At 38.6% G+C, this 144,179-nt stretch overlaps 7 protein-coding genes, 1 long non-coding RNA gene and 1 pseudogene across 12 annotated transcripts in view; 6 read left to right on the top strand and 3 right to left on the bottom strand.

The window, feature by feature from the left end:
• The window catches only part of klhl26 (kelch-like family member 26), a 6,720-nt gene extending 4,094 nt beyond the window's left edge, over window positions 1-2,626 (bottom strand). The window contains exon 1 of one of the 2 annotated variants that reach the window (XM_042417659.1): window positions 2,220-2,626. In XM_042417659.1, the coding sequence (XP_042273593.1) occupies window positions 2,220-2,269 (50 nt within the window). In that variant the 5' untranslated portion in view covers window positions 2,270-2,626. The remainder of the gene's footprint in view (window positions 1-2,219) is intronic. The other variant, XM_042417658.1, reaches the window with a different exon arrangement.
• Window positions 2,627-5,740: 3,114 nt separating this feature from the next.
• Window positions 5,741-7,378, top strand: LOC121901141. Its single transcript, XR_006097181.1, has 3 exons — window positions 5,741-5,930; window positions 6,826-6,918; window positions 7,010-7,378. It is a non-coding gene; the product is annotated as an uncharacterized LOC121901141 (long non-coding RNA).
• A 2,358-nt stretch (window positions 7,379-9,736) lies between these two features.
• Window positions 9,737-25,146, bottom strand: il12rb1 (interleukin 12 receptor subunit beta 1). Of its 3 annotated transcripts, XR_006097195.1 has the most exons (16): window positions 24,893-25,146; window positions 24,073-24,196; window positions 23,737-23,885; window positions 23,468-23,610; window positions 23,317-23,353; window positions 21,789-21,917; window positions 21,044-21,120; window positions 18,652-18,886; window positions 18,412-18,558; window positions 17,884-17,982; window positions 16,494-16,649; window positions 16,116-16,271; window positions 15,896-15,965; window positions 13,912-13,953; window positions 13,731-13,806; window positions 11,799-11,813 (listed from the first exon to the last, which is right to left on the bottom strand). XR_006097195.1 is itself a non-coding variant. In XM_042417909.1 (15 exons), exons 1-15 carry the CDS (start codon window positions 24,999-25,001, stop codon window positions 11,490-11,492), a joined length of 2,031 nt encoding a protein of 676 aa, XP_042273843.1. In that variant the 5' UTR covers window positions 25,002-25,143; the 3' UTR covers window positions 9,737-11,489. The 3 variants fall into 3 exon arrangements, 1 of the variants encoding a protein (XP_042273843.1); XM_042417909.1 differs by lacking the exon at window positions 13,912-13,953 and having other exon boundaries at window positions 9,737-11,813; window positions 24,893-25,143; XR_006097194.1 differs by having other exon boundaries at window positions 11,793-11,813; window positions 13,731-13,953.
• A 14,282-nt stretch (window positions 25,147-39,428) lies between these two features.
• Window positions 39,429-48,295, bottom strand: LOC121899933. The gene is made up of 5 exons (XM_042415714.1): window positions 47,989-48,295; window positions 46,091-46,411; window positions 43,944-44,096; window positions 41,458-41,510; window positions 39,429-41,368 (listed from the first exon to the last, which is right to left on the bottom strand). Exons 1-5 carry the CDS (start codon window positions 48,056-48,058, stop codon window positions 41,216-41,218), a joined length of 750 nt encoding a protein of 249 aa, XP_042271648.1. The 5' UTR covers window positions 48,059-48,295; the 3' UTR covers window positions 39,429-41,215.
• An 18,086-nt stretch (window positions 48,296-66,381) lies between these two features.
• Window positions 66,382-98,330, top strand: mast3b (microtubule associated serine/threonine kinase 3b). The gene is made up of 26 exons (XM_042416653.1): window positions 66,382-66,805; window positions 70,466-70,554; window positions 72,999-73,071; window positions 76,460-76,538; window positions 78,314-78,474; window positions 80,183-80,258; window positions 81,143-81,352; window positions 83,857-83,958; window positions 84,315-84,447; window positions 85,417-85,484; window positions 86,482-86,573; window positions 87,299-87,507; window positions 87,800-87,938; window positions 88,310-88,442; window positions 88,542-88,707; window positions 89,158-89,259; window positions 89,567-89,689; window positions 90,362-90,474; window positions 90,852-91,018; window positions 91,231-91,352; window positions 91,500-91,700; window positions 92,104-92,330; window positions 92,478-92,600; window positions 92,714-92,850; window positions 93,165-93,349; window positions 93,474-98,330. Exons 1-26 carry the CDS (start codon window positions 66,720-66,722, stop codon window positions 94,559-94,561), a joined length of 4,404 nt encoding a protein of 1,467 aa, XP_042272587.1. The 5' UTR covers window positions 66,382-66,719; the 3' UTR covers window positions 94,562-98,330.
• A 940-nt stretch (window positions 98,331-99,270) lies between these two features.
• On the top strand, window positions 99,271-102,823 carry ndufa7 (NADH:ubiquinone oxidoreductase subunit A7). Its single transcript, XM_042417090.1, has 4 exons — window positions 99,271-99,399; window positions 100,757-100,806; window positions 102,038-102,175; window positions 102,602-102,823. The coding sequence occupies exons 1-4, from the start codon at window positions 99,349-99,351 to the stop codon at window positions 102,687-102,689; spliced, it is 327 nt and encodes a 108-aa protein (XP_042273024.1). The 5' UTR covers window positions 99,271-99,348; the 3' UTR covers window positions 102,690-102,823.
• A 1,978-nt stretch (window positions 102,824-104,801) lies between these two features.
• LOC121901089 (very low-density lipoprotein receptor-like) lies at window positions 104,802-125,416 on the top strand. The gene is made up of 13 exons (XM_042417745.1): window positions 104,802-104,912; window positions 105,929-106,063; window positions 108,473-108,853; window positions 112,784-112,903; window positions 113,225-113,350; window positions 115,124-115,295; window positions 117,554-117,769; window positions 118,651-118,769; window positions 119,089-119,228; window positions 119,913-120,054; window positions 120,231-120,428; window positions 121,147-121,304; window positions 123,343-125,416. Exons 1-13 carry the CDS (start codon window positions 104,852-104,854, stop codon window positions 123,370-123,372), a joined length of 1,998 nt encoding a protein of 665 aa, XP_042273679.1. The 5' UTR covers window positions 104,802-104,851; the 3' UTR covers window positions 123,373-125,416.
• A 1,682-nt stretch (window positions 125,417-127,098) lies between these two features.
• On the top strand, window positions 127,099-135,483 carry LOC121900561 (annotated as a pseudogene).
• Window positions 135,484-138,710: 3,227 nt separating this feature from the next.
• LOC121900700 (N-acetyllactosaminide beta-1,3-N-acetylglucosaminyltransferase 3-like) lies at window positions 138,711-143,763 on the top strand. 2 transcript variants are annotated; one of them, XM_042417196.1, is made up of 2 exons: window positions 138,711-138,827; window positions 141,715-143,763. In XM_042417196.1, the coding sequence occupies exons 1-2, from the start codon at window positions 138,754-138,756 to the stop codon at window positions 142,862-142,864; spliced, it is 1,224 nt and encodes a 407-aa protein (XP_042273130.1). In that variant the 5' UTR covers window positions 138,711-138,753; the 3' UTR covers window positions 142,865-143,763. The 2 variants fall into 2 exon arrangements, with proteins under 2 accessions (XP_042273130.1, XP_042273131.1); XM_042417197.1 differs by lacking the exon at window positions 138,711-138,827 and adding an exon at window positions 138,924-138,942.
• Window positions 143,764-144,179: the final 416 nt, after the last annotated feature.

The following is a 144,179-nucleotide window of genomic DNA, read 5'->3' as shown; positions in this document are numbered from 1 at the left end:
CATTGTTCAAACCCAACAACCTCACCGGGGGGAAAACTAGGTCATGAAATATTAAAGTTACTACAAGGAACTTTTAACTGGTTATGAAACAGTCTCATGATACCTCTGATGCCTCCATATGACCTACATAAGCAAACAAGACCATCAGGAGAAGATTGGCTATTTCGATATAGGCTAGTTATTCAAAATGCGTGCCACTGGGTCCGATTCCCTGCAAAATCAGTCAAAACGATTTACAGCACATAGACCGGAAAAGCCTATGTTTACATTATATGTAGCATTGTAGCATGAGGGAGCACAAAGACGAGGGGAGGACATTTCTCTACGTTTGATAACGTTAAAAGTAAAGTTAGACTTGTTGTCAGGTTCCTGACTCATTTTAAAGAAGACGAGAGCGCAAGCAAGTAAATGAAGAGAGTGAGCGGCAGTGTAGCAAGAACAAAGGAGTGAATCTGAGAAATAAAATGTTATTTTGTACAAATAAACACGCCCACATGTCCACACAACCCTGTGGGAAGGTGCTGCATTGCCGAATTTGGTGGTGAATGCAGCCTTACATGTAACCTAGGTGTATGAACGGTACTAAAACAAAGTTTACTTGGCTTCACCATCGACATATTATAATTATTAGGCTAATCTTACATAGCCACAAATAGATACATTACCTCATTGCTAAGCATCCTGCAAACAGCTGTGTTTAAAAAGGAAAAACAGTACTATAAATAAGTAGTGTCTTTCTTTCACTCGCTTCCAAAACAAATGCACATGCTAGCCAAGATCTTTGCGACACGAGGCGGCGGTGCTCATGGGAAATGCAGTCTTTATTTCGGGAAAACATGACCGTTTTTGTCCACAGGGGCCTCTAAAATCGACACAACTCAAAGTTCCTTGTAGTAACTTTAAATCAAAATGGACTGAGGGCTGAAGCAATGAAGCATTTAGGACTGTGCATCAATGGATCAACGCAACCATTTTTCTGTTCAACCGTTTACAGATGAAGACAGTTTTCATACTTTTCAGGACTTTCCAAAGGACAGTCTTCAAGGATGTGATGAAAATAACGCTTCCTCTTCTCTCATCTTAATTTTTATATTGGTCGTTACCTCATTAGGAACTATTCTATTAGCTAAATTTGATGATCTGAGTAAGCCAAGGACATCTGGTGTCAGTCTGGTGTCTCAAGAAGCACATAAAGTAATATCCAAGAGAACAAAATCTTGACTGAACTTTACATTTAGAAAGTAATAGAGCTTGATCAATAAATGCAAATATTAGCTTATCACAGGTCATATTTTGGCTGATAAGTGACAAGACACTGCGGCACAGAAAAGCCAAAGATGTGTTTGCAGAAATTTAGAAACAGGGTCTCCACCAGAGAGCAAGTTTATTTTTAAACTGTAAAATGTCCCAAGTCAGTACATACAGTACCGGTCAAAAGTCTGGACTCACTTGACTGGTACTGAATATTGGTCACACTATTTTAATAACCAAATTTTAGGAATCCTCAACATCCTCAAAATGTTTTATGTTTTAAGCGCAAAGTAGCTGATCAGCACATTTTTTTCAGATATTTTCTTTCTCTTTGATTTTTTTGTCCTTACCATTGGCCTTAAAAAGGTGTTGCATCAAATTTAAATCAATGATATAAATTTGATAGATCGGAGCATGAAACTTTACTAATACTTTTCACATCTTTTAAGTTTGTTTAGCAAACTGTAGTCTTTTAATCCCTTTTAAAAAACAGTTGTATTGCTGTGTGCAACTGACTATAATGTGTTTTGTTGGTTTACTGTTGCAGTTCATCATGACTGCTGACAGTTTTGACCCCATATTGCGAACAAATTATTGTTTATATTATGTAAGTACTGACCATGTATTGAGCCATGATACTATTTACCAAATCGTCAACAACATGTGTTGAAGTTGAGCTACAACAACACAGCAGGCTGCATTTGGCGTGTTTACTTCTCTAACTGGACTCATGTTACGTCCTTACTTAATTTCTTCTGCAGATCATGGATAGAAAGCGCAGGCAGAGTGGATGCCAGGAGGCCCCGTGCAAATCCACGGTGTTTCCTGGACTCAGGCTGGGAAGCCGGGTCCCGGGCCGGGATTGGGCTGCAGACCCGGAGCCTCAGATGCTCCGTTCAGGAAGACACTGAGGGACCAGCCCGACCCCCGTGGACCCACCACAGCCTCATCCCGGCTAACTCACTCACCTGTTCTGCAGCTGTTTCGAAGCAAAATCCCCACCATCCGACTCCGCCATCTTCTAGCACAGAGAAACACGCATGGGGCATTTTCAGGAATATTACCAGAAGGTCAGCGGCACAATTGGCCTGCTCATGGCGTTATAAAAGTACTGACACAGCCTGTTATCCAGGCGTGAACTGACAACAACCGCCTCTTCCCAGGGATTGTGGTGAACGGTGATGACCTCTCCTACCGGCTGTTGCCTACCCGTCCTCCCTCTGCAATGACTGCTTCTCACCACTGGGCGGCGCCACAGTGACATGTCCACAGGTATATAGGTTCCTATGGATGCTGGGAGGCTGACCAGTTGGTCCAAATGGGTCGCCAACCATTGTTAAAAAGAAGTATTCATTCAGCCTACTTAAAAATCCCCTCCAGACATGTATTAAAACACTCTGCTTGGAACAATAATATGTGTCTGATGTGTTTTTTCACATCATCATTTTTTTCCACACAAAAAGTACAATTACTACTTTAAAATCCTTAAAATGGCATCTCTGCTTCAGTTTTCAGTTTTATTAGTCAGATGTAGGTTAACACAGGGTCAATGGTCCAATGAATTGTGTTGGACCAGGAAACAGGTCAACTCAGCAGTAAGAGCACTGGTCATAAAATATAGAATATAAGATATAAATTAAAGCTGCAAGCAGCGATGATCGGGCCCTCGCACCCCAGCGCATGTCGAAGTGACGCTCAGTCGAAGGGCTTTTGTCAGTGACTTGTTGTGTAAAGTTTGAGGCAGATCCAACCATGTACACTCAAGTTATATCAATTTCCTCTGTCATGGCGAAACATCAAAACTCAACGCCACGCCACGGCCAAACCATCATGATCATACACTACTCTAGATGACACACACTGATTTTGAAGTCCTTACGATGAAATCTGTAGGAGGAGTGCGTTAAAATACAAGGTATGCGAAATGACCAAAAAAAGGCGAAAATTGACCAGTTTTTCAAGATGGCCGACTTCCTGTTCAACTTACAATAAGGCTTCAAGAGGCTTTTTTGTGCGTGTTGACATTATACATGTGCCCTGTGAATTTCATCTTTCTACGTTAATCTGGAAGGCGGGGCTGCAATTTTGAAATTTTAAAGGGGGCGCTGTTGAGCCATTTTGCCACGCCCATTCAAAGCGACCACATAGGATTTTAGCTGACATCACTCTAGACATGTGTGTCAAGTTTCATGACTGTAGAGCAATCCCTTCTCCCTGAAAAACAGTATCATATTTCATGGCGAAGGATGTGTCGCCATGGTAACAGCATTCAGTTTTGGGTCATGAGCTGCCAAATGTAGCATCACCAAGGTCTTGTTTATTAGCTGACTTAATTTCAGGTGCATCAGCCAAATTTCCTAGGAGTAATTAGACAAAGTACGACGCATGATACTTCCTGTTGCCAGTAGGTGGCGCTATGACTTTCGCTAAATATGAGACTGAACATGTGTTCAGATTGGGACTCTTAACAAGCATATGAAATTTGGAAAAGATCAGACCACGTGGAGTCAAGTTATAAGGCATTGAAATTTCATGGCGTCACATCGAAATTCGCCGCGTCGCCATGGCAACACCTTTCAACGAAGGGTCACCAACTTCATAATATAAGATCTCCAAGGTCTTGAGGCTATTCTCAGTAAATTTCAGCTGGATTCGATCACCGTGCTGCCCACAGGGCGTCAGAGCGTAAAACATGTAACTTCCTGTTGCCAGGAGGTGGCGCTATGACTCATATCCTGTATTGTCACATGGACCCGTTCAGGGCGGGACTCTTATGAAGCACAAAAGGTTTGGCTCTCTTAGGATCATGTATGCCGGAGTTATAGCCGTTTCATTTTTCATGGCGAAGGATCGAAATTCGCCGCCCAGCCACGCCCCCTAGGAAAGACTAATGAGAATTGTTTTAGCAACTTTTAATCTCCTATGCCTGTAGATGATACGGACCGAATTTGAAAGTCCTGGGGTCAAATCTCTAGGAGGAGTTCGTTAAAGTATGCGGGCTGGAAATGACAAAATCGGTGCAAAATTTCAACTTTGATACAAAATGGCCGACTTCCTGTTGGAGTTAGGCTATGTGTCCTTGAGACTTTTTGGTGCGTCTGGTCATGATACATATGCATACCGAATTTCGTTCTCCTACGACAATCTGTATCGAGGGGCTCAATTTTCTTGACTTTCTAGGTGGCGCTGTCGAGCCATTTTGTCCCGCTTTATTTCGAGACCCATAAAATATCGAAATTTTCGCCAGTCCTGACATCTGTGCAAATTTTCATGAGTTTTCGTGCATGTTTAGGCCCTCAAAAATGCGTTTGTTTCAGAGGAATAATAATAACTCCTTCAGTTTCAATAGGGCTTCGCACCGGTCGGTGCTCGGGCCCTAAAAATGATATATAAATAAAATATAATACTATATATATACAGTAGGGTCCAAAAGTATGAGACCACTTTCCCATGGGAAAGTTTTCTACATAAAATGAGAATTTATTTTTAAAAGTAAAAGTGACAGGTGTATACAACAGTATTGCACATTGGATATGTAGCAGTCCTGGTTGATAGTGCATTTTTTATATAAGCAGTGCAGTAAACAGTAGACAGTGCAGACAAGCAGGTAAGCAAATATGCTATGCGGAATATTTAGATATGTGAGTTAAAAAAAAGCCCGATGACCTGTTGGTGGTATGTGCGGCTGTGATCCTGTATCGTCTACTAGACGGTAACAAGGACAGTCTGCGCGCTGGATGATGAAGCTCTGTGCATCTCATCCTTCTCCCTCATTAAAAACTGCAGAATCTATGAATATGTTAATATTTTTAATTTCAAAAGTTTAACTACTCCCACATATGTGCACTGGAGGCTTCAAGTTTCCACATCACACTTGTACAAGTTGAATATTGGACCAGGATGGGCTCCAGACTAGTTGTGATGACACAAATCCTGCTCATAGGCCTTAAAATCTGATTTTCAATGACCACAGAGAAACTTTCTACTTTCATCAGACGAATGTGAAAACTTCTGGTTTCAAATTCTGCACATACATCAATCTGCACATGAAGCTCAAACACCCAGTGAAAAGAAAACCACATTTTGAGTGGAGTGAGGCTTTAAGTTAAAGTTGCGATACTGCAGTGTCAAAATCCTGCTTTCAAAAACCTTACTGGAGTAAAATATAGAAGTATGCTATTTTCTACAAAATGTACTGAAAGTCTTAAAAGTAACTGCCTCCCAATATACTTTTTAAAAAATGGTGAGTGTATTGGTTCATATTATATAATAAGTTTATTGTTACTGATGCATTGATTAGAATTTTTCTGTTGTAGTCAAAATTATTATGACTTGGCTCAAGTGGCCACAACAAAGAGGAGACACACCATGTTAAAGAGTTAACAAAAGATAATTTATTAAATCAAATTAAACGAATTCACTAAATATTAACAATATGGGGTGTGGATGACAGTATAATCAGTAGTGCTAGTGTGCATGGTTGGTAAATGTGTGTATGTGTGTGTGTTGTAAGGCGCATGAAAGCAAAAACCAAGAACTAAAGCAACAGCAGCAGCAGCAGCAGCAGCCGCAGCAGCAAGCAGTCAGAGGAAGGAGAGAGACTGCTGCAGCTGCAACCCTGTGGGCCCTAAGGTGTTGCCAGTTGCCTTAACGAACACCTGCAGAGACACAGCAGACAGGTAAACCACAAGGCCAAACAAAGATGACACCAGACGTCATCACAAAGTGAAGCTACCTACTTTATATTGTTGAGTAGTCTTATCTATAACAGTACACCATATTTCACAAATTCAACACGTTTCCTTCTATCTGCACAGTAGGGGAAGAGGGGGGAAGATGCCCCCCTTAAGAACATTGTCTATTTACTGAAAAGTCACAAGGTGTTTGAATGTGGTTTCAGTGTTTACAGTATCATTATGCATAAACCAACACAGTTTGTGGGGTTATGTGTTGGTAGAGTATTAAATGGAGTTCTTATAGCAAATACCAAAAAAAAGCCCCACTATCTGGAGTAAGATGCTCCCAGGAGTATTTTGATTTTTGTTAGGTATTATTCATGTATTAATTAATAGGTAATTAATATTAAAGCCCCAAACCACTAGGGGGCATCTTCCTCAGAAGTGATTTTTTTTTTTAAACATTTTTATAATTATCATAAAAATCTATTATATATTTTGCTCCAAACTAATGAAGGATTCCTCACATGAATCTATTAACTGGGCTACCAAACTGGTCTTCTGTGTTTGCCTTTGTTAAAACACACAGATCCTTAAAGACCACAATGAGAAAAAAATTAGATCAAGTCAAGTTTTGAAATCTGTTGATGTGCAGAATTTCAAAACAAAAGAGGGCAAGATGGATTTTTACAAATGGAGGCTTTTACTGAATGTAGGCAACACAGAGACATCAACTTTACTGGTATTTGTTGTGTACAGAAGGAACAAACCATTTCTTTAATGCCTGGCATGTTGGTAAAAAAATGTATCCTGATGTTTGTAGTTTAGTTTAAGTTGGCTGTTTGTTTTTGTTTGTCTGACATTTTCTTTTCAACATATTGTTTGTGTTCTGAAACAGGTCCAGGGAGGCTTTAAATGCAGGCATAAAGAAGAAGGAGTGGGGTACCTGAAGCTGTGGAGGCCAGCCATCATCAGCCAGTTAGCAATCTCAGTCAGTCATTTAATCTAATTTATCATTTGAGTCAGTGCATGTAGTAAATATTATATAATTGAATGTGATGTAATATTTTTATCTCCCCCAGCATATGCATGAGCCCTGATGGAGTCCCTGACAGAGGACTACTCCATTTTACCAAGGACTCTACAAGAGAGCAGTGCTGCCCTGTCCTCCACTGCACCCTTTGCAGGTTATGCCAGCAGATCACCAAATACAGGGCAGTTGGCCTGTAAGCTGTATAGCCTTGACAGTTTAACACAGGACTTAAGTGTGAAACTGAGCACGGATGTTGTGGCTCTCAGTTTTCAGTTTGACATTATAACAAGTCAGCTTAATTCCACAATTCATACTCATATTTACCAAGAATTTACCTTTTCAGTTTCAGACTGACTAATTAGCTTTGTTGCTTATTTATTTATAATTGAAACCTAGTAAGAGATTTACATTGCTGCTTGAAAGTTTGTTGGAATTTGCTCTATTTCAGCATAAATATGACTTAAAATGTGATCAGATTTCCATGCAAGTCCTAAAACTGGATAAAGAGACATCAATTAAACAAATGAGACAAAAACCTTACACTTGTTTGTTTATTTATTGAGGTAAATGATCCAATGTAACATATTTGTGTGTGGCAAAAGTATGTGAACCTCTAGGATTATCGATTTATTTGAAGAGGAAATTAGAGTTGGGTGTTTCAATCAATGGGATGACAATCAAGTGTGAATCTGGGAGGCCCTGTCTTATTTTAAGAAGAGAAATCTGGGTCTTCACTATCAAAGTCTGAGCTTCACAACGCAGGTTTGTGGAATAAAGGATATTTCTGAGGACCTTAGAAGAAGAGTTATTGATGCTCACCAAGCTGGAAAGGGTTATAAAACCATTTCTAAAGAGTTTGGAATCCACCAGTCGACTGTCAGGCAGATCATGTTCAAATTGAAGACGTCCAACACCATTGTTACCCTCCTCAGGAGTGGTCGAACAACAAAGATCACACCAAGAGCAGGTGTGTAATAGTCCAGGAGGCCACAAGGGACTCCAGGGTAACATCTAGGACACTAAGGGCCTCTCATGCAGTGGCAACAGTCAATGTTTATGAGTCTACCATCAGGAGAACATTGAACATCAATGGTGTGCATGGCAGAGTTGCAAGGAAAAAAGCCACTTCTCTCCAAAAAGAACATAGCTGTCATATGCGGTTCGCTCAAGACCACGTGGATAAGCCAGAGGGTGATTAGAAAAATGTTCTGTGGATGGATGACACCAAAGTTGAACTTTTTGGCTTGAAAGAGAAGCATTATATTTGGTGATGAGCAAACACTGCATTCCAGCATAAGCAGCATATCATGGTTTGGACTGCTTTGCTGCCTCTGAATCAGGACAGCTTTCAATCATTGAAGGAGCTATGAGTTTTTAGCTATACCAGCACATTTACCGGAAAATGTCAAGGTGTCCGTCTGTGAACTGAAGCTCAACAGAAAGTGGGTCATACAGTAAGACAACAACCCTAAACACACAAGTCGTTCAACCAAAAAATGGTTAGAGCAGAAGAAAGATAATGTTTTGGAATGGCCGAGTCAAAGCCCTGACCTTAATCCTATAGAAATGCTGTGGAAGGACCTGAAGCAGGCAGTTAGTGCAAAGACGCCCACCAACATCTCCAAGTTGAGACTATTTTGTAAGGAGGAATGGGCTAAAATTCCTCCAAGCTGAGGTGCACGGCGGATAAACAGTTACCGAAAACATTTTCTGCAAAAGAGGGTCACACCAGTTACTGAAAGCAAGGGTTCACATACTTTTGCCTCAAACAAATATGTAAGATTGCATAATTTTCCTCAATAAATAAATGAATAACTTTAATGTTTTTGTCTCATTTGTTTAATCGGGTTCCCTTTATCTAGTTTTAGGACTTGTGTAAATATCTGATGACCTTTTAGGTAATATTAATGCAGAAATAGAGAAAATTCTAAAGGGTTCACAAACTTTCAGGCAGAACTGTATATGAACTTTGGGGAAAAATTTAGATCATGAATGATTGAGTGATGGGGCACGTTTGAATATTTTCACTATTAACTCATGATTATTATATAAAAAAAACTGTCTAATGATTGTCTATCTTTGTGAGTATTTTCCAAGTTAGTGTTTTGAAATTTGGTGGTGGGATTAAACCTTGGTTTACATTTGTAGTACATAATGTGCTTTATTTTACTCAATGCAGTTGGAGAATATTAGAATGCACTAATAGTTTTTATATATATAGGTCTGTGATTAATATTAGCTGCTGATGCCTGCAGGCCTAGCCATTGATGCAATATCTGATAATTACAAAGCTCCTCTTAACAACGTAAAATGTTTTGATGCATCCAAACACTTGGTTGTTATTGTGATAACTTTTATTAGTCATCACCTAAATGAGGACATTGAAGCCCTTTGTAACTTCCTCTGTTGTCCTACTAAAAACCTAGATTGACCAAGTGCAAGATAAGACTGATACAAGCTGATATTTGTGCATTAGTTTCTGTTATGGGTAAGTATAAGTATAAATACTCCTGCTGATATTTGATGACCAACACTAGTTTTGTTAAAGCCTGATACATAATAGCAAACTATGAGACTCATAAGCAGAGAATGAATAATGTTTGAGGGGATTCCAGGGGGTCCCCAGCAAGAGGGGGAATCATTTATTTTCATAATAACTCAATCTATGACAGAATGTATGGATGTATTTTGGTCATGGGTTTCATACACTTTCTGAAATAAAACATCTAAAAGCAAAAATTTTATCAGATGGGGGTCTGTGGTCTAATTTGTGTCAGTTTAGGGATCCTTGATGTGAAAACGTTTGAGAACCACTGCTGTAGTAGACAAAAAAAGTTCAAGTTCAGCTGGATTTTAATATACACACAGATCATAGCACTGTGGTGTCTGTTGATAGTATTTACTTCACCACACATCACATTTGTTAGGTGTCCGCCTGCCGTCTGTGGTCAGAACACGTGATCTTAATCTCGATGTGGTGAGAGATAAAACATGTAACACAAAGTGATAGTGATGTGAATGATATTCTTGCTGATTTCAGTCTTCTCAACCAAGCTACAACCAAACAGTGCAGGAACCAAGAAAAATACTTTTTTTTCTGCTGAGAAATAAAAGTGCGGTGTGGTGGAAAATAATATATGTCTGTCATCATTTCTAACAAATCAGCATGACACGTTTTTGTTTGAACAGGGGAGCTCGAAACGCCACAGGAGTGTTTTTGGTTATGAGTAATCTAGCATTTCACTTGCATGTGAACCTTTTTTAAGGTCATTGTTTTTGTGACCACTTCCTGTCACATGCTCACCTTTTGACATGTTCACATTTGCGCTACTCAGCCGTCACATCCACCGCTTCTTTTCTTTGTAGTTTCCTACAGGTTTTGTTTTAACAACACTTGGTCAAGACTCTTTCAATGTATTTTTTTAGTTGCATATTGCAGAAAAATAACACATAATAGGAGCCATTGCTAGCAGCTCTGGTGAGGCTGTAATGGTTATTGTAGAACCTTAAGGTCTTAAATTTGTTTTTTGATCTTTTGTAGTTGCAGTGAAGTGAATGTAATAACTGTTCAGAGAGTTGTGTTGAAAAAGTCAAAAGGTTTTTTCTGCCAATATAAATTATTTAGGTCATATGCTCCTGCATCTGAATAATTGATATACCTTTTTAAAACTTAAAATGCAGTCCTTGATTTTAATATATTTTAGTATTATTTTTACATGAGAAATCAATAGGTTTATTGTTCAAGTATTATTTATCCTTTAATTGGTTTTTCAGTTTAGTGTGTTAGCACTTGCTAACATGCAAAGTAGCACCTTACACAAAGTACAGCTGTGGTTGATGGAAATGTTATTAGTTTTGAAGGTGCTTGATCACAAAGCAAAACTATTGATGAAGTTATGGGATCACCAAAGTTCACAAAGAAAAAGAATGGCACCAAATTCATTAATTAATCCATCACACAGTTATTGGGACATACAAGCCACAAATGTCAGCCTTATGGTGACACTAGAGGAAAAGTCCGGGGAGCACCAAAGACAGTAGGCTTCATCCTCTGAGGACCATGAATGTCTGTATAAAATCAAGCTCATGTCAGTCCATCAGATGTTGTTGAGATATTTCAGTCTGGACCAAAGTGGTGAGCCGTCGTGGTGACGCTGACATGGCTAAAAAGCAGGTCTGTGCAACAAAATTTGTCAATATGTAAGAATCTTTTTTGTCTGGACAAACCTAAAGATTGTAAGAATCATAAAAGTCTGAACCAAAATTTACTATCTACTAAGGTTTATTGACAATGTGCACTGACAAAGCCTGTGAGTGCTTGCTTTCATAAACTGGCCTCCCTATGTAATGTGATGTAATGTCACTGTGTTTAGTCATACAGACATGAATGTCAAACAAGAATTACATATTTTCCTTATTACAAGATGCTCTTTAGACATCTATATAAAAAGACTACATTGAGTCATCCAGTCTTTAGTATTAGTCAACAAACATATCAACCCTGTTACATTTATGCAGTGGAAAAACCTTCAGTTAAGTCCATTTTCAGGGGAGTCTGTCTTCACATCGAACACCAGTCCTTTCCTGTATATCAGCATGGTGAGCTCATCCATCTGTTCGATGTCTTCTCTAGAGCACCTCAGCACCTGTTCTGTAGAGCCAGGACTCAAACACTCATCACTGGTCCCCTCTGACATCTGTGAATCTCCCCTCTCATTCTCCGGGTCCTCGTCAGTACTGTCATCCCGCTCCTGGACAGTGCTCTCCTCGAGGTCCTCGAGGAGAGTCTTGTGCTCTGGAGGCAGCTGGTGCAACGTCAGCTCATGCACCTTCTCTTCCTTCTCCATCGTCTCCTGTTGTACAGTAGGTCGCATTAGCAGAGAACAGTGACATTCAAGATTCATGTTTTATTAACATATGCACAGAGAGCAAACAGTGAAACTCTTAGCTTGCTGTCCTCTCTGACTGCCATATACAAAAATAATAAAAATAATTGAAGGAATAGTTTGAAACTTTGAGAAATATGCTTACTCTTATATCTGTAAGGTTAATATGAAGCTAGTCTCATAATCACCCTGAGGTTGCTAGGCAACCAGCTGAGACTTATGACATTTACTGCACATGGCCAAAAACTGTGTGCATGTTTTAACAATTTGTATGGATTAAACAAACAAGATGTAACTTGTTAATTAGTTTGAGAAGTCCAAAAACAGAATGAGGGAAAGGAAAATGGTTTTGTTAAATATAAAAAGAAATAGTATACAAATGAAAAATCTGCTGTACAAATACTGTAAGAGTCTGTTGTTGCTATGCATCTAAGTATTAAATGTATGTAAATTTGAGGCTAAAATCCATTATCATTTCTCTTTATAATAGCTTAGAAGGAACCAAAGAATCACAATTAAAATAAAATTGTAACTTTATGTAAGTTGAAACACATAAGTTGTAATTGACTTGGCTTAGATCAACTAGATTGCTTAGATGTAAACATTTCAAGAACTAAAAAACATGTTTTGTCTTGTCAACCATGTTTTTTTTACATTTACCCTATGATATAGAGGTAGGGTTTTATTAGAAATACAACCACAAAAAATTTGAGTTGCATGTTTTTTCACAGGAGAACAGAGGTGAGCTCTTTTTTTAAATCACAAAGACGGTTGACACTTCCTTAGAATAGACATGAACTGACTGTACTGATTTACTGTACACCCTGTTTACCAAGTCTGAGAGTTCTTCTTTCTGGTCAAATCAACGGTTTGTGGCTATCTCACATCATATTTCAGCAACTTCATTAGGGACTTTCCTTCATTTCATCTACTTCCCTGGAAAAAGTAATATGTAATACATCCACTCACATCAACTGCCTCCTTTTGTCTTTGTCTTACTTTTCTAATTACTGTACTTCAGCCTCCACTCACTCAACACAACCTTATTAACACATATACATAGAGTACATACACAACTCATTTGCTACCACTCATTCACAACATGTGCAAACTCAGGATGACGTTGTTGATTGTTGATTGTTGTTTTGCTCTGCCTCTTGTTGTGTTCCACTTCTATCATTTTTCGGGTGTTAAAGATGCAGTATGAGTTATTTCAACATAAATAAATCATTGCCATAATAACAGCAAGATATTAGCACAATTACCTCAAATTAACAATGCCAGAAGAAAAAATACTGTCAGCTGTGGGCCCTAGACTTTTATTGGAGATAAATCTGCTGAATGCTTCATGATACAAAATAGTGAGAAAATGCAAATCTTCCCGAGCAAACAGTGTTTCTGATGAGATTGTGGAACACTCACACAGTCTCTATACATACTATTGTTTGTTGTAATCATGCACACATACTACGATTTGTTCGTTGATATTCTGACAATGAAATGGTGCATTTTCATATAAAATATGTTTGACAAAATGTTATTAACGCAACTGGAATCTTAAGCCTGCTTTGATGTTTTATGTTGTTTGCAATGTTTTATGCTTGAACTTTTTTGAACTGACAAGCTCTGGTGGGAGTCAATTGAAAAATTCCACTGTCTTCAAAAATGTTGTACCGTTACATTGTACAGAAGTGTGAAAAGAGTGCACGTCATTGTCAAAAAGGTTAAAACCCCAAACGTGTCCCAAGGCATTTGTGACTCGATAGCAAACTTCTATAGTACATAAATGACTAAAAGCCCAAAAACTACTCAGAAAGCACAAAAACTACCCACATGTGACACAGTTTCAAACCCAGGTAAAGTGCAATCCTTAATGAGATTTACCTGATTCTGTGGCTGATGATTGGTGAAATCTAAAATGACAGGTGTCGGCACAGGAGGGAACATCAAGTTTTTGATTCTAAGTATTAGAAAAGAACAGAAACTGTTAAAACGTGCCAGCCAGGAGGAACAAATAGATGCTTTAAAGATTGCAAATGAACAGTTGTTCAGAAAATCCACATACTTTAAAGCCTCTTCAGTATATGTGGCCATTTATTCTGTGAAACTGAGTGGATAGAGAGTAAAAGCAGCGAATGGACTACACACATTTTCATCAAGGGTGTTTCATTTTTCTACCAACAAAAATCTAATGCCATCAGAATAATTTTAAAGCTGATATGACTGTAAATAAAATCCCCTACTCATTGTAGTGGCTTTGAACTGAGACTGTGTAACTTTTGAAGAAAGAAATGACACAAATTGCACCCTTACTCAAATTAAATACACTCAGGGGTTTTGCTGCTACAGCCTTACTTATTCTGGTATGACCACTATGGTGGTTAATGTTCGCTAACTTCAGATATTGTTGTCTAACTGACGTTACTAAGTTAGTCTGCTGACTTCATGACTCATCTCTTGTGCTATTACATTTTAACATGTGACAGACAAACATTTCAATGGTTTATCGCAAAAGTAAAACGAGCAGCTGACTCCAGAGAATCTTGGAAAATAAAGGGAAATTTGGTGTGTCATTAAAGGGGACATGTCATGCTTTTTGTTACTTCTGGTTATTCTTATATTGTTATAATGTCAGATGTCTATGTTAAACATGGTCAGAGTTCCAAAACTTCAGGTGAACGTAAATAATGTAATGTAAAATGCTCTCTGAAAGTCAAAAGCCAGGACTTTAACCTGCTCAGAGTCACCTCTACTTCCTCCTCGTGATGACATCAGATTGTTACAACATGCCCATAAACGGCCGTCCGTTGGTAGCCTTATGCTTGGTACACACTAGAGGATTTTCAAATCTTAACAGGTTTTAAAAAACGTGGGAGACCACAGACATAACAACAGATTTAACCTATTTTTAGTATTTTAATCATAAGAATGCATACACCAGATGATTCATTCAAGACGTAAGACCACACACACGATTCCAGGGACTTAGGATCTCACAGAAACTTGCATGATCATACATGACTTTAGAAAAAAAACAAACATGGAGGCGAACTATTGTCGTCAGCTGGTTGCAATTGTGTGTGCTATGTTTTGAACCGAAAAGCAAAAAAAGAGAAGAAAACTGTGGATGTACTTATGGCTGAAAAGACGGAATCAGCAAAGCTTATACCTTTTGCAGCCTAAGCTGGAGGTGAGTTGGAAATACATTGTTTTATTGTTAGACTCAAACGGGGCTAGTGCAAGCTACTGCTACATGCTAATGTTATTGTAATTTGTACACAGGTGGAGTGGAGAGTGAAATTTGTGATCATTTGAAATGTAGTCATTTTTATACATTCTCTGGCTTGGGAGACAAAAGTCCTATTTGTGCTGTTGGCAGCCATGTTTCTGTTCTACACAAGTACGCAACATCCGGTTGGTGACACTTCCTGACCAGCTCGCTCTCATTGGCTATTGTGGGTTTCTGCTCAATATTCTATCGCTGTTCCTTTTACACTACAGGATTTCAAGTCATAAACATCAAACTTTTTGCTACAGATGTATTTGAGATGTTTCGATTTCAAGTAAAGATTAAGAAAAAGCAGCAAAATCATACTGTAGTTTGTTCATGTAGCCTCCTGAATCGAGGATAGTCTGCAGAGATGAAGCTTCCTGAAACTAACTAATCAGAACAGAGTGAGCTCATCAGGAGGGGGGTGTTAAAGAGACAGGAGCAAAAACGGCTTGTTTCTGACAGAGGCTGATCTAAGGGGCTGCATAAAAGGCCAGTATAAGATAAACAAGGAGTTTTTTGAACTGTAAATAATGCAAGATATTCCAGTAGAGCCCCAGAACAAAAATATACACCTGAAAATTTGCAGTATACCTCCCCTTTAAGCTTTATTTGCCACAGTTACCAATGTTCAGCAAAAGTTACATAGTCTTGCTTTAAAGAACATCAATTGTTAAAATCTCCACATCTCTCTACAAAGAGAGTACATACTGTAGTTTGTAGGCTTATTATTACTTTTATCCAAAATTATAGAATGCTTAAAGTCGGGCTCACTCACCTCTTCAAGATGAAGGTGAACATTATTGACATTAAAAAGAACACAAACAGCAATCCGAGACTTAACCACACTAATTTGGGGAAAAAAGGAAGATAGGAAAAAATTAGTTAGCAGCAACGTGTGGAAAAACTGCTCCATTGATTTGCATATACTATAACTTCATGACAAACCACAAAGATGCTTCAACACAAGAGTCCATTTTGTAAGTCTGATACAGTACCATTCACAGGCTTCTCTGGCAGCGTTTTGATAGTTACATTGGCTTGAAGCCCTTCTCCCGCTCGTGTCACACCGGCAAGGGTGACATCGTATCTCGTTCCTGGTGTCAAGTTTTCTAGACAGTATTTTGTCAGTGAGGCTGATATGTTATGGCACTCTGAAATTAAATGGGATATGGAAATAAAATCTAATGTATATTGAAAGTTACTGTCATTTGTAAATTGAGTATCAAAAGTCAAAAGTTGGGATATTGTACATTTGAAATAATACATGAAGCTATACATGAGAAAATATGCACTCTTCCCTTCAGGTCTACAAAGCTTTGTGAAATAAACAAAAGGCTACAGATGAGTCAAAAAAAAAAAGGTGATGTTCACACCTTTCTGCTTGTCCTGTGAGCCGATTTTCACACTGCAAAGCCTGTAGTGTGTGAGGAAACCTTGCTGGTCCACAAAAGGAATTGCTTTCCACAACAGGTTAACAGAACTGTGTGTTTCGCTAAACGCAGTGAGGTCCTGGGGTTCTCTGCGTGGAACTGAAGAGGAAAATACAAATTTAGGGTTCTTTTACAGTATGTGGAGACAAACTTGGCTTAGATTTATCACCTTGATGCACCAATCTGCACTGGATCAGTGTAAGCACCATATAGTAACCCATCTTATTGAAAACACTGGGTACTGAAAAATGTGTCTCACAGAACTAGCCAGCATACTAACACGCTCACAGTGATACAAAGATAACATGCTCATATTTATCAGGTATAATGTTTATCTTGTTTACCATCTTAGTTTATTGTATTAGCCTGCTAACATTTGCTAATATGCACTAAACACAGTACAGCTCAGGCTGATGGGAATGTCATTAGCTTTGGAGGTATTTTTGCCATAAACAAAAGTATTGATCAAATTGAAATTAATTTTGACCTAATGATGGCACTAAGTTAAAAGTCAGATGATCATTAAGTGATTACAATTTGTCCTTAAAGGCCATAATAATCTGTACCAAATTTCCTGGCAATCCATCCAACAGTTTTTGAGACATTTCACTCAACCCACAACCTCATGGTGGCGCTAGAGGAAGAGTCGTGAGATCACCAAAGTAAGTAGGTTTCATCCTCTGAGGACGAATGTCTGCACAAAACTTCATGGCTGTCCATTCAGTTGTTAAGATTTTTCAGTCTGGACCACAATGGTGGACTGACAGACTGACAGAGCTGCATCTGCTTCCGTGGCCTAAAAGAGGAGCTAATTATTTGCCAAATTTAAGTTTTTGGAATTGGTACTGGGACAGAGAAAGCAGAAGAAAATTGCACCTCCTAACTTATGTGTATTTGTCTATACTCCTATGCTGTTGAGGTGTACTGTATTCCATTTTTGTTTTACTTGACACCAGCTGAGCAACAAAAAGAAAAATGCAGAAACAAGAAAGATAAAGACAGAATTTTTCTACCAAATGACATTCTACTCCGTTAAGCAATATCCCCTGCACAATTGCATTTACGTGAATGTCCTTCAAAGAAAAACAACAGAATCAGTCATTTTAGCAAATGCCCAAAAAATAATATGTGTTTACATTTACAAGAAAAAGCTATTTAGCTGCTGTTGCAATTATTTGTGCCTGTTGGGACCAAAGGAGGAAGTAGTGTGACGTTATAGTAAAGCCATAAAGTCCGCAGAGGGTCGACTTTATGGCTCAATTATCTAGTAATATGAACTTGTACTTGTTAGTGTACACAACATGTGGAGCAACCTAATTAAAAAGACACTTACCACCCTCTTTTTGATAAAAAAGGCACATTTTAACTGTCCGTGGTTTCCCTCTGATACATCTGTGTTCGAAGTAAAGGTAACGCACATAGTCTTTTATGTCTGTAACAGAAACAGAAAGAAAGTCAAACTGATATACAGTTTACCTTATAGAGAAAATATTTCTTTTACAAGATTTTATAACATTAAATGAACAATGTAAGATGTAACGATACAAACAAGTGATGAACAACAGAAAAGGCTGAACAACAGATGTGTTTCCACCACGTGTTTGGTATTTTCCCTGCATTTGGTTTTGGTTTGCAGTGTGACCTATTTTATTATTTTCACCATGGTGGTAATAAAAATGAAATAATTGTAAGAACAATGTTTTTTGTACCCATTTGTCTCAAAACCATCAATGAAATTTGGTGTAAAGTTAGACCAAGGATAAGATTTGACATATAAACAACCCTGTCTTGTTTTTGTTTTTATCTTCTCCTTTGTTTTTGTTCTCTGTAGAACAAAGGTGATAAAGTTGTGTGACCTTACTTTTTCTTATTTGCATCTTTTCTTTTTTTTTCTTCCTTCCCGACAAAGTTAGAATATTTTCTGGTCTTGGATCACCATCTTGAAACTCGTACCACTCAAGGCAAGTTGTCTTATTTATTTTTACATTCAGTAATGTTTTATCACAAGCTGCAAGGGAAAAAGAATTAACAGTATTTAAGGTCTACTTAAGGATAAATATGCATATGTGACACACTCAAGCACAAACACACTTTAGCCTACTTTTTAAATCCGCAGCACTTTCAGCTGGCACTTGTATGATTGCTGGAGGAGAAGACCCTGCTGCATTTCTAGCAATAACAGAGATGTTGACAGCTGAGTATGACACATAAGTAGTGTAACTAGTCGTGCTGATGGGATCTCTGTTCTTCACAGGACGACAAGGACATCCATGAGAAGACTGAGTGTCGTTTAGGCTGTAAGTCACTCCTCTGACTGCTGCTGCATGTTGCACTGGCTGAGGAGCAGAATGGATAACAATTCAGACAAACACAGCAAACTCAAGTAAGTGAACAAAGAAATATACATATAATCAACCACAATTGGATCAGCCCTGCACTGGGGCGAACAATAAAACAATGAAAATGAAAGCATACAGTGGTAGAAACTTCAGTATGAGAGACACTGATTGCCCTGAACAAGACTACAGAGTCTACAGCTATGCTAGCAAGTCTGTGAGGCATTACTTGGCCACAGCAGTGCTTGAAGCTAAAAGCTAATGTCATCAGGATAACATGCAATCATGCTGTAACATTTACTGTGTGTGCCACGCTAGTTTAGCATTTTAGGATGCTAATATTTGCTAATTAACACTAAAGACAAAATACATACGCCAAAAGACAAATTGAAATTTCTGCCAGATGAAGGTGTATGAAAGAAAGTTAAAGGTCTGATTGTTTTTGTTTGTGTGCTCAAAGTCGGTTTCAGGTCTTGGTAAGCATATGTAAGAAAATGTTTTATGAAGTCTTTTCTGACTCCAGAGAGAGCTGTGTGAAATCTGATAAACATCGGTTGAGACTGAAGACTTGAAAATGAAAACAATGTACCGGACTCAAAGATGGCGCCCAATCATTTGAATGAAATTTTCTCGCCTGGCGCATAAGCCAGAAAAGTTTTCTAGCTTCCGGCTAACTTCTGTTTTCTAGCCCCGCCCATGCATTCCCACCATAGACTGTATATAAAGATGGTTCCCACTCAGCCCATAGACTTTACATTGGAATGACATCACAAACTCTAAAAGAACTTTTCTAGGCTCGGAGAAACTTTTATAAACATCAAACCTTCATGGATTAAAGATTCATAATAAAAAGTACCAATTGACCTTGTTTGCAGTTCGAGGTGTCTTTTCAACAGTTTTACAGATGTCCCTTTTATAATGGCGGTCTATTGGGAAAATGTTTTTACATCTGCAGGGGATTTTTGGCTGCAAGTGGCTATCTGGCAAATGTGAGTCTAGTATTCACTCATTTTTAGTCTCTAAAAACTCCTGAGGGAAATATCTTGCTCTTTAGCTGCTAAATGCTCTACTATGTTCACCAGCTAGTCGCTAACTATGTCTGGTTTGGTGGTGAGCAGGTAGTGTACAATAGGAGTTAAGAGCTTCTTTGCTGAAAACAGCTGACTACTGTGGCCAAAATTGAGAGAGGTGAGGGTGAACCAAAACAATAAAGCTGCAGGCCAGACTGCTAAACAATGAGGTGAAACTTGATGTGAAGCTCTTACAAAGCCGAGGGGAGCTGCAGAGTCAGGGGTAAATTCTCTGTAGGTTCATGCTATGAGCGACTCCTCTCATATTACACTTAACTCATTTGTTTCTGTCACAAAAATATTGATTATAGCTGCTTTAAAAATAAAAGAATTCAAAAAGTGGTGGACCAACAGACCGACATTGCCAACCTTAGAGCCACACTGTTTGCATGGCTAAAACTTTAGAGTAAGGAGAGTAATGTACATGTCCCAGATTACTTGATCACTTGGACATCACTAGTCCATTGGGACTAGTGATGTTGAAGGTTAGAATTAAACTTTCTTTTGACTCTAGTGACTTTTTGATAATGCTGAAAGTTGAATACTGCTAAAATGGGCACATGCTGCTTCCAATGCAATTCAACATTTCCCATGAATTGTCTGAATTAAAGTATCAAATTGACATACTGATTGTGCAACTGGACAAATGTGAATGTATAATTTCTTAAAACTCCTCAGGTAGCTTTTGGTTGGTTTCTTAAATGGTATATTTTAATCATGATTTTGGTCGTACCCTAGCCATAAACCAATTATTATTATAGTGACTATGACAACAAAAGTTCCCTAATTTCTTAAATCTAACCAAATTATTTTAGTGCCTAAAACTAACGAAACCTTAACTATAGCATTGTCAAGATCATAAACAGGTTTTATTTTTGACATTTTTGGATCAAAAAACGCTTATATTTGTTGGTCTGGAGGGCATGGGCCAATTATGTATTTTCTCGTTTCATTTGGAGTACTTGTTGCACATTGTGGGACAATGTCAATATATGCTGGTGGAAAGAAACAGTTTTAAATGTGTGTCACTCTAATCTAGATCCACAGGTTTGTATGTTTTGGTGTAGTTTTCCCTTTACTGGTTTACCTTCCAAGTTAGTGTCACTCTTCGGCCGTTATTTACAAGCGTCTTGGTCATGGTGACTTCGGGTTTATGTTCAAGCTCTGCAGTAAAAACACAAATATTAGTGACAAGGCTATTTCTGTTTTCATTTGGGGAAAATAGTTTCTATTGCAAAAAGGGATTTTGCATCTAGTTTGAACTTTTAAATCTCCATTATACAAAAGTGTTTTTTAGAGTGGAACTAATCTTACACATTTTACAGCTTGTCATCGGCAAAGGCAGGAAAGAGGCAACTGTATAAATATCGAGGAATCAAAACCTCAGAAATGTAATACAGTGCAAGGCAATGTGGTGGGAAAGGTGAGGACACATATTGCTACCGTTCAAAACAAGATATATATTACATTTTGAGTTCAGATTCATGACTTCCAGTGTACACAGATCATTTCAGGGCAGTAATCATACCTGGCACCACAGTTCAGAGAAGAGAGAATCTACAGTTACATATTGGATCAGTCATTGGGGATTTTGATGCTCTTCTCTTTTGTTGTGTCATTTTGTGATTCAGGTTTGTGAACCAATTGGATGTTTACATTACGTCTAGTGCAGCTATAAGATGATTTAACGCTCACTTTCTTTGTCTAACGATGTAAATGATCCAACAAAAATTATTTAATGATGGATAATAAAGTCTAAAGTGCCACCCACAAAAACATGAACGTTATAATCCAGTCATCCATTTATACAGACAACATGATGATGACTTCACCTCCAGGAACAATCACAACTTGAGACCAGTCACTCCACAGTGGATTAAGGGCCCGGGCCAGTGTGGGCTGATGTCTGATCTGAACCTGGTAAGCCTTATGGTTCAAGAGATTTGCAACAATGACCTGGCCTGTTTAAAAAGAGAGAGTAAGACATTTCATAAATTAGACATTTTAGATTTGTGTTATTTTTCCTCTTTTAATAGTAGCTTAATGTCAGACTGAAAAGCCTATGTTTCACTGCCCTCCTGGGTTGAATGTTTCAACTCAGTTGTAACAACGCCCAACAGTGATGTACTGACACTGGCTCTAGAGAGAGCCTTTCGTGTTTTTTGCAAGTTTCGCGGCCACTGTGGGTTCTCTTACACAGTTACACTTGGAAGGGGAAGGGGAGGGGTGTTCAGTTGGTTGCAATCTGTAACCTCACAGTTAGATGCCACTAAATCCTACACACTGGTCCTTTAAACCAATGGACAACAGCAAAAACATACTTTTCAGCTGTTAAAGAGGACCTATTGTGCTCATCTTAGCTCAAAATTTTTATTTTTGGACTCCATTAGAGTAGCTCTGCATGATTCACAGTTCAAAAAAACAGAAAAACTTATTTATCTGATACTGGCCCTTTATGCAGCCCTTTAATATAAACAGTTTCTCTTACACTCCGTTTTAGATCCTGTCTCTTTAAGGCCCCCCTCCCCATAGGTAACTTTACCGTCAATGCAAACCAAACATTTCCTGCTTTACTGCTTCAAATTAAAAGCTTATCAATGACTAACTAATGGGAGACTTTTATTGTGAAGAATCTACAGGAAGTAAAAACGTGTTCTTCACTGAATTAGTGAGCATTGAACAGCAACATATGGGCCTATTTGGAGCTATTTGTTCAGCAGATCAGTGAGAAATAATGCAGGGAGGAATATTACAAGCAGTAACAGCCACAGTGAGATGTTTTATGAAGAGCTGCAGACAACCAGCACACCTTCAACAGGTAAACTACTTATTTTACTTTGCTGTGCTGTGTAATGACATTGTGGCTTGGCATAACTACTCCTAGAGCGGAGCAGCGACCTCACGCGCTGTGCACGTCACTGCACTAAAGATACCCGTCACAAACTGACATCAGCTCGGGCCGAAAGTAGAAAAAACTGTTGGAAACCAAGCGTTCAGAGTAGTCTGAAGCTGCTGCTTTTTGCTCACAGGGATTACTACTACATACGTTTACCTTGTTATTTGACACATCGGCCACTTTTAACATGAACATCCGACATTGTGACATTATATATATGCCTGAAATTAAGGAAAAGCATAATACGTCCCCTTTCATCAAATCACATGAAAAGACCAAAGCCAACAATGAATTGATCCTACTAACCAGTATTTCCTTTGTAAAAACATACAAAACCGCTGATGTAATCATTCACTGTGTCTCAGAAATAATTCCACAAGAAGCAGAGAACAAACCGATCACCCACAACAATATGAAATAATGCTAAATGAACATTTCATCATACAAGACATGAAAGTACTCACACATAGAGGTCTGACTGATAGTGGTTGTCATTTTTCTCTGTAACAGCAATGTGGATAAAGGGTTAAAATGATTATATAAGATAACAAACATTTTCTTCAGACACAATAGACTTTTAGATAGATTTGATAGCAAATCACAATTATGCCTCACTTTTTCCCATGATTCTATGGGGTGTTTATCTCGTCGAAACCACACCTCGGCTAAAGCTGGATACTTCTCTGCAGCTCTCCATACCAAGCTGAGGTTGTTTTTTAACCAGGAAACTGAAATATTTCCTGGTGCTTCATACTTAACTGTTGAAGAAAAGCAGAACATTTTGTGTGTAATGTTTTATTATGATTTTATATGCTAAATATACGTTTGTGTTAATGTGTTTAATCTCCTATGTTGTTGTGTAAAATCAGAGGAGCATCTAGTACCTGTGTCCACAAGTTTAACAGACGTCTTAAGTGACCTGCAGCTGGAGTTTCCTACGTGAGCTTCCACCCGAATATGAACAAGCCGATGTTTAATCAGCTGTTCCTCAGGGATCTCATGCCAGGTCTTCTTAATGTTAAATTTTGTTTCACTATGGATGAATATGTAGAGCTATGATTGCAGTGAAAACAACAAACAGAAAGCATCTCACAATCCTAAGACTAGTAGATTGAAGGTGTGTATTCATTTTGGAGATAACCTCAAGTATTTATCCAGTACTTGTGATTTTAGATGAAAAGCTAATTCCAACAGTTACACACATCCCGAACAATACTCACTTAAAGTAAAGATCAAATGTCACATCGCTCTCAGTCATGTTCATGCTCCATTCACACATGTAAACTGACTCATCAGCGTTTCTTCTGAAGCACTGAGGACTTGAAGGAGCCTCACATGTTGACCCTTTGGAGGAACACATTTCAAAATAATTTCATTTATTAACCTGTTCTAACATTTATTTTACCGGGTTGCTCCAAAAATAAACAAAGACCTCGTCTTCAGAGAAAACAGCTTCAGCAAAAAAAGGGACGAATAGAAAAACCTACAAAGCTGTGCCACCTCAGTTTTCTTATTTTATTTAACCTTTTATATTGTCAATACGGTTTTAAATGTCGTATTTTATATTGTGAAGCACTTAATAATGCACTCTACACTGTCTCAAACATGTACTCTGACAAGGTTAGAGGTTTGGGGCTTGGTCCGTCAGTCTAAGTACTGAATCCCTCTGTCCCATCGTCCTGAGAAAACTCAAGCTCCAACATTAGAAAACAGACATCCTATTTGTAAAAAACTGACCTGGTAATGTGTAAAATATTGGTTTAAAACTAAACAAAACTATAAAGACTGGCATTTCAATAAGGCTGCACAGAGCAATGCAGAGCGGATGCCAACCCTTAGTGGAAACCACATGATGCTGATAAGCTAACCAACATTTTGTGGCTGATGTTGCACTTTTACAGCAGAAACTTTGTTATTTTCATATGTCTGATTAGTATCCGGTACTGTATTGTGATATGATCAGATAGAAATTGAAAGTAAACCGACAGGTAGATAAAGGCTGGATAACAAAGATTTTTAAGGGTTTCCATATTTATTTACCTTTGCTGACCGTCGTGAGGAACATAAACACAGCAACGTATCCATATATTGAACTCCAGCGCTTCAAACTTTCCATGAGGTATAGTGGAAAGTCTAGACAGAACATCATGTCTCAGAGTGTGTGAGAGTCCATGTATTCAATCTGCCTTCATGTAACTCAGTTGTCTTTCTCAGAAATGTCAGAGAAGTTTCATGTCAGGTTATTCAGGTTGTATGAGCTGCAGCAAAACCACAATGTCAGGGCAGGGGCGGGGGGAGGTTGCGTTTGACACACTGCCAGACAGACACAACAGCAATTCTGAAAGCAACGATTCTTTGAATTTCTATTGTCAGTTTTTTTTGTTTTTTTTTTTGGTGTTAATTTCCCAACTATTGTTTTTGTTCAATTCCAGCTGGCCATTGAAGAAAAACTAGAGGAAACACTGGAAACTACTGCAATAGAGTAACATAAGTGTGTATGTGAGCTGCATCACACAAGAAGTTGGAGCAGGAGAGTAAAATTTTGAATTTAAAGAGTACTTTAAGTACTTATACTTCAATTATGATTATTGGGTAAGATGATTTTGAAATAAGGTGATTTTTGTTGGAACTCTGGACTAATTATTGAACTTTTTGTGTATATCTTGATCAGTATTTGGAAGTAAGGCATCAAAAAAGCGTTACAGTAATGTAATCAATTTTTCCATCTTAAGTAGTGTAATTTAAGGGATTACATTTTGAAATTCAGTACGTACATTACAGTAACTAATCTAGTGCTTGGTTACTTCGAGTTTGGAGGTGGACATGTTTGCCGTCTTACCAGTAGTTTAATATCCGGTATGTGCTAGCTTGTTTCGTGGGCTGGAGGTGTGGCGACGCAGTTGGCTGCCACCAAAAGAGGAGAAATGCGACTGCAGGTGACTCCAAAGTTCTTTTATTTACATGTTGTGTCTTCTTAGTTGGCTAATGTTACTCATTGACCAAGGCAAAATTTGTGAATCACCTCGTTTGGACAGTCACTGGGGCTAACATTAAAGCTTCTGGAAATTTGGCTTGAGTAGTAATAGTAAAAATGCATCTATGGATGTCTCATTAAGCATCCACAGAAATCTGAGTTAAAATAAACGTCCATAACTAATAGAAAACCTAGTTTAAAAAAACAGTTCATTTTGCTGTTTCTCAAGACTGTGTAGGTGTGGCAGAACAGGTTTTGATTGACCCCCGCACCACCTACTGGGGGCTGGCTAACTACTAGCTAACAACTGGGTTTCCATGGTGCAGAGCAACGCTTCTAACTCACTGAGCCTTGCCTCCAACATGGTAAATAAACAACATTTATTACATGCCCCATTATCACTAAAGGAGGCAGGGGAATAGCTAAACATAAGACACACTGAGCAAGAGAGAGCAAGAGGAAGAGAGGGAAGTCAATGCTAGCTGCTAAGCTAAAGTAACTAGCAGATCTGAAAAGCATGTAAACAGCTGTGTGATTAGCAAGAAAGTCATTAGAAGAAGGAGAGCTAAGAGTGAGCAGAACTAGTGTACGTTTAAATGTGCAGTGGGTATTTAGCCGTAATATTAAAAGAATATAGCAGAAACGCTACCAATAACACAGAAACTCAGTAAATGAGATAATATGCTTACTGCAGCATGTCACATCATTTATGATTGGTTCGTGGAATTATTTGCGTAATTCTTGTAATAAATGTCCAAGCATAACCACGCCCAATTCAAACCCAATATCAGGAAAGTTTACGTGCATGTGTAAGCATGTACATAAGACCCTATGTCTTATGTACATGCTTACTACCATGTACATAAGACATTGTTAGAAGGTTGTTGTGGATTTGGGTTTCCAGTGGCTTTAAACTAGCTGTTGGTCCATGAAGCTGCAGTTTCCCATCTTTCCTCAGATAATAACCTTATAATGAAAGGTTTTGTGCAACTCTGTACAAGTTAATTACTTGTAATACAATATGTTACAAATTGGTATATAAACGATGTTCAACTATTTAAAATTGTAACACCTAATAACCAACATTACTTCCAGCTTGTGCTGAAGCTCCTGTTGTATTACTGCATAGAGATTGTCACCGGCACCTCAAACTCTTCTTACATCCTCATTCTGTTCCTCATTCCCCATTTATACATGACACAGTTTCACACCAAATCACTTCCACTTTCACTTTGAAAAGGTGACTCCTGACGCTGTTTCACTGACTCTTTTGAAAAAACACCCAAACATCACTTTAATCTGTCTAAGTATCCAGTTTGAATGCTTATTTTTCATATTTTGGTTGGTTTTATCAAATAGGCCTATATCATTTTGTTTAGAGCGCTCTTCCTCCTCGATATAATATGATCAGATGTGTATTTTTTCAGTTGGATCCCTTTTAAAACCTTATTTTATATTTTAAAAACTTTTGTGTATCAAGAGTAAAATTCACACCTCAAGCTCTCATTGTTTCTCAGTAAACTTACACAATTGCGACTACAGAGCGGCCCTTTACATGTATTTAAGAAGCGAAGTGGATAAACTACAGTAAGGGCCGGGTTATGCTTGAAAAGAATTAGTTTAGCATCTAACTCAGAAGGGAAAAGTCTTTATAGCTGTTCAGAACAGCCAAACTTGGAAGCAGGTGGAGAAACCAGCTGTCATGAAGAGGATTGAAACAATCTACAAAATAACTTTGGTCATGATTGTCATATCAATGAGGTTAATGTCATATCACATATAACAGCAGCCTGGATATGTGTGTTTATCTGTCAATGTCTGTTAAGCTTTGCAGCAATGTTACTCACAGTGGCACAAACCTATCTGGAGAACAACTAACTACTGAACATATTGTACACCTAGAAGGAAATTAAATCAGAATAAATAAAATGTCTTTGCAACAACATCACTTACTTACATTTACTGTATATTTGTGAAAATAGTTGCTCTGAAGGTATTTGTAGTTTAACATCAGTATGCGGCTCATTTAGCAGTGCTAAAATAGGGATATGTAAGATAAAAGACAATATTTATACAGGTCTATCTATACAGGTAACCTGGACAGGACACCAATCTATCACAGAGTTGACAAATATAGACAAAAAATAGGGTTGGGGTTGAGGCAGGGGGAATTTGGGAGTTGGGGGATGGTGTTTTTGTTGGTGGACGGATGGAGTTTAACTTTACAGACTGTTAGAGTCAGCCTCCTCTCCTTTAGCGTACTCCACCTTCCAGTCGGCCTTAAATTTTCTCATGTCGTCACTGCTGTGAAGGAAATCCTTTGACACTAAATGAAATCATAATTGCTGCAAATAAAGGCCAGAAAGTGCAAAAATGTGGTCTTATTTTTGTTTTTTTTTCAGTGCTCGGAGCACACATTGTTTGACAAGTATCATCTACATCAACTCAGACTGAGTTTTATGTTTTTCTCCTTTTTTGTCTTTTTGTCTTAATGCACAGTTGATAGTTTGTCTCTAACATTATTTCCTTTATGTTAGCTGGTGTTAAATATCATTTCTATTTTCAGTGTGTATACATCATTGTACACTAACAGACACATGACTTACTTTTGTGTGACAGTGACACATGTTGGCGTACGCCATAGGTGAGTCTGGTCTCAACATGCCTTTCTCAAAAATGAGTTCAACCTTTCATCTGTGTCTACTGTCACATCTTGCAGCTGTTTCATGAGGTCTTGAAAAGTTTTCAGAGTCAATTTGTCCAAGACAGTCTTCACACAGCTGATCACTTTTGATGTTTTAATCTGCTTGTTCCTCTCCGCTCCACGAGGCAGGGATTCTTCAGAAGGAGCTTCTCTTTATGTTCCCTCTGTTTGGGCCCTTTCCTCATCTCTCTGGTTGGTGGGTTGTTGAGAGGCAGCCTTTGCTTCTAGTTCTTTGGAGGCTGAACACTCTCCTGGAACAACAGGCAACTTCTGTTTTGTTATCTTCCTCTGGGTGGATGGAGAAGCAACCTTTGCTTCCTCTTTTTTGGAGGCTGAATGCTCCACTGAAAGAACAGACACCTTCTGTATCGTTATCCTCCTCTGGGTGGATGGAGAAACAACCGTTGCTTCCTCTTTTTAGAGGCTGAATTCCCCACTGAAACAACAGGTTCCTTTTGTTTCTTTATCCTCCTCTGGGTGGATGGAGAAGCAACCTTTGCTTCCTCTTTTTGGAGGCTGACCGCTCCACTGAAAGAACAGACACCTTCTGTTTTGTTATCCTCCTGTGGGTGGATGGAGAAGCAATCTTTGCTTCCTCTTTTTTGGAGGCTGAACACTCCACTGAAAGAAAAGGTGCCTTCTGTTTCGTTATCCTCTTCTGGGTGGATGGAGGTGCAGCCTTTGCTTCCTCTTTTTTGGAGGCTGAACGCTTCACTGAAACAAAAGGCTCCTTTTGTTTCTTTATCTTCTGCTGGGTGGATGGACCTCCAAAGGTAAAGTTCACTTCTGGTGTTTGGGTGGAGGCCAATTTGTCCAGAAAAATAATCATCTCTTTGGATTGAGTCCTTTGTTTTTCCTTTCAGTTGAGACTTGTTCAGAAGTAGCTTTTGCTTCTGGTTGTTTCCTTGTGGAGACTGAAGGCTATACAAAAACAAAAGGCTGTCCTCTGCTGACCCTCCTTATAATTTTACTCCTCCCTACTGCATTCAGAGGAACTAGCATGAATGTTACATTCATGTTCTTCTACAACTGTTTCAATATTTTCTTTGCATACAAAATCAAAATCGTCTCACAGGAGATAACTTGTTAATGTTGGCACAAAGTAAACCAAAAACAAAAAAAACCCCAATAAAAAACCAATAGAATTTAACATAAGCAACAAACTCTCAGTAAACAAACAGGAGGAAGGTAATATTTATAATTTCCTGCCCCCTCTCTAACGCTCAATTCATAAACCTACATAATATACTTGATGTTTATCACACATCCGAATACATTTATCTGGTGATCAACAACAACAATAACAACATCTACCACAAGTGTCACAGTCATGAGAGAAGCAACGCCTCCTCCTCATCCCTGTACCTCTCAAAAACTATTTTGTATACCTCCTTTTTAATTGATTTATACTTCTGCTTTCCATAAAGTTGCAATACATGACATTCAGCCACTAGATGACGCACTAAAGTACCAACATCATCTCAGACCAAAACAAATGTGTATGTTGTTTACTCAATAAAGTTGGGGGGGAGGATCAAACTGTCAAACTAAGCGGTACTGATCAAATATGGATCAAGATTCTGTTACTGCATTGCCTATTTCTCGCCTCTGCTGTAATTTGAGAAAAATGTAGGATGTAGGGTACTTTTGTAGGTGTTTCCCCATATCTTCACACAGTAATTTAAATATGGCAATACAGAGTGTACAATGCTTTATGATCCAGAATGTGTCTTGCCTTTCCCAGAACTCCAACAGTTCTTTTCAACTGTGTTCTCATTTATCTTATATGAGGTTTCCAGCAGATTTTGTGGTCAAGTATCATACCCAGAAATCTATTTTCATATACTCTTTCAATGTTGATATTGTTTATCATTACTTGTAGTTGTGTGTCTATTTTACGATTTCCGGATACCATAAGTTTTGTTTTGTTCAGATTTAATGATAATTTCTATCTGTCAAACCACATTTATAGCTTTTTCATTTCTGCTGTGATCAACTCCAAAAGCTGCTGTAAATTCTCCCTTGAACAAAAAATATTTGTGTCATCCACCAATAAAATGAATATCACTACTTACAGGGCTGCTTGAAAGTTTGTGAAGCCTTTAGAATTTCCTCTATTTCTGCATAAATATGACCTAAAATCAGATGAAGGGAATCCAATTAAACAAATGAGAAAAAAACATTAAACTTCATTTAGTTATTGAGGAAAATTATCCAATCTTACATTTTGTGTGAGGCAAAAGTATGTGAACCCTTGCTTTCAGTAACTGGTGTTACTAACATTTGCAGCAATAACTTCAACCAAATAATTCTAGTAACTGTTTATCAGCCCTGCACATCGGCTTGGAGGAATTTTAGCCCCATTCCTCCTTACAGAACAGTCTCAACTCCAGGATGTTGGTTGGCTTCTTTGTATGAACTACCCGCTTCAGGTCCTTCCACAGCATTTCAATAGTATTAAGGTCAGGACTTTGACTCGGCCATCCCAAAACATTAACTTTCTTTTTCTCTAACCATTCTTTGGTAGAGCAACCTGTTTGTTTAGGGTCATTGTACTACTGCATGACCCACACTCTGTTGAGCTTCAGTTCTGATACTGGTACAACTTGGAATTCATAGCTCCATCAATGATTGCAAGCCGTCCTAGTCCACAGGCAGCAAAGCAGGCCCAAACCGTGATAATGCCACCAACATGTTTCACAGATGGTATAAGGAAATGGTGTTGTAACCCTTTCCAGCCTAGTGAGCATCAGTAACTCTTCTTCTAAGGTCCTCAGAAATCTCCTTTGTTAGAGCCATGACACACTTCCACAAACCTGTGTTGTGAAGCTCAGACTTTGATAGTGAAGACCCAGATTTCTCTTCTTTAAAAAAGTTAGGGACTCTCAGACTCACACTTGATTGTCATCCCATTGATTGAAAAACCTGACTCTATCCCTTCAAATGAACTGATAATCCTAGAGGTTCACATACTTTTGCCATACACATATATGTAACATTGGAGTGTAAGATTTTTGTCTCATTTGTTTAATTGATGTCTCTTTATCTAGTTTTAGGACTTGCATGGAAATATGATCACGTTAGATCATATTAATGCAGAAATAGAGCAAATTCTAAAGGGTTCACAAACTTTCAAGCAGCACTGTATATGTGTCAGTAATGTACAGAACAAACGATTTAGGGCCTAATACTGACCCCTGTGGGACTCCACAAGTAATGTCCAAGGATGTTGATTTGTTGTCACCAATCTGCACAAATTGTTGTCTGTTTCCCATATAACTTTCAATATAACCAACCCAGTCCCACCCCTCTAATACCATACCTTTCCATTTCATGAAGTATTATTTCATGATCAATAAAACACAAGAAGATACTGTATTACAGCTAAAAGCTAATACTGTAGGTGAAAGAAACTGTTATACAGACAGTAAAATGAAATAAGAGAGACAGTAGAATGAATGAGGTGAAATAATAAGACAAATTTAATTAAATAAAATACATAAATAATGAAATATCTCCAGCTTCAGCCCTTTTGACTCAGTCAAGTTATATATTCCAGAGTTAAAGGACATACTGTAGCTGTCAGTGCACTTTTGAGTTGGAAAAAAGTGCAGCACAGTCTAGCTCCATATGCATGAATAAATAAATAAATAATAAATAAATAAATAAATATGGAGCCAGAGTGTTTGACACTTTTTTTCTGCTCTCAAGTCTACTTCCAGTGATCAGCACCTCACTACAACCCTTGGTGTGCGTTACTTTTCCATTATATGCCAGTGCACTTTTGTCACCTTGTGTCTCTTTTAGCAGTAGTTTGGTTGTGGGGTCAGCGAGAAGTCCTTGTCAGAGAAATGAGGACACCTTTAAGCGTAGTAATTTGTCTTTAAAGGATTTGTCTTTAAAAAGATTGTAAAGCATATTGGGAGCCAGTTAATGAGGCTAGAACAAGAATGATTTAGGTCGAACATTTAGTGTTGTTGGCTGCTGCATTAAACTGAAGATAATTTAAAGATGACTGAATCGCAAATATAAAAAGAGTATTTTCCTGGTCTAAGTAAGAACATTTTGAATAACTTTTTTAGTATCCATGAAGGTCAAATGATGTCATACAGCTCTGACAACATGATCTGGGCCAATGATTATTACTTTGTCCTTGTCAGTATTTAATTCCAGGAAGTTTTCAGATCAGTTGGATTGAAGAAGATCTAGAGTTGTGTTTCATCAATATTAGATGTATAAAATGAGACATTTCCAGATATGAAGGTATTAGGTATAGGCTTTTTATTAGGTATAGCCTATACCCTATATATATAGTATAGGCCTATATATTTGGGGTGTTATATTATTGTCTTTTGGGACTTCACAGTTCATCATGGAGGTGAGCTTTTCCCTCTCAAATTAATTTAAAGGTTCACTTCACCCAAATTACCCCCCAAAATTTAATAAATTAAAAATGAAAATGTTCTTGTTTCTCCTTAGTGGTAAATGATTCACTCCATGTTACATGTTTTAACACAATTGTCCAACAGATGGCAGGAAAGATGTTTCTGTGGGTTTGTTTTATTTGGGAGTATCTGAGTTACAATTATTCACATTTAATGTTTCTAAAGAAATGACTCATAATCAGCAAGATCAATATAATATTGGATTGTAAATCAGGGGCTTAGAAAAGCATGTCATACTGTATGTCTGTTTATTTCTATTTCTAAAATAATGAACACTGTTGAACACACTCTGAAATACAGAATTCACATCTCCTCATACTATCTGTCCATATATTTCTACAAATTTCAAATTCTTTAAAAATAAATATTCGTATTTATATCATCCTACCAGTGTTTCACCTCTAAAAACAAATTTATTCTCATGAGTTTGCAGCAATAACTTCAACCAAATTCAGATCAGTGCTGCGGCTCTCTGTCACCAGAGGGCAGTGTCACATAAAGTTTAAGAGGAAGCATCTTACGACCATTTCATTTCAGAAATGAGACCAAATCACAACATTTCAAAAAGATGCACATACAGGAGGATATTTATGGTTTTGGGCTGCTGTCTTGAACCTCACATGACTTTCGGATTCACAAAAAAATGCTTTTGTTCTGCATCAGGAAAGTTGGAGAAATGGTGTAGTTACATTTCAATCTTTCTGTTATTGTAATAAATTTGATTTAATAATGTAATAATAACCTCAGGAGAAATCAACGTATTACAATTAATTCTGGTTGAAAACACATTCAAATTAAGCAGTGGTTCTCAAAGTGGGGTCCGGGGACCAACAGGTGTCCTTGAGGGGGTTCCAGAGGGTCACCAGAAAAAAATAATTCATAATGTGGAATGGAGTAATTCATTTTCAGTATAATTCAATCCATAAGTAACACAATGACAGAATATATGACTATTTTAGTCATGGGTTTCATACACTTTCTGTAATAAAAAATCTAAAAGCAAAAATCTTATCAGATGGGGGACCCTGGGACAAAATCTTATCAAATGTAATTTTTGCTGACTGTGTTTAAGAGGAAACAGTGTTAGTTCCCTAAAACAAATGTGGGAAGATAGTCAAAAAAGTGAAAGTGTTGCAAAAAATGTTGCAATTTTGGGGATTTTTTTTTTGAAAACATGATTTTTGACAAAACCAAAATCATGGTTTCAAAAAAAAAATGTTTTGAGGCAAAATTGCAACATTCACTTTTTTACTATCTTCCCACATTTGTTTTAGGGAACTAACACTGTTTCCTCTTAAACACAGTCAGCATTATTAGAAATACAATGGTATCATTTCAGCATTTACTAGTGTATGATGTTTATTGGCTTCTTTTGTTCATCAAAGAATTAACAGAATAATTTGAGTCACATAAAGCAATTGTCACAGAGAGGAGTAACCTCACTCAGCTGGAGGGTCCATGTTGAAAGTCTCTGCTGTAGATTTCAACAACAGATGTATTTTTTATTTAGACTTAGGTTCTATGGAGTTGAGGAGAAGTTTTTTTTTACCATGCAATATTAGAGAGTATTATAAGATATGGTATTACAGCCTGGTACAGTAACTTGATGGTAGTTGAAATCACAGATCGCTCATCTGGTACAGTCTGCTATGTAAATTAGGGGGGTTAAAAAACACTCATTCCTCCAAACAATTTATGAGCAGTCTATTATCAGACAGACACATACCCACCACATCCACCCAGAGCTGCAGCTCTTACCCTCTGGTAGAAGATTCAGGGTTCCCAAGAGCAGGCTGAACCGTTAAAAACATTCATTCCTGTCTATGACCATTAAGCTCAACACTAACATGCAAAGTAAATGTTGGCCATGAGGGTTGTGCAATATGTTGCCATTTTCTGGAGGTGTGTATGTGTACAGGCAAACTATTGCAAACGGTGTATGTGTATGGAAGCCATTTGCTGTTAAGATGTTGACGTTTTTTCTTTTACTGTTTTGTATGTATGATTTTATCTTCTGCGGAACTGCAGGATGGAGTCCAGAACAAATTTCCCGTATATCTCCTTTAACTCCATGTTAAAACAGATATACTTTAACTCCTTTAACATGGAGTTAAAGTATATCTTATCTTATCTTATCTTACTTATCAGAGCAGAGATCCCACAGAAGCATCTAGTGAAGAGGTTATATCATCGTGCTGCACGCTGGGATAATAAAACAGGGTATTTTGCCTTTAATTTCCTTTTTTGGGGGGGGGTATTATTACTTTTTAATTTTTTGAGAGGTACAGACAAGGTTTTTTAAACTTTGTTGCTGAAATGTATTGCCACTTGTCCAGAAGCCAGAAATTCAGGCATCAGATTCAAGGACTTGGCATTTGTGAACTATCTCTTCACAAATCTCTATCTCTTTTTGACTCTACAGATCCAGGATGTTATCACAAAGATCAGTTGCTCATACATTCATAAGTGTCCATGTGAGCTCTCTCTAAAGGTGCAAAACCACAAATAATGCATATTTCCCCTGCTAACTTCTGAAACCTTCCCATTATTAGATTCAGAGCAGAGTTAGTTGCTTTTTCTGCTGATGTCAAGTGGAAAACAGGAGCTCTGGGTTGGCAGTGCTGCGGTCTGTGATTATTCAGGTTACACGTAAACAAGTGTTATTTACAGAACACAAAATGTTTTGAGGAAACATGGTTTGTTTCAGTATAATAATTTACTATTGATATATTAGCAGTTGGCAGCTAATGGGCATGCAACAATCTACCTTTTGCAAAATAAGTTATCAATAATAGTAATAATAATAATAATAATGATAATGAAAAATCTTTATGTGATATTAGACAAAGACTCTCCACACAAATTGTCAGCTATAAACAAATGTAGTTATTATTTATCAAGTAGAGAGAGATGGACGTGTAATGGCTCACTGAAAGAGGTTGGGGACTCAAACAGACAATACAGTTAAAGGTTAAAGCAAAGTTGTGTAATAATTCAAAGCAAGTTTGACAACAGGCAGGAAGTCAGAACAGGAAATCAAGTCCGAAGGGGCAAAGCAGCAGAAAAAAAGGCACTGAGTGGGTTATAACAGAGCAGGCAGAAACAAGAAGGCTGGGATCCCACCATGGGCTCCATAGATAAATCTAAGAGGCCACAATATGATTACATTGATGACAATATGATCAAATGTATGACAGAGAAAAAAATATTTAACTTTCATCAGACAAATCAGCGTTTTTTTTCTTTATTGTTTTCTTTTTTTGGCAAAATACTGGATGTTTTCACCCCTTCAGGCCACTAAAAATTCTAAAGCAAAAGTTACCGTTTTGTTGAACTACTAACAACTAAGGCCATAACCTGTGATGAGGAGTCACAGTAAGAGTCACAAGTAGACATTGATTCATTTTAAAGTACAGATTACAAGACAAAATAGAACACAACCTAGCAGGAAAATGTGGCTAGTGGTGTGGTGAGTGTGGTCATGTGATGCTTGAAAGTGGAGCTGTTACAGGACAGAAAGGAAATGACTAACAACAAGACAAAATGTCACAAACTGTGTCTGTAATCATTGCAAGTTAGTTACATACATTTCAACCTTTCTGTTATTGTAATAAATTTGATATAATAATATAATAATAACTTCAGGAGAAATCAACGTACTACAATTAATTCTGGTTGAAAACACACTAAAATTAAGACATACACAGAGATATTAAACCATTAATAAGAACCTGCATATTGTTGTCATGTAAACAGCCTGTCATTGTTTGCATTCATAGATGCAAGATGCAGCACAGTTTTGGAAAAGCGAGGTCTGGTTTGTTTATGAGAAACCTCGGTACAGTAGAGGTGGGTGTTATGATGTGCAAAGTGCAGCCACATTAGTGCTTGTGACAGTGCAACAGTCAATGCACACCAGCAAATAAAACAAATTTTCACCTCAAAGAAGTGGGAGGCAAGAGCTGTGCAGCAACACTTCTCTTGAGTGATTATCTTCAAGGGTGAAATATTTCAGGTGTCACAGGAGTTAAAGTACTCCTCCACTCAAAAATGTGTTTTCTTTTTACTTCATTTAGATGTTTGAGCTTCACTGTGCAGAATGATGTATGTGCAGAGTTTTACACTAGAAGGCTGTTTTCACATTCATCTGCTGAAGGAAGAAGGTTTCTCTGTGCTGGCCTTAAATCTGGATTGGAAGCCAATCCTGGTCCAGTATGCCACTTACACAAGAATAATGAAAACACTTGAAATCTTGAGTGTACATGACTGAGAATGAACATTACAGTGAAGTAGGAGACATCTTGTGTGTCTGTAGTGATTATGAATCAATGTCACATCGGGTCGCATCCTCGTTATTTTGTTGGGTAAGACAACTGCTGCTTGTTCACATGCAATTTGGCCTGTAATTTGGCTGTTACATGTAACTGTTAAAAAACAGAGGACCAAGGACTGAACCATGGGGAACTCAAAACCTCGTGTTTGTCTTCTTGGAAATATAACTGAAACAAAATAGTTCCTGTCCTGAAAATAGGACTTGAACCACAGTAGTACTGCAGCCAAGAGCCCAACACAGTGGTTCAGTCCGTCCAGTAGTGTTGTATGGAAACCCTGTCTCCTAGATATTATACAAACATATACATAATTACATAAATAACTAAATTGTTTTCTCGATTATGTTATGTTGGCAAACATATTCGCTGCCTGGATTATGTTCACAGATAATGTTTTTTCCAATGAATGAATTTGAGGTTAAAAAAAAGTTGATGGTATATTCCGTTTCCAATTATCTAGCTTACAAAGGGAAGATATATTGATTTGTAATTTGTTATGTAATTCGTATTCAGACAATTATTTTCAGGAGAGGCTTTATGACAGCCTTTATGGCAGTTTTCAAGGCGAAAATTACTTGATGACAGAGAGCTATTGACTCTCTGCAGCAAATCTGTCTGCAAACCTCTGAAAAAGAAGCTTTTGGTTGAGAATCAAGACAGCAGGTGGACAGCTTAAGGTGATGCACAGTTTGTCCAGAGTTCTGTAGTCAATAGCATCAAATCCTACCCTTTGCGATTGTAGATGAGAATTTATTTTTTTGCATGACATTGAACTTTTAATGGCTGATCTAATAGTATGAATTTTATTACCGAAGATGTCAGCAAACTCATTGCATTTATCAGCCTCACTACAGTACATCCAATATCTCAGACCTCAATAACAGAGTCATTTATTATGGGTCTATTTCTGGAATACATGTAGGAGCATGAAAGTATGACCAATATGCACAGTATTCAGTGTATTCATGTGAGACACGTGCATAGTTAGGGTTTGAATACAAATTTTCTTCCTGGTACAAGAAAGACTATCTATCTATGTAGAAATCTGTCATTAACATACACGACCATATAATTAATGAAGTGAAGGAGATTAAAGGAATTTACCCTCAGGGATTTACCCTCCTCTACCTGAATGAGAGATAATGGCTGGCCACTCATAGCATGTCTCTTTTTTTCCTTATGTGGGTTGTCTATCCAGTTTTACTTGAAAATGAAACTGTTTTGCAGCACTGGCTGAAACCTTAACCAATAAAGTAAAGCAAAGCACCCCATTCAAGCTACTGTCAACCACACTGCAACGCGGTTGACTTCAGCTTTTTTGGGGGCTCTAGGCAAAATCGAAAGTACTTCAGGCTTTGTAGTGTTCATATCTAGGTTACATTGTATTAAATGCTGAACTAGCATCTGCATCTGGGACCCTGTATGCAACCTCAGAAAGACAACACCATGTAGATTACATGGGGGGAAAAAATGCTTGGGTTATAGGTGATTTACGTTCTTGAGTCAGCCCCACTGATGTTCTAAGTGAGCTTCTGGGTGAGAACCCTGTAAGCATGGAGATCAGTGCTGCATGATTTTATAAACCGAAGTGAGACCAGCCCAGGTTGGCATTACCTGTGCCACAGTAGTATTTTTGAGGTTTAACTATTGTTTTTGCCTGCAGTGCTGCTCTTCTTCAGAGAAATATTTGAATAACTATGACATGGAGAAATAAAAGAGGAGCAGAGACCCAGGCACATATGCAGACAACAGCAAAAGTGGACATCAGCAACTATAATTGTGAGACATATTATCCTTGATTTAACAAGCTGACATGCAACTTTAACTTTTTTTTTTTTTACAACTAATACGCACTGTGAAGCATGCACAATGCATTTCGTTGCATTTTATACTCTACCTTAAACATGCACTACTGCAGTCAAAACAAACAAGTATTTTCTCTTAGTTGCAGGACACTCAAAGTTCCAACATTGATGAACAAAGGGCATTATTAGCATAAAAGAATTAAGTCAATTTTGACATTTATCCCTAAAATAATGTGTGCAATTCAAAAATAAACAGGTCAGTGGTATGTGACATAATGACTGACAGGACAAAAGACACCCATTGCCACACTGCTTGGTAGTTTTCAGAATGAGGGTTTATTTCTTTCACAACAAGTTTTTAGAGCAGAGAAGAACTTCCGGTCTGTGTTTGATTGCGTGCCACTGTGGCCAGCTATTTTAAAAACCACATTTACGTAATTTATTGACCTTTTTGGTTATTTTCCTTCCTGAGTAAAAGCTGACATAGTTGAATAATCAACCTGTTTGTCATGCCACCGATGAACAGATGTGTTTGGTGAGTTTCACAACATAATACATGAATAACACATTGAGAACTAAATTTGTCTGATAAATCTATCAAAACATCAATAAGCACCTGCCAAAAGAGAACTTCAGAGACCAAGTAATATATAATGGCAGTGAGATAGTGTCAGGAAGTCATTGTTATTTGAAAAATCGGTATGAATCAGTCAAACTGTCACCATGCAGTAAATGGAAAAATCACACTGGTGACCTGTGACTATACAGTACTGTTGAGCTGTTAGAAGATCTCTATCTATAAATAAAGTATCAACTTGTTCCAAAGACTGTTTCATTTCACTGATGGTTCTCAGCTTTGAGATAATAATAGAGAAAATGTCAATCGAAACTGTGATAGATAGCAACAAAAACAAAAACACCGAAAGAAAAGATGTTGGTAAAGATACCTCACTTCCTCGGAGAAAACCCCAAAAGACAAAAACAGAAATAATTACCAAGTCATATGTCACTACAGAAAAGTGCATTATTGGAGTCCAAATTTAATCCAGAGAACAAAGTTAAAGCAAGTGGCCAGAACTTTTGGGAATAAATGTCAGTGAGCTTTCAAGAACATGTTTGAAAATCAAACTGAACAATTAAACAATGTATTGTCAGTAATCTGTCATCTCTTTACATTCTCTACAGAAGTGTAGTTATACATTTGGTGACAATGTTAAAGGAACTTAAGCTTTTCTGTGGATTAAGGGATAAGACCGGCATTATTCAATATTTCTTCTTCTAGCTATGTCTTAATAAAGACATAAATCTTAAAAGAAGGCTAATCAATTTATAGTTTGTAGATATAAGATTAAAAAAAGCTTAGCTACTTTCTAAAATATCACCATTTTCAGTGGCAGATTATTGCACATTTGGTGCTCTAATGAGTATTTACGACAGCAGGATGGTGGAAGTGGGATTGACTCAAAATACTGTGTTCATCTTCATAAAAATAAACATTTCTATGCAATGTCAGCATTCATAACTTATTTTACTGTGATGTTTGTACTGTTTTTACTTAGTTAAAGGAATATGTCACCCTGTGCACCAGAATGGCGCATTGATGACAACAATGGAGGTCAATGGCACAGACAAATAAACTACACTAGGCTTTGGATACATGGACAATTCTTAGTAGGATCCACTCATTGCTGGTTTTTCACAATAAAAAATATATCGAATATCACCAGATTTATCCTGTAAGGTTTTAATGGACAGATGACCCCTGATGAAGAGCGAACAAAAACTGAACCAAATCAAAAAGTTGGTTTGTCACTGTAACATTTTATGTGTTGGGATATGGTTTGCCATAGCAGCTGTCAACATCACAATCTCGCAACCACTAGAAAACAAGTGATGCCCATATACTTCAGACCCCAGTGTCGCTGACATCACGTCATTATGTTTCTTTCCTCTCCACACTCCTTTGTTTATAATTTATTGCAAGGAACTTACAGGCTTGGAGGGAACATTTATTACACTTAGCGGAAATATATTTTTAGGTTATATAGAGTGTAAGTCATCTTGCAGACCAATAAAGACCAGCTAGTTTACATTCAGCCATACATCACACTCGTTTCTGTTCTGGTAGATAGCTGACAGCAGCATATTCTGTATCATTTGGATTCATCTCTAAAACTGCTGGAGGTCTTTTGGGAAAGTCCAGGATGCTGTAGACCACCGAGGGTGCAGGTACAATATTGGACGCCTGAACTGTTTCCTGCAAAGATAATTAAAGTCAAGCTGAGGAATTTATCATGACGTTTTGAATGATGACTTTGACATTTACCTCTTTAAATGAGTTCTCACCTGTACTGTGGGATAAGAGCTCTGTCGTTGTTGTTGTTGTTGTTGTTGTTTGTCTGTATAGGAAGCAACACAGGTGAAATATTGAGTCAATCAGTTCATTTACTTTCACTGTAAGTCATGTGCACAGTGTATGCATTGCTAAAACTGAGGGACTTTTTTTGTGGAGCTTAAGCTGAAAGGAAACCAAAACGAACTAAACAGCAACCAGCAGTGTTCACAATAATATGCTGAGAGATCTGTCAGTCAAGCTAACTCACACCACATAACGTTGCATCAATTTTTCAGTAATCACTATTTCTTTATGAATAATGGCTCAAAAGACAAGGTCTAATAAAAAAGGGGTCTAATATGAAAGGGGTCACTCATTGTGACAAACCCACACAGAATTATCACCCAACTCTGCACAGTTTCTCTCAGCTCTACAAAGCTATTTAGTGTCTTTCAGCTCTTTGTTTTGGTTTTTACAGGCCCAACTTTACTGTTTGATTCACTCTGACTGCTGACAGTGGGAGCTCTAATAAACTCCACTGTACACTAGATGCTCAGCTCCAAACGGCAGATAAAGTTAGTGATTAGTTTGTGAACATAGTATTTAGCAGCTAGAGAGCCAGATATTTTCCTCGGGAGTTGGTAAATACCAGAATAGAATTATGTCTCCTTAAAGAAATTCAGTTCAACATTTGGAGAAATAATCGTTTTCTCTTTCTTGCTGAGAGTTACATGAGCAGATCGACTTATAGATCTGATGTATTAAGTATGGAGCTAAAGCCAGGAGATTATTAGCTTAGCTCAACATAACAACAGCTAGCTTGGCTCTGTTCAAAATTAAAAATCCACCTACCAGCACCTCTAAAGATCACTAATTAACACGTATCTCATTTGTTAAATTTGTACACAAACATAAATGTAAATATTAGTTTGTTGTTCTTTCAATCCACTCAGTATGTCTGTGCAACATCTCAGCTGTTTGTCTGTCAACTGTAACAACAGTGACGGGAAGTCACTGTTGTCGTTTGCCAACAACATTTATGGTTTTTCTCCTTGTGAAACAACAAATTATCATGACATTAATGTTTGTGTATGGATTAATCAAACAAGATTACTATGTTTTAATGAGTCAGTTTTAGATTTGCTGGTTGGCTGATTTTGTTACCTTTGGACAAAGCCAGGCTAGCTGTTTCCCCCTGTTTTCATTCTTTATGCTAAGCTAGGCTAATCACCTCCTGACTCCAGCTACATTCTTATGCACAGACATGAGAGTGCTATCTATGTTCTTATCTAGCTAACAGCAAGAAAGTGAACACTAGTAAGCATATTAGTACATTAATCAGTGCTCAGTTTGAATTATAAACAGCTGTAGTGGTACAAATGCTGAACAATAAACATTTTTCGATAAATTATATATATCAAGCCTATTTTCTATCAAATAGTGGTCAAAATAAGTTATAATTGAAGTACAACTTTATATTTTTGTCACAATTTTATTAAGTCTGACTTAATCATTGATTTTCTTTTACTTTTAGCCCTCATGCACATCTGCACCACTGGTAAAAAAGCAAACAAACATGTCCTTGTATGAGCTGGCAGTGCAAATAGGCCAAACGAGGTGCAGAGGAGTACGGTTTATCACCATCATCTGTCGGTTTGCTGAGTTGTGTTATTTCCTCTGTTTGGGTGTTAACTGTGGACAACGGATGGACTCGGTTATCATGACAGATGCAGGAGCGCACAGTCAGCAAAAGCCTACGTTTATATAGACTGACGGGAAATGATCAAATGTGGTTTCTGAGGTCACAGGGGCTGTCAAAATATTTCGGAGACAATGTTCCTACTCAAAGTAGAGCAGAGGGGTTTATGTCTGAAGTGAAAGTGCATTCGTAATAGTGAACAAATAATGCAAGCTTTTTTTTTTCCACCCAGCCCTCAGTGATAGTAGGCACATTCACATTTGCATGCATTGAAAGGAGCACTTCTTTTCAGAAGCTGTGAATCATCACATGTATCAAAAGGATGTGAAACTGCAATCTGGTTTGCATTTTTGAGCGTCTAACCACACAACTGCACATTTTTTCCACAGAATAACAATTATTCTCCTCATCTTGACTTTCTTCACTTGAAACATTTTAGAAAATGCTATGGACTGCAGCCCTTAAAAGGTAATTTAACACTGGAAAAAGAAAAAGAAAAGAGTTGGAAAAGAGTTCCAGTAACGTATATCCAGTTTTCTAGTGTGTCAGCTCAAAGATTAGCATTACATTTTAGATTTTATGAAGTCAGCTGATACTTCTGTGCAGACTGAGTACATTAATATGAGCTTTATTTTCTATATCAGCTACATTACAAGCAACCAACAGTCTGTTTATGTCAAACTTAGGAGGCCATAGCCTGACAACAGCCAGAGTATAATATCCCTGTGGACTTTCACTTATCAAAAGTAAAACAAATACAGTGGAGAAGATTATTTTTGAATCATAATTTTTCCCTACCTTTGGTTCTCACGAGACACCAGATTAACCAAGAAAGCACTGCAGCCAACAGCACGACACACAAAACCACAAGGACAGTGACGATGTAAAAGACAAACAAATTGGAAGTTCCACGATGCTCGGGTATTGTGCTGTAAGTCGGCATCGGAGAATCTGTAGGAGTTAAAAGGAAAATATGAAATTAAGGACTCCTGTTTCTGCAGCAAAATAATAACTTTCTCACCAACATTTTACTACTATACAGTACCTTCTTTGCCATGGTGATAACTGTTCAAAAGGACCTTAATGATTTGTGTTGTTTGGCTGCACTTTTATTCTGTACAATTAGAGACCGATATACACATTTGTATATTAAAAACTAAAGAGTAAGTTAAGACACTTTCACTCCCTTGACTGACCATTTCAGACACTCAGGATACATATAAGCATTTCCCCAGCACTGTCACTAATATACTGTTTAGCAAATAGCATCTAAAATGTGAGACAATGAGAAGGCTTAGCAGCTCTTAGAGTAAAAAATGAGTAATCATAAAGGATGAGGTTGTCATTATTCTGTACTTTTCTTATAACAAATCCCATGTAAAGACCAAAACCAACAACTCTCACTCCTTTTTTTAGACCCTCTCTTTCCGACTAAAGAGGTAAATCAGTCACAAAAATATATATTGATATAGGCTCAGTTATTTTACATAACAGAGTAAACGTTGCTCAAACAGGAGTAAACAGTGCATTTGTTGGGGACTATTTTCAGATGTGGATGAATACACAGTAGGTCAGCTGGTGAGTAACAGCAGAAGAACGGTCTATGTGGGATTAACGCAAAATAGACTGTAGTGCCCGTTAGAGACGGGCAATATGAAGATACATGAGACAATTAAAATGTTTCTACTGGAAATCTAGCCATACAGTTTATACTTAACATTTCTAGCTGTATTAGACCTTTGTGGTCAATGTTGCAAATCAGTGAGCAGGACTACTTTATGGCTATATTGTTATTTTAATATCATTTTTGCATGAATAAGGCACCTTTTTCATTTTTGATTTATTCCTCTACGTCCTCTATCTGTATCTCTTTTACTCTATGTTGAAATATGTCTGCTGAAATTGCACCTATATTTTCTGGTATTGTGTTTTGTGAAGCATCTTGTAACTCATAAGGCACTGTAGAAATAAAGTTACTTTAAAGTTAAAGTTACTTACTAACTTACTTTGTCAGGCATTAATAAACAGACACTCCCACCTATGTTATACATAAACAGTTTTTCAACAGAAACGTTATTGGGGGCTCAGGATGTAGAGTGGGTCATTCATTAAACACAGGGACGGGGGTTTGATCCCCAGTTCCTCCTGTCTACATATCAAATGTCCTTGCAGAGGGTGTGTGAATGTGTGTGAGTGGGTATGAATGAGGGGCAATGCAAAGCGCTTTGTCCTGCTTAAATGCTTTAAGTAAAGTCCATTTACTGTATTATAATATATATCAATATTAAAATTACATACATGGTGATAAAGGATTATATCACCAATCTTTAGTGTCCATGTTATCATAATTTAGGAACATGTCACCCAGTGCAACATTGATCTGTTTTCAGTAGTTTTTGGACAACAATGGAGCTCTATGGCACAGAGGAATAAGCTATCGGGCTTTGGCTATACAGACGACACTTATTAGAGGGATGACTTCACTGTGTCTTTTGGATTTCTCATGTGATTTGTTGACAATAAGATAAATTATAAAATATTGCCAACCTTATCATTTAAAAAAATATTTGGTGTGGTCTAGTAATTTATTGTACAGTAGGACTGGTGAACATTTACTTGGCCAATGAGACAAACTGTACTGTTGTGAAGGACTCTCTGTTTGCATCGGAAGTGAGGGTACTGTAGTGAATAAGTACAAAGTTGTTCATCTGAAATAGTTCTTAAAAAATACACACCCGAATAAATCAGCTAAATTTAGTTCACTTCATTTTTAATGTGTACAAATCTACCAACCATATAATAAAAGATTTCTTTATGGTATGAAAAGGTTAGTTTTGTTATTCTGCTCACTCCACAGACTGACAAAGTGTTTCCATTTAAAATACATCTATATTGGTGTCATTTCCTGGAAGTTTAGCCTATAATTAATTAGAGTCTGATCTTACCTGTGCTGCTTCTGTTGTCCTCTCGAACGCTCAGCTTTACTTTATCACTTTCTTTGGGATTCAAGTCGATAAACAAACTGGCCCAGTAAATATCACTGTGATTTCGTTTTAGATTTGAAATATTGCAAAATACAGAAACTTTTCCACGGTAAACATCATACTCATGACTTCCTGAGCAAGTACCGTCTGATAGACACTCAACAATCTTGTTCTGGCCTGATCTGTAAACTGCAATATGACTGTTTTTTGTGATAGTGGCGTTTAATATGAATTCGAGGGTGATGTTGTTGCCGAGGATTCCCGTGACCTCTTTGCTGTGACCTGTGTAGAGACACAACAATAGATGTGTATGAGTGAGAAGATGCAATGATTATTTTGTTTAACAAAGGCAAAACGCATTATTCTACAGTAGAGTTGTATATTCTGTAAGAAAACAGCATGTAAAATCTGCAGCAACAAAACTGCACTCTTGCAGTGAAATCAATGCTTTCTGAATTTGTATTTCTGCCCAGTCAAAGTGCTCGACTCTGGTTTGCTCATCTTTGAGCTCCAAAACCCTTCATCACACTTAGTGCACTCTCTGCCACAGAGAAACTAGACGGCTGAAGCAAGAATGCTGTTGTTGAAAGTGAAAACTGGCTGATGAGCTAGCCTCTACTAGCTTTAGCTGAAGCTAAAACGTATTGGTATTTCCCAATCTGTTATCCATAACTGAAAAATACACATTTTCAGGAACACCGTGAAACTAAATAAGGAAGTAAGTAAATTCAGTAGTAAGGAGATTAAAACCCATGTTACACTCCTGTTAAGTTGAATTCATGTGATTTGGTGTAATTAAACTACCTTTAAATCACACATTTTAATGTATGTAATGTAATGTAAGTTATTTGATGTACAGACACTTAGCAAATTAAGAAAGCTAAAAGAATGTGAAGAGGATCCAAAGTTATTTTTGTGTATTATGAAGGCTCTGTGGCAATTTTTTAGACATAATAATCACCCTAAAAGCCTGAAATTAAGGCTTTACAACATTTCTGTTACATATTTTGCCATCCAGCCAGAAAACCTTAAACTCTTTATTCTAAACTTTTTTTCACTCTCCCTTGCAAGGACGTACGTCATGGCAGCTACACTATTATATTTGTTAGTATACAAAACAAACTCCTGACCCTGAATAAAACATTTAGGATATGTTCTGTTTCTAATGACAACTGTCACTTAGGTTGTGTTACCTAAAGTACCAATCACACTAACCATGTCAGGTCTGTCTTTACAGCATTCACATTATATACCAGAATTAGTTTTACTTAAAAAGGAAGAATTTAAGGACATAAGTGAACTGTGTTGTCATCTGGTGTTGGTGTTTCAAACATTTAGAAAAAGGTAAATGTATTTGATTAATCCGTATTTCACACACAATGTCTCAGTGAGCTTTACTGGAGATATTTTATAACATTTCACAAGATTACAAAGCTTTTTTAAGGCCAAGCTCTTACGCAAGCATCCAGTAGTTCTATGAGAAAGATGTCAGGCTGCAAATTAGTGTATTTGATATTTATTAAGCACATTGTCCACATTATAATGTCCCTTTGTGGTGACAAAACATCAGCAGACAAGTCAAACTGAGGACACAACACCTGGTTATATGGGGCAAAACTTTGGTACACTAACACTCAGGACATTCAGGACATTCAGGTCTTAATTGATCCGAGTGGGGAAACTGAGGTATCATTAGCAGCATAATAGTATATGTTTATAAAGCAGATAGACATTTTCGGCCTAACAAACATTCTAAAAGTCTAAAATAAGCAGTAAAAATGAACCTCTAACATCTGAAAACCCACAAACCCTTTCAGATATCAGTATAAGACATCAGAAACCAAAAGGAGACTGCTTACCGTTGAATACCATGTGAGCTGTGACGATCAAAACTATCCCAAGAGGCTTTGTGACAATGTTGTCAACCATGATAGATCAAATCTGTTACTCGCACACCTGGCGAGATGGCCCTTGAGTCTTTCTGAGATGACTGATTTTTATGAGCTGCCTTGTTGTGTGGAATCTTTTGGCCCTTATGTTTCTAGTTGAGCTGCAGTCTGACATGAGGAAACTGTAGACAGGAACTTGCACGAATACCGATTTATCTGCCTACAGCATCACAAGCACCTCCTGTAACGGAAGACTTCAAAGAGGTTCATGGACATGTGGTGCAGACTGTGATGAAGTAAGCAGAAGAGGTTGTCACTCACATGATGTGTGTAAATTCAGGAGGGGAAAATAGTTTCCTTTATATTCTGAGGCAAAATGTGCAGAAATTTTACAAACACAAGTAAAACTTGGCATGCGATGGATTTAATATGGAATTTCAGCTGATATAAAGTAAACCCACATTTTGCCTAAAATGCAAGTTGTGAAGTAAGAGTTTAAGCTGTTCTTTGGTTTACCCATACAGTCAGTGGTTCTACCTTGTTTTTCTTAAAGGTTTGTTTCATCTGAATTACAAAGAAACCCATATTTTCCACCAGTGCCTAGAGATATAAATAGTTTCAGTTTTGTCTGCTGCGGTTTAAAGATGTCAATCTTTGAGATTTTGGTGCCACCCCGGTATAAAGTGGGTAAAAAGAACTTTATTATTGCTGCTTTAAGTCAAGTCAGATTTTTCTTTTTTGTCATTCGGAAAGGAAATTTACCCTGTCAGGCTTGCACACACTACACAAAGACTATACAACAATACACTAAAAAAAACATTAAAGAGCAAAAATGACATTTGAGAACTGGATAATCTGCAGATGTCACTCTGGACACTGCACATTGGCACTAACCAAAGAAATGGTCCTCATAAAAGCTGTTGATAGCGAGCTTTAATTCAAGTTTGACTTCACTTGCCCCCATTGATTCTCATTGGCTGTCTGATGTAAAGCAGAATGAAAGATGATATTCTGTCATTTTTACTATCAGAATAAACATTAATGTATCAATAATGATGTATTATTTTAATTAGCAAGACTATTGCCAATATAACAGGAAAATATGCTGAACTGCTTTCCAGGATAAAAAAAAAAGGCCACTATTTACCCGGCTCTGAAAGTTTAAGCATGTTTCTGCAGGTTTTTCGTCTCAGTTTATTATATTACTCTATATTGTTTGCCAGAGGACACTGTTCAATGCAACTTTAAGTAAATGCAGTCCCTTACCTTCAAATGTTTGTTTGCAGATAGTGAGGAGGAGAAAAATGAAGGGGGAAAACATAAAAAACCTGCAGATTAGTCCCCCCCAAAAGGAACGGTATGTGTTTGATACAAAAACAAAACATAATCAACACATATTTAGAACACTGATATTCTTAAAATTGCTATGCTGTTGCTTATATCTATCAAAATCTGTTACTCACACACTAACACATATACACCGACTCACAGTAACACTTTAACCACAGCGTAGGAAGTTGGGGGCTTTGAAGTCACAATTGACTTAAAGTCACTGTATGGGGGTATTTTGTTGGTTGGATACTTGGTTTCAGTGGTTGATAGAGGTGGTCATTTCCTTTCTGCTCCTGCTTTCAATCATCTCACAACATCAGCACTGCAAACTCACATGTTGGACGACTTCAGCGTACAGTGTTTTGAGATGAAACCCACAGCTTTGCCATCTTAACAGCTGACAATTTATTTATTTTTGTAAATTATAACAAGTCAAGTCAAGTCAGTTTTATTTGTATAGCACCAAATCACAACAGAAGTTATCTCAGGCACTTTTCACATAGAGCAGGTCTAGACTGTACAATTCACAGAGACCCAACCTTCCCCCTTGAGCAAGCACTAATGGGAAGAAACCTCGAGAGCTCTAGGTGGGCAGCCATCTACCTTGACAGCAACAATAACAACAAAGACAATAATAGAAATATGACTAATAATAATAGTGGTTGCAGTGGGAAAACATGACTGATGGAGTGTAGTGAAAGTTCAGTCAGGAGGACTATCTTTTGCATGCTCAGGTCTGTAGTTTTTTTTCTCAAACCATGTGTCATTCCCATCCCTCATGCATGCTCACTGATAATTTCCTTGCTGTCATTCCCCTGGGTGTCAGTTAAGAGGTCAGCTGTTCATATATCAGCATGTCACATCTAACCAATGGCACAGTGACTCACCTTCATTGTCAGCTTATCATACTGTCATTTAAATATGTGTTCTCCATCTCTGCCTTAGTGCTTTCATGGTGCTGTTTTGTGTGCCACCGCCTCCTTATCACCTACCAGTCTTCTCAAATTAATCATTGCATCACTTCATCAACCTCTTCAGCCTTATCAGTCTCAGCAGAAGTCATCAGCCACCACCACCAGTGTCTAGACTCCATGGGGGGATTTATCTTGCTGCTGCTCATGACTGATGTCCCTTGATTCAAAATCTCCCTGTATAGTCTAAGCACCAAAGACTTTTGACAACACTTAGTCATCAATATCATCTGTATAATAAACAATTCTTTTTGCTTCATTCACTTGTCTCTCCTGATTGAAATAATAATCATAGTAGCACTGGGCATCAAGCTGGACTAAGGGGACAGCAGACGGTCCACAACCGAAGGTCACCTGTGAGATGAGAAAGCACAGAACTCTGGGGAAGAAGCCAAGTTAGTAACATGCATTAATGGCACATGAATGCGTACAGATGGTGAGAGAGGAGCTCAGTGCATCATGGGAAGTCTAGGGTTATAGCTGCATAACTAGGGGCTGGTCCAAGGCTGGCCCTACCTATAAGCTTTATCAAAAAGAAAAGTTTTAAGCCTACTCTAAAACATAGAGAGGGTGTCTGCCTTCTGGATCGAAACTAGAGGATGGTTCCACAGGGGAGGGGCCTGATGGTTGACAGCTCTGCCTCCTGTTCTACTTTTGGAGACTCTAGGAACCACAAGTAACCACAAGTGGCCTAGCAGGATAATAGGGTACTATGAGATCTTTAAGATATGACCACCATATATCACCATGATACCATGGTTTACAGGAAGCCAGTGCAGAGAAGCTAAAATGGGAGAAATAAGATCTCTTAATCTGATCTCTTAAACCACTTTGTGGTTTCTTACATGACTAGCAGGAATCAGGAAAAGGAAATATCTTATATAGAAATCTTGAACGTAGACCTGTTACATGCCAGTAAAGAAAGTAAAAGATGTTGCTTACCTGAGATGCTTGCCCGGTGACATGTTTGAGGGGCTGAAAGTGCCTGTTGGCTGCAGCTCTTCATCTAACCAGTTCAGTTTTACCATTTTACTGCTCATACCTTGCAATAATCAGAAACAATTTGACAACAAAAAGCACCAAAATGTCCTTGTCAAAATTTTTCTTGCTGTGTAGACTACTTTTTTTCAAAAACAGAATTAGCAGTTGGTAGTTGACATCTGTGCCAAATAGGGCTTCATTTCCTGTTGCTGCTTCACAATAAAAGCCTCCCACTGGTTTTCCGGTTGAGAGCTTTTCAGATCAAGCAGCATCAGCAGAAAACGTTTGGTCTGTGTTAGCTAAAGATAGAATCATAGGTCTGGTAGTGCAGCAAAGCATAGGCAGGGCTTCTATATGTTTGATCTATGTGAGAATGTACAAAAAGCAAGCACCAGTTGCCTGCATGATAACACATTTTCAGTTGTAGTTCAGTTCAGTGTAAAGCTTGCTCGAAGGCCAGTTTAGTTGAGTTTTGTGGTTCAAGGGTCCATTTGGCTGTGCAGTGCTACAGTGTGATTAACTGTGGTCAGTGGATAAGAAGCATTGTTTTCTTCAAGCACACCTCTCTCTGCTCTGCCTACAAGACCCATCTTTCATGGACTAAACTGAAATCTAGCTGTCCTCCGCAACATGAAGACAGTAGAAGGAACATTGCTTTTTCTTTCCTGCCTTGAGATTGTTGTGTGCCTGTTTAATTTAGTTTAGCAGTAGGTGCTGCCTTTGTAGTGTTTTAGGTGGGTATGAATTTCCGGGGTGAGTTTTGTTCTACTTATGTTCTTTTTCTTTGGCACTACCTTTTTCTCCTGCTTCCCCCATTTGTTTGGTACAGTTTGTTTTATAGAAGTGGCTTTTGGTACAGATTCCTTCATGTCAATAGTCCATTTATTGTTGGTATGGAATTATTATGCATGTGCTTTGGTATTGATTGCGCAAGATCACATGATCAAATTCAAATTGTTTCAAAATGGTGGAACTTTTTTGCTTGCAGGTGATATGTCAATCTTTCCAATGGTTTGGATTGAAATGGTTAGGTTTAGGCATTAAAACCACTTGGTTAGCATTAGGCAAAGATCATGGTTTGGGTTAAAACAGTAAAATGCAGTAAAAATGTTCTGTTTAACAGCACTAAAATGCCCAACGTGACAGTCAAAAATGTCCAGCTAGTGGTCTACAAGAGGTCCGGCAATAAAGTCAGCCTGTAGATTACTGGCATGGAATTCTGTTCCGTGTCAATAGTAGGTAAATTGTTGCACCAGTTCCGTAGCCATAGCCGGTGCCTTGTTTTATAGTCCAACTGAAAGTACAATACATTTTTTTATCTGCAACAGCATACACATTTGCTCTGTAAATCACATGTCCTGTGTTCTCCTCTCAGCAAAAATCAGAAACCAAGAGGGAAAAATGTATTGTATTTTTTGCTTTCATGGTGGCAGCCCCTATTTCTGGATGAATTTGATGGACCAAGTACCATACCAAGTACATAATTGGAGAACTTGTTTCCATAATCAAATTGTTTTATTTCAAATTACATCAGTGTCCTATCATTTGCTGACAGTCACACCGAGCCTGACAGCATCCTGCTACGCAACACAAGAGCCACAGATTCTGAACAACTCAAATTAGTTTTTCTAATGTCTCCTTCTTATCTAACTTACTAATATTAACACACGTCTTGTCCTGCACCTTAGCTTGATGACTTGATGAACGAGTCCCCAAACAAACAATTACCAGGGGAAAGTGCAATGCTGGTGTTGTTGCAGCTGAAATATCAGCTTGTCTAGTTATGTGACAAAGGTAATTAAATACCAGAGACACAGTATTCTTTTGAAGTCCAACTGCATTTGATGAATCACTAAGGCATATGCATATGGGCTCCCCGAACAGTCACACTTCACTGTCTGCAGACACCTGACTCCTGCAAGATAATCAATAATAATTCCATATATGGAGTCATGCCCGTCTTGTACAGTTTCCAGTTCTTGCATTTAATTCCCCTTTTCCAACAATCACTTCTTAGAATCAGGGTCACATACACTTCAGATAAGCTTTCTATTTGTTCTTTCCTAACAGACGAGACATTCATTTCGCCTACACAAATAAGATGTGAGACATTTTCGTGAGACATTTTGCTAAAAACAGAACAATATGATTACACCATATAGGGTCAATAGACAGGGTGCATCATATTCTTTAAAGACAAAACTTATCAGTTGAACCCACTTCTACACTGGATTAATGATCATCAAATTATTAATATAGTAATACAGTATTTCCTCCAACAGTACACTTCTAATTATCTTTTTTTCCCTCCACAGCTAGCGTCAGTTAGCATGCTAGATAGCTAATTGGCTGTTCAGCTGCAATGCACTAAACAGCATGTAAACATACATACAAATGTCACTTCAGCCCAGTTAGAGTCTGATGGAGTCCTTACTCTTCAACACCACTGCTAACAACACACTGTCTGCCCATGACATGTAGCCATAGCACAAGTTTGTAACTACTGTTACTCTGCCAGAGCTCAGCCTGTCAGCTGCTGCCAATCAAACACAGACACCGAAATGCCCCTCCAGCCGACCAAATCCTTCTTTTCTTGCTTTTAATGATAAGACTTATTAACAATACATTTAAAAAACACATTGACAAAGTTTTTTTTTGCTGCAAAAAGGATGACCAAATGTGATTTTAAATCAGGACTTTAAATTTTGTAAGTGAAAAACACATTATAAATAATCACCTCATGCTTCTAATTTGCTTAACACTCTTTGCCTTGAGTCCTATTCTTACCAGTTTGTTGACATCCTATTGTTCCTGATCCCTGAAGACCATTTTTGGCAATGTAACATATCAGATAAATCCTAATTACCCACTTTCCTATTTTCAATAGCAATAGGTTTGGGACCTTTTTATTAGTCATTTATGATACAAATTCATTTAATATATCATAGGAAGTATAAAACTGATGCAGCAATATGAGGAATTTAGTTAAAAGTATGAATTGATGCTATTGTGAAGGTATAGGTGGATGTGTGATAACCCAACTGTTCATCAGAAGTCCTGCCACAGCGCTCATGAGCAAGAAGAGCAGTTTCTGCCAGCTCGGATACAGTGTTATGTTTAATAGAAATGTGACAAGAGACAGCATAGATAGATTTAGGTACTGATGTAATTACTTCATTGATATTATTGAATGTCTACGCCATCTGGTGGACTGAACTGAATGATGCAAATGACTTGTACAGTCTCAGACACGTGATCATACGCCTCCTTTTTTCTCTCTCTCTAACAGACTCATACAGACGCATGCAAACACATGTGTTCATACTTACTGCCACTCACTTCCCCAGTGATGTTATTTCTTCATTTCCTGCATCACACCTTATTGATTATTTCCCCTTGTGCATCTTTTATATGTTATGTCAACATGCTGTCATTTCTGCAGCAATAAGAGGAATATAATTATCCTTAAGATTTTTTTGTTAAATTTACAATAATGTTTCAATTCCTTGCTTTGCTTGTCACCTTGATTTTCTGTTTACCATTTTTGTCAAATGAGGTGTCTGCACAAGTTCCTTTCATCAGCTTTAAATCTACCCATCCCTTCTTTCTGCTTTTCTTCTTTACTAATTTTTGTCACAGCATCTATTTACTTCTATGTTGTATTACACATGATGTTAACACCGCATTTAAAGCAAATAAACAACAGTCTGGTTTTGTAACAGAGTCAGTGAAGAAATAAATCAAGGCTTCGGGTTATGCATTCCAAATGCCTCAGCTGAAAGCTGGAGCTGTTATTATGTCATCAGGGGAGGCATCTTCACATTCACAGGTGTGTGTGTGTCCAGCATAACTGAGACATTTACTCATGCGAAGCCCTTGATTTTATTCGAAGAACAGAACACTTGACAGATTATTAGAGATCAAGGTTTGCAAGTTTTGTGTATGTGTGCAAAATATGATATGACAATGTACTTGGGCTGTTATTATATATTATATATTGATAAGAATAAAGTAACTCACTCTCTAGTTGCATCTATACACAATGTCTCTTTTACTCTTCTTAAACAATGCCTCACCTCACTCTTCTCAGCTTTTGGTGCACCATGAATCATGCCTGGGTGCTCTACTTTGTTATTGAAGCCTTTAGTACAATATATGTGGTTGATTTTGGATATGTGTGAGCCTCAAACTGCAAGCTACAGTCAGCCAGAAATCCCTAATTAGTCTCTATCTACAGACATTTACATGTATTTTTACAGAAACAAACACAGCCCTGTTTACCAGTAAACAAACATCAGCTCACTGTATTTTAATGCATGGCTCAACAGCTATTTCTGCTGTATCATAAATATCTAACATGTAGCATTAATTTGAAGTATGCAATCATTTGCTGTGCTGTTTTTTCTACCAATAGTTTTCTCTATGTGTTTTTATATGGGTGGTTCTGCAGAGCAGAGCAGACAAAACAAAACATGATGTAACGTTAAAAACAGTCCAGTTGACTGGTGGTGGATTAAAGCATATTCTAGCCAAAATCAGACTTGGCTGGCATTTACTGATGGACATTTGTTGAAACAGTGTTTAGCTAAGCTTCATGTCACACAGCAGAGATGGGGGAAAGCACACAGACTGATGGGTAGGGAAGAGCAGGAAAGCCCTTATTGCCATGGTAACTGTGAAACCGACTCTCCTATTAAATGCTGCTCTAACAAAACAATTACCCAGCAGTCAGGAATGGGAACCCCTTCACTGCCACTCACTGAACCTCCACCCAAACCCAACACATACACATATACATGCATGCAAGCAAACAAACACAGACACATCAGGGGTTTTTTTTTGGATATTGGGTTCAACAAGTGGGTTGAGGTAGACTTTTAAAAGCATCCCACAATTTTCCCTTTTCTCATGTGGTCTGGCAATGCTTTGTTTTAAACCAACATATTTCAAGTTGGCAGTTCTCGGTTTCACTCAGACATCAACCGATGCCTTCCTGAGTTCAGCTCTTTCTGTGCTGTCACTGGTCCTCCCTTTAGATTTTCAAGGAGGTATTTCAGGGCAGCTGTTAGCTCCAAAAGTGCCATTCATCAGCAATTATCAGCAATGTAAAAAACATCAGAGGAGCATAATATTTACCTGGTGAAGAAATTAGTTCCTCATTTTTGTGTCATTGTATGTTGTTGGGGACAGGTATAAGTCCACATTGTCTGATTTTTTCACAATTCACCTAAGTAACTTTACGGAGTGAAAAAGACCATGCAGTCGCAGAATCATATTTTTTATTTACAATGCCTAAATTAAATAGTTTGGAAGGTTTGGAAGATGCTAAAGATGAAAAGTTACTTCTATCATTGAAATGTTTGTTGATTGGTCTGTACATAAGTAGCTATTTTTTAGTTTTAATCCTTTTCTTTTTTTAAAAAAAAAAAAAATACAAATCATCACACAAAATCTGATCAAGATATATTCTCTTCAGGAAAAGTGGCTTAAAAAAGTATGCGAGTAATGGGATACTGAAACTCCCCATTTAAGGGATAAAGCTGGCATTTTCCTACTGTCAACAAAGCTCATGTGCAGAGCCAAACCAACAATGAATTGATTGTACGTATTGTATGTGTATCCAAAGCTTGATATATTGTATTCTTCTTTGCCTCAAATTATTAAAAACCTATTTACAGTCCTTTGCTAGCTCATTGTGCTACATATCACAACCACTTTATTTACAATGTAGCACAACAAGCTAGTGAGGCTGTAAACATAATCGTGTATGTGCAGTGGTGCCTGCCGTACAAGGAACTACTCTCCTGAGACTGAAAATATGATCCCTGTTATTAGTCTTTGGGTCCAACAAACTACCGGACCCAAAACTCTTCATGGTGAAGAAACATGTCACCCAGTGCAACAGTGTGGTTCACTGACATGTTTTTTAATAGTTTTGGGACAGCAACGGAGGACTACAGCACAGAGGAATAAGATATATCAGGCTTTTGATACATGCACAATACTTGTAAGAAGGATCAATTCATTGTTGGTTTGGCTCTGAATATGAGGTTTGTTGACAATAAGAAAAGAAAATCTCCAGCCACTCTGTATGTGAGTGTGTGTTTGTGTGTTTGTGTGTGTGTGTGTGTCTGTTTCTGTTGGGTCAAGCTCATGTCCTAGCAACCAGGCAAACCATCACCAGCTCCCTAGCAACCAGGAAGACACTGGTGTCATAGCAGTCACCGGTTGCCATTGGAGATGCAGCATTCCATGGAAACCAAGCCGAGGTGCAAATAGTGACAACCCCCTACACACACACACACACACACACACACACACACACACACACACACACACACACACACACACACACGGCATACAGGTTGGATGCTCAGAAAATCGACTTTCAAGTTTGCAATTATTAGATATCACACACACTAACACACCCACCTGCAGTACAAGAGAATTGACTTTCAAGTATGCACTTGCAAACACACACACACACACACACACACACACACACACACACACACACACACACACACACACACACACACTCCTACACATTGTTTGAAAATCTGTAAAAAAACAAAACAAAAAAACCCCATCATGCTGTAAAAACGTGTATAGAGCTCATGTCCGCACGTGCGCGCAGCCTCGAGGAACCCTGGGATGCTTAGAAATGTGATTTGCTCTCTCTCTCTCTCTCTCTCTCTCTCTCTCTCTCTCACACACACACACACACACACACACACACACACACACACACACACACACACACACGTGCACAGCGCGCGCGTGGCACAGTGAGAAACGCATCCTGTGTGGCAGCTGTCAAGGTTCCCAGTGGAGGTATTCCCCAGCCTCATCACGACCAGCAGCCCGCCGCTGTTCACGGCTCTGCTTCATTTTGTTTCAGTGCACACAGAGAAAGATTGTCTCATCAAAATATAGCGGAAATTTTTCATTTGGCGTCGTGTCATTGTGCTATTACGCGGATAAACTGCGGGTAAAGCAGACTGCATGACAGAAACACATAGAAGTAGACATATATGATGAAATATACTGATTATGATTATAGCCTATGAGTTAATCAGTCCCCAGTGTCTTCCTCTTTTGTTCATGTAAACCAGAATCATCAGGTTTGTGAATTACATCAACGCCAACTTTTCCCCGTCCTCACCCAACCTCGGCTCTGACTGTCACCCATCGCCCAAATTGATTTAATACCCTCCTCCAATAGACTCCCCCTTTTCCTCCCTCCCTTCCTCCCTTCCTTTCCTCCCTCCCCACCAGTCACATGGAGGTTAGGGTGACCCGTCGCTCCCTCGGTTGTGTGGCAGTCGCTCTCCGGTGCGCCTTGGAGACGGACGGGAAACAAAACGCGCAAAACTGCCGGGGGCACCTCACGTGTTTTCGGCTATAACTGCGTTTTATTGTATCTACTTCCACGGAAAATCTCCCAGGAATCCGCTGAAGCCGCTGGTAAACGATACTCAGTTAAACGGGTTATTTATAGTCACCCGCCGCAGCGATGAGTGGCTGGATGCCGGTTGTGAGACCGAGCGGTGCCGCGCTGTGGTAAGTGAAGCCCCCGCTTGGTGTTCAGCGAGAATGAAGTCCAGACGAGATAAACTGAAGATCCCGTCTCTGACTCTGGAGTAAGTTCTGCTTTTTTATTTTTATCCTCTAGTGCAGGTGTGAAACCGCTTTCTGCCATGTGAAACTGTTGCCATTTAAAGTTGTAATAAGAGTAACAGTATTCATGCGCTCATGCTGTCTTGTTTGTACCAACGCACATACTGTTTTAACTAAACTATCTGTTTTATCGATCTTATTTTAACAACTATCTGCTACCACTAAAACTGTGAGATTAAAAACGGTCAGAGACTCTGATGGAAATGTAAATAATCCTCCATGTTTGCTTGAGGCTTCATTATCTAGTTAAACAGTTTCAGTTTGCTCTCAAAGTGAAAATACTTTGAAGAGTAGTGGAGTTACAGGTGTCTCATCAGCTGCAAAATATAGGTATTTTCAGTATTATCAATAAAACCCACGCAGGCTCAAAATTGGCGGTTTTCCTGCTTGCCTATTAATCTTTAAACTAGTTGAATGTAGATAAATCCAGCTTTCCAACCTTGAACTGTAACTGTGTTTGAACAATTCATGCCTGAGCTGGTTAATCTGGTTAAACGTGTAAAACTGAACAACTAAAACTGCAGAAGATGAGGAGTCTGAGTTATTTTGACTAAAGTTTTTGCCAGTTCAAGAATCCGTAAGATCACTTTCTTCAGTTCTTCCAGATTGTCCAGCATATTTAATCAAACCAACATTTTCATGTATTTTCAAATAAGATCACGCCTCAGTGTGGGTTCTGCCTTCATGATGTTTTGTGTTTTCCCTTTGTCCTCGCTCTACAATAGCTTTGTTGTTTTTTTTTAACCTCACATGAAGCCCTCACTCCATGATTCCTGCATGACTCACATGCTCTCCCTCGCAACACCCGGATACAGTCAGTCTTTAGGAGAAGAGATGGTTTATTTATTTACATATAATTGCTAACCTGTGATTCCCATCTCCATCAAAGGACATGGCTGCAGTCTTATATCCGCCCACTCTTCCTTCACAGTGAATGTAGCTGGGTTGTTTGTTTTTTTTGTGGGAAGGGAGGGGGGGAGTACCTGCTGCCCACTACTGTAGATGCTGATCCATAAGGCGTAGGAGCTCCCTGCTCACAGCCCCATTCTCTGATCCATCCATCTGCCTCCTCAGTGGATCATCTCAGCTGAGCATGCGCTGTCTTCCTTTCATTTTCATCTTAGGCTGGTGCTCCCGCACAGATACAGAGGAGGTTTCACACTTGGTGAGCAGGGAGGGGCTCAGGGCCTCTTACTGATGGATGCTGGTGGATGTATCAGTCCGCATGCGCTTTTGGGTGGACTGGATCTTTGATATTAAGGTTTCAGAGCTGTCTGTTTCACCATTAGAGGTGCAAAAACTGTGCAAAAGTGTGACATGAAGTGTTTGTATTCAGATTCAGATTCAGTCTGGCTTCATGTGCAAGTATTCGCTGGTATGCAGCTTTCTAGAAACTTTTGCAAGATTATACTTAAATAATCCACCAGTGATCTGCAATAAATATGACCAAAACATCTTGAATTAATCTCATAATTCAGAATATAATTATAAATTTACTTGCCTTGATTATTATTTGCAGTCATTTTACTACTGACGGGTTGTTGTTGCTGCCATTGCAACGTTATTTCAGAGCCTGACAGGAACATCTGAGCAAATCAGGAATTCAGTGGGAATGTCACCAGTGAGTCAGTCTGAGATTTTCTACACAGTTTACACTCAGGACACTAGCGTCCATGAAGTGCTGACAAAATTGAAATGCAAAATGAAAATGATTACTCACTCAAGCACCGCTGAGGGCTTCATGGTTTAGGGGTCTGAAGGAGAAAATGTGTGAAGATGAAATACGGCGTAATGAGTTGCATGTGTTGTGTAATTATGAGCCGACACTACAGAATGAGGAGTCTTTGTGCGAGGAGTTGTTTTTCCTACCATCCTCCCTGTATTACTATGACAACATGTTCATTAGCGCTTTGGTAGCCGGTGCTGTGTTTAGCATTGAGAAGCCACTGCAGCACTGAGACAATAGCAGCACTGTGGAGCCCATAAGGCAGAGCTTACATCTGAGCAGGGAAATCAATAGAAAACAGCTCCGGCGCTGGGTCAGCAACAGGGAGATATATACACCTTAGGAAGGCTGAGCATGCATATTTTTATGCAAAAAATGGTGCACTCAGATATGAAGTGGTGGATTGCATTCATTTAATGTTTGAGGATTTTGTGTGTAGGACGCAAAGTGAACCACTGTATTTGTTCTCTGGATTATTTAAAGAGCATGGATGTTGATTTAAATCTGATGTCAAGCCTATTAACAGTAAACATGCTCAGTGAACATATGAACATGATGAAAACTTCCTGTCTAATGGGTTGACACCAGAGGCCAACTTCCTGTGGTGTAAGAGCTCAAGAGAGTTTAGAAGTCAGATAATCACATGCACCCAGTGTTGCATCCAACCACCCTGCAGTAGCATCGCTCTGCAGACAGACGGCGAGCGTCTGTCACTGATATCTAGCGATGTCAGCCAATGAGAGGCAGGCAACAACCTCTTCCCATCGACAGAAGTTCTGCTGTTTACTGATGACAGACGCCGGCATTGCAAGATGCTGAGTCAGCGCACTAATCCATGCGACCATGTCTTGCCTTACAGTTTATCACCCACTTGCCAGAGTCCCACCCTCCTGAGCCCATGCAGCCCCTGCAGTCCCTGCAGCCCCTTACAAACCCTTCATCCCTGGAGGTAAGATAGCGAGGTCACACGCTGCCACGAGAGTGAACTGTGATCCACATCAGACTGTTTCTATGGATTTAACATGTAAAATACCTTTAAAAAAGTCTCATCAACCAGTCAGTTCACAAAAAATTATTTCAGTCCCTGCCTTTGCTAAAAGAATAGGCTTGTTGAAGGATTAGTCTGGTGATATATGTATATGTTTCTTATTATCAAGAAACAAAAAACAAGAACCAACAGTGAACTGATTCTACTAACAATTGTTGTTTATGTCTAAAGCCTGATACAGGTTATTTCTTTGTGTCATAGACATCCATAAACTAGTAAAAACACATCCATGAGCCACACTTGTTGCCCTCTGACCCTGATGAACATGAGCACTGTCGTTTATTTGGCATCAGTCTCACAGTGTCAATACTCATTAGAGCACCAAATGTGTATTAATCCACAGCTGAAAACAGTCCTCAACAAACACACTATTTACTCCCTTTTGAGTCTCATTGGCTAAAAAGTACAGTGCATGTACATGTTTCGGGATATTATTTACCTTTAAAAAAAGAAAATCTATATTTGTGACCAATTTTTAAAGATTTATCCTTTAACTTTGTCTTGGAAGAACATTTCTGTGTCAGTAAGTGTTCACTGACTCCTACTGCCATAACCAAGTGAGATGCTACACTAATTGCATTGTCATAGAAAATGTAGTGATAGCATTTAGGACACCAGGTATCACCCTGCTTCAGAATAATACATTTTTTTATTATTTTATATATGGTTATTTGGCTGAAACATTTCAGGATTTGAGGGAAAACAAGCTACAAACCCTCACAAACTAGATCATAGATTGATGAGTACAATAAATGAGGGTGGTGTAACTTCATATACCAGATCGCTAGAACACCATAGATTAGTTCTTTTGTTTTAACCATTTGGAGAAAGCTGTCCACTTTTATAAACCCTGATTGAACAATTAGTAGTAAAATTAAAAGCTAATGGCTAGAGTGGCTTTCCAGTTACAGAATACACAGTATAACAACATGATGCAGTGTGAAATATGAAATGAAAAAAACTGTAAATATGCCATAAGTCTGAGTTGTTTTTTGTATTTTAAGGTGCTTCTGTTTCACGAGTTAAGACCTATCATTTATTAGTTGTCTCTAAGTCTATGTGGGTTGCTTGGCAACGGCGCTGGGTGCTGTGGAGGAAGGCAACACTGCAAACAGAGGCGGCAGCATCCAGCATGTTTCTGGATGTGTGAGCAGTGCTAGGCTGTCACACCACACACTGTACAGTAATGGATCCCATTTTGCTCTGTTGAAAAAATGAGCAAATTTTTTTTATCAGGGATAAACATGAATTCCTCAACACGACGCAGTTTTCACGCAGCCATAAACTGATGCCACAGTATGTCAGATTGCACATTTTTTGGCATCATTCTTCACAGCATTTTGCATTGGAGCCCCCCCCCCCCCCACCATGTGTCGTTTTCACCATCCAGAAACGTATTCATTCTCTTGCATCAGATTCTTTATTTGTATGCAAGTAAGCTGCTTCTTTACATCAACCTCTGATACTCTCAATATGTGTCTTGATAGCAATGACTGGGAGGTAGATTTGCAAAAAAATACTATAAATTGTATGCAGTGTGATAGAACAAAATGAAATACTGTAAAAACAAATATAAACTATAGACAAAATACTTTAATAATAAGCTACAAACAGAAGACCTCACTGGTGATTAAGGCCTGTAATAACTCACGATGAGGCAACTTGACCATGTGGGCTCACAAGAATATTGAGCCGAATTCTCAATTTGATGGTGAGACAGTGGGTTTTTATAATAATTTTACACTAATTACATTTGGGAGTTTCAATATTTCAAGTAGGATAAAATGACTTAAGGGACTGTATGCATTCTTTCACCTTCTGGACCACACTGAGACACAAGCAAGTCTGTGTGGGGGAAGAGAGGTTGACGGATAGTTTTATGAGCTGAGACTGGACTGCAGTTTGTTTAAAGTAAAATATGACCAGTTTGCAGGGAGGTATAGATGGCAGAGACCACACAAGGACTAATAGACCCATAGATTATTATGCCCAGGGGTATAGAAAATGGATTCATAGTACTCAATAAATCTGTGTGATCTTGAAAAGAAGTTGGAAAAAGATTTCCAGGAGTGTTGGATGAGAAGGGCAGAAGATGGGATCAGTGTGTGAGACGACAATATATTTAATCTTATCCACAAAAAAGAAGAGAAAGTTTTGACAGGGATCATTTCACAAAATGGACGGAAGTGAAACTATTCCTAATAGCATCAAATAAACGTTACATCCACTTAAAAAAGTGTGTTTATGATTACTAGGGCTGCAACTAACGATTATTTTCATTATCGATTCATCTCCTGATTTTTTCTTAATCAATCGATTAATTGTTTGGTGTATAAAATGTCTGAAGATAATGAAAAATTACAATTATAATAATGTAATATTATGTATGACAAAGTAAAGCATTAAATCTTCACATTAGAGAAGCTAAAACCAGCAAATTTTTAATATAAAAAAAGACTAAAATGATTTAACGATTATCAAAATAGTTGCTGCTTAGTTTTCTGTCGATCAACTAATCGATTAATCAACTTATCATTACAGCTCTAATGATTACATTTTTTATCCTTGAACTGAGGGTGACTTAAACTTTTAACAAATTATATAGTTTTGATTTTGTATTGATGGTAATTATTACAAATGTATCATTCCGTTTAGTGTATACACCACATGTATTTTTTGTTCCGCAGTTACATAATATGAAACTAAAATACACACATACATACATACTGAACAGGCTGCATACAAACAGTGGAATGTACCACTGTTTACAAGTTTGGGCAGAGATCCTCCCTCTGTCAGACTCCTTATGGTATAACCCAACAACATCTTAAGCTGCTTTCACGCTCTGTGGGAAAGACTGCTGCCATAGTGTGAAAGCACATGAAAGATCAAACAAAGAGATAAACTTCAAGTCAGTGTTTCCATTAGCAGTGGTACTGAAACTTATTACACAGCGACCATATATACTGCAGGTTCACAGTACAACAAACGATTGATTTAGAGGCTATACTACACAAATGTTCTATCTTAACATTGTAAGTTAAGCTTGCTCTCATCATATAATACGTTTTTAAAACTACATTTTAAGACATGAATTCTTTTATCTTTGCCTTTTCACTGTGCCCGCACTAATAGATATAACTATTGACCCATACGTTGGTCCTGTTCAGGAACAGGACCAAACCATGACCATGTCTTCAACTCAGCCGTGTCCTCTAAAGTTAAACTAAACAGTCAAGATGCAAACGAGAGTGAAACATTAAGAGGCTGACTATGTTCAGCTTTGAGTAGTTCTGTAGCACCTCTGTAACGTGGGAGTCAGTGTGGTTTAGAGTTGAGAGTAGAGAGTTTCACTCCTACAATCTTTTGTAGCTTCAGTGTGTTTGGACTGCTCCTTTCGTGTACTATGAGAGCTGTAACAAAGTCTTTTACCGTCTCCAGCTACTGTTATGCAATCTGAACACTTTCCCACTGTTGCTTCAAAACAGTGAGGGATAGTATAAATACTGAGATCAATAAGCAGTGCTATCGATAGTCAGAGAGCATCAGTATTAATAACGATAGAGAGTTAATACCAATCTTAGACATACAGGAAATAATAAATTAAGTAGCGTTTAAAACAGTTTTTTTTTTTTTTGATTGATTGATGAGCAGATTAATCCATGGACAGGAAATGATGTGGGTTCCTTTTTTAACATCTGGCTGGAAACAACAGATGAAAAATAGTCTGCTAGGCTTGCTTCGTTTCAGTGTTTTTTCTGTTCATCAATGAGCATGGTACCTGACAAATATACTGTAAAATAAAATATAATAATATAGATATACTTAATCTACGACAATTGATTATTGATTAAACATTTACGCCATTGGTCACTGGTCCCAGATTTTCTAATGTGAGACTTTTTATCTCTCTCATATAATTTCAAATTGAATATCTTTGGGTTTTGGACTTTTGTTCAGGGAAAACAAGCATCTTGAAGATTTCACCTTGGATTTCAGAGAAACTGTGATGGGCATTGTTCACTCGACGACTCAGTTAATCAAAACATAATCGACATATTGATTAATTATGAAAATGATCATTAGTTTGAGCCTTGAAGAATAGGCTCACAAGTTTCCAAGTCTGTCTTAAAACAGGTCAGGTGTCCATGTGAACACTGAAAGAGGTTTTCCTCGCTGTGATTGTTCCTTCTGTTCATATTAGCCTTGGAATGAGCTTTCAATATAAGTGATGTTGGCCAAAATCCACAGTGTGTCCATACAGTCATTTTGCGCAAAAACGCATTTAAATGTTTATCTGAAGCTTATATGAGGCCTCAGCAGTCTGAGTTAGTCATATCAAGTGGATATCTGCCACATTTACAGTCTTTTTAGCATCAAATTCCCTCTTTGTGTTTCCTTGGACAGTGTTTCCCTGTTGACTGAAGCTTCATATTCGCTTCAGATAAACTTTTAAATAATTTTTTGCACAGAAGGAGGACTGTGGATTTTGTTTCGCCTGTTTCAGTGTTCATATGGGCACCTCACTTTTGTTTTAAGACAGACTTGAAAAAACTGTGAACCCATCTTGTAAACTTGAGGCGATTCTTTTTGCAGCAATGAGAAAGCGGAAGTAACGAGCAGTCATTGAACGCACCATCAGACTCCACGCAGCCAGCAGCGTCTCTGTTTGGCTCAAAGTGACCCGCTGCCGGGTGAACAGTACTACACACCAAACAAACCAGTCATGGAGGTGATGTGTCTGTTTCGGTGGCAGCAGAGCAGTCAGACAGCGGACCGCAGGATGAAACGGTAGCTTCAGAGCCGTCTGGACTACACGAGGCGGTGAATACAAAAGGAACCGCCGAGGAGGGAAGACGATGGTGGGCAGAGCAGCAGCAGCAACAGCAGCAGGAGTAGGAACGGGTTTCTGAAGACCACAGATAACTTCAAAAACGGGGGTTATGTAAGAAAATCTTCCAGCATGTCGGATCCGAGTCACTGGTCTGCGGTACCGAGCCAGAACAAGTCCCATTTTGTTCCGGGAGCGTTGCTGAAACGCTCAAAAAGGTAGTTATCAAGAGTTGTGACACGGAGGTTATAACGCTCAAGCTAGTTTAACGGTTTATTTCGGGCTTTTGTTATGTTAAAATGCTGCTTTAAATCATTGTTACAGGTCGCAGCTGCTCTTCACATTGAGTCTCATTTAATGTTTATGCTTTCCCGTGGACGTTTTGTTAAAATATTCCCAATATAAACTAACTAGCTCCTCTGTGCTCCTGTCAGACAGCCGTTTGCTGTAACGCTAATTAGCGTTTGTTTCAATGAACATGAGTTTGATAGACAGCTTTTTGTCTTGAGTGTAACATAGCTAACTGAAAGACAGAAAGAAAGAAAGTTTGCTCTAAAATGAGTATTCCTAAAAAGCAAACGCCTCAAATATCAGACACAAGTCACATTAATGCACTTTTCTATGTTGAGTTGGGATGTTAACACCATAGCAGATCAATAAGGTTTTATAGGACAAAGCTGAACTGTAGGTGCAGTTTGCAGCGGAGACATAAAACTGGATGGGTGTTTGCATAATATCACACCAGCATTGCCTATATTTGCAGTTTATAGTGGTGGCTGTTGGTGTGATGATAATCACTGGCTTCAGGGCACAGTTTATTGTTTGTCATGTTTGCTGTTTGATTACTGGAGATTCAACCTGCAGCTGTTAACTGACACTGAATAATTCATTGTGTATGTTCTTTATTTTTTTTTTATAGAGCTGCAAACTAACGATTGTTTTCATTATCGATTAATCTGCCGGTTATTTACTAGATTAATTGATTAGTTTCATACATAAAATGTGTGAAAATGGTGAAAAATGTTGTTCCCAACCCAAATATATTCAGTTTACTGTCATAGAGGACTTAATAAACCAGAAAATATTCACATTTAAGAAGCTGGAATCAGAGAATTTAGACTTTTTTCTTTAAAAAAATGACTCAAAACAGTTAATCAATTATCAAAATAGTGTTGGCGATTTATTTAATAGTTGAAAACAAAGTCGACTAATCATTGCAGCTCTGTTGGTTAATCTAAAAAAATTAGAAAATGGTAGAAAATGTCAAAAGTAACATCCTCATATTCCTTTTTTTGTACAACCAACAGTCCAAAACCCGACAATATTCAATTTACAACAATCGTAGATCGTTAATCATAGAAAAGTGGAGAATCCTCATGTTTTACAAGTTGGAACCAGAGAATGTTTAATGTTTTTGCTTAAAAAAAACTACATAATTGATTAATAGGTTTCCATAATAGCTGGCTAATAATTATCTGTTACTCTCAATAATTGATTGATCATTTCACCCACACACATATCAGATTATGGTCACTATTGGGGACATCCATAGACTTACATCTATTTCCTGGAGACTTAACCTAACCCTGAACAGAACCATTTCTTGTCTAACGCTAACTCTAACCTTAACCACTGACCCAAAAATCAGCTCTTAACCAGTTGGAAACATGGCTTTTGTCCCTAAGCCGTCACCAATTAACTGGTCTTAACTGGTCTGAAATGTGTCCCCGAAAGTAGGCTAAGTCAGACCACACACACACACACACACACACACACACACACACACACTCGGACATCTGTGGCTCAAGCTGGGCCTGCTGTTGCTATCGGGGCACACACTCCCCTCAGCCTTGAGACTGTTGACAGGAGGTTTCCTCTTTGTATTTTGGCTCTCATCAGTCTTCCTTCGTTTTCCTTCTGACATGGCCGTGGTGTTGTGTCATGCATTTACAGATGCAGATTAGAGTTGTAGTTACATAAACATTTCTCAAGACAGAGCCGCTCTGAAGGCGGAAATAATCTCATCGGTCGAGTTAAATCTCAGTGGGCAGAGACAAATACATCTCAGTTCTTCTTACTAAGTATCATAGGCCTGATCTGTACTAGATCATTAAGTATGTATTTTTTGGCAAACTGTAAGTGTTAAAAGGATTTTCCGACAACTTCACCGTGCTTACAGTTGACATAATCGTCACTCAAATGCATTGCTCTCTTGTGCTCAAAATGTGTATGTAATAACTTCAGCTTCTTCCTTGTTACTTAATTTCAAATAGGCAATGTAAGAAATAAGAAATAACACATTACATTTATCTCAATGGTCTCCCCTAACTGGACTACATGGGATTTATTTAGGTCTGAATACGACGCTAAAGCAGTATTACAGGAAAACTAGATATAATCTAGGTTAGTGAAGCATTTTTAATTTTACATGTTTGACTTCCGACTGTGGTTATGGCGACAGATTGTGGTGCTGATTGAAAAGGACAACATGTACAAATAAGGAAACTGAAAGACTATCCTGTCATCATCTGACTGAAAAACATTTCAACATCACAAATGAGTAAGAAACTAAACAAAAAAGGAGGCATTGACATCCATATAACTTAAAAAAAGACAATATAGTTTGCCAGTGAGCTATTCTAGCATTGCCAAACCTTTTCACACTGAAGAATCACAGAGTTTACTCTTGTTTACATGTTGTGTTTAAACCAGAAAAATGCAGTTTACCAGTTTACCTCCAACTGAAGGTGAACTGGTTCTCACTCTTTTGAACACCTGTTTCTACACTACATTTGTGCTGAAACAGTGAAGGAGAAAGATCCTGCTGAACAAGTAATTAAATACAAATTACATTGAACAAATATGTTAATTTTTCTTACTTGCTTTATTAGGCTATTGCCTTTTGTTTAGTCAGGGATGTCTACCATGTTTGGTGAAAGACCTGCCTTCAAATGAGCGAAGGAAGAAGTACAACTACACAAACATTTAAAAAAAAAACAACAACTTTAGTAATACCAGAAAAATAAAAACTAAAACAGACATGGAAAATAGCTCAGAGGACTAAATTTTAACTTCAGTCAAAACACAATGAAATCCTAAATAGTGCTTTGTTACATTATTTTGTAATCAGTGGTTACTGTTGTGGCTGCTATTGCTATTTCCCCTTTTCCACATGTGCAATTACATAACGTATTTACTGACATTTTCCAAATGTAAAAAATGTAAATTTCCTGTAATAAAAGCTGTGTAATGTGTATAAATTGTAGTTGCAAACAGTGTTAACACATGAAACAGGACAATCAATCTCTGCCTATTTCCACCACTCCCAGCTTACACCGAGCCCAAACACAGACATGTTTTGGTGTCACTCTTGACTTGTTCAGTGTACCACAACAGTCAGAGCTTAGTGGATCACAGTCTGCTACTTTAGAGGTCAAATCTCTCCTTAATCTGCCTGGTGTTACACTGTCATAAAACCTCACTCTGAGTGTTTTGTGTTTTTATTCCGCAGCTTAATACACACACAAAGACACACACACACACACACACACCTACACGTAAACACAGCCTGAAGCACTGCATGACAGTAGTAATTTTGGGTGGCTAAGCAAAGGCCAAAATGATTACACTTAAGCTTGAAGGAATACACTTGGTTGTTTTTTTTGAGATTGGCTTATGGGTCAGATGAACTGTTTAGTGACAAAAAGAAACACCAGAGTTATCCATGTGTTCCCACTAAATAATAAAAAACAAAACATAGTTTATCCAAGTTACCAATCTGAGACTGTTTCCATCTTAATAATTACAGCTAAGGTAGATCACTTGAAGAAATGATTCTGTCCTCTGTTGATCTCTCTCCTGTCCTGTTTGTGCTCCAGCTGTCGCAGCAGCAACAGGAAGAGCCTCGGTGTCGGGACGCCGTCACCCACACTGTCCCGGCCGCTCTCCCCCCTCTCTCTCCACACTGGTAAGATCTATGAGTCATCGTAATGTTTGGTAACTTTTAATGCCAACAGGTCTCAACAGGAGCACTGCCTCAAAAACACAGATTTTCACATTGAATTCAATGAGACTCCAGACATCTAATGCAGTTGCAAATAAACACAGCAGTGTTTTCTATGTAGCGAGCATTGGCTCCTCATATTAATGTCTGTCAGACACGGGCACCAGCTATCACACAGTCTCTATTAGGGCTGCAACTAATTATTATTTTCATTGATTGATCTGTCGATTATTTTCTTGATTCGTTGTTTGGTCTATATAATGCTACGAAATGGTGACAAATGTCGATTACTGTTTCCCAAAGCCCAAGATGACATGACACATCTTGTTTTGTTCCGATCACAGTCCACAACCCAAAGAGGACTAAAGAAACCAGAAAATGTTCAGATTTGGAAAGCTGGAATCAGACAATTTGCACATTTTTTTTCTTAAAGAATAAGTCAAAATGATTAATTGATTACCAAAATAGTTGCTGATTAATTTAACAGTTGACAACTAATCAATTAATCAACTAATTGTTGCAGCTCTATTCTCTATTAACTATTTGTTCGACTTTATTTGACTTGCATTCATTTGGGTATGACATGCAACAAATATGCACAGCCGGAATCGAACCGTTGACTTCTGGTAGGCGTTAGCGACATGAAGTCTAAATATGAAATTAAGACGAAATATTCCACCAAACAGCTTCCAGTACCCAAAGAATCCTACATTTTTGGCTGGATCGCAACAGTGGGTCCAGTCCTACACAAGCGGTTGTCTGTGAATGAGTAATGAGGTTACACCATTGGTCGCCCGCCTGAGGGTTGGAGTTTCCCCATAGGTTGTTACTCTTTCAAAATGAATTGGTGTGAACAGTTTCTGTTACGTTTACAAGGCTTCCACTCATAGCTCTATTTAAAGTATTACCGGAGGACCTCATGTAATTTAGAATCCCCCCCCCACGTCTGTTTTGTGCAACGCATTCACATGGGATGAGCAAAGTTTGTATTTTACTATAATTTACTGACATTGTCCCCCTGGATATGCATGACAACATGACAGGCTGCGAACTTTTACAGTCTTATCTCGAAGTGACCTAAACACATAACTGTGATGGAAGTAGAAGACAGCACGATGCAGAGTGACTGTGTTTCTGCTTTGATGCTCTGACGCTCTCAGCTGTGGTGTTAAATGCAGAGAAGTCGGCTAAACTTCTGTAAACAGAGCCGTACCAGCATCTTTTCCGTTTCCTCTTCTACCGTCCAGTATGATCGACTCTTTGACCGACAGCGCTGTCAGCAGCCGGCTGCTCCGTGGTGCGTTTGGATTTTATAACTGAACTAACACCAGGACGCAAACTTTTTAATTCTTTTGACGTTTTCACATCACAGACGATAGAGAATACATTAAAAGCATTACAATATGAGTCTTGCAGATAAAACATGAGACTCATGTAGCTGTTACATCAGTTTAATGTAGGCGGCTCGCTGTAACTGCAGTAACTGGGCGGAGATCAGCCTCCTGAGTTTGCACCCAATGCTGTCAAAACTTTCATTTACAACTTCCACCACAGCCTCCAGATGAACATTTAATATCCAGGAATTCACATTATAGACACTACCACTGACTGTCCCTATAACACATTGGCCACCGTTTTGCACAACCATACACAGTCCAGCCATAACCTGGCCTTGTTGTGGGATGACATACAAAGGACAAATTAATATTTAGTAATAATTTTCACGATCACAATATTAAACATGCAGTGTGTAATATTTTTCCCATCATGACTCAGCATCATCTACAGAACATCTCGACCAATCATTAACTTCAAGTGTTTTGATAATTTTGGGGACCTGAAATTGAAAATGGTCTGCGTACTCCTTTTGCTTTCCGAATAGTACCATAAAATCCCTTAATACCACCAAGCAGCTGCACTCTATAAAAAAAGAGTTTCACTCAAGAGCTCCTCATGCCAGCAGTATGTGGATGTGCTCCTTTTTGAACTCAATCATTCGGAGGATTATCTAATCACAGAGTGCAATCAGGCTCTAATTGGGTCGCTCTCTTGTGTCCTAATTGGCACTCAAACACTTGCGTGTAAACGAACCACAGTCTCTAGTGTCCCCAAATCCTCCAGACTCTGGTGAGGCCCCCCCCCCCCCAACCTCCCCACTTAATCTGTAGATAGGTGCCGTAATGTTTGGAAAAGTAATACCAAGATGACATATTGGAGCTTTTCAAGGTGCTGGTTAATGCCACTGGGGTTTTTCAGTGAATGAGGGTCCCTGCATAGACATGATGTCACCCTTTTTAGAACGTTTCCACTAGTAAATGCATCCATGTGGTCATCTGCGTTCTATTTTCATGAGTTTATTATCACAGTTGTGAATAATATCGGTCATAACTTTGTGTTTCCTCTTTCAGCTGCAAGCAGCCCTCTAGACAGCCCCCGAAATGTGTCGACCAGTGCCTGCCTCAACTTTCCATTTGCACGAAGGTATGTCAGCACTGCTCTCTTGAATCCTTTTTCCCTCCTCATAGATGATAGATTTCTTTTGTCACATCTGAAGGATTTCAAGGGTGAGATTTAATTGAAATAATTTCATGATGAAACCATATGATACTAGATGCCTTGCATTTCAGTTGAACAGTTAATTAAAACACTTTATTTTACTCGGTCAGTAATCTTCTAATAATTTCCTCTGACGTTTCTTGCAAAGAACTATGTCACTTGGTTTAAAAAAGAATCATTCTAAAGCCATGTAAACATTCATTCATTATTAATTTATTATTGGAAAAGTGTATTGTCAATATATATATATATATATATATATATATATATATTGTGTGTTTGCTTGTACTTCACACATATAGTCAGCTGACCTGGTTTGGGTTAGGGTTGGATTAAAAGACTTGTTTACCTTGTGAGGCAGCTTGTCAGGCATCAAGTTATGCGCTTGTGTCAGCGTCCTGTGAGGATTCTCGCGTGATCTTGCGAATCCAGCTGCCTTGCAAGGTAAGACGATGACAGACGGTGATAGACAGATGGTTCGTCCAATCACCTGCCAAGCATTTTTTTTTTGAAAGTGCCTGCCCTTTTCCAAACAGTTTCCAAAGACGATCTCTCAGATGATCTGGCGCATCAGGTTAAAGACTTGTAGGTTACACATGCAATTCATCAAGATTGATAAATTGGAATATTACAAAGTGAATAGTTTGTCTATTTTTCCCCATAATATTTTCTAGCAATTTATTGGAATTCATTAAATGTAATTGTACTAATTCACCAGTGATTTTATTTTGCCAATAATTATTTTTTATTTTTCCTATAAATGAAATACACCTTTTGGAAAGTATATGAAATTACACTTGTTAACAAAACGTTACCATAAAAATGGATCTATATATAATGAACAGCTTCATAAAGGGATTTTAATTGCTGTTTTGAACATGAACAAAATACTGAAGTTCAAATACTTTTTTCAGCCAACGGCAGCACTTGATTATTTTTGTTTCTTACTGCTGTCCTGCAGTGCTCAGTGACAGTAAGATGAGTACACAGTGAGAGAGGATATCATTAATTGGATCTACTGGCTGCTGTTTATCTGTTTGGCATTCCTGCTAAATTACATTTATTGCAATTTTCGGGGTGCTATACCAAATTTTGGGGATTTGGTTTGCTGAGGGTCCCCAAAAAGATTTTGGCTATACATCATCATCCACGAGTCTATGTGGCTCTCGTTAACAAGCCCTGGATCTTTTTAATTTGACAGTGTGAACCAAAATGAATCAAATACAAATAAAAAAAAAACAATAAATGAAGACATATTATGTGTGATCACACTCCGAGGGTTTCTTGTGAGGTTCGGTGTGTGTTGGGACAGACGCAGACAGTCTGGAAACCGAAGCGAAACAGCGGCAAGGTGATTGAGGCTGACTCAGCCTGGAGCGTTCACACCTTCCCCCTCTGCCAGGTCTTTTTACAGCCGACTCCTCCTCAGCAGGATGAGTGCACTGCGGTTAGATAGAGGGTACCCCGAAGCCCACTCACACATCATTCAACCCGGTTCTCATGGCAACACGCTTCTCTCGCTACAGGCATGTGTAGCCTACAAGCGAGGCTACAAGTGAGACAGCACCTTGAAAACACCTAAGAACAGTTGTTAAAAACTCATGAGCAGTTCAGGTGCTTCACTGTGAAATGAGAAAGAAAAATGACACTACTCTTAGTAAAAAAAGTGCTGACGTCAGTATAAAACACTTCGTCCCCTCATGGATTAAATGAGGATTTTGATATTTAACCCCCCACATATAGGCCTAGTCCAGGTGTATATGAATATAAACCCTCATTTTTTGTATGATCTACATATACGCATACATGCAGGTGATATTCCTCTAAGTCTATTTGTATGAATTATTGGACATGTTTATTAAACCTCAATTTTAGGAACTTGGACCATGTTTAGCCTCTGATATCCAACATCATAACAGTATATAAATAACAGAATCACAAAAAGCATATGTCCCCTTTTTAAAAAATGACTAAAACGATTAATCGATTATCCAGATAGACAAATTTTCTGTCAATCGATGGATTGATGATTCATCTAATCATGCAGCTCTAAAGTGGATAAATATTGCCATATGATCATCTATTGTGCCGAAGCACATAATGAATGAACCCACACTGTCACTATTAAGTTTACTGAAATTGCAGTGTTTGGGTCACAGACCTTCATCGAGCATCCTTCATCTGTTGTTGCTGAAATGATAAAGAATCAAAACCTTGCAGAGCATCACTGAAGCTTTTCATTGCTGCTTGAAGCTGTTTTTTTGTTTTTTTTTTAATTAATTTTATATGGCAGTATTTAACGACGCTATTCAGAAATTCTTCATCAGCTCATCAATGGAACTCAGAGATAATTAGAGTTGGTCATTGTTGACAAATGTTGCTCTGTTGCACATTGTGATACTGACAATCAATGTTAATTTATTTAAGTGGCCTTTAACAACATTGTGAATCTGTCCCGGTCTATTTAACGTTACTCTTTCATTGTGCTGACTCAGTCTCTCACTGCAAATACATTTAATTCTGAATGCTATGGCGCTGTGGGAGCTTTCATTCAACCTGGGAGTCTCCTGTGGGAATGCTTTGTGTACAAACGTCATTGTTTCCTCCACTTACAAACAATATGCCAAATATTATAACAACACTTTACCCTCATTTTTATTCACTTATGTTTCGATGTGTTTTTTTTAAAAATATTTTTGCTGTTTTAAAATCCAAAATGCAGACACCAGAGTAACAAGATCCTTTGGCTCATTATGCTTTGAAGAAGACTTGTTTCTGTTATGTAAAATATATCCTCAAATTAATTTAGCTTGCTCTACTCCTTGTATCTGGACAAATGAAAACTGGCAAGGAAGGGGACATTGTCAGTACTAATCCCTCAGCTGAATGCCAGGGGTCACAGGATCACTTGCGCAAGATTCCCCAAACTCACTGAAGCTCTCTCTCTTTGCTTTTTCTCTTCCTTTTTGCTGTCGTGATCTCAGTCACTTGGCTCGCGCCGACAGGTAGCTTTCTTTTCAAATTCTTGCACCATGTGTTTTGGCTTTTAATGCTTGTTTTATATTTGTTTTTTGTTTGTTTTTTTACAAATAATGTGCTCCTCCTGAAAAAATGTCTTGTCATATGAAGCTGTGACCTAAATGATGACACAAAGAACCCAGTTATATATGTGATTTGTAAAAAGAATTAATTTCATGCTCTCATAGTCACAGAACTCCTCTGTTGTCTGTTATGTAAGGAGTTTCACATATGAAATGCTAACTAATGCCTACGCTGCTGAGGCTTATGTAACATGCATGTCCGTTTCTCTCAGAGCTGAGGGCCGGAGATGGTCTCTGGCATCCCTCCCCTCGTCTGGCTATGGAACGAATCCACCGAGCTCCACTGTCTCGGTAAGTTACCCCAAAACACGGCGCCATCCTCCCCTGTCGATACATGACGGCCAGGCAATTCTAACACCTCACTCAGCCCAAATAGCACATGCATTTATGCAATAAGGGACAGTGAATGCCAAGACTAAGATGACAAACCGCTAATTGTTTTCCTCCATCATCTGCTTGAATGAGTCATTCTCCCAGTCTGTGGAACTCAGTGTTAAAAGTCTGTGCAGACATACACAGTCTGTGTGAGTGCATGTTAATGAGGGAATGAAGTAAAGAGTGCGGATGCTGTGTTATTACATTATTATTTTATGACAGCTTTTCCATAAAACCTCACTACACCACGTTTGTCATATTAACAATGTACTGAGACTTAGTTTTAAATTTTTTATTAACATGATGTGGTAATTATGTTAACTCAGCCTTAAATCTCATGTTTTTTGTAGAATATTTGAAAAGCTGATTTTCCGTATTGCTTTGGAAATTTTGGGACAAATGATCAAAAATAAACAGGATGTAAAAGTAATTTAGATACAAGGACTTAACTTAAAGTTAGAGAAGCTGAGTCTGTCGTAAAAGTCTACGATGTGCTGCTATTGTAAAGAAATTTATGGGGCAGACTCAGGCATAGGCCAGGAGGTCAGTGGGGATAATGGGGCTCTTCAGTGGGCCTCACTGCCCTCTTTATACTGGGGCATTAGAAAGAGACTTCACAGATGCCGTCCCTCTGGCCCTCTTCTGTTCAGCACACATTGGCTGCAAAATTAAACAGATTTCTGGCAATGTACACAACGTCCTGTTCAGTTTGTTAAGAGTTTACACAGTACATCGGGAGACATGGAAAACAACTTATTTGCGTAAATAATGATGCATCTGCAGGCGTCTTTGTTGTCTCCACCATCACCTTGAAAAATACACTTTAGTGATCGGCTCGAGAGGTGTTAAGTTTCATTTTCTAAATTAAACCCCTCACAGGTGTATTGTGTGTTGGCTTTTTGCTGGCACATGATACACTGTGTTATTGATGTCATAGACCAGAAAGTAAATATTAATGAGTGTAATATTTCACAACAGCCAACTGCTTGTAAGTTGCTATATGGAGTCATTTGACATTAGTTAACCATTATCTAATTCATCTTGGGACATCAATGTAATCTGCCTTTGGATTTTAACTTGGTCTCGCTAATCATCCACTTTAGATAGCAAGGCTGGATTAACTCAGTTTAGTATCTTTAACTTGTGTTACCTCTTTTTACGTTTTTTTTTTATTCTGCTAAGCCTTGTGAGTCTTTGTTTTTAAAGACTGTTTAATGTGATGATCTTTAACTACATATATGTACACTATTATTTCATGATCAGTTATTTGTACTTTTTTCATGTTGACAGAAGTTCACAATCAAACAGTTTGTTTTGTTTTGGGTCATTTAACACAGTTCTACTCTTGGAAAAAAAAGTTTTCTATTGTCCACCAGATATGGCTGTTAAGATATAAGATGTAATGGTCCAGTCAGTATAAACATCATCTTGACAATTTAACTGAATGACATCTGTCATTATTTTCATCAATTCTAGTTAACACAATCCAATCTACTCTAGTTAACACAACCAACTTGAGTTATCTCAAGTTGGCTGAAGAGATGGTGAATGTGGTTTGTGAATTATGTTTCCTGATGACAAGTTGGTCTCCAGCCATCAACTGTTTTGGCTAAATTACAATCAGATGCAAATTTGAAGCTGGAGAAACAAATTCATTTTTCTCGACTGATGGAGCCCTCATTTGTCTGCAGTCCTCCTCGTCCTCCCAGGAGCGTCTTCACCAGCTTCCCTACCAGCCAACACAAGACGAGCTACACTTCCTCTTCAAACACTTCCGCAGTACAGACAGCATAACCGACGAGGATGGGCGGCCCTCGACGACGGTCATACGACCTCGGTCTCGGAGCCTCAGGTAGCTGACCCTGAATGCACCTTGCATTAGAATGAGTCTTGTCAACAAATAGATTGACTGGTTTCTTTCTAACATGTTACATATTAATTCAAGTGAAAAATGTTTACAGGCTAATTGCTGCTCAATTTATCAAAGATTGAGGTGAATACATCTTCTAAAAAGTTGGTCTAAAATGTGGGATAGCCAGATAACTTATTGAGTTTACAACTGCGAAATCACAATCTGTGATCACACCTGATTATTAAGACTTTGTAGACATGGATCAAAGGCTCTCACCTCGTCCACCACCAGCGTAAACTCTGTATCCTTTTACCTTACTTACACTTTTTATTCCAAAGTTTCGGTTTAATTATCCTGATTAACTGTAAAACAAATGTGACACTGAATATTACCTCCAAAGTGTGCTATTGTCACGCTGTTAATCCACTCTGACATGTGAGAATTGTTGGTGGGTTACACTTGATTTCACCACCATAGATTCCCAGCACGTCCAGTGTAAACATCTGTTTTATGTCATTTCTTAGCCCGTCATTAAATTAATGGAATTTATATTTTCACACAGATTAAATGCAGTAATCCCCCCCCTGATGGATTAACTACCTCTCTGTAGTGGAAGATGTTTTGGATTAACTTTGGGCAGCGATTGCGTGATCTGCGCATGAGGTCCTGGGTGTCACTATGTACTGTTAGACTGTCAATAGTGCATCGGTATGACCAAGACAAATTTACAAGGAAACACAGCATTTGGTGCCTCAAGTGCTTCTTATTGATTACACATGCGGGCTGGCTGTCGGGCAGGTGGAGATCCGACTGCATAGCTGTGTGATTTTTGACAACTTTTGTCTGTTGGCTCTGCTCTGTGCTGTTTGAGCGATGCCCGAGTGCTCTGTGTTCTGGCACCATGGTGTGCCGTGTGTGGGCGTGCTAGCTAAGAGAGCGCCTCAGGGATCTAGCTGCTGAACTGTAGTCGAGGGTGGGGGTGGATAAGGGGGCGCGGGGGGCGAGGGGGGGGGGGTCTGATGCTGGGAGCCATGGTGAGCTGCAGCAGTGTGTGTTGGGCAGCCGCCATCCAGTCTAACAGAGGCGTCTTTCATGACAAAAAAAGGCTCAGGGAGGCTGTTTGCATGTGATAGGTTTCCTTTCCATCTGTTCTGCCAGAAGCTTCATCAAGCAACATTTTCCTGTTTTAAAAAAAAAAAAAAAAATACACCAATCACATCAGACTAAATATTGAAGTGGTGTCGCAGTAAATGAGTAATTGAGAGATGTTGGTGATTCACCCTGTTTGGCCAGAAGAAACCTCTGCTGTAGGTATAGACTTCTAAAAGAGAAACATCAAAGCTGACAGTGAAATCCACCCTGATCGCAGCTTTAACAGCTTAAAGGGCAGCTGAAATTCTATATTGGCTCATAATGTTGCTTTTGGCAGGTAGAAACGTAAACGTATCAGTTTAGCTGTTGACCTTAAACAGCCTCTATCAGGCAAACCCAAACTCTGAGTTAAGAGTCAATGCGTGTATCGTGGTTAGACTGCATTGAATCGATTTTTGCTCATCAATAGATAACTGTGACGGCCTTGATGACATAACTCCTTCCCCCCCTCCATCCCAGTGTAATGGCTCAGAGGAGAGTTGTGTATTGGTAAATGTCAAAATGCATTTGTTGATCAGTTGAAATATACTAATCTGTTATTTTGTTTCTGTTGCAGCCCCGGGCGATCGAGTGTCTCCTTTGATAACGAGATAGTGATGATGAACCATGTTTACAGAGAAAGATTTCCAAAGGTAAGCTTCAGAAATCTGTATATTTGTCTTCATTTTAAAGCCTTAAGTGCGCAGCAAGGATATTGTACATTGTTATTTTTTCAGTCTGTTGCCCACATCTTAACATAAAGTTTGATTGTTAATCCACCTGAAAGTCATATTGTAAACATGGTGAAACTCTGTAGGAACAGACTTTATTGTTCCAAAACAGAGTATAGGATGGAAATTGAGCCCGAGGCAACATCCACACTACTACGTTTTGTTTTAAAATGCATAAGTTTTGCTACATTTACAGGTAGCGTCCACACTACTCCGGCATTTTCAAACCCCTAAAACGGAAACTTTTGAAAACACTGCTGACCCCGTTTTAGTTTGAAAACTCCAAGATTGTTTTAGTTTGGATGGGTGGAAATGGAGACTTTCGAATACAATGACGCAGACACCCACCCACCCACACACACACACACACACACACACACACACACACACACACACACACACACCACGTCACACAGAGAGAGGAGAGGGATGCTCCTTTGTCGTCTCCTCACGCCCAGTGAACGTGAATGGTCATGTGATATGCGTTTTCAGGTGTGTTAGTTTGGACAGAGATTCATTCTGAAACAGTGCTAAAATGTCTGTGTTGAAGGAGATTGTTTTCGTTTAAAATCAGCATTTTAAAACGAAAATGTGTTAGCGTGGATGTGGCCTGAGTTTTGAAAGCCTCACAACTCAGCAGGTGGCAAAGTTGCTGAATCACTGGTCCTGATCAACAACCATATGAATCCACCCACAGAAGTGTTACAGTCATTTGGTGCTGCAGAGAGTAAAAACTCTTAATTATTGGTCCTTTTTAAATGTCTTAACTGTGTGTGTATGTGTGTGCGCGTCTGTTGTCCCTGCAGGCCACAGCCCAGATGGAAGACCGCTTGTTGGAAATTGTCACCCACTGCTCTCCAGACAGCTCCCTCCCGCTGGCTGACGGGGTGCTGGGCTTCATCCAACACCAGTTGGTCGAGCTGGTCAGAGACTGTCTGGACAAGTCCCAGAAAGGCCTGGTTACATCCCGCTACTTCGCTGAACTGCAGGAGAAGCTGGACAAGCTGCTGCATGAGGTGGGGACACAGAGCCTCAGCTGGCTTGTTTGGGTCCAGCAGGGAGGCTGATGTAAAAAATCATGTGTAGCTACACTTTAAGATGGAAGGTTTCCAGGTATCAGAATGAAAATGATTAAAATAACTTTATAGAATTTCATACTACAATTTTAAGCATCAGCTAACAAGCTCCTGCATGTGAACTCTTCAACTGAACACTCGGCTGTAATGAAGTTATGAAAGAGGATTGATCGAGCCGGCTGCAGTCAGACGTGTCGCTCAATAACCGTCTGATAGCCAAAGGCACACACAATAGATCTGGTAGTGGAAATTGTCAGTGATGGCAAGAGGTACTTTTGTCACAGGTTTTTTTTTTTTTATCTGTGTTGTGATAAAATGTTAGTTTCTATAGCAACCTCTTCCTGTGTTCCTCTGCATGCTGTCAGACAGAAGGCATGGTCGACTTGCTGTACCTCCAGCTGAACTGATAAGTCTGTTCCCATACTGTGGAACAAATGCTGACATATACACACACAAAACCTGAAGACTCATTTTGCTAAAGAACTTTATAGAAAAAATACATTTTCAGAATATATAATATAGATAATATAATATATATAAATTTTTTGTAATTTAAAATACTTGGTGATCCAACTTATTATCAGTTCATAAAAGTTTTTGCTCTTCAGTAAATACTTGTCTGGTACCTCTGTTGTGCAAAATATCCTCCACTGTACAAAAATTGAAGGATTTTTTGCTTCTGGCATTAAAGAAACATGTTTTATGAAAAACAACCTTTTAACAGCGTGCAGGGATTCCAGTCATTGTTGACATATCTGTAGACTCAGGGACTTTTCACAAGTATGCAGCAGCTCTACTGTTTGACCTTTCCTGTTGATAGTTTGAAACACAAACTTTTTACTTGTTACCATGAACAGTGAAGGTTTAAAAGCACTACTTGCAGAAACTTCATCAGGAGAAAATCCAAAGAAGAAGATGTCATAGAAGTGCTCACACTGTTTGATTGATGTCTGGGAATTTCAGCACAGACGCAATAAAGTAAAGATGGTTTAGCACATGCTTCACCACTTTAACCTGATGCTCATGTCTAAACTGACGTCACACTGACGAGTGAGCATGTGGGGATTCAGTGTTCAGTAGGACACATGGCTGTTGGAGGAATTGGCCTTGTGACTTTTTTGTGAAGAGTCTTTCTCATACCGCCACATTGTGACATTCACATTGGAACTGAGACCTGGCATGACCAGAAGGTAACCTACATAAACTCACACGTGTTGAGCATGATTCTTTGGGCACTTTGGAGAAAGTTCAGGTAAATTTATTTTATTGTTTGACATCAGTGCAAAATTGAACTTAAGGAAAATGGTAATCTGGATATTTATTAGGATCTGGAAGTTTGATGTGCAGTGAGTGAAAATCATTTTCTCCTCATGACATCACAAAAGACCATCAAGAAAACTGAGATTATATTGGACACTATTTAAATGACCTTGCTATTTTTAAAGACTTCTAATATATGCTGCAAATCACAACACGCAATACAGTAATTAAGTTTTATTAGGGTGGATGTTTTTATAACAACATAGTGTAGTTTTTATAGTATTTTTATAGTATTTTTTGTACATTTTTGGGTCTTGTTTTCGTCACTGAGTTTCCCGAAAGACACTTTCCCCTCTTACCTTGTGAGACATGGATCACGATATCACAAGATCACGTCAGAATCCATCTTGTCAGGCTTCAAGTTCTGCGCTTGTGTCCGAACCGCCAGTGGTTTCGACCAGTCAGCGTCCGTGATCTCAAGAATCCAGCTGCGTCGTAAGGATAGACGGTGATAGACAGATGGTTCATCCAATCACCTGCCAAGTATTTTTTTGAAAGTGCCTGCCGTTTTCCAAACAGTCTCCAAGGACGACTTCTCAGATGGTTCTGTGTAACAAACTATCTGGCACGTCACCTCACTTTCCCCCCGTATTGTATCGTCGGCCAAATTTAGGCTATTAAGCTGACTGTACGAGCAGATGACTTCAACATGAAAGTATATACCATGCTGTTGCTCTAGTGCAGACTGTCATTTTAGCCGTCTGGAAGAAAGGCCGTGGATGACTCATTAAGACTCCTCCCACCCACCCAGTGATTATTCTAATAATTGCTCCCGGTTTAAAGTGATGTATTCTCTGACGCAATTCTGTCAGGCAGCGTCTGTTTTCATACTTCTGTTAATGTTGTATCCATCTGCTCAGAGCACAATGTTTCAAAAAGTGGAAATCACTCCTCTCCGGTTTGCTCCTTTTCTCTTTTCAGAATTGTCATGATATTTAACTTTTTAAAAAAATCACCCTGACTTATTTGCTTGTTTTTTTTTCCAGATTTTATAGTATGTTTTTAATGTGTATTGATGTGTTTTGCCCTCTCTTGAGGTTTCTGTGATGAGCCAGTTGGTTAAGAACATTATGTAAATAAACATGACATTTTTTTTTTCCCCTTCTGCCCCCGCTGTTTTCCAGGCCTACGAGCGCTCTGAAAGCGAGGAGTTAACTGTCATCATCCAGCTGGTGAGGAAGATCCTCATCATAATCTCTCGACCGGCTCGCCTCCTTGAGTGTCTGGTAAGCCGAGGAAGAGGAAATCTCTTCCTAATTGAAAATGAGATTACTTTGATTAAAACGGGCAGAAGTCAGTTCATGTTAAGTCAGACTGAAATGAGATTCTGACCTTTATTCTCTCTTAGAAAGTGGATCTATGTCACCAGAATATAAAGTTTATCATTAATCAAGGAAAACAATATTAACACACTTTACCAGTAGATTAAAAGTCCCAGTTTGAACTTTTGTCAGTAAAGTCTATGGATTATTCAGAGTAACTGGGACATTGTTGAGTTTTTCAAATAAATCTTTTAGATGCTCTGAGCATAGCAAATGAAATTCCATTCACTTCAATTGTTTCGGGATCATGTTGTTGACAGGAGTTTGATCCGGAAGAGTTTTATCACCTACTTGAGGCAGCAGAGGGTCACGCCAAAGTCGGCCAGGGAATCAAGACGGACATCCCTCGATACATCATCAACCAGCTGGGACTGACGCGGGATCTGTTAGATGGTAAAGGAATTCTCTGCCATCGAGCAAAGCCTTATACTCCATTAAAACTGGGGCAGAAAGTGTCTTGTGGCTTAGACTTGATGCTTTTTCTGACCTTTCTGAAAAGGGAAATTACTTTTATAGAGTTATGTTTTGCTCCAGTCTGGACGTCATGACTTTATGCTTTCAAATTCAGTCAAGAGACGCGCAACATTCACGCGGTTTATATTCGAATGCCCACATTTAAATGTTACCATGCTGTGCAACAGCGTTGCCATAGCAAAAAGAAAATCATTTGCTTGAAATAATTGTTACAACACTTGCATCATGGCAGCTTGGATGAGTGGTGTCACCATGGAGGACAGTATGATTCAACAGTGGAAGCAAAGCCAACTTTCCAACTTTTTTTTTTTTTTTTTTTTTTACTTTCAAACACCTCAATTCACACATAACCTGAGGGCACAAACTGCAACAGAAATGTGTTTGAATCCAACTGAAGATTCCTTTTATTGTTTCAGATCACTTAATATTGGTTTAGGATATGGCTTACATCTTACTCACAAAAAAAGAAGCCCTGCAGTGCAACGACTGTAGCCTACCTGTAGTCAGCCACATTACTGGGCAGCTGGAATCAGTCTCTGCACAGTTAGAAACATTTTCAAACATATGACAACCCTCAGATGGTTTTACAAAATAGAGCTGCAGTGAATCAGCAGAAAATTAATCAGCAACTATTGTGATAACTGAATTATCTTTTTAGTCATTTTTTAAGGAAAAATGCTGAACATTTGCTAGTTGCAGCTTCTCAAATGTGTCAGCGTGTGTCAGCCAACCTTCTCCCTGACCAGGGTTGGAGCCAGGTTTGAGTAGACATGCGTCATATGTGCGTCTGCTGTCCAAAAGGGGTATAACAGATTATGAAGGAGGAAGGGTTGAGGATTCTTTGCCATAATATCCGTGTGTGTGTGTCTCTCTCAATGTTACTTGTAGACATGGTACAGCTTGAACAGTATGATGCCAGTCCCTCAGTGTCAGTGGAACCAGATGCCAATGTTGAGGTAAATTTTCAGTTTTTCTTATTTACTACCTATAAGTACACACGTGAAGGAAAAGTTATGGTTTTAGATTAAAAATTAGAAGAAGAGATGTTCTCAAAACATCTCAGACATTGTTCAAAAGTGTCTGAGTGTTGTGCTAAATGTGTTTCCAGAGGTTCAGGACGTTAGATTTTTTACATTTTTTGTGGTTTCCAGAGACACAGTGACCCATTTTAAAGGATACCATAAATATTTCTATGAGTATTCTACAGGAAGCCAAGACAGGGATAAGGTGAAAGTAAATCTCCAAACTGCTCTGAAATATGGAAATTGCAAGTTGCAAGTTATTAAGTTAAATAACAAATGTTGAAGTCGGGTCAAGTCACTTATATATCGCCCAAAATCCCAAATTCACATATGGACTAAATGTGAGCACTATATTTTGTTTGTTTTTTAACTACAAGTGGGCAGCATACTGTAGTGTAGGTAGTGGACTGCAGAAAAGGCCCTGGAACATAAAACATAATGCTACTACAAATAATATTATATCATATATTATATATATATATATCATAATATTGTTGCTTCTAGTGTGTTTCATTACTTAACTTGTTCACTCACAGTAGGGCTGGGCGATAAGGTCAAAATCAAATATCACAATATTTTTGACTCAATTTCTCTATTGATATTGTGACAATATCGCAGAGATGACCATAAAATATCTACATAATGAGGTTTTGATAAATAATCATCAGTAATGTGGATAAAATGACAAAGTGGGTAAAGTTAAATAATAGAACAACTAGAGCAGTCTGGTAAGTTCAGAAAATTACATGACTTTACTGTAATGCAGCTTTTAAAACCAGAAAAAGACAACACTTATGCCATATCACGATGTTACGATATCCAAAATCTAAGACTATATCTAGTCTCATATCACAATATCGATATCATATTGATATATTGTCCAGCCCTAACTCACAGCCAGAAGCATCATGTTTCTGCTTTCTCTCTATAGACTAAGGCCCCACAGACCCTGACCCCAACTCGGAGGAAACCTCTCGAGAGTGATTTTGAGACCATCAAACTCATCAGTAATGGGGCTTACGGGTAAGATGACAGGTCTATTGTTTCAGCTTTCTTTGCGTTTTCTTAGCATTGTTTCCAAAAGATTTGTTACCATGTTTTTCCCCTTTGTAATTGACTGCCACAGAAACTTGAAAAGAAGTCAAAATTAAAAATATTAATGAAGTATTTCTTGAAAATCCACTGCATTCTACAAATTTCAAGAAACCTTTTCAGATAATTGTTGCAGCTGTCAGAAGCTGAAATTGCCACTTACAGTATTTATTCATTATATTCATTCATTATAAACAATTATCTTGTCAGAAACTGATTTCATCTGGATGCTTCCTTTTGATTGAACATCCAGAATATTGACAAGTGGGGTCTTAACTAATGTGGTACCAACGTCATGCCTTATTCTGTGAATGCGACCTAATCAAGACAGTGAGTTTCATGTCTCCTTCGGATTGTCAGTCAGAACGAAACACAACTCACAGAGTTCTATAGTCACCTCCATCATCCCCTGTGAGAAAAGTGAAAATTTCAAAGAGAAGGGTGCCTAAATTTCAAATTTCATCCACTCTGACCAGAATAGTGGCTGTGGTTTGATCATGATACATCAAAGGCAACTTCATGCAGAGATATTCTAGTTAGGCAGTTGTGGGTTGAATTAGAATAAGTTAAAGGGAATCTCTAATCTTAAAATGATTCTACTCTACTATTTTCCGTGAAGATAGCAGGTCTAACGTGGATCCTGTGATTTTTGACAGGGCCGTGTATCTGGTCCGCCACAAGGAGACCCGCCAACGGTTTGCCATGAAAAAGATAAATCGTCAGAACCTGGTCCTGAGGAACCAGATCCAGCAGGCGTTTGTGGAGAGAGACATCCTAACTTTTGCAGAGAACCCTTTTGTTGTCTCCATGTTCTGCTCCTTTGAGACACGACGTCACCTCTGCATGGTCATGGAGTATGTGGAAGGTAAAGTAGAGAAAAGCTCTCTCTCTACATCAGTCCTATGAGTGATGTACGTTTGCATTGAAGGCATTGACCTCAGTCTGATCTAAAGTAGCTGACAGTGAGCGCTAAAGCATAATAATTGTTGCATGAATTCCTTGATCATTTACATACAGGCAGCCAATAATAAGGAGTCCAAGGGTCAAATATGTATCTTCCAACAGTACACGACATAATAATAATATTTTGAGATATGGTTAATCAAAATTCAACACAGTGCCTGACTTTTATGGTTTTGTGTTTTGTGTTTTTGAAGGTGGCGATTGCGCCAACTTGCTGAAGAACATGGGCCCACTGCCTGTAGAAATGACAAGGATGTACTTCGCTGAAACCGTCCTGGCCCTGGAGTACCTTCACAACTATGGCATCGTACATCGAGATTTAAAACCTGACAAGTGAGAACTAACTAACTGCTTCCTCACTCTTGTTGAAGGGTTTTTGCGACGGACCAGAACATTCTGCACAAATACAAACTTTTCATTTAGAGAGCCCTGACAGAGTATGACACAGCTCTGACCCAGTACACTTGCATTTTATTAAGTTGACTAAATTGAATACCATTAAATTTCTAAACAGGCATCTGTTCTGGTCTGTGTTTAGATGCATAGGGATCCAGTTTGCTCCACCTCTTTTTGTTTTAATGTCTGCATAATTGCACTTGCTTGCAGAATTGGTTTAAGTATAGACCATTCAGAAGTAAAATGTACTTGGAGAAAAACTGCATATGTTGTTGATGGAGTTTTTTGTATATTTTTCCTCCCAACAGTTTGTTGATTACGTCCATGGGACACATCAAGCTAACGGACTTTGGGCTGTCTAAAATTGGCCTGATGAACATGACCACTAACCTGTATGAAGGTCACATAGAGAAAGACACAAGAGAGTTTGTTGACAAACAGGTGAGACAGTCTAGAATGTAAAAGAGTGTTGAATAATAAAAAAAAATTGCATGATGAAAGAGAATATTAAAATTGTTTTGTGCTGGTTTGCTTGTGCAGGTGTGTGGTACTCCAGAGTACATTGCCCCAGAGGTGATCCTCAGGCAGGGTTATGGGAAACCAGTGGACTGGTGGGCGATGGGGATCATCCTGTACGAATTCCTGGTCGGCTGTGTTCCATTCTTTGGTGACACACCCGAGGAACTTTTTGGACAAGTTGTCAGTGGTGAGCACTTAAATTAACTTACAACTTGTCATCAAAATGGCATTTGTTTTCAAACTTAAAATACTGTTCTGAATAAAATTAACTAAATAATTCTGCCTCTCAAAAGTTGACGTGTGCTTAATCAGATTTTATCAACATTAAAATGTTCTGTTTATCTATTATTTCTAGCAAGAGTTTATATGGAAGAACATACATTTAAATTTGTCATGTTCATACTGAGTTACAAACATTGTGCAACCCTAAGTTTTCATGTACTGTTTGAGGTTTTTGTCTTCATTTTGTTTATGGACTTGAGTTACAAAAGATCCCTTCTAGTAAAAAATGCTACCGTAGAATCCTTCCTTACCAGTTAGACAGGTGTAGGGGTGTGCCTGAGCACCATGCAGTCCTGTGTAAACTGACGCTTTGGCAAACTTTATGTGATTCTCTTTGTATTTCTGCTATTTGCAGATGAAATCATTTGGCCTGAAGGAGACGATGCCTTACCTGCTGATGCTCAGGACGTGATCACCCGTCTGTTGAGACAGAGCCCTCTAGACCGACTGGGAACTGGTACTGCAGAGTTTACTGCTGATCGACACATGAAAAATCTGATGCATGATAAAGTATATAACGTACTTATGTTAAAGCAGAAGAAAGTTGTCATGATTATAATTTAAATTTAGAAGTAAAGCAATTTGGGAAATAAATTGGAGATACACATATTGTAGGATATACTTTTCAGAGGAAGTTTGTTCATTTCAGGTCATTAAGCCATTAAGAAATTGCTTTTTGCCATTTGAGCTTGATTGAACTCCGGTTGCCATATTTGCAAAGTTGATCCAGTATTTGCTTGATTGTGAAAACGTTTTGGCTACAGGCAGCGCCTCAGAGGTCAAACAGCACCCCTTCTTCTTTGGTTTGGACTGGAACGGACTACTGCGACAGAAAGCGGAATTCATTCCTCAGCTGGACGCAGAGGACGACACCAGCTACTTCGACAGTAAGTTACTGTTGAGATCATAAAAAATGTATTTTATTTAGTGGACAATATTTTAAAATATTGGTTCTTTATATGTCATAAAAATGATCCAAACCTGAGAGAGATCCACCTGATCTAAGGGCTCAAATGCTGATGGGGACAGACAGATCCCATGATGGGATTTGTTTAGACAGCAGCTGCAGCTGTCAAGCACTTCCATAACACAACAGACAAGAGGGTGTTGCCCCACTGTCAAGTTTCCAAATCCCAACGTGACCGGTGGAAACAGCCACCAGATGAACCTTAATGGTAGAAAATGTCTTCCCTTTATCCAGCAGATCCTGTAGAAATGTCAGCATAACTGGACTCGGTCTCCATGTTTTGGGGCACATGTTATATCTGGCTACTGTTGAGCTGTGTATTAATTACAGTTTGTTTGTTTTTTTAGACACAGGAAAACGATTAGACAACAGACTTAGTTGATTACATCGACTGCATTTCATGTAGTTGCATATGAGCTGTTTGTCAGCTGTTCTGTCTGCATAAAGAATATATGAAATGCAAGAAATATTTTTGGGGAAAACAGTGGTGTCCCGAAGAATCGTATGTGATAAAAAAAAAAAATGTGATTCTTATTTTGACCAGGACCGTGCAACCCCTCTTATGTGAATTTTATTATGTGTCTGTCTTCAGCTCGATCAGAGCGCTACCATCATTTGGCATCTGATGAGGATGAGGAAACCAATGATGAAGAGTCTTCTTTGGAAATCCGACAGTTTGCTTCCTGGTCGCATCGCTTCAGCAAAGTAAGGATGAGCTCTGATCTATTGAAAGATGGGAGCTTTGAAAAAGTGGACAGCTCTTTGAAAAATGACTACAAAGGAAACTTGCAGAATTATATCTGTGGATATGTTAGAACATTTACTAAAGGATTCAAATGTCTTCTAAAAATTGTTCTCAAATATTTAAGATTTCATGCTCTAACAGATGCAGGAAAAATTTAGCTATTAGACAGCCCTCCAGTGCTTTATTCTTTAGACCACTGTGGCTACAACACATCTGCACTTGACAGTAACAATGAACATGTTCCAGCAGCACACTCTATATTAGAATCACCGATGATCTGACTGGTTCAGTGTGTGTGTTTTCTGCTGTACTTAGTGTGTCTTGCTTGTTCTTCCAGGTTTACAGCAGCACAGAACATCTGGCGACGCCGTCCAACCTGAGCTTCTCCTCTGACCGCAGCCACAGTGAGGACAAGGAGGACCGCGGGGAGGTGGGAGGGCTCAGTCCCTCCCCGAGCCCAGCGGAGGGCAGCGTGGAGCGCATACACCCTGGACGCATGGCCAGGTAGGCAAAAGCATGAGACATGTCACGACCTCCTCTAAGTGTGAAAAGCTGCCAGAAGAATTTAGAAAGTTACGGTTCACCTGACCTTAGAGTATTCACTTGTATCTGTGTAAAAGCAAAAAACAATCAAAATGCAGTGTTTAGTTTAGTGGTGTAGTTTGTTCCTTTGGACTGTTGATTTACCCGTTGAACTTGTATTTGGCTGTTTGTAGCCTTCGCCCTCGGGCCTCTTCTAGCTCCTCCCAGTCTGAGAGGAGCACCAGCCCTCTGGTGATGAGCAGCACCCACAGCCTGGAGACGATGCCTCGCTTCGCCCTCTCCACTGACGATGAGGGTAAATCCAGACTGACATGTTTTTGAGTGTGAATGATCAGTTTGGTAGTATTTGAGCAATTGCGTTTGTTTGGGTGAAAGTGAAACTACCAAAACTTTCTCTTCTTAGGCCATGATGTTAATTTTTTTTAACCTGTATTTCCTACAGCTGAGGTGGTTGTTTCGAATCTTCGGAGGATCAGAATTCGCAGCAACAGCACAGGAGCCAAACACTCATCCCCCAAAGAACCAGCCGGCCCTCGGCGCTTTGGTAACCAGCTGGAGACACCGGACAGACAGAGGCTTCCCTGTGGAGGGAAGGTTCCCAAGTCTGCCTCTGTCTCAGCCCTGTCTCTCATCATCACTACAGGTACAGAAGCTTATCATTGTTATGGAGATTATTCATGTGCGCCTTTCTCCACTGCTGACCATCGCTCAAAATATCCACAGCAATCATCACCATCTCAAAGTCCTACAAAAGATAGAATTAAGTGGCAATGATCCACTGGTCTAAATCTTTTGACAAATTTTGTAGGTGTTTTGTTTGTAAAAAAACAAATTCAAACAGGCATGTTTTTTGAAAGTAATAATTAAAGTTTAGAAACACAGGATGCATCATTCTGATTATCTATTTGTAACAAGAACTCTTAGTTATGTATGTGACATACTCAAATTTTGTATGGTTAGAAAAACTGCATCTTATTGGGAAGACAAATACTGTTTGCTAATTGTGTGGACACATTTGGAGAAAAACGGTCCTTGGTGTTTTTCAGATGACTCACCTGGTGGCCTCCAGCCCAGTCCCATCTCCCCACGGTCGCTGTCCTCCAACCCCTCGTCCCGTGACTCCTCACCCAGTCGGGATCTGTCACTCAGCCCCGGCAGCCTGAGGCCGCCAATCATCATCCACACTTCAGGGAAGAAGTATGGCTTCACCCTGCAGGCCATCCGTGTCTACATGGGCGACAGCGACGTCTACACGGTGCATCACATGGTGTCGGTAGGTGTCACCACAAGCCGTAAAAGTCATTGTTTACCATGATTTATTTTGGTGACCCCAAACTAGAACTAAAAGGTATGAAAGGTTGTTATGTAATCCTCAAATGAAACTCCTCTTCTCACACTCACTGTGTTGCTGTTCTAACAGAGTGTGGAGGATGGCAGCCTGGCTCACCAGGCAGGTCTTCGCACTGGAGACCTGATCACACATGTGAACGGAGAGTCTGTCCAAGGCCTGGTCCACCCCGAGATGTTAGAGCTGTTACTGAAGGTAAAACTCACTCAGACTCAGACTCAGACTCTTTGTCTAAAAATCCGATTCAAGTTGCATTTCTTGCCCTTCACAAAAATTAACCATTCTTTTAATTCCCATGAAACGTGCAGAGTGGGAGCAAGGTGACGCTTCAGACCATAGCACTAGAGAACACATCAATCAAAGTCGGTCCGGCTCGAAAGACTAAACACAAAGGCAAGATGGCTCGCCGCAGCAAGAAGAGCAAGAAGAGAGATAATTATGACAGGTAAAGATCTGAGGTTTGGTTTCCTCTCAGTCGCTGTAGCTCTGCAGTGTTAGTCATCTTTTGTTTACTTTGTGAGGTTAGTAATTGGTGGATGTTGTCAGTACTTTGTCTCCCTCTAGTGTTAGATACCATTAAGTGAAGTAAAGTGTCAAGTTTGCTATTTTAATGTTAATGTTAATCGTTTGGTATAAATTTTGTATTTGTCAAATGCAAAAGGCCCCCACAAGTATGAAGAGTGTTTTTTATAATGCAGAACTTTTTAAACTGTCTGTGAGACGATGACGTCGTATCTCTGACTCGTCCTCTTCCTCCAGGCGACGCAGCATCTTGAAGAAGCTGTCCAAGCAGAGCACAGTGATGCACAGCAGTCGCAGCTTCTCCTCAGGTCTCCACCACTCAGTTTCCTCCAGCGAGAGTCTTCCAGGCTCCCCGACACACAGCCTCTCTCCCGGCCCCTCCACGCCCTGCCGAAGCCCTGCACCCGACCATCAGGCCTTTGGTGAGCTCAGTGGGGCTTCACGTGGTCTTTGATTGTAACATCTGAAACTAATTTAGTAAAATATTCTGTTTTTATGCAACCTGTGGTGTGAAATATCTGAAACTGTTTTACCTCTGCTTCCCAGAAAATAACTCCCCTCAGAGCACATCTCCTTGCTCCAGTTCTCCCAGTTCCCCTGCCGCACACATACGGCCCAGCTCGCTCCACGGCCTGGGCTCCAAACTCAGCACACAGCGCTACACCAAGGTGGGCCGCCGGAAGTCAACCAGCAACATCCCCCCTTCTCCACTTGCCTGTAATTCCTCCTCATCCTCCAACCAGCCCCTTTCTCCACAGCGCTCACCCTCCCCACTCCCGGGCTTTGCCAAAACTCTTCACTCCTACCATGGCAAAACCCTGTCGCCACCTACTATCGTTAGACACATTGTCCGGCCCCGCAGCGCCGAGCCGCCTCGATCTCCTCTGCTCAAGAGGGTCCAGTCGGCTGAAAAGCTGTCTGGAGTGTATCATGCTGATAAGAAGTCATACACTCCCCGCAGGCACACGCTGGAAGTGCCGTTTTATGGTGAAGGGGAGCTGCTGGGTGACTCTGAAGTAGAGGGGGCCTGTGGAGGCTCCCATATCGGGGTCGACTACAGCAGGCTTGGCAGTTACACTGGTAGCCAGAGGATCTGGGACTCTGGGATAGACCGGTCAGAGCAGCTGGTCGTGATGCGAAAGCTCAACCTGTCAGAGCGGCGAGACTCCTTTAAGAAGCAGGAGGCGGTGCAGGAGGTGAGCTTTGATGAGCCAGATGAGAAAACCAGCACCACGGTTACAGTGACCACCACAGCCCCGGGAGAACAAACACAACCCCAGCAGCAGCACAGGATGGCCTGGATGCTCGCTCGACCACAAACCAGCGAGGAAGTGGAGCTGCAAGTGCCGGTGGTGAGGAGGTTTACCCTGGTGCCCCAGATCGCTGTGCAGGGCTCGACGGAGAGCGAGGAGCAGGATGAGTGGGAGCCGTGTTCAGACGGAGAGGACACCAACGACACGCCTGAACTGGAAGTTGTCGTCACTCCATCTCAGCAACAGGCAGGACGTCTGCACAATGACAACAGCTGCAGTCAGGCAGCAGAAACCACTTCCACCGGTCCTCAAGTTGGACCATCAACAAAAAAGACTGAGTGTAATGAGGAAACTCCACAAAAAGGGCATCTGAGAAAGTAACAGCTCACCACTGTACTCACTTCAACTACTCAAATCTTTCTTTCACATGTTTCAAGGGTGACATCAGTTATTGCTGAGGGAAAACTAACAGGTAAGGAGGGACCTGCTGGGAGACTCTGAAAGATTTTACTTGAATTTTTCTATTGTAAATATTTGCCTCAAGGCATTGCAGACCCTCCGGTCTTATTTATTACATTTGTAAACTATGATGAGTTAGTGACAGGAAAAGAGGGAAGTTCTCATTGGTTGAATAGCCAAGGTTCATAATTTTTGTATCCATAAAATGTGGTTTTATGTCCTTTGACTGGATTTTTTTTTTTTTTTTTTTTTTTTAATAAATGTCTATTTTTTTAAATAAATCGCGGTACGCAGTAGTACCCAGTAGTTCCCTGTATGCTGGGGATAATTGTTGTAGGACCAAAAGGTACGAGAAGTAATTTTAGAAGCTGAAGTTGTGTTTAATTGTTGTTGGGTTTTTTTCTCCTTGTCAGTGTCAGTTTAGACCTGAGCAGTGCAGCTTCCAATAGTGTAATACTACATTGATCTTAATCTATATTAACCTAAGAATGGCCTTTGGTTCACACTGTGAGCAACATGGTTGATGGTCAATTGTCAGCCAGACTCTTGCAGTTGTATCTACTATATATATATACTACTCTGCATATTTCAGGCCAATCTTCATTTTGCTGCTTTGCTCTGGCCTTTCATAGCACTACATCCTTTAGAAGGGTAAACATAGAAACTACCAGGCCCTAATTAGGCTTCAGAAAAAAGAAACTACTCAAGATTTACAGTTGTACAAAACTGGAAAGTTTTGCACAGCTGGAATTCTTCCATTTTGCACTTGTCAGATACAGCTGTTGCTCATGAAACAATCAAATGGATAAGGAAAAAAAAAAGCAGTGCTGATTTGCACTTGTCTGGTAATTGAAGACAACAATGAAAAGAGTAGCTGTGACCGACGCTTTCTGAATTTCTCACCTTAGTTATACCAGTAGGACTTCCGTTGAACAGCCGATCATGTTCTTTGCAGTGTGAATTCATGGTCATAGCATTGTTGTTTCCATATAGAGCGCAGGGTAATATTTGCAAATCACACTGACAAGTACAATCTGTTATGAAGACATTATGAAGTCGACTCAAAAAGGGTGTTGTGTGCCATGATGTCAGTGCCGTGTTCGCTCTAAGCCATATCTTTGAAGACTGAAATGTTGTTTGAAATCATTTGTGTTTGTATCTGTGTATGGAAACTCTCACTGTGTGAAGTATCTCCACAATCTCAACACCATCTTGTGTGAAAAATGAGAGTATTAAGCTCTGGATGTTGCAGAAGATGAAACACTCTGCTCTTTGGCTACTTGATGTAAAGTTAGTGTGATACCACATCAAAGAGGTATCACAGACTTAGTTTTTGTTTTTCTTCCTGTTCAACTTTTAACCTTGTAAAACACTGATTCAGGACGGCTCTGCATCTTGCTGTAATAACTTGTTGTGTTCAAAGCATGCATCTCGCAGGAAAAACAGTGAGCAGCCAAATCAAGCTCTACGTCTTCTTCAGAGCCTGGAGGGAATCACAGGAGTAGCTTTTGTTTGCTTAAAACATTTTGGGGTTGATGCTTTCCTTACTGGTAGTAACCTGGAGAAGTGTTGGATCCTTGTGTATTTTTGGAGTATTTTTTTTTTCCTGAAACTGTAGCTTTCGTCTTTGTTTATTCACTTGAGCATGTGGGAGACACCATGCCTAAATGACCTGTTCCTACTTAATTAATTGTGTAGTGATGTTTACATGAGGGGGTGGGGGCACTAATGTATTTTGACATGAATTTTGTACCATAACTGAATGTGGAAGGGAAACTAGAAAGAGGGACACACTTACATCGAATCCAAACCCAGGGCTTGTTTGAACAAATGTTTTATGTCTTTGTATTGTACAAATATTGATGTATATTTTGATAACAAGGCTGTGTATAATTCCAAATGTGTTGAAGGACATGATATGCACAATGACAATGACAATTTGTGGCACCAGGGGTTTTGGGAAGTTTGTCTGGAGAGGCTGTTTTTACAGAACGCCTTGTTGGGATTCAGAAAAGTATTTCACATCCAGCGCAGACTGGATGTACTTTACATTTTTTCCAGTACAGAGATGGAGTTTTGAGTTTATTTGTCTTATTTGTCAGTAGCTGTGTGCTGTTGCTGGCGTTTATACTGGCTTTCAATGAGTCTTTCTTTATAAAGCATCAGAATTGTTGATGTTTTTACTTAATAGAGTACTCCACCGATTTAACGTTGCACTCTTATAACAATGTCAGACTCACAATGAACAGTTGTTGTGTTTTGTTGTTGTTTTTTTTTTTTTATAAAGGATGAAACACCGATGCAGCAGAATCAGAGATATTCTCTTTTTTTGTATTCTTGTTCTTTGTTTAAACCTGGCGCCTACATTAACCAAAATGCAATTCAACCACCAACGGTTCAGTCGGAGATTTGGGTGTGTTATGCTAATAGAGGCTAATGAAGTCTCGAGCCGTTATCCTCAAGCAGACTCAACACTCATATTTTTTTATTATTATTTCACTGCTAGTAGTCTTTTGAAAGTTTAAATTAATTTACCAGATCTTATGAAGCTTCCTCTGAGCCACAAAAGACTTTTTTCCACATATGCAGTAATGTCTCCCAAGACATGTAGATTTTATTGTGTAAAATCGGTGGAGTTCCCCTTTAAGTCTCCTGTCCTCCAAAAAAAAAAAAAAAAAAATCCATGAATCTCATGATGAGGACTTTACAGAATCCTGTTGTTGTGTCAGTGAACAGCACGGACAAAGTGCGTCACTTAGGTTATTTTTGCAGTCTGACAGAATTGTTTACAATGAACAAACATGCTATGTACTGTACAAACATTTTATATCCTGTGGCTGTATAAGATGAATCGACCCTCTTTGATACCATGAAAGAAAGCTACACTCATAGAAGTTACATATCTGTTTTTGTTTTGTTCTTTTCAAACGGATCTTAAAAGAGTAATTTAGCACCAAGCTGGAAAGCAGGAAGTTTACAGTATTTACATGCACTTAAGTAACAGGGTTATCGTCAGCATGTTGATATCTGGACCAGGTACACATTTAATCTAGTTTGAAATGAACATCTGCATGACAAAGACCTTAAATACAGATGGTAATGCTGCAGCAAGATAAATAAGAACAATGTTACTTTAGTGATGTGCTCTTACAGGTCAGACAAACTTAACAGCTGATTTAACATCTGTAAAAATTCAGACACATTTGTACAGTTAGTACTCGAAAATGTATTGTAAAAAGGGATACAGGATATCATTAATACACTTCAAATATACCAGTCTTTGTTCTAAAATATGGCAGAAGGTTTGGGAGAAATCTTCAGATTACTGACCAGCTGCATGTCAGCATCATGCATGTACTCCTGATTTCTCTTTAACAACCTGGCTTCTTATGTGAATGTAAATATAGTCATCACTTTACTGATCTCTTCTGATTGAAAGTTAATGTCTGTTGCACCTGTAGTGCAGTGATGTCACACAAGTAAAGGTGAGCGCTTCTCAGCTGGTGTTAAGATACTCTTTAGGGGCAAACTGGCAGTTCAAACTGTTGTACATGTGCACGTGTTTCTTCTGTTCAGTGCATGCTGCATGAGACAAGCACACATCTGTAATACTTGATTGCATGGTATACCGGCGTTGTCGCCCTGTACTGTGTTTTCTTGTGCAACAAATAAAATTTGTATTTCTCTTTGACTCTTCTTGGTGTTTGAGTTTTATGTACATTATGACTGTTTACCAAAACATAGTCACATACAGTTTTCTTGCACATTTCTGATGTTGAAAAATAAGTAATATGCAGATTTTAATAGGTTTGAACAAGTGTTTGATTCTGATATGCAGACTCGCATTGTTTGATTCTCTCAAAAATGTATATTTATTTGCTTTCTGTGTAATCATCTATAGTAATATGACTTGGGATCTAATACAGAATATATTTTATTAGTGATGCTACAATAAATATGGGTGACATACTGTGGATTAAGAGTGACGTTCAGGTTACAGTAATCAGGTAAACTACCATAAAAGCCATATTTATTTATTTTTTTCCAGCAAGTTAGTTTTAACAGTTTACTCACTACAGGTTATGCTGATACAATGCAGTTTATATTATTCACTAACACTGGCATGTTAATGCTATAAAATAGAATAAAAAGGTTGTAAGAATCTGGCATCAATTTATAAAAATGGGATCTTCTAAAAAAATGTATTCAGTTATTTCTTTCCACAGATGCAACTGAGCTGTTACCAACAAAATTGGCCCCAAAATGAAATGTCATGTCAGATTTCCTGTTAACTGATTTAGTTTTATTTCACAACTGTATAGCTGTTATAATTTTTAGTATAAAATAAGGATAAAATACATCCGTCTGTAATGCTGCAGTTGTCCTTCCAGGCCGCCAGGTGTCAGTCAAGAGCTGCAGTTGTCCTTCCAGGCCACCAGGTGTCAGTAAAGAGCTGCAGTTGTCCTTCCAGGCCACCAGGTGTCAGTAAAGAGCTGCAGTTCTCCTTTTAGGCCGCCAGGTGTCAGTAAAGAGCTGCAGTTGTCCTTCCAGGCCGCCAGGTGTCAGTCAAGAGCTGCAGTTGTCCTTCCAGGCCACCAGGTGTCAGTAAAGAGCTGCAGTTGTCCTTACAGGCCGCCAGGTGTCAGTAAAGAGCTGAGAAACTCGCTTATGTTACAAGAAGAAGCTCTGTGTCCTTCACAACAGGAAACATGGCTACAGCCACTAAAATCATCCAGAGGCTCCGAAATTTCCTATCAGGGGTAAGATATACAACCAGGGACGAGTTTAAAACTGTAAAGAGGACGTAGTGACAGTGTAATACAAGTTTATCTCTGGGTGACTTATTGTAATTAATCTTCTACAGGTCTAATTTAACGGCCACCGCTAGCTTTCAAGAGCTAACGTTCACCTGCCCAACGACGCTGAAGTTAGGCTCAGATTCAGGGTGAAGGGGAAAGGAAAGGGAAACATAAATAATGGTATTTAGCGTTTAGATATCTTGCCATTTACATTTATGAAAGAGTGTTAGACATCGTAGCAAAAGTCCTGACAAGTCTAAATATAGTGGTTTTTGATCTGGATAGGGTCTATTGCGGTGTGAATGAGAAAAAAAGCAGTGAAATCGCCCTTTTTTGTTTTTTCACAAATAGAATAAAGGTTTCACAAATGTGAAACTGTGTTTTAATGAATGTCTGGAGTCTCCTTGTTAATCTAGTCCAGATTTGAGGAGTATAAATGTAATGATTTTTAATCTGGACCTGCTCTAATGTGGTGTGGATAGGGGGAAAAAGCAGTGAAATTGCCCTTTTTTGTTTTCATAAGCAAAATAAAGGTTTCACAAATCCGAAAGTGGGTTTCAACAGTGTTGAGGCTTTTGCCACGATGTCTGACACTACTTTATAAGTGTGAGAGTGGTGGAAAAAACAGAGAATCAGCCGCTAAATATCATTATTTATGTTTCCCCTCAAAGATCCCCACCAGACGTATTATAAAATACATTTCTTTTAATAATAATTTGCGTCTGATATGGTTTATCCAGAAAAAAAGTATCTCGTTTAATTCTTTAAAATGACATCTACTCCTTCTCTGTCAGTAAAAAAATCCAGACCCTATAAATATGTAAATATATTTCATCTCAGATGTTGAACTTCTGAACACAAGATGTCTCCTACTTCACTGTAAAGTCTGTTCTCAGTGTTTGTGCACTGGAGACTTCAACTTTCCACATCACACATGTGTGAGTTGAATATTGAACCTCTTTAGGCTCCAAAACTATTTGTGATGTCACTAATCATGCTCGTAAGCCCGTCCCTGAAAATCTAACTTTCAGTGAGCACAGAGAAACTTTCCACTTTCAGCAGATGTAATTTCAAACTCTGCACGTACGTCATTCTGCACAGTGAAGCTTAAATATCCAACTGTAGGAACAAGAAGAAAAACACATTTTTGAGTAGAGGGGGCCTTTAACTTTTCCGTTAATCCCGATTCAGAAGCCAACTTCAGCATCGTACCAGTCGAGTTAATTTTCATGTTAGTTGGATGATAGCATGTGAAAAGAAAAGATATGATGATGACAGTGCGGATTTTAAATCAATTACAATGGTGTTTATTTTTCAGCATGACCTGCAAGCCAAACTGCAGCTGCGGTATGAGGAGATAGCAAAGAGGTAAGACTTTAACTCAGCTTCTCCATTATACTGTGACACACTGAAGTAACTACAGTGGTGGAAGAAGCACTCAGATCCTTTACTTTTGGAAAAGTAAATACACCACAATGTAAAAATACCCCATTTCAGGTAAAAGTTGTAAAATCCTACTTAAGTAAGTACAGAAGTATTACCAGGTAACACTGGCCTCTCCCTTAAAGGAGAGGTTTGCAGTTTTTCAATTCTGTCTTAAAATTTACAGTCTTTTTAGCATCAGATTCCCTCTTTTTGTTTCCTGGGACAGTGTTTCCCCGTTGAGCTGCAGTGGAAGTATAGTAACATAAATAGGAACTTTGGCACTAAAAAGACTTTCACGTTGAAAAATTTCAACTTGATTTGACTCATTTGGACGACTGAAGCTTCATATTAGCTTCAGGACTGTGGATTTTGTCCCCCATCACTTACATTTTAAGTGCATTATGAAGGGATCTTCTAATGGTCAGTATGAATAGGAGGAATGATTACAGCAAGAAAAAACTACTTCAGTGTTCATTTGGGCTCCTGACTGTTGATTTAAGACAGACTTGAAAAATTGTGAACTTGTCCTTTTAATAATCTTAACTCAAAGTCCATTTTACTATTTTTTTCTACATCTCAGCTGCATCTCACGGTCTTCTTATCTCATCTCCATGACAACTGAGCAAACTCCATCTGTTGGAGTCCTATAAAAAGCTAATAAGTGGATCTTGAGTAAAGTCAGACTACTATTTCCAATACTGAGATTGAAATTCTCACACTAACACATCTGAGGCATCATTTTTATCACTCAGGCATGTTTCTAAATTGACATTTTCACAGAAGAAGTTGGACTTTGTTGTAGCAGCAAAAGCACAGGTGGAACGAAATACACTGATGGTTAGTTATTTTATACATTAGAGCTGCAGCAATTAATCGATTAGTTGATTGACAGAAATTTATCAGCAACTATTTTGATAATTGAATAATTGTTTTAGTAATTTTTTAAGAAAAATGGCAAACATTTGCTGGTTGTAGCTTGTCAGATGTGAGGATTTTAAGGTTTTTGTGTCATACATGATAGTAAACCAAATATCTTTGGACTGCTGATCAGACAAAACATGACTTTTGAAGACGTCACCTTGGGGTCTAAGAAATTAAAACAGGTCTGCCAATACGAACCCACCAGGGAAAACTTTTTCTGCACTTGTTCAGATTGTTTATGCTTCTTCTACAGGACGCAGCCTCCACCCAAACTGCCAGTTGGCCCGAGCCACAAGTTTGCCGGTAACTACTACTACACCAGGGACGGACGCAGAGAGTCAGTACCCGCCACAGTCATCATGTCTTCACAGAAGGCGCTCACTGCTGGCAGGTAAATGACTCAGTCGATGCACATAAATGCACATAAATTTGATTACAACTAGATAAAGACGTTGTTGGACATCTTACCTTAGTTTGGTTAATGTTGAAAGCAGAGCAGTCAAACCTGATGAACAGGGATGAATTATTTTTCAGATAACAGTTGAGTAATTCTGTTTGTGATGTCTCTGCAGTGAGAAATGTTACATGATGACAGAATTAACTGGACGCAAATAGATTTAGGAACAGATATTTTATCTATTTTTGATGTTTTTACGTGAATTCAAACTGCAACAGGCACCTGCAGCTGATCACGTAGTTAACAACTAGATTTCATGACATCTAGTGGACACGCTGATAAAAATGCATAATTTGTTTTATTTGTAGTGAGTCTCTCAGCACCTAGTGGTATTTCTCTTGACTTTTTGATCTTTTCTAGCCAAGCTGAAGTCCCAGCAAAGCCTCCTGTGACCCCAGGTGCCGTATATAAGGCTCCATCTCTCTCCACAGACCAGCCGTACCTCTGAGCAGCACGGCACCATCCTTTCTACATCAACAACCTCATTTCTTCCTTCAAAACTGCTGCAGAGACTTACCTGCAGTGTATGTTGGTTGTATCTTGTACAATAGAAAGTGTGAATAAAATGTGTTATATGTTAAAGTTTTCTGTCCATCTGGTTGTTCTTGTTGTATGAAATGGACAAATTTTCAGTGTTACTTGTGTAAGTAGATTTGCCAATATGATAGTGATGTACATAATGGAACAGAAAACAAGGAATTAGTAAATATTCTGCTGCTCGATCCTGCAAATGACCTACAAAGACGAGTCTTTCAGAGAAACTGAAGGTCAAGATGAATCAGCTCCTTCCCCTTCCCTGATGCGACTGTCCAGCCTCACAAAGTCAAAGTCATTGTGGCCTAAATTCAAAAGTCAAACAAGAAGTTGCTCTCAAAGAGCCAGAAAAGTTAAAACCTAAGAGTTTACCAGTGGTAAACTCCTGTTGCTTTAAATTTAAAATTTTGGATGAATTTTTATGATTTAATTTCCTCGTAGTTTATTGTCTTTGGAAACTTTGGGGTTTTGACTAGTTAAAAAGACAGATTAAAGAATTGATGAATATCAGCAATCCCTCCTGTAATTCTAACCTGTTTGTGTTTGTTTGGTTGTTGCACCAGTTTGAGCCTGGATTGTCTCCCATCACGTAATAAAATCAAGAATTACTTAAACTTTGAAAATGAAAAACTTAATTTTTTAGTGTTTAGGTGTCTAAAGGTGAGAAAGAGATAAAGCAGTATTTGCCTCACTCTTCAAAGCTCACTCCTCTGCAGCAGCTGTATGTCTGTATGGAGTATGCCATACTCTGAGCATTAAGAAAATAAGAACAGTGAAAGAAAATGTGACTATTGTTTTGAGAGTTGTTTCTTTCCTCATTGAAGTCAAATGCAAGACGTGAATTGCCACAACAAAAGATATCTACTTGATTTGATTCATTTGGACGGTTGAAGCTTCATATTAGCCCAAGATGAACTTTTAAATACATTTTTGCACAGAAGGAGGACTGTGGATCATGATAAGTGCATTATGATGGGATCTTCTGATGGTCAGTATGAACAGGAGGAATTATTATGGCAAGAAAAAACTTTCACTGTTAGTTTTGGCACCTGACTGTTGTTTTAGATAGACTTGAAAAACTGTGAACTCGTCTTTTAAGGCAGGTGTGTTTATATTTTAAGGTCATGTTGATACAACCTCTTATCTCCAGCAGTGTGTATAGTGTTATTAAGTGTTTATTTGTCAAATAGAAAATAAATGAAAAGGGCCCGATGCAGAACAAAGTTCATCTGGGAGCCTGCATTAACATATAATTAACCAAAAGCACCATGATTTCAAAATAATTGATTTCAAGTGAGAAAATATTAGAAGAAAATCAAGCTACCTGTGATTTCAGAGTTTAACCGGTATCGACTGTTACAGTTCAACTTTTCATTCCGCACCTTTTTAAAAATGTTTAAATTTTTTATTGAAACTTAATTTATCATAACACATTTAATTTCATCACAGTCCAAATGTCAAACATTGTGAATGAAGTTTCATTAAGTCTTGTAACACGAAGATCGACGGACAATGAAATAAAACAATAATGATATGAGTACAGTAAAAAGATAAATCAAGGTAATTCTGTATGTTTTAAAAAATGTCATTATAATAATTGATTGTACATATACGCTTTTTGCTTTGAAGAGATTTTAGAGAGTTTAAAAAAATATGTGAAATCATGGAGGAACAGAGAGAATCATGGTAATTTCTTTGAAAAAACAACATGTGTGATTGTATTTAGAATCTGTGACCAATAAATGGTTTAATAAAACTTAAATATGACTTTTCATTAGAGCATCTGGAATAGCTTTAAAAACAGCAGCTAATTATCGATACGAGAGACAGAAAAGTTATAAATCAGTTTCTAAATAATTGGGATTTGTTTTTGCACAAAATCATTCAATCGTTTTTAATATTCATAACTATGGATGTATAAAAAGCTTTCCTCATACATTCATGGTTATGAATGAAAACAACCTGCCGTAACCATGGAAATATGAAGAGAACCGTAACTTGCCTGTTGACGCGCTCAGCTCTTGCGTCATATTTGCGCGCCGCGCTGCAGCAGCAGCGGTGGAGGACACATCGAGCATGGGACACCTGAGAGTTCTATTTATTCTGCTCGCCTCGTTAACCTGGCACCATCTTTTAGGTGAGAGACGCGTAAATTATTCACGCACAGATGTCGGATTAACGATCTGCGTGATTTTCATTTACTGCTAACAGAAGAAAGAGCTGAAAATCTGCAGTCAGTTTGAATGAAGTCTGTTTACAATAGCAACTGCAGCCACCTTGGGCTTCATGCAATGGTTATCTGGGTTGCAGTGTTTCTAAAACAGCTGTATAATACATATATCATGTAATATATAGTATATATTATATTATTTATATGAAAAGGACACCGGGTTGTTTCAGTTTCAAACCATTTCATGTCTGGACTGTGTAAATGTATCAACAGGAAGCTAGAAAAGTTACTAAATAATGAGCCATTGCATTGCTACATGTTTTAAAATATCTTTTTGCAAAGGGCTTTTTTTTTTTTTTACAAATGAATGAGCCCACATTGGATCCTTATGTCTGGAAGAAATAATTAATCAAAACTGGCTTAAAAGGCAACTGCTGGGTGTGTAATAAATCAAATCATTCATTACTATCTGACATAGAAAGGACAGAATCAGTTTCATTTGATGGGAATTAATTTTTTTTAATACATTTTGGTGGTTTTATTATATAAACTTGAAAAGATGGGTCTGTTTATGGAATAATCAGTCTCTTTTTTATGTCACCACATTACATATTGTGTAGTTTATTATTACATACACACGACATATTGTGTTTTTGTTTGTATATATTTGTCTTTGGTTTGGTTTATTGCCAATATCCTATTATATTTATGAAAATACAGAGTGTCACACTTTGTCAGGGTTGTAACAATAAACTTATTTCCACTCTTGTCTCTGGTGTTTTCACAGTTCACCAACATTTATTAAGAAAGAGACAGGCTAGTCTGACATTAAAAAATATTAGAAAATAGGAACTAAAAATCTAGAGGATTAAATTGTAAGTGAAAGACTTTTGACACTTTCTTGCTTTGCCTTATTATGTAATCACCTTATGGACTGACATCTTGCACAGTAACAGTAAACTCGGTGTTTGCTTGTGTTTCAGGCGCTGCAGGTCACTCTCTGCCTGCTTGCCAAGACCAGCTGGAGTTTAGGTGCAGCGATGGTTTCTGCATCCAGAGACTGAGGGTGTGTGATGGACACCCCGACTGTGAGGACGGATCAGATGAACATAACTGTGGTGAGAGCAAAGTTGATACTATGATATCCCTAAACCATTCACACACACACACACACACACACACACACACACACACACACACACACTGGTTGAGGTTTCATAAGCTCTCACAGTGAAAACAAAACAGAACTTAACTTTAGGGAAAGTAATAATTAGAGGAAGAAACATCTAACTGAATAATTAATTGGTGTTTCTGAGTAAATTTGACAATAATTAAGGTAAATGCAAAACTGAAATCATCCAGTTCTGACATACAGGTGAAGCTGATGAAGTAAATGTGACTCTTAAGTCCTCTAACAACAAAAATATGGTGCACTGCATAAAGGCTGCACTTTCACTAGCTTAAAATATACCTAAAATTGAAATAATTAACACACTGAGTGCCAGCTCACTGACTGTCCAGATCAAAGGTGACTCCCTGTGATTTTCTGCTCAATGGCATCACCAACACAAATCACCATGTCTCATTATTGTGTACTACAGTTTATGCGTTTTCACCCACCATTGTTATGTTACTTAACATACAGTATTGTGTAATAGTTTCAGCTGATTATGATGTATTTTTAAAGTGTAAGCACATTAATTCTGCCTTTGGACTGTTTCTCCTTTTTAAAGCAGAAAACCATGAATGATGAATATTACCATAAATTTTTTCAGAAAAACTTAATTTTAAACAAATAAATCTTGATGTAAAAGTTCGTCTTTGTCTTAATTTCCAATATTCTGGGTATACAGAACCTACTTATTTTTTTTATACTACTTATATTTACTTATATTTTTTTCAAATTTGTATGCTGCAAAGACATTTTCTGATACTGTGTGGGAAAATGCCTTTGCAGATTTTTGTCTTGTAATCCAGTTGAAGTCATTAGAGACTCTGACATTGAATTCCAGAGGGATTTGTTGAACCGTAAGCTGCATAAAGTTTGCAAATTAAAACCTCGCAGGCGAAAGTTTTCTAAAAGGATTTACAGTGATTTGCTTGAGTTAAACATAAATGTGAGTAATGCCAGCAGGGATGAATATTGGCAGTGTTGCTTTAAGGATACAGACGTGAGACTTCGACCTAGAAATCTCCGGTTTGAATGCGGGCCAGGAAAATGCAGAAAGTGAACAAAACACACCTTTTCTTCTCAGATGTGCAGGACTCAGCAGCAGCGGACTGTTTGTACCGAGTTTAGAGCAAAAGATTAAATGAAAGAGATTTCTTTTCTCATAATATCAAGTTATATGATTGAACTGATAATGATCTACTGTTGCACAACAACTGTGTGTGTATTACAGTAGCATAGTGTCAAACTAGTGGATGTCAATGCAAAATATTAAGATCTAACATTTTGCAAATATATAATTTATTTGGGTAACCTGCCTACAAAGATAACTTTTTACAGATTTTTGTATTTATTTGTTCTTTCTTAAGTCTACCTTTCATATTTTTATATCTGTATTTGGATATCCTGTAAATACAATAATCAAATTGAGGACTGCAACTAGCAGTAATTCTCATTATTGATTTATCTGCTGAGTAGTTTCTCAATTAATCGTGTTATCTATAAAATGTCAGACCCCCAGCAGAGGGTCATGTCCTCAGATGTCTTGTTTTGTTGACCAACAGTCCAAAACTTGAAAATATTCAGTGTTTTCCATCAGATATGACAAAGGAAAACATTAAATCTTCATATTTGAGGAACTGGAAGTTTCTAATTTTTTGAATTTTTGCTTAAAAAATGGCGGTTATTAGATTATCAAAATAATTAATTGACTTATAAAATTCACTCTGATGTAACCTAATGCTTAATTAAAGGTGCAGTCTGTAGAATTTAGTGGCATCTAGAGGAACTGGACTTGGAATATACAAATAACGAAATGAAATATAATATTCATAAGTATGTTATAATTAGTGTATAATCCCATTAAAATCAGAATTGTTGTGTTTTTGTTACCTTAGAATGAGCATTTTATATCTACATAGGGGGCGGGTCCTCATCCACAGAGGCTGCCGTGTTTGTACAGTAGCCCAGAACAGACAAACAAAACACTGGCTCTAAAGACAGCGTCCTACATGCTTGGAAGGGATATTCAGTTGGTTGCAATCTGCAACCTCACAGCTAGATGCCACTAAATCCTACACATTGGTCCTAATAGAGGAACACTAAAATCTGAAATGCTCTGCTGAAATCAGACTGAAGACATTTTTTTTAAAATGATCAGCTCTTTCCAAGTCTTGGGGTTATGTTAAGATGTAGGAAGCTTGAATATTTCTGGTATTTCTGACAAAAGCAGGTATGTCACCAACTCTCTGAACACTCGTTTGTAGAGTTCATTCAGATTGTATTTGTTGAGCCTTTTGAGACTCATTAAGGGCTGATTGATTATTGCTGTAACTGTTGAAACTGTGACTCCTCGCAGGTCACCTGTGGTGTAAGAAGGATGAATTTGCCTGCAGGAGCAGCAGACGGTGTATACCTACACGTTTCTTTTGCAACGGTGTGGACGACTGCGGTGACGGGAGTGATGAAGCTTCCTGTCAGAACTGCACCACTGGTTTCTTCTCCTGTGGGCCGTCTGACGCCTGCCTGCCCAGACGCAAACTGTGTGACGGGCGGATGGACTGCAAAGACGGGCGGGATGAGACTCAGGAGATGTGTGGTTTGGCTCGGCCGCGCTCACAGACCTCTTCCATGTGTCCAGCATCTCAGTTTCAGTGTAGAAATGGGAAGTGCATCAGCCAGAGCTGGAGGTGTGACCACTCAGCAGACTGCTCTGACGGCAGCGACGAGGACAACTGCGGTGAGTGATGTACGAGGGCTGCACGTTGTTGAAACTGAAATATTGAAATTGCTGACACAAAAGAAAGAACATTTTTAGCCAAGGTACTTATTGGCTTTTATAATACCAGGTGCACAATGTGGCACAAATATTTGGACAAACTTGTCCACAAACTTTTGTGTACTTCTTGTTTAGGGGTGTTTGTTAATGGTTTAGATTAAGTCTCTTCGACCCCAATAAGGGAACTTTTAATGCTACAGGAAACAGTGATATTTTAGAAAATAGTGTGTTTTAGAGCTGAAAATTAACTATTTTGATAATTGAATAATCATTTCAGTCGTTTTTTAAGCAAACATGCTGAAATTTTATTTAATTTAACTTCTGAAATATGATGATTTAATGTTTTTCTAGTAAAATAAATATATTTGGGTTTAAGACATTTAAAGACATTTAGACACATAACCACTGGCTTTGGGAAATTATAACAGGCATTTTCACAATGTTTTGCCAAATGAATAAGTCATCAATTGAGAAAACAATCTGCAGATTAATTGTTGAAGAAAATAATTATTAGTTTGCAGCCCTAATGTGCCTCCAGTTTTGTGGTGACAATTGTAGGGAGACTCTTATCTGTTTCAACATGACATACCACTGTGCACAAAGCATGGTCTATAAACAAATAGTTTTCTGTGTTTTGTCATCTAACATCCACTGTGAGCCAGGCCTTATCGCCCAACATCAGGGTCTGACCTCATTAAAGGTACTGAAACAAACTAATTAATGTGTCGTCTGACCACATCTGAAGGCAAAAATGTTTATATCTCTTTATAATGGCCACATATGAAAATGAGGGGAAAAGCCAGGTCACCCTCGCCGGGGAAGGCGCAATAGTCGTTTAAATTGGGATACAGATTACATTTTATATACACGAAAAGTGACAGAAGTAATTGTGTGAAGAATTAAAACATGTTCAAATCAAAGTCACAGAAATTGTTTCAACAAAGTCCCCCCAATTCCAATGTTGGAAAGATGAGGCGTTAAAGGGTTTCAGATGCTGTTTGACCATCTGACAAGCACTTTGGTTGAAGTGCACTGACACCTTATTGCTCTTGTGGCTGAATAAGAACAAATCCCTGCAGCCAACATTTTATCAGATGCCCTCAAGTTCAGTCCTTTGTTGCTGATGTCCTGTTAATCAGCCAGCAGAGGGCGACAAAGCACTGCTCTGAAAAGCTTGTAGCGTCCTCAGATCCGGTGATCAGGCTCCTCCACTGGTTTACAAGTGTTACAAGGTCATTAGGTTATCTCTGGCTTCTATCTAACTGGCAGTCAATCATTAAGTCCTTTTAATTGATCACTGGGAGTGTTGTGAAATTCTAGTTGATGAAAGGAGGGTTGCGTTTTAACAGTCAGTTGCGGCTTAGTGGTTGTTAAGGAAAAGATGACTGGACTTGCTGTTTGACCTTGAAGACTATTCATTCATCAGCAGTCACAGAGAGGACACATGTGTGTTCTTACAGTGATGAGGTCAGAAGCTTACAAGTATAACATCTAACATCAAATAAAAGCTTAAAAAGGATGTTGGAATCAGTTAAAATCAGCTAAAATAAAGCAGCTTTATTTTACACTATTACAAGTGATTATATAATGTCCTCATAAACACTCTGTACTCTCATCTCTGATTACAAAACAAATGCCGGCAGTGTGTAAAGAGTATCTACTCACTATTAATCTACCAAATAAAACGTGCGGTCATTCAAATTATACATTTGCTTTTAACCAAACATTTCTCACTCAGCTGTTTTGTCATTTTTTCTTGTTATTTCAAAGCACTTCCAGATTTTAGGAATATTTATAAAGACTTTTTATACTTATTTGTTCTGAAATGCTGATAAACATCTAATACTATTTGTCAAGGTCAAAGTAAACTTTATTATTCCAGATAGTGAAATTTGGTTGGTCAGTACACAGCACAGTCATAAAAACAAATATAAATACAACTGTATATATGTAGTCCCCCCTTCCATCCTCCCAACACACACACACACACACACACACACACACAGCACTTCCAATCACCATCGCTGTAGCATACGCTGACACGCACACACACACACACACTAATGTAGAGATGAGTTAATGTTTCATATTCAGTGGACTATATAATGAGAAACAAACTTTGCATCGGCATTACAATAAACTAATAAAATGTAAACTATGCAAGTGTTGCACAAGGATTATCACTGCACTTAGCCCCAGCCAATATACCATCTTATCCTATGTTTTGTACTGTCCCTCTCAATTATCAATCTAATTGCTGAAGGAACAAAAGACTTACTAAATCTGGTTGTTCTTATTTCCCTTTGCAGAATCCTTTCTTTGCCCCGATAGCTTATCTGGAACCTGTTGCGTATTTACTGAGGATGAATCCAGCCTTACTCAGGATGAGGTCTTTACACAACTTTACACACACAGGGACCTCCCTCACCTTCTTGATCATACACTGCAACTTATCTTGGTCTTGGTTGCGCATGTTACCAAACACACAAATCAGGCCAAAGGACAAGATGCTCATCAGGACAACTTTGTAAAACAGTCATCAAATATAACGATCAACATTAAAACTGTGCAATTTCCGTAAGAACATCCGCTGTTGCAGTTTGTTACGGAAATAATTTGTTTTAGGCAACTTGACCTGAGCTTGACTTTCCACTAAGATTATTAAAACACTAAATTATACAATATCATTTGTAAAAATGTGAGGTGTTACATCCTTCCAGTAGAGCTCCAGAGACTTAACTTCTGAGCAAAGTCACACACCCTTATATTGTCTGTGCGTCATCAGTAAAGATTAACCAAAGCTCCCTCGAGGGTTTCTAATGTGTCACTTTTTTATTGATTTTCTTCACTTATGACATAAAATGTTAACACCGCCCAGTGGTTATATTTCATTATGGGAGGAGAAACAAACTGAAACATATTTAAAACAAACTATAGGAATTAAAAATGATCAGTGTTCTGATTCGATAATCAGATAGATAGATAATTGGATGAATAGATAGATATTGATTTATTTACTTATGTATCATACTGCTGTTATTTTGAGCAGGATAGTTCAGCTTTTATCTTGGAAACAGTCTGTTTGACCAAAAAATAATAACTGAGGTCCTCTTAGTAGCTTTCAACTACACAGGGTTTGCAATAAGTGGCTAATAAGTGGATTTTGATGTAAACTACAATAATGTTATAGTAGTCATGAAAAACGCAGTCACACAGCACTTCACTGCGACACGTTACACATAAGTAAAAAATGTTAAATAATATGTTAATATAGTTGTTAAAGAAGAGCAGCTGCTTCTGTCTGGATCCAAACGTCGTGCCACATTCAGCCGGTGTCAGTGAAAATCAGTGAAATAACATCCTTCCTCACTGAGAAAACAATCTCACCATCAGGTCCATTTAGTAGCACTTGTGGAGCTTTCTATCTTATCACGTTTGCCTATTTGTCTTGAAATTGTAGATGTTTAAATTTCCGTTTTTTACGGACTTAAAAAGGACTCTTCCATATTGGTTCCAAATTGCTTGGAAAAAATTGAAATTTGAGCATCTATATTGCCAACTGTGCAAACTATCAGCCAAAAAGCGTATGTGTGCATGTTAATAAGAAAGAGCAGAACATTTTGAACATCATAGGAGGCTCATGATGTAGGTTCCTCCCTTATTTTTTCATGATACAATCAAATACATAAATAGCATCAATAAACTAAATATTTTGCAGTGCATTTAAGTGCTTTTTCCTGATATCATGTTTCATGTGACTGTGACGTAATCTTTAAGCCCATCTGAACACCATTTGTTATTTGAACAATGGGCTTTACGGGAACAAAGCCACTAAATATCAGCGTGCTTCCTTGTCTGTAACCGCTGATGGTGTAATGTTTCCTCTTGCAGATCAGGACGAGTGTCAGGTTAATAATGGAGGCTGTTCCCATCGGTGTGTGGACATGACGATGGGTTTCTACTGCGACTGCCCCGAGAACATGAGGCTGGTTGGCGACAGCCAGTGTGAGGGTGAGCGGCTGCTTGATGGGCTGCTAAATGTAGTTTTATATCACCGGCTACAAGGGTCTGTCCTGCCCTGTAGCACAATAATAATCCAGATGGGGGGGTCGAAGGGTTATTTTTAAAGAGTAATTCATTACTGGGAGACATTTTAAAATATTTTCATCACAAATCTGAAAATGTAGGTGTTGCTAGATGTTGAGGAATCCATTAATTTACAAATTAAACCCATTGTTGCGATTAAGTAATGGGAACTGGGCTTCTGTGTAGTATATTTATTGCATGCTGTGCCCCTGAAACTCCTTTCCAAGTATCTATTCTGTCATACAGAGGTTGACATGTGCCTGGAGAGCGATGTGTGTGACCAGCTGTGTGTTCACATGAATGGCAGCTTCAGCTGTGACTGCCACGAGGGTTACCAGATGACTCCAACAACCAGAGAGTGCAAGGCCAAAGGTGAGCAGTAAATGATCTGTGTAACTGGGAACCAGACAGACAGTAACATGCTCAATGTTTCACTTCCTGCAGAGATCCTGGGGGTGGGCTCAGGACCTTCCTGCTTGTATTTGTATTTGCTTGGCGCACAGTAAGGCTGGGTGACAATATTATCACTCATCAGCCTTCACTGGAATCACAATATGATGCAGTGATCATATGTTATCATTTTACAAAATTCTGTTCTTCTAAAAAGTTCATGTTTCCAAGCAAATTGCAATTAAAAACTAATAAAATTTGTTGTTTAAGTTTTTAGTTTGAGTTTCTTCTCTGATGTGAACAGTGGAATACAGCTCATTACATTGACCATCAATTTGACCATTTTATATGTGATTTTTACAGACTTTTACTATATTATGATGTTTAACGATTTCAGAAAAATGTTGTCACTCATATTGTTAAATTCATTTCAGCCATATTGCCCATTTGAAAATAATTATTAGTTGCAGCCCTATTATTTATTAGTTCTTGCCATGACGTGTCATCTAGTTCAAGACATTCTGATATTTATTTTGACCTTATCGTGACCAAACATCTCTGATTTCATTTTTTTTATCATACAAGATATGTTTGTTATTAAGGCACCTTGATGACGAGCCTGATATGGAAGATAAATGTGGAGGAGGAAGCATGTGACTTCGTGTATGTTTTTATTGAATATCACCATCATTCACTTCAGTCGCAGATGTCTCTAACTGGAATAATCTTTGTCTTGTAGTATGAGCAGCGCAGCAATTCTGAGATATTGAAAGCCTCCAAACAGACTCACTTAAACACCAATTTCTTAACGCGCATGTCTTTGGACACGCCGTAGTAAATCCACGTGGGCATTAGGAGAACATGCAAAGTCCACACAAAAAGGCCCCAGCTCTCTGTGGAAGCTGCCCCTCTGGTTTAGTACAGTTGTCCCTGCATGTGCCCCTGACGTCCCTCATTACACAACATATAGAGCACACAACGTGGTGAAGGGTTTGGTTCCCCGCTGGTGTTAACCTTACTAGAAATACATGCAGTCATTGTGTTGAAGTAAGAGCTAATAGTCATTAGAATACCTGTTTGCACATGACGTGTGTGTTATCAGTGGCATGTGGCAGGTTTGTTCAAGTTTGGGTGCACAATGCTGATGTTTGTCATGTACACTCGCACAATAATTCAAAGTGCCTCCACCTTACTAAATATTGACTAATTCATATAGTAAAGGTGGTTTGGCTGTACAAACACATTAGCTTACATCCATCACTTCACTGGAGACGTACTTATAGAAAAAGCCACCACATCCTCCTCAGGAGTCTGCAGTTTCTATTGTGTGATGTTCTTTTTATTGTGTTAGAATTCATTGTGATCATCAAGATTGTTTGATTTTTTTTATTCTTTTCTTTTTGTCTGATACAGTGCTAATATGATACCTGAGATTTGGTCCTGATGCCAAAATATGAACCTGGATTTTTCCACACTCCTACTGATAACATCAAAGTTTTACTTGGAGTAAATGTGATGCCTTTTTATATTCATGTTTATTCACCAGTGACTGTTTTTACATTGACTCATGGGCTGTTGCTCTCGTTTTACAGTTTGAAACAATTCCAGACATTTTAACTACTTCTTTTGCTTTTAAATCAACACTCCTCATTGCCACTCCTTTTAGATAATGTTTGTTTGAAAAAAAGTTTCATCACACCCTTATTATCTCTAATGATAACAAACCCTTGCATTGTTTTTTGTGTTTCCTTCCAGGGAACGAGGCCCAGCTGGTTTTCACCACTTCTAAAGAAATACAATGGATAAACATCACTGGCGCAGAGTCTGGGCAACTAACTTCACATTTATCAGGACTGGGGCCCGTGGCAGCCCTGGCCTCTGACCGCACACTGTACTGGGCCCAGCAAGGACGAGGATCCATATACAGGTAACGGTCACAACTCCTGCAGGAGGATATAAAAACAAACTGGAAGCCTTACTCAACCATTTTGCGCCGCTTATTTGGGTCTGGGTAGGGTGGCAGCGGGTTGAGCAAATTAGCCCAGACATCCAGGATCTTATAATCCAGCATCTTCTATCATCAGTATCTTTTCTCAGATGTACCTGAAATTCCTCCACAGGGAGACGTCACACGCTCAAACCATCTCAACTGAATCATAACTCCAACATACCGATTTAAAGGAAAGAACTTGGAGCAACATCAGCTTCAAAGATTATGATGATTATCAAGTCTGGACAAATAAACATAATGTTTAGGATATTAGTTAGTGAAACTTAGTATTTTATTCAATGCTGCAAATAAAGTATATGCTCCCCTATCTGAACAAACCAAACACTGGCTTATGCGGTAAAAGGGAGCTCAAAGACCTCTTCACAGAAGTCCCCTACAAATGCTTTGCTTGCTTCAGCTGTGACTCATTCCAGCCCAAAATCAAGAGAAGAAACTAAGATAAATACCATATCAACTTCAAATTCCAAACCACATTCAACATTTTTCAATAATTTACTTCATACGCCTTTACTCTACTCATCAGTTACATATGTACAGATACTGTATGGTTGGGCTCTTGTCAGCAAGCAAATGCATTAAAAGAAGTGGACAGCAAACGCTGCAGTAGGAGCCTGATGTCTGAAAGCACTTTATGAGTGGTTTAACTAATTTTATCCACTTGTATCTGCAACGTCATTTGTTTGGTCTCTGCCTGAAGCTCATGACTACAGGTGAGGGTGAAAATGTAAAAGGCAAATTTAGAGCTTCACCTTTATCGCTAAAATTCAGAGCACAGGATTAGAATCTGCTTTCTCCTGGAGTTCTTTAAAGTGATATTCCACCAAAAATATGTCTTTTGAGTATAAAACGTTCACCTTCTGTAGATTTGAAAGGTAGCTGTAAGACATTTTTTGTGGCTGTGGTGAGTTTGCATGCATGTTGCTTACAATGTGTTCCAATAGTGATCTGTTTTCATAGCAGTAAAGAAAAGTGTCAAAACATTCATAGAAACTTCTCAAACCTTTCCTGCAGCTTAATTCACTTCTTCCATGTTAATCTGAATGTTCAATATGTTTCTTACAAAAATATGGCTGCTTTTCTTCCAGTCCTCACACATGACCCTATTGAACTCATTAGCAGGCGCATGCATTGTGCATGCAGAGTTAAGATAAGATGTATCTTCATTGAACCCACATAGGGGAAATTCCGTTTATGACAAGGTTAACAACACAATTCATTTATAAATAGCGGCAAGATGTTGACCTTCATGTAAAATTAATTATATGAATAGAGTGAGTAGGTGGTTGAAATGGATTAAGATCAAAGTCTCACTTCTTCATCTGTTGTTTCCTGCCTACACTATTAACGGTTTCCAATAAAGTGTCAGGTATCAGTTTCTATATAAATCATCGTCTAATTAGCGCCGGCATGACAAAGAAAGTGAAACATAAGGTTCTTTGTGCTTTATTGTATCTTTCTTATAGCTAACTGCTAACTGTTCAGAGATAAGAATTTAAAGGATGGGCGCTGATATTTAATTCCGCTACCATTGTTTCTGTGTGTGGCTGCATGTACGTGAAACGCCATTCTCATTGAATCTGCAGACAAATTAAAAAAAAGTCAATTGAAGTTTAACATTTAAGGAATATAAGATTTTAACCAACACATTTACAACGCTCAAACAAAAACATTTTACAGCAATCCAAGTTTTACAGATAAAGTATAGGCTGTTGTCTGTCATTATGTTGCCACAGAAAATTATCAGAAACATTGTCAGTAAGAGAAAAGAAATGTTGCAAGTACAAAAAAGGAGAGTTTGCACACCCATCTCTATCAGAACTGTTTCACACTGAAGAAGGCATAGCTGAAACGTCCATGTTTTAGCCCTGTTGTGCTGAACATGGGAGCTGAAATTAAGAGTATCCTGATAGATTTGGGTATGCAAAGTCTCCTTTTCTCTCCCAAACCAAACAATGAATCAGTTAACTGAAAAAAGAATTACTACTTACTTTAAATCCTCTGATCCTATGCCCCCACTGTATCAGATAAGAAAACCTGGTTGAACCAGGTCATAATGGAAATGGATTAATTAACCCACTAAAGATGGTGTCACTGTCATCGTCAGCTTTTGGATGGATTGGGTAGAGCTTATCTTTGGATTCATATATGTTCCTTTCACACCTGCATATTTTTAGGATCTCTATGGACGGAAAGCTGCAGGATGCTGCATTGGTGCTGAAAGTTCAAGGTTCAGTGTCGGGTCTGGCTGTGGACTGGATCCACCAGCTCCTCTACTGGACCAGTATGGAGGTTGATTCTGTTAACGTCGGCCTGCTGGATGGCTCGGCACAGCGTCAGCTGGTCACAGGACTAGACAAGCCTTCTGCAGTGGCAGTGGATCCTCTACAAGGGTAGGAAGGCCCAGCATTCACGTTTAGTTTCATTTACAACTAACAGCATCATCAAGGAGGTTCATGCTCAAAGTGCGTCAGCAGGACTAATAAATGTATTGGCCGTGATGTCATATTGTTGCATCATGATCTTTAAATTACAGATGGTGTTTACAGAAGGCTTTTCTCCAGGTTTTCAAGCTACTACAATGCCTGTCATATATGCACAAGAGGTTGTTAAACACAAGACTTATGTGTATTTATCTAGGGAGGAACAATGAGTAACAATAGATTGATACATCAGTAGTATCCTGTTCCTTAGAGGATAATATTACCCAATGTTAAAGTGGCTATAATTGCTATTTTTTATAACAATATAAATGACTAATGACAATGTATAATGTCAGAGGCATCACCTGACCACACAGCTCCCACGAGTTTCCACTGAAAAGCCACTGTACACCTCCCTGCTCAGCACCAAACAGCAGACACACTCAGTTAGCAACTAGCTGGTGAACGTAGTGGAGCATTTAGCAGTTAAAGAGACAGATATCTCCCTCAGGAATTAATAGAGACCAAAAATAGAGCTAAAAGAGAGTGAATATTGGACTAACAGTCACCAGGTGGACAGAAACATGAACAGAAACAGAAACTGTTTCCCACATGATCAAAATGAGTGATAATGTTGCTCCGTAGCTGCTGGATGTGTAAATAAGCAACTATTTGCTAAAAAGTGTCGCACATCAACTCAAACGTTGATGATATGCCAGGAGTTCAGTCTAGAGTTTTGAACTAAGGGAAGGGAAAAAGTATAGTCCGAATAACTTCCCTGTCCATTTGTTAAACCAGTGAGCTTCTGCTATTCTTTACTCAGCTGCTTTTGTTTTTTTGTTTTTTTTCAGGCTGCTCTTCTGGGCAGAGTGTGGCAGATCTCCAAAAATTGAGAGGGCGAGTTTGGATGGCCTGGACAGGACGGCTCTGGTCATTTCCTTAATACACCGCCCTGTCGCCCTCTCTCTGGGTAGGCTCTCGGATAATGTTGCAGACAGTTTAAGATCTTTGTGGGACAAAAGGGGAACAAAAACAATCAGAAGGCTTTAAAATCAGCATTTTCATAATCTATGTGAAACTATGTGAGTCATTCAGAGTAATCACGTTACCCTCTAAAACGGGAACAACATGTGTCTGTATGTATTAATGTCCAGCTGAAGTTGAGGGTTGATTGCTTTCATAGATAACTTAATTTTTGAATATGTCGAGAAGGCCCTCAATGCAGCAATTCATTGTGCCTGGTCATGTGTTCATGTGTGTTTGTTTTTGTTTGTTTTTTCCTTTTCTAGATTTGCCTCGCCAGCTGCTGTACTGGGTTGATCAGGGAATGAGAAGCATCTCCAGAGTAAATTTAGAGGGCCGTCACCGTAAAACAGTGGTCGAGTCTAACGGTTATCTGGACCGGCCCTTTGGACTGGCTGTGTTTGAGGTAAAACAATCACAATTCAAACTTGTGATAAAATACCCAGTGCATTGTGGGACAGGTTTTAGCCACCTACGAGCTTGAAAAATGAATAAACACTACTCACACCATCATTTCCATAACTTTGTAGATACAGAAGTAAAAAACAGATTTTAATTACTTATAAATTCTGTGTAAAGATAGTCACTGACAACATAATTTTGCTGTTTTTCTCCATCTGAATATCTGGAATGTCCTCTGTCTCTCTGTAAGGTTGATATCAGAGAGTTTTATCTACTACCATAAAGGTGGAGTTTTGAACGCTAGTGGACCTGGTTTTGATGATCGGGTCCCACTTGTGCTCTACTGTTCCACATTCCTGCCAACACATGTAATGCAGGCATGGTGCGTGTGAGTCATGAAGCACAAAAGGAAAATACCAAAAAGATGAGACATGTCAAACTGGCAGACTAATGGTTGGAAAAGTGACCAGTTGATGCACGTTGTCCTGCACGTCAAAATCAGCCAGCGTGATGATAAATGACAGTGGTATTTACCTCACAGGTTGATTGTGCTTATCAAACAAATGGGGGGGGGTATATGAGGTCCATTGGTTGGTAAAAACAAAGCGATGCACCAGCAAAAGGCAGGGAGGAAGAACTGCTAACAGCAGTAATTGCAGTCCTGCTAAGTCTGTCTGTTCTGCTGCAGGGTTTTGTATACTGGAGTGACGAAGTTACGCACTCTGTCTGCCGCGCTAACAAGCACAACGGCGTCCATTTCCAAGTATTGCTGAAGAATGCCACCTCCCCAGGCGGTGTGGTCATCATTCAGCCCGTTCTACAACCAACTGGTATGACCAATCAAATAAGATTTCTACAGAATTAAAAACCTCAGATGTTGCTAATCTATGAGGAGTTTTGCCTTCAGGCACGCACTTTATTAAAGGTGCAGTAAAAGCAAACATTTTATGGTCACCTTGCAGTCAATGGTTCCTCTCATCTAACAGTGTACTCTGCTGGGCTGTAGGGAAAGCTGCATGCGGACGTACCGGAACGGTGTGCCAGCACAAGTGTGTCGTCGACCTGACTTCTGAGACTCAAGGCTTCATCTGCACCCCTTCAGAAACGGGAAAAAACAGATCTCAAGAAAAACCTGCCATTTCTCGCACTGTTCCTGCTTCAGCTTTAACTGATCCTGCGTTTGCTGGAATCCTTTCTCTTATCAGTAAGCTTTATGATTCATAATCAAATATTGATGTAATTTCAACACTCAGATTTCCCTTAAGTTGTAATTCCCGGTTACTTCCCGACATAAGTTTGATTTGACTTTTATATGTCTCCTGTGGGAAACATGACATCACTGCACGGTGATGTCGCAATGGTCACTCCCAGCTGAGTCATACACATTTAACAGTAAGCATCTGTAACTGTGCATGCACAGTGGTAAAGAGCCACACAGAACTGAAGGCTAAAAACATAAGTTTTCTAAATCAAACATGTGACAAACTGCAAATATTTATACAAACATGTCCACAGACAACCAGTTCTTGTGATTTTGAGACTGACAAATCCTTCAAAATAGGGCCTGTCTGTATGTCTTCAGGCTTTATTTAGTGTCTCTGGTTTTGAGCTACATATATATAAATATTTACTTGCCTAATTTATCATGAAAAGCATATTTGAGTATCTAAAGAAGTTCTCTATAAATAAAATATTTTATTACTATAAAGATGTATATGTTTTCTAAAATATCCGACATTTGTGATTTGGATGGACTTCCAGTGACTGTGTTGCAGCTTTAGTCATTCATAGCAGGCCCCTGTTTATCCACTCAGAGGAGGTAAGGGTGAAGGGTGTGTCAGGCAGAAAGCTGACGTCAACCCCTCCATCGGGTCTGCAGAAGCTCCAGGAAACGATGAAATTCTTGCCTGTGTGTTTCCCAGTGTTCCTCGGTTTGCTACTGGTGGGAATGGCTTTGTGGTGGTGGAGAGAGGAGTTCCGGCCTTCCAGGACTCTGACTGTGCAGAGCTTCTCCCTCAAAGAGTCCCAGGACCCGCTCATCCAGCCTGCACCCACGGGTCCAAACACATGTCTCATCAAGGCAAGAGATGTTTGTGCACTCGCACACACACACGCACACACAAATGCAAACACAGGCTCCTTCATTTGCCTTCAAAGAGGAGATAACATTCATTCAGTTGCACATGTGCCCACTTGAGATACAGTGTATAACTGTCACAGAGGTGTTGATTTTCCACTTCATGGCTATTTTGGTAGGTTGTGTTTATGTGGCAAAATCTGACACTGGAAAAACATCACAGGCAAGTTTCATGATAAAAGAAGTCGTCTTGCAACAGACTTTTAAAAATAGACATCATGACTATGTCTCCACAATGTCTTCCTCTTTGCCTCTAATACCCTACTATGATAGGAAACGTGCATTGAGAGCAACACTTAACGGACAGGTTCAGTTTTTCAAGTCTGTCTTAAAACAACAGTCAGGTGTCCATATGAACATTGAAAGAGGTTTTCCTCGCTGTAATCATTCCTCCTGTTCATACTAGGGATGCCACATCGAGGAAATTTTCCCACCGACTAATAAACTCGTGACAACACCGGTATTACTGGTTACACTGGACATTTTACAAAATAAGACATTTGTCAATAACGTCCATCAGTAGAGCGCTTACTTTGATCTTTAACATAAGATTTTTAGTTTAGCTCTTGCCCTTATTTAAGAGTTAGTGACAGCGGGCTTTTGCTTATAGAAAAAAGCAAAACTACGGTATGGGTGGTAGGCAAGTAATCTGTTCGGTGTATGTCCCAACACCGTGTAACACCGGTAACATCGACCACCGTGGCAAGTCTAGTTCATACTGACTATTAAAAGATCTCCTTCAAATGTGTTTTCCATGTAGGTGGTGGGGGCCAAAACCCACAGTGTGTCCACACAATCATTCCGTGCTAAAATGCATTTAAAAGTTAATCTGAAGCTTATATGAGGCTTCAGCAGTCAGTCATTTACAGTGTGTTTAGCTATTTCTTCAGACAGTGTTTCCTCATTAAGCTGCAGTTTAGTGACAAAAAGAGGAACTAAAAGATTGTAACACTGAAAGTATATTAGCTGAATATGCACAAATGCTTGTATGAACTTGTGAAAGGTTAAAATGCATAGTGACAGTTAGGAAACAAGCATGAACGCTAGTGTAAGTCAAATTTTGAACTTTTTTAAGCTTTTGAACTTTAGAAGAGAAATTATGTTCAATGTAACATTATGTTAGTTGCAGGCAATCTTCTAACAGTATTAGTATCCCATATTAATAAAACCAATGCAGTCATCACAGTGTTCATCAGTCCAAAAAAAGGTAAAATTTGCGGAGATGCATGTTGCAGGAAAAGGCCACAACTGTTATGACAGTTGCCGCCCATATGTCTTCCTCACCCCTGACCTCACCCCCTGCCTTTTTCTCCACAGAGGTAGCTTTTAACAATAGAGGAGGAGGTGTGAAACTGTTTTTTATCGCTGATTAGCATCCTACTGATGCATCAGCCAAGTCACTATTATTGACTGACTTCAGTTTATATCCAACTGATTACAGATATATCAGTACTGTCAACTATGTCAGCTCATAAACTAATGAAATTAGTTTATTATGCCAAAGGAGTATATAAAGGAGAAATTAATTTAATGCTCATAATAAAGGCTTTCCCACACAACACACTACTTCTTTTAATGTTTATTATAGTTGTTATAGTTTCTTATATGCTGCATTTTTATATATTTTTTATCTCAACATTAATATATATTTGCTGTTTGTATTGTTGTTATTGTTTGAAAATAGTTGTAGTAGTAGTTCATTTTCAGGTGATTATACACTAATTAAAACATACTTATGAATATTATATTCCATTTTTGCAAAGTCTATTCCACTAGATGCCACTAAATTCTACACACTGCACCTTTAACTCACAAATATAAAAATCATGCCGGAAAATCAAATATCATTTGTACTCTACTTTAATTAGGTTTTCTTAAAAAGAGCTATTGTAGCTATTGTAGACAAACGTTGCTTGACTTGCTCCCATCAAGTCTTATGGCGTACAGTATGTCCACTAAGCCGTGTGTTCTCCGTCACCAGGAAACTCTGCTTAAGCTGGACGGTGAATGAAGAAGGTGTGACACAGATGGTCAGCTGACTGTGCTTTGTCCAGTGCTGTCTCGATCCCCGCTACGACCTCACGGCTGACATGAGAGCAAGACAACAAAACAAGTTCATGACCCTGTCGTGTCCCAACTGCCTCATGTAGTTAAGGTCACTGAAGAAATGATGTGTGATGTGGTAAATCTTAGTTCAGATGAGGGGAAAGGTTTTCACACAGTCATTTCTGTTGTACGTACCTTCAATTTTGAAGGAATATTACTTTCAGCCCAAGTGGCCTCAGATTACTTCTGGTTGTGGATGATGATGATGATTCATGTTCACTCTGACAGCTGTGAGCATAATTGAACAAGAATACATCTTATTTATTATGCTTTGAATATCAGTACAAATAAACTAGAATTTTTCACCTTATTTCATTTTTCATACCCTCTTATCATTCATTTTGTTCGGATTACCAGTTGTGTTACAGCTGATCGTCTCTAAGACGATCAGTGGAAATATCCTTTTCAAATAGAGCTGAAACAATTAGTTGATTTCTCAGTTAGTTGATCGACAGAAAATTAATCTGCAACTATTTTCATAATTTCAAAATGTCATTTGCTGGTTCCAGCTTCTCAAATGTGATGATTATCTGCTTTTCTTTTTCTATTATGGTAGTAAACTCAAATATCATTGATTTTACACTGTTGATAAGACAAAACATTGATTTTAGAGACAAAACAGTCGGTTCTTCATTTTCTTAAGAAAAATCTACGTTCAACTGGTATGTTCATGGCCTTCAGAATTTATTAGTTAGAGACTGTGTTCGGTCAGAGAGATGTATTATTGCCTTGGGAATGTATTCTCCCCTTTGCTCAATCAGCAATCTGGAGTCTAATTATGACAGAAAAATGGAGAGTATCTGAGCTCTGGATTAAAGCTCTTAAGCTTTCCACGGCTGAAAAAAGGCAACGTTTCAGGTCTAAAATCAGAATTTGCCTGAAAACCTGAAAAATAAGGTTTTGACAGCTTTCAATTCAAAGCTCGGATAGTGTCCATTTTTTTTACTGCCTTGTTTCTGTTATCTTGCACCAAAACTAAATATACTGTAGGACAGCTTTGCACACAGCTACCTTTCTGCAATATGGAGTATATTATCAAAAAATTCAAGAGCTGGCTGTGATGATTAATTGATTCACAACTTCATGGTGTCTTTTTGCAGTCAAAAAGTTAATTTAAAAGTGGCCTTTTAATGTTTGATTGAAAGCAGTAGTAGGTTTGATTCTCACAGAGGCCATATATAATAAACACATGGAATTGTGGTATTGTGACCTACTTCTGATAAACCTCATCCATCAAAGGAGGTTACAGTACAGACGTCTTCATTGTTAACTCCAACATGTCATTCAGTAATTGTTGCAAGAGACGTTCTACTCTTTTTTTTTTTTTTGAGTCTTTGAACGTTGAAAGGATTGAGCTGGTAGTGAACCATAGTTCATATTAGTATTAATATAATATTAATGCTAGATAATAAATAGAGGAATAAAGGTTGGCTTGTTCAATGGTTACCGCTGTACGTTGTGTGTGTGTGTGTGTGTATGTGTGTGTGTGTGTGTGTGTGTGTGTGTGTGTGTGTGTGTGTGTGTGTGTGTGTGTGTGTGTGTGTGTGTGTGTGTGTGTGAACAGTGTCAGCGGTTGCGGGTTAGCTGTTTTTATGCTGTCTGGGAACTGGTGCTGCAATGGGAACAAATACGCGTTTTGTTTTGTTAAATGGCTCCTGCTGACTTGTGCACAGAGCCTGCTTGTTATAGGTGTGAATGTTTGTTTGATTGCTTTGTTTGAATTCAGTATTTTTGTGTTATTTTTGTTTCAAGGAAATCCTCTGTAGATATAAAAATCCATTGAGAAATACTTCTATAAGTGTGCTGAACCTGCTGAGCTTTGTGGTTGGTATTTATTTTAAGAGAGTTTTATTTATTTTCTGGTAGAATTACAGTTATTGCATCACTGTATTTGTACCACGGATAAAACTGGCTGTAGATTAATTAAATAAAGTTTTTTTTCTTTCTTACATGCTTCTGTCCAGGTTTCATTTCTGAGTCCTCTCTTCTCTGCCTCTGAGTTGATAAAATCTCATCACATACAGAAAATAAAGTCTGTAGTTGATTAACCACTCTGTAAACTTGATTACCTGAATATAATCTGAGGTGTGAAAGTAAATGTACAACGTCATGTGCCACAGCAAGACTTTGTAGACCAGAGTAATGTCCTAATACTATTTAAGGTACAATAAATAACTTTTCACTGTCCGATTGCATAAAGTATGCTATGATTAATTTACCTAATACTGAGGTACTGTGTATAACACAATTCTAGCCCATATTCTGTTTCGAAAATGACGCATTAACCCCTCAGTATACAGAGGAGATTATGAGCCAGCTGTCGGAGCTGCAGCAATAACACATTAACTTCTTCCTCAATCAATATTTGCTCTGGCAATAGCAAATCATTCAATTGTATTTTATTTTCATGTGTATTTTATTCACATTTTTTAGTAAAATAAAAATATAATCAAAACTGTAAATCACCCCAAAACAAGGATTTAAGAGTATGAAACTGAATGAAAACCTGATCGCTGTCCCTTATTTATGCACAGTGTTATAAACGCCAGATAAGTAGACAAACCATGCAGAGGAAATGACAAGCACAAACAAGTCTGTCATCATGAAAATATTGGTTTTGTTGCCATGTTAACATTTAGTAGATATCTTTCTACCATTTTCTATCTTTCTTCCTGTTTCCTGGAGAAGCTTTGTCAGCAAGTTCAACAAAAACTGAGACTTTGGATTCAAACCATTGTGCTTTACTGTACTGTAAATCTGCACCATAAAATACATTTGAGACATGGATTATGTAGTTTTATAGCATCCTTTTTTCTGACCTTGTGACTCCAGTTTAAGGTAAAATGTGTAGGTTGTAAAAAATGTTGTTAAGTGATGCTACTGATGAAATAATTTAAGGGAAGAACATCTCAGTCTCATCTTATAGTGCACCACACTTCATAGTTTGCACTTTGGATGAACTCACATTGTATAACCTTGAACATGTAACCACCTCGCAAGTATACTCATTATTGTTTTTTTTGGCACTGTCTGATACGAAATAGAGAGTAGCTTCGCCTTGAACATGTAATAGTTCCTCAGGCGCGGTTGACAGCTTTGATGACACCTGGCACTATACCACACATACACATCCTGATACTGCCTCCCTCACTCCATGTCTATAAAATGCACATACGCTTTGTAACCAACATCAGTCTGCAATTACACTCTGTTGCGACAGTATACTGATCCCTTGCAAGGTTCTCATTAAAAGACAAAAAGACAACTTGGTTATTTGTCAGTTTTTTACTTTCAGATTTCCACCACATGGAACATTAACGTCTTTTAAGATTCTGGCAGACAACAGCACCTTTGACTACTGTCCAAAGGGGCCATCCTCCTAAGGTTTATAACGTAGATTTGGCGCACGTTTATGGATGAACGTTGCTATTTCCTCCTGTTCTGTTTCTCCTTTACTTCTGCATTCCCACAATCTCAAAATTCCAACATCCTCAATTCTGAGGTCACCATACTTGACCAACGATCTTTCTGTCCACATTCCTCAAACCAAACGGACCCTTGATGCTGTTCTTTAAATATCATTGTAATTCTCAGCCGCTATTGCCCAACTTACCTCCTCCCCATCACCACCATGGCCGCCATGATGTCCAGAGAGACTGAACTGAAAGTTTCCATCAATCATCTGCTGGCTCCACTCTACCACCACCACCAGCATCTAGACACCTGGGGGTAACCTGTCTTGTCACCTGTCTTTATGAAGATGCTTCACATAGTTTAGTCTAATCACAAACTTTTGGATCTGCAGACTACCTGATGACTGTGCACAGAATTCCTTCAGTCCTTGCCAGGTATAATCTGATGATCAGTGGCGAGGGTGGACATGTAAGTCAGCAGGAAAAGATTGCAGGTGATTGATGTCACAGGAATAATTTTTTGTTGCTTCCTTGATTGTACTTCCTTATTCATCTGCAGTTATGAAGGGGAATGCCACATTTTAAGGGACCTAACTAACCTCTGGCTAGTTAATTTTTTTAAAAGACAATGTTCACCAAAAGGCCAGTTTTCTCTGCAAGTACATGACACTCATGAAAATAGCACTGTGATTTTACTTTGGATTTTGATGATTCATTGCAGCTTTGTGTCAAACAGCAAGGCACAGGATGCAGGTGTTTGTAGAAGTGGGTTTTTATTTTTACCCGGAAACAAAGCAAAAGAAAAAAAGCACTTGTGATTGATAACTAAATTGGGTCTAAAAGAGGTCAACAAAACAGAACTAAACTCAAAATACAGCAAACTGAACTGCATAACTTGATAGAGACAAAACTGACTGAACTAATGACATGAGGGGAACATATATACTGACTGTCAAACCATTTAACAAACACAAGGGGTGGACAAAACACAATAACTACATTAACTACAAATGGACACAACACAGACAGTTTGCTTCTAACTCAATATTAACTAAGCAAAATATAAATGAAATAACTAAACTAACAGCAAAATACACAAACAAATGACTCGCTCTCCAAACCCCCCTTGCTGTTGCAGGAGGTTAGTATTGTCCAGGACACAGTACTAAACAGCACTCAGAAGCTAGAAAATGATATTAGTACCACTTAAAGACAAAATTTACTAAATGTGTGCACTTCATATAGAAATTATGTATGTCAAAAATACTGATAAACTTGTGCAAAAATCAATTTGTGTTGACCTTTTAATTCTAAAAAATTGTAAACTGAAACAAGAGCAAAGAAAAAATAAAATTGTCACAGGTTCATCTTCATAGTGACTATTTTTCATGTTGTTCGCCTGACCATCATCCTGCCACCCCCATCTATCCTGCAATCACCTCATTCCCCTCACCTGAGTTTCCTTGCCCATCTCCTCACCTGGATCCCATTATGCTCATCAGTCACTCTTCATATACTGGCCCCGATTCACTTACACCTTGCCAGGATGAAAGCAAAGCAATCTGCAAGTGCAACACATTTGTGGGAACTGCTGTAATAGTGTTGGGAAGAACAATATTGCGTTCGGCTGTGATAGCTGCAAAAGGTACATTGAGACATTAAACTATGTAAATTTCAAAAACTGGAAAAATTGAGGTGTTGTAAAACCTTTGCCTGGCAGTGTAAGTGTTGGGCAAATAAGGGTTGATGAGCCAAATCTGGACCTTCAAACTTTTACATGATTTTTCATAAATCTTTTGTAGATAACAATATCAACACAAGGCTCATGTCATTCCAACCAACATGACCCTGTATTATCTAATGAAAATCAGTATTCCCACATGAAGAGATACTTCCAAACTGAGGCTACTGTACTTTACATAAACCTACCAGATAATTAACACAGGTAAATGATATAAGCCACATAATTTAAATAAAACAAGTACACTGCGAATTCAAACACAGTTTCAATTTCATGGCTTTAGCCCATTTGACTGTAACATATCTGCATCTCACCGACATAGATAGGTTGTAGACAGGAAATAACGTGCGGATAACATTATTGTTTGGCAACAATAACAACAACAATGTGCTATTGTGTGTAGCTTTGTATTTTCTATTATGCGTCCTGTGTGTTTTTTGCTTTGCACTGTTTGTTACGGTGCTGTTATATGTTTTAATTGTAAACTGCCAAAGGGACTGCAGATGAAAATTAGCTATAAGCTAACTCTGGTGCAGTCACATAAATGTAGTAACATTTATGTTTAACACTGTACATGGTCCCAATAAATACAATACAAACAAACAAACAACAGTACTTTTATTCAAACATAAATGAAGCAGGCAACTGTCATGTATGGATAACCCTTCAATTAAATCTCCTGTCTCATAGTGCAACACTGAACAAATGTACATGTGTATGAGTCATGCTCTTGTGGCACTTTTGATTTAATTGAAAAAATAACATCCGCCCCTCAGATACTAATAATAATCCTATATTTCAAAACAAATTCCACTTGGATGGATTTAATAGCAAATTACCGCAAGCAGTAGAAGACCACAAATCATAAGTATAAAGTGTTTTTCTCCTTGCAAGAGTCAACAAAGTTCATACTTACCCTTTAAGAAGACTAAGGATATTTGTTCAGAATAATTTCTTAAAACAGGTTAAGAGTTATGAGGGAACTCAACATACTGTAAAGCCTCAGTTTGCCCTTTGTCTCGTCATTTCAAAATCCTTAAATCAACCATGTTCCCCAATCCCACCACTCTTCCTATATTTACAACTGCTTAAGGAAACTTGGAAGGCCACCAGTGACATTAAATGGAAAAAATCCTTGAAAAATTGTCTTTGATCCACTAGTCTGATGAATAAAATGCACGTGTCCTCTTCGCAGTAACAGTCATAAAGGGGGATATTTTCCTCTCCACTTGGCTGTCTAAACAATATCTGCCACAGCTGAGCAATCAAAACAGGAATGGCTGTTGTTCAGCTCCTATAGCACCAAACGTAGATTTCTTGATGACTCAGCAAGATACCATGTGTCATTTTCCTGGAATGTTTCCTGTTATGCTTTTTTCTCTGTTTCTCTGACTTCCTGCCTTGAACCACAGTTGCTATTATGACCTCAGAGAGTGTCCAGCTGCACACATGTTTGCAAAATTGCTGCTCTACTATCAACTGCCTGTCAAAGGGAAGTAGAGGACAGCAAGACATTCCCTTTTTCTCAGGAGAAAACAGTGGAAGCATGGAGCTCTCTGGAAAATCTGGACAGTGCTGGAGAGAAAGCAGACTGCCCGAAAGCTGAAGAGAAACCCAAACAGCAACTGAGCATCAATGTTAATGTTGGGGGGGAAAGTGTTTCATATTTCCAAACAGTGTGCCATCAAATATCCTCACACCCAGATGGGCTCCTTGGCTTTCTGCAGGGATCGAGTAAAGCTGCTGCACGCTGTGTGATGACTACCATGTGCACAAGAACGATGTCTTCTCTGACTGACCTTGCCTTCTTCCACTACATCTGCCATTTCTACACAAGCGGAGTGCCGTGGGTCATAAGGGAAAATATGCTCCATCAACTTTGAGGAGAAGATTGCATACTGGGGCCTGAAGTACACCAAGCAGTGATGCTGGATGGTGTTTGAGGAGCAGGTGGACAAATTCAAGGACAACCTGAAAGTGGATAGGGAGCTAATGGCTGAGATCCATGTGAAGTAGAAGTAGAAGTGAAGTACATTGATGAGTGTTTCAAAGACATGGTCTTTTGGAACATTCAAAAGGCTCTCTGGAACATCCCATAGGATCCCTACTCTTCAATGCCGGCAAAGGTTTTCACCGTGCGCTCCAACCTCTTTGTACTTTTTTCCATTGTGGCAACGACTCTCAACACTGTGGAGGAACTTGAAAAGTATAAAAACAATGCCAAAACCCACATGGAATGGGTGGAGATCATTACCATTGTGTTCTTCACCTTTGAACGTTTAATCCACCTTGCCACCACTCCTAACATCAAAAGGTTTTTGAAGAGTGGAATCAACTTCGTGGACATGGTGGCGATCATGCTTTATTTCCTCCAGATCATCTTTGAAGCCTTTATTGACACTGAAGATGTGAATACACAGGAAGACCTCAGGGCCATGACTCAGGTCAGCAAGCTCAGCCATGTCCTCAAAGTCATCAAGCTGCTGCAGATCTTTTGGATTTTGAAGCTGGCCTGCCACTCAACTGGCATGAGGGCATTTGGGTTCACTCTGCACCAGTGTTCCCAGCAGGCCTTCTGCAGTTTCTTCTTCATTGCCATGGGAATCTTCACTTTCTCTGCTCTCCTGCATTCAGCCGAGAAGGAAACAGGGCTCTCCCATCAGCAGCATCCCATATCCCTGGTGGTGGGCTGCAGTGAGTATCAGAAACAGAATATGTCAGTGTCATATTTCAGCTTCTAATCTATATCCTTTACTTACACCTGCATTGGAAGACAATGCGATGTAGTCAGCAGAACTGCCTCTAAAGCCGGTAATTTTTGGTCCTGAAAGGGATGATTTACAGCAGCTTGTTTGACTGGTTACTGTCTCCTTTTAGCTGAGGTAGTTTTTTAGTTGTAATGAAGACCTGCAGGCTCTTTCATTGGCCATGAATTAAAGTCATTTGCTTTTTACTTTTTTGCAAACAGACATCCAGCAAACACAGAACAACATTAATTCAGAGTAAGTTCAATACTCTTCTTCTGTCATGGTCTCCTGAGAAAATAGTTTGCAGCAAAAAGCTCCACTATGTTCCCCAACTGAAAACAGCTTCCTGCTGAGGCTGGAAACAACACTGATGAGATCAGTGAGACTAAACTAGAACATAAAGTTGTGGGATGGAAAACCAAAACAATGAGCTGAAAGACAACAAAACACTCGACAGAATTGAGGGGAACTGCAATTGGGAACATACACAATACTGTACAACAATACTTAAGGAGGATGCATGTAAATACTATATTGTATATGTAGGAGTATAACTGCCGAAGGTACCAACTAGTTTATTTTTTATTTATTTTTATTTTTAAGGGACCACGTATAGTGTTAAACATAAATGTTTCCATTTGATGTACTGTACCAGAGTTAGCTTATAGCTAAATTTCATCTGCAGTCCCTTCGGCAGGTCACAATAAAAACATATAACAGCACAATAACAAATAATACGAGGTAAAAAAAACACACAGGATATATATTACAAAGTTACACACAGTAGCACATCACACACACCCACAATGTCAACTAGAAATATCAGATGTATACTTGTCAAATAAAAAAGAGGTATAGTGATCTACTAGTAAGTGAACCTGTAATCATTACACAAGCATAATAAGTGAAACAAAAAATACATTTGCAACTTATATTTAGTAAGTAAAATATCTCACAGTAAGAAAACACATATAATAAAATATATATTTTTAACAGGCTGCAACTGTTTTTCCTCTATGCTCTTTTCTTCCTGACAAGAGAAGAAAAGAGATTGGATTTGAAAGACTGAGAGCAAGAGAAATGTATTTTTACACCTGTTTGTAGGCGGATGTCATGTTCAAGGCAGCCCCTTGTCAGACCCTGACAAGACATTTCTGTATAAACAGGATGTCTTGATCTAAAGGTCATGTCAGGAACCTCTGTGTCTGTGAAATATGCTTGCAAAAGACTTGAAATACTGTCATTTGTTCATCAAAAAATTCCTTTTTTTATTGCACTGGACTTGATACCTGTGATATGTGTGTTTTCACATTGTTCGGGATGCTCCTGTTCCCCATAGTGTTGAAATGAGTCACCAGGGTAAAATTAAGGATATACCAGGAACATAGAAATGTAATCACTGCGCTAAACTATAGCTGCAACAATTAGTCAATTAATCGGTTAGTCAGTCAAACAGAAAATTATTTTTGATAATCAAACAATCGTTTGTCATTTGTTAAGCATAAATGGCAAACATTTGCTGGTTGCAACTTCTCAATTGTGAGGATTTGATACTTTTCTGTGTCATACATGATGGTAAACTGAATATCTTTGGATTGTGGACCATTGGTCAGACAAAAAAAGACATTCATCACCATGAGCTCTTAAATTATAATGGCAATTTTTCACCATTTTCTGACATTTTGTTGACAAAATGATTAATTGAGAATATAATCATTAGACGCAGCCCTACTCTGAATTCAGAGTAACCCTCTAAGAGCTTTCCTGCTCTTGCTCTCTAATGGAGAAGGAAAAAGTATAAAACACTACAATTTGCAATGCCCAAAACCAGTTTGCCTACAGCTTGTTGGTGCATGCTGCTGTTCCTTATGAAAAAAATGGATCAAATCATTCAGTTATATTTAATTTTGACAGAGAAGTCAATAAAAAACTTCTTACAAGAAAAGGTTTTTGCAACCTTCACTTAAGTTTTCTTCTAAGTTTCCCCTCAAAAAAAGTGATGACATGCTTCCAGCTCAGCCAGTTTACCAGCAGTTGGAGATGTTTTCTTATCACTAGGTGAGACCTTTGTTGTTAACCAGCAGGGCCCTATAGTGGTTTACAGTCCCCCTCCAGTCAGAAATGTGTTTTTCTTCCGCTTCCTTCAGCTGGATGTTTGAACTTCACTGTGCAGAATGATGTATGTGCAGAGTTTGACACTTGTTTTCACATTCTTTTGCTGTCACTATCACAACTAATTTGAGGCCAATCATGGTCCAGTATGCATACAGTATTCATAGATTCTGGATTTTTTTCAATGAGGGGGATGTAGCAGGTGTCATTTTAAGACTTTTTAACAAGGTAATTGAACTTTTTTTGTGGAAGAATTATCAGACACAAATGATTAAATTTAAGCAGAGTGTGTCTTAAAACATGACATATGGAGGGGATTTTTAAACTAATTCAACCTTTACTGTAGCTTATTGTTCTGATCATCATGAAAAATGTATTGTAGTGAAGAGCTTTATCATGAAAACTGAATAATGTGGGACTGTTTACCCTTCTGTCTTAGGTCAACATCTCCACTGTGGGCTACAGGGGTGTGGTTCCTGTTACTAACCAAGGGCCACATTGTGGCAGTTGGCTGCATCTCACATGGCATCATGCTCAATCTCCTCCCTGTTTAACAATTTCTCTGATTACTACACTAATACAAGCTAAAGGTGTACAGGAGTTAAGGAGTACAACACTATCTCAGTCCAGTGCGTCTTTCAGCTTAAGAACCACCTCCGACACAAAATGGAGGTGTGTTTCCATCACTCGGAGGAGGACAACAGAACAGCCACCGCAAGTGTCCATTATGAGCAATCTTATATTGACGTGACTTTGTGACAGTGGTTTAAGTATGAATGTTTGCTTAGTAAACTTGAAACTGAGTCTGACAAAGTGCTGGAGAAAGAGGAAGTGAACGGTTACTTTGCACAGAGGTACACACATTTATACTAACCACCACCACGAACCACTGTTAACTTCAGACAGACAGACAGACAGTTGAGAACTACAACATGAAAAGTCTGGTGTCACAAATATGTTAAGCCATTTCATTTGCATCTTCTATTCAAATAATTGTGCTGTAAAAAGGAGAATGAGTGTCAGGAAAAGGTTTCCAAGTTTGTTACGCACTCAAGTTGTATACAAACCAACTCTTACCTCAACTTCACCTTAAAACGTGTAAATGGTAAACAATGAGTGCCTGTCAGTTTAGGTTAACTGGGACAAATTTTAGTGTCTGATGCAGTTCAGACAAACAAAAGGGCAGTTTTTGGTTATAAAGCTTAAAACTTTATGGACTAGTTGTCAAAGTAGTACAGTGTATTGGGTTATAAATGTACACATGAGTTTTCATTGTTGTCAAGAACATGTTTTTTCTTTAAATTTTGTTTTCCTTTTGGGTTTAATTGGTTTTTTTTTTTATTTGTTTAGGTTAGGTTTGCCTTACCTATCTTTGTCATATGTTTCTACATTAAATAAATTAAACCTGAACACCTGGACATTATACACCGACATCTGTTTTGTAATTTGTCATAACTTGGCTGGAAAATGAAACGGCCAACTTGATGGTCTCCTCAGTGGGTTAGTATAAATTACCTACGGCCCCTTTGCTGTTGTGCTCTTTGTTTGCAGGGGCAGGTTGCTGAGCACACTAATTAGCAGGATGGGACACACCTGGGCTCGGTGTGCCTCATATATATAAAGTCAGAAACAGCCAGTTCAGATCCGCTCTTCTCCCCTCCACACTTTCATGTGTTGTTTTTGGTTTTGTTTCTCTTGTTTCAACGTACAACACCCACACAGCATACATTCACTTATCTGTTCCCTACGTGACTGATTTTACAGACTAACCCTTCCTATTGTTATCTTTTGTTTGTGAGTACTTTGTGTTATATTTACTTTTTATTATTGAATACCTATGTGACTTCCCTTTTTTGCCACAATCTAGAGTCGGGCTGTGACATTTTGCATTAAAGTGCCTAAAATACTGTATGACTCAACAGTGGTTTGTTTATGTAAATGCACTTTTAGGGTGGAAAATAAAATCTTTAAATAAAATCAGCAAAACAAGCTGTTAACACGAATTGAACACCGTATTTATGACTCATTAATGGGCGTGGGAGTGGACTGTAGGATTCACAAATTTATCTGCAGTTTGAGAGTGACAATCATTTGTGATACGAGACAGTGGCACCATTTGCGATCTGCGTGTAAACTGAGCTCGCAAATCGCTTTCATGAAATGGGCCCCCAGAGCCCTGACAAATGCAAGTCAAATATTCACTCTCCCTTTTTAGCATATCTGGCTCTTCAGCTGCTAAATTAGTTGGGCACTAACTAATTTAGCAGCTGCCTGTTTCTGCAAATGATACTGATGTGAAAATATTAAGAGTTGTGGGCCGTTCAACCAAAACAAAGGGCTGAAAGATGCTATAAATCCTGGTATAGCTGAGGGGAACTGAAGAGTTGGGTGATAATTCGCCACCCTTTACATTACATCCAGTCATATAGCAATATGGCAGTCACACAGCCATATTGTATAAAGGAAAAAGAAAGTCGGCACTGTGGCTCCCTTTTTCCTAGCTGCAGTGTAATGGGACATCAATGGGACAAAGGGGAGCTACAGTGTGTGGACTTTTCTTTGATACATTGTTTCTTTGGTCCAGCACCTGTTTTAAAGTTTTTTTGATGTGCAACACACACACTCACTTTTTTATATACAATATTGATAATAGTAACCTTAAGGAACCTATTCATTTGCTTTCTTATTACTGAAGATTATTAATTGTGTCATGTGTTCCTTATGGTACCACAAGACCAGGATATAACTATGTGCTTTGTTCTCAGTATTGTGGAATATCTGTGTATTATCAAGTCAGAGCTATTTTTCCACTGTATTTTTGACTGTAACATGCTTTTCCTCTAGTTAAGATAAGTAGAATGGCAGTAGAAAGTAGTAAAGGTAAGCCCCTGGGCCTTCACAGTACACACACTCACATGAACACACGAACAAAGATGATTTGCCTGTAACTGGCAACAGGAAATATGGCATGAGGCTGAGACAGAGGAGAGATCAAGATATCATCAGTGGAGAGAGAACATGATTGATGAAACACCAATTGCACACACACACACACACACACCAGACAAGGCTCATCAGCTGACTGACCTGGTAAAGCTCGTTATTGTTCAACTTTGATTTATGTACTGTTGAATAAAAGTGAATCAACAGATTACAGATTGTCTTCTCAGAAATGGTCTTCTTTCTTTACAATATTAAGTAATTAAAATCTTAGTATGAAATTGTTAATGATTAAAGTCCATGTGTCCCCTTTAAAACCATAGGTACACGTGTCATCACAGGAGCAGAAAGAAGTAGGCAATAATTAGAACAATACACTCACTGTAAAGTATGCCCAGGTGGCACGGTATAAATAATAATTACAGAAGCACAATAGATAGCAAAGCACTATATAGAGCATACTGTTGAAAAAAAAGGCTTTGTCTAAAACTAGCCAAACCAAAAGAGTATAATGAAAGGATGTGATCGGGCTTATGAGTCACATATTGGCTTTTATAAAAGAAAATTTAAAAAAAACACTGAAAAGGCATCCATTGTTCAAATACCACACCACCCCAATAGACCACAGGAAAAGAAGGCTTTAGAAAGGAGAATGACATTGAGAGGAGTACCCTTAATGAGTATGTATAGATAGATAGATAGATAGATAGATAGATTAAAGCTGCAAGTGCCTCTACGCATGTCGGGCTGCAGTGCAATTGAAGGGCCTCTGTCACGGGCATGTAGATGTCGTCAGACCCGGGCTGTTTTCAGACAGTGCAAGAAGGAGATAAACCTCACTTCCTTTGTCCACTATTTTGCCTGCTGGTGGGGCTGCTTCGCTGAAATTTTGTAGGGGGCGCTATTCAGCCAGTTTGCATCACTGATGGAATATTGTCATGTAGACGTATTTAGGCCGGGAGTCTTATCAAACATGTAAAGTTTGGTGCAGACTGGAGCATTTACAATAAAGTTATAGCATCTTCCTCTGTCATGGTGACATCAAATCTCAACAGTGTGAGGATGAGAATTTTCTGCAGGGTGAGACAAGTCTGTCTTGCTCACACCTGTGGCATCAAAATTATGCACGTTTTGGGCCCATTCATTTGAATTTCAATTAGTTAATTAAAAACTCTTGATGAGTTTGTGTGTAAAACAAATACATTTCTTCGTTTTCATCAAGTCTATTTTTAGAAAAGGAAAGACTTTTAACCCACATGACCTGGTCAAAGTTTGATTGACATGTGTACTGTCAGGTGTGTAGAGACAATAAGTTATTGCAACTGGACACAGAAAAATGCATTTGAATGGAGAGTGTGAGCGAAGCCACACCTTTCTGAACATTTACCGCTTCCACATAGTTTTAGATACAAACTTCATTTGAACTTTAAATGAGTCACGAGACTTTGACCTACAAATCTTGAATTTACATGTTTTTCATTTTGTGTGTAATGCGAAATGTTTCACAGCACTGAGGGAGTCACATAATGAGGAACAGTTGGAGAGGAATACACTTCTGGTGAAATCTCCACATAAATCCCATTACTTTGGCCAAATCTTACATTAAAAATCACATGGTAGCAGAAAATTTCATGGCGAATCCATTGATGCAGGTTTGAAAGTGGTCAGACTTATAATTTAGACGTCAGAAGCCTCAGTTTGACACAAAGTCAATGCTTCCCCCATTGTTTTAAATTTTAAGTTGTACATTTGATGTGATGTAGCACTGCAACATTCATTGCTTATAAAATCCAAATCGTTCAAGTTATTACAAAGTTTTTAACAACTTTTGCTCAGCACAGTGTCATAAGTCATGTATTAAAGTTTGAAGCCGATTCCATTAACGCCCTTCGGAGGCCAAAATTGAGGCAAAGTGCTATATTGGCAAGCTAATTGCAGACTGTTGGATAGAGGTCAGGGGTGTCGGCGTGTGATTTGTAGGTTTTGATGAGACGAATAATTGAGTTGTGGTTTGATCTCTCTATGACATTCCCACGGGCCGTAGCGGCCATATTGGTGACGTAGTTACTTTTCACATTTCATCAAAACTTTCACCAGACCTGATGTAGGTGCCAAATTTGGTGAGTTTTTGAGCATGTGTAAGGGGTCAAATTTAGGGTTTAAGTGACGTAATAATAAAGAAAGAAAGAAAGAAACACACGAAATACATGATAGAAATATAGAAATAGATCGATAGATAGATAGCTAGAAAGAAAGAAAGAAAGAAAGAAAGAAAGAAGACGCAGGGGGCAGCAGTAAACAGAAGCAGCAGGCGCCGCCCAAATGCCAGCAATATGCTGCTGCACGCTGCACTTCACATTACTATGCAGCCAGAGAAGCGGACGAGAGGGTCAGTCTTCATGCAACAGTGAGTACACTCATTCCTGTTTATTTTATATATAGCCATTTTTCCCCCTAGGAAAAGAAAGATTGGATAGGAAAGATAAGAAAGATTGGACTAAGATTGGAGTCTCCCCTTTAAAGTAACGGGAATATTTCAGATAAAACATGTTTATCTTTCGAGGCTTATTCGAATAGGCTATTGACTCTTTCTGGCACATATTCAAAGATAAATTATTATTATTAATCATTAATTATTATTAGGCGTTTATTTTATTGTATTTTTCTTCATACTTAGTCCACCTCCTAACACGCGCGCGGTACACTGCGCTATGTGAGTTAAATATAAATGTAACCTAATCCTTCAAATAGACTTACTTGAGCACTCAGGCCAAATATACTGCCTGCATTGTGATCTACAAATAACAGCAGAAATCGTGATAAGTGCGAATACACTAATGTTTTATGGGTGTAGAAATGGCCGTATGAAAGTCGTATTCCATTATTGCATGGTTCGTAACATTAAAGAAAAGCAAAAATATATCACATGGTGACCAGTGCTGAATTTAATGCGACTCTCTCACTATGATGTACAAATTCACTTTATTTCCTATATTGGGAGATCATCCGCCCTGTTACTTTAGGAAGAATGGTGTGCAGGTGACAGCAAATGGGCAAATAAAAAAGCAATAAACTTCAAGCTATGCTAGTCTTGATTGATGTTAATATCCCCCATGGGCTATATCTAAAATGTATGCTAGGATTTTTTTGATAGATCCCTAATGTAGGCTATAGTTTAGTATTTTTCCACTTATTTTTTATACATACATATTCTGTGCAGCATCAAACTAGTTTTTGGGGGCTAGTTGTTATGCATTTTAGTTATTCTTGTGGCTAATTTTGAGTTTATAAAGAGAGGCTGTTTCTTTTCTTGTCGGAAAAATGCATATAGTGGTTTATTGCTTAGATTTTTTGGTTAAGAGCTGTAAGCTGTAAGGTGAAGCTCTTACTGATAAAAGTCTCCTCATTTGCAGTGCTGGAAGAAGTATTCAGATCCTTAAATGTTAAATGGCACACAGGACTAAAAACTGACCATAACTCATATATTTGGCCATAAAATATCATGCTGGGTGTCTATTCGTCACCTTCTCCCCTCCAATCTGAATTCTTGTTTTACAATGAAGAAAGAGAAACATTTCCTAAATTGTTGATGAGGTAAGGGGAAATGTCTCAAAAAATATGCTGACATTACGTTAACATGTAATAGAAAAGAGGGAAGAAACACCGGTAATAACTTGACCAAGAGTCTAGTCAGTGAAACCCTTCATGTAGTATTTGCCTAATAACACTTACAACTGTCACACACACACACACACAAAAAACAGTTTAGACCATCACAGTGCACATAATATATTTTCTGTTATTGGTTTGGTGAAGAAAATTCTCCACTAACTAGACTACAGTATGCATTTAGAGTAAATAAATGCCCTTTCAGGCACTCTTGTTAATCTGGAAGTTAAAAAGTTTCATGCAGTCAAGACACTCAGGAACAGGGTGAGTCTAGTGTTATGTCTAGGCGGGACATTTTTCTGTCATTTCACACTCGGCTACAGAGCGTCCATTTTTAAGCATTTCACAAGATAAGTATGTAGTTAATTCTAATGACGAACTGTCTGACACCGCCCATGTAACATATTCCACCCATTTTGAAGAGACATTACAGCATTTAACTTTTTGCCAGCGCACACCGTATGCATCAGTACAGCATCTATGGATTCTGCAGGCAGATGCCAAGCTACCTCATGTCTGCTCTTTAGCTCCGTCTGCTCACTCCTCTTGGCCTCAGAGCAGTAATGCCACAGTGCAGGCGGGAGACAGTTGATGCTAAAAGTTGAATTCTTGACTAGCCTGAGTTCGCTCAGTACATCAGTGGATGGGCTACTCTGACAATAACACAGCAGTCACTTTGCTTAGAAAATCTACACATCACAACTGTCATTATCTGAAATAGAAACTTATACCCTTATGTTATTTTCTTAAGATTATGTTACACTGCCTTATAGCTAAAAGCACATTACTTTGTGCTTTCTGCTTCCCATATGAAAATGTTCCCTACACGAGCTGTGGGGTTTGGTCATTGTAACTTTACTGCTCATCAGACAGAAAAAGAGAGGGAGTGTTCTTAGGGAGGAAAGGCAGATAAGGATTCGGTTTTCACCTCTTAAATCTCAGAAGACCAAGAGAAACTCCCCAGAGAGATGGTAAATTAATTAAAAGACACCTATTAGGGTGACGAATATGGGATGATTGTGACCCATGGGGCTGTATGTACAAATACTGACACTGAACTTCATAAGTATCTCTTCAGCCTAGCAACCTGGGCAAATGTGAATTGGTTATTGCAAAAAAAAAAACTCTGAAAGACACCTTGCTCTCTGTGAATTTATTTTTAAATTTCCACAACATTATCCAAGTTTTTTAACTTGGACATATCCATCCTATCTGATGTATCATATTCCACTGTGCTGTAGAGCTCTGTTGTTGTCCCAAAACAAAACTATACTAAACATGTCTGGTAGTCACAGATGTTTTTTTTGTTGTTTTTTTTTGTTGCTTAAACTGTGTTGGCCATTTTCTGTTCTTTTAATTTCACGAATGACAAAGTTGTTTGTATAATATGTTTTTTCTATAGTAATGACAGATTCATAATGTGATCAATATAAGTGCCAAGAGATTAAAGAGGGCACTTTTATAGCCCAGTGCTTTAATACCAATTCAGGTCTGAATAATGTCCTTAATCTTAATTCCTTAATTTACCACATCAATTACTAAATAATTAGTCTTATTGTTTATTCTATGTGTTACCAAGATGTGTTGATAAGAAATCTGTGGGTTTTTTTTTTTTGTCACTGCAGAGTTTCAAGGATGAGGAAAATCAGAACAAGAATTTTTTTGCTGGTGGGAGCTTTTGGTCTGTTGGTCCTCCATCTCTGTAAAGATTTTATTGACCACAAAACCATCCGCCTCCAAGTAGATGTGAGAGAGGATGCCAGTCAAAAGAAGCTAAGCACCAGAAACAACTCTTATGTATATTCCTGGCTGAGATGTCAACAAAATATTTCTGCTGCCAACATCCAAGGCTTCAACTCTCTTCCTGGTAGTATAAAAGACTTTCTCTACTATCGTCACTGTCGCCATTTCCCCATGCTACTGGACGTCCCTGACAAATGTGGAGGAGCTGATGAATCTGCAGAAGTCTTCCTTCTGCTGGTCATTAAAAGCTCCCCTGTGAACTACGAGCGCCGAGAGGTGCTGCGCAAAACCTGGGCTAAAGAGAGGTTACACAATGGTGTGTGGATCAGAAGGATCTTCATCTCGGGAACGATGGATACAGGTTTTGAGAAGGAGAGACTGAACAAACTCCTTGAACTGGAGCAATGCGAGTACAATGACATCATTCAATGGGACTTTGGTGACTCATTCTACAACCTCACCTTGAAGCAGATTCTCTTCCTTGAATGGATGGAAAGAAACTGTCCAAATGCTCGCTTTCTGCTAAATGGTGATGATGACGTCTTTGCCAACACAGACAACATGGTTGAGTATCTCCAAAGCCTCAAGGACAATGATGGGAGCAAGCACCTTTTTACTGGCCATCTGATCCAGAATGTGGGTCCCATTAGGGATTCACGGAGCAAGTATTTTATCCCAGTTCAGGTGCAGGAGTCAGACTCATACCCCCCCTACTGTGGTGGTGGGGGCTTCCTCTTATCTGGCTACACAGCTTTGGTCATATACAAAATGTCTCACTCCATTACCATTCTTCCCATTGATGATGTTTATATGGGAATGTGTCTGGCTAAAGCAGGACTTGGTCCTGTTTCCCATATGGGTGTGAAGACAGCAGGACTGCACATTCCCTCCAGCACGCTAGATGGATATGACCCTTGCTATTATAAAGAAATTCTACTGGTACACAGATTCCTTCCTGCTCACATGTATCTTATGTGGCACAGAATACATGACCCCAAATTGAAATGTGGTCCCTCTGAGAAAAAGCTTTAGCAGAACCAAACTGTAACTTACAAGTAGTGACAGAACTCGTTGGCACTTTGCTTTCTGCACCAACTTGTAGGTTTTGAGACCAGGCTGGACCTTCTTCATTCTATCATGGAAAAATGTTTGAACTGTTTTCTACCACTGTTTTGCTACAGTTTTTTGTTAGGCTTCAGCAAAGTCCAACAGAACTTATTTAATCTTAATGCCATTAATGTGGGCAAGCAGTCAGCCAGACACAAAGGGTAGAAGGGAGTGTTAAAACCTTTTTTGACATACAAATGAGCAGCTTTTCCTGGAATTAAGGGCTGGAAGTTATCAGCTGTTTTATTGACTAATAATGGGGTTGCAAAACTTGTGTTGTATTGGGCTTCATTGTTGGCCACATCCAAGCACTGACAAATTATGACCATTTATTTTGGCTAATGTCCTATAAAATAACTGCCTACTTAAACATCCAGTAGACATGGAGATGTTGTTGACCAATGTCTTTGACATTACTGATTGGATTCCATCAACTCCTGAGAAAAATAACTTTAGTTCGCCAAATGCTACACTTTTCTTCACTGGTTTGTCTGATGCTTGTTGCTGTGCAGGTACCATACAGCAGAGTTTGTTTGCTGAAAACAGCTGCTTGCTGCTGGAAACAGTACAGGTTGATGCGAACTATGAGATCCAACCAATCAGTAAATTTGAAGGCCATAAAACATCAAACACAACTCTAACAACCTAAAAGGCAAAAAGCTCAATGGAGTCGCTGAGATGTGTGACTATACAACTATCACTTTATATGTAGTCATTTTATTGAATAAAAATATTGATTAATGGAGTTTAAAGGTATACAGTAGGTGAAGCGGAACACTTAAAGGATAGATTCACAATTTTTCAAATCTGTCTTAAAAACAATAGTCAGGTGCACACATGAACAATGAAACAGGTTTTGCTTGCTGTAATAATTCCTCCTGTTCATACTTCGATTAATAGAAGATCCCCTCCAAATGTGCTCACAATGTAAGTGATAAGGAGAAAATCCACAGTCCTTGTTATGAGCAAAAATTTATTTAAAAGTTTATCTGAAGGTAATATGAGGCATCAACTGTCTGAGTTAGTCTAATAAAGTGGATTTTTCCAGTTACAGACTTTATAGTAAAAAAATCTCTGTGTCTCAACAGACAGCATTTCCCTGTTCAGCTACAGTGGAAGGATCATAACAAAAAATGGAATTTGGCATTAAAATGTCAGTAACTTTGAAAGATATTGACTTGATTTGACTCACTTGGACAGCTGAAGCCTCATTATCTTCAAATAAACGTTTAAATACATT

This window comes from Thunnus maccoyii, chromosome 7 (genome assembly GCF_910596095.1).
Source record: "Thunnus maccoyii chromosome 7, fThuMac1.1, whole genome shotgun sequence".
NCBI lineage: Eukaryota > Metazoa > Chordata > Actinopteri > Scombriformes > Scombridae > Thunnus > Thunnus maccoyii.
Note: the sequence above shows the minus strand (reverse complement) of the source record. Positions and strands in the feature narration are given on the sequence as shown.

Bases quoted from the DNA above. Each gene is read 5' to 3' on its own strand.
- il12rb1 (XM_042417909.1), bottom strand. From the start codon at position 25,001: ATGATGTTCTGTCTAGACTTTCCACTATACCTCATGGAAAGTTTGAAG. The intron at 23,354-23,467 runs GTGAGGCATAAT...TTGCTGTTACAG, and splicing joins CCATAGAATCATGGGAAAAA to AGAAAAATGACAACCACTAT. The intron at 13,807-15,895 runs GTGAGTGAGCCC...TCTAATACTTAG, and splicing joins TTCACCTTCATCTTGAAGAG to AATCAAAAACTTGATGTTCC.
- LOC121899933 (XM_042415714.1), bottom strand. From the start codon at position 48,058: ATGGTTGACAACATTGTCACAAAGCCTCTTGGGATAGTTTTGATCGTC. The intron at 46,412-47,988 runs GTAAGCAGTCTC...GTCTCTACACAG, and splicing joins AGCTCACATGGTATTCAACG to GTCACAGCAAAGAGGTCACG. The intron at 41,511-43,943 runs GTAGGGAAAAAT...CTTCCTATACAG, and splicing joins GTGTCTCGTGAGAACCAAAG to ACAAACAACAACAACAACAA.
- mast3b (XM_042416653.1), top strand. From the start codon at position 66,720: ATGTCGGATCCGAGTCACTGGTCTGCGGTACCGAGCCAGAACAAGTCC. The intron at 91,701-92,103 runs GTACAGAAGCTT...GGTGTTTTTCAG, and splicing joins GTCTCTCATCATCACTACAG to ATGACTCACCTGGTGGCCTC. The intron at 93,350-93,473 runs GTGAGCTCAGTG...TCTGCTTCCCAG, and splicing joins ACCCGACCATCAGGCCTTTG to AAAATAACTCCCCTCAGAGC.
- ndufa7 (XM_042417090.1), top strand. From the start codon at position 99,349: ATGGCTACAGCCACTAAAATCATCCAGAGGCTCCGAAATTTCCTATCA. The intron at 99,400-100,756 runs GTAAGATATACA...TTTATTTTTCAG, and splicing joins TCCGAAATTTCCTATCAGGG to CATGACCTGCAAGCCAAACT. The intron at 100,807-102,037 runs GTAAGACTTTAA...CTTCTTCTACAG, and splicing joins TATGAGGAGATAGCAAAGAG to GACGCAGCCTCCACCCAAAC.
- LOC121901089 (XM_042417745.1), top strand. From the start codon at position 104,852: ATGGGACACCTGAGAGTTCTATTTATTCTGCTCGCCTCGTTAACCTGG. The intron at 119,229-119,912 runs GTAAAACAATCA...GTTCTGCTGCAG, and splicing joins TTGGACTGGCTGTGTTTGAG to GGTTTTGTATACTGGAGTGA. The intron at 120,429-121,146 runs GTAAGCTTTATG...TGTGTTTCCCAG, and splicing joins TGGAATCCTTTCTCTTATCA to TGTTCCTCGGTTTGCTACTG.
- LOC121900700 (XM_042417196.1), top strand. From the start codon at position 138,754: ATGCTGCTGCACGCTGCACTTCACATTACTATGCAGCCAGAGAAGCGG. The intron at 138,828-141,714 runs GTGAGTACACTC...TTGTCACTGCAG, and splicing joins GGGTCAGTCTTCATGCAACA to AGTTTCAAGGATGAGGAAAA.